General features: G+C 41.7%; 9 protein-coding genes and 2 pseudogenes across 10 annotated transcripts; 5 read left to right on the forward strand and 6 right to left on the reverse strand.

Annotated features, from left to right (window-relative positions):
* Positions 1 to 22,400: 22,400 nt before the first annotated feature.
* Positions 22,401 to 50,634, reverse strand: cckbrb (cholecystokinin B receptor b). Of its 2 annotated transcripts, XM_028992123.1 has the most exons (5): positions 50,297 to 50,634; positions 40,122 to 40,370; positions 36,573 to 36,834; positions 31,007 to 31,134; positions 22,401 to 27,664 (listed from the first exon to the last, which is right to left on the reverse strand). In XM_028992123.1, exons 1-5 carry the CDS (start codon positions 50,424 to 50,426, stop codon positions 27,093 to 27,095), a joined length of 1,341 nt encoding a protein of 446 aa, XP_028847956.1. In that variant the 5' UTR covers positions 50,427 to 50,634; the 3' UTR covers positions 22,401 to 27,092. The 2 variants fall into 2 exon arrangements, with proteins under 2 accessions (XP_028847956.1, XP_028847957.1); XM_028992124.1 differs by lacking the exon at positions 40,122 to 40,370.
* A 3,981-nt stretch (positions 50,635 to 54,615) lies between these two features.
* On the forward strand, positions 54,616 to 90,495 carry itgb5 (integrin, beta 5). Its single transcript, XM_028991804.1, has 15 exons — positions 54,616 to 55,087; positions 55,681 to 55,766; positions 55,857 to 56,064; positions 56,449 to 56,698; positions 57,633 to 57,801; positions 58,847 to 59,008; positions 60,638 to 60,733; positions 61,326 to 61,415; positions 64,531 to 64,665; positions 71,093 to 71,522; positions 85,072 to 85,294; positions 85,721 to 85,821; positions 87,113 to 87,232; positions 87,361 to 87,527; positions 88,976 to 90,495. The coding sequence occupies exons 1-15, from the start codon at positions 55,018 to 55,020 to the stop codon at positions 89,069 to 89,071; spliced, it is 2,403 nt and encodes an 800-aa protein (XP_028847637.1). The 5' UTR covers positions 54,616 to 55,017; the 3' UTR covers positions 89,072 to 90,495.
* A 7,091-nt stretch (positions 90,496 to 97,586) lies between these two features.
* On the forward strand, positions 97,587 to 98,020 carry LOC114796830 (histone H2B). The gene has a single exon (XM_028991320.1). It carries the CDS (start codon positions 97,590 to 97,592, stop codon positions 97,962 to 97,964), a length of 375 nt encoding a protein of 124 aa, XP_028847153.1. The 5' UTR covers positions 97,587 to 97,589; the 3' UTR covers positions 97,965 to 98,020.
* Positions 98,021 to 108,141: 10,121 nt separating this feature from the next.
* On the forward strand, positions 108,142 to 109,066 carry LOC114796818 (histone H1-like). The gene has a single exon (XM_028991308.1). The coding sequence runs from the start codon at positions 108,150 to 108,152 to the stop codon at positions 108,780 to 108,782; it is 633 nt and encodes a 210-aa protein (XP_028847141.1). The 5' UTR covers positions 108,142 to 108,149; the 3' UTR covers positions 108,783 to 109,066.
* Positions 109,067 to 109,415: 349 nt separating this feature from the next.
* On the forward strand, positions 109,416 to 109,924 carry LOC114796823 (histone H2A-like). Its single transcript, XM_028991313.1, has one exon. The coding sequence runs from the start codon at positions 109,547 to 109,549 to the stop codon at positions 109,922 to 109,924; it is 378 nt and encodes a 125-aa protein (XP_028847146.1). The 5' UTR covers positions 109,416 to 109,546.
* Positions 109,925 to 112,400: 2,476 nt separating this feature from the next.
* Positions 112,401 to 112,814, reverse strand: LOC114796825 (histone H2B). The gene has a single exon (XM_028991314.1). The coding sequence runs from the start codon at positions 112,799 to 112,801 to the stop codon at positions 112,427 to 112,429; it is 375 nt and encodes a 124-aa protein (XP_028847147.1). The 5' UTR covers positions 112,802 to 112,814; the 3' UTR covers positions 112,401 to 112,426.
* An 871-nt stretch (positions 112,815 to 113,685) lies between these two features.
* On the reverse strand, positions 113,686 to 114,110 carry LOC114796828 (histone H4). The gene has a single exon (XM_028991318.1). It carries the CDS (start codon positions 114,071 to 114,073, stop codon positions 113,762 to 113,764), a length of 312 nt encoding a protein of 103 aa, XP_028847151.1. The 5' UTR covers positions 114,074 to 114,110; the 3' UTR covers positions 113,686 to 113,761.
* A 10,517-nt stretch (positions 114,111 to 124,627) lies between these two features.
* On the reverse strand, positions 124,628 to 125,038 carry LOC114796821 (histone H3). The gene has a single exon (XM_028991311.1). It carries the CDS (start codon positions 125,036 to 125,038, stop codon positions 124,628 to 124,630), a length of 411 nt encoding a protein of 136 aa, XP_028847144.1.
* Positions 125,039 to 125,806: 768 nt separating this feature from the next.
* LOC114796822 (histone H2A-like) lies at positions 125,807 to 126,315 on the reverse strand. The gene has a single exon (XM_028991312.1). The coding sequence runs from the start codon at positions 126,182 to 126,184 to the stop codon at positions 125,807 to 125,809; it is 378 nt and encodes a 125-aa protein (XP_028847145.1). The 5' UTR covers positions 126,185 to 126,315.
* A 15,862-nt stretch (positions 126,316 to 142,177) lies between these two features.
* LOC114796894 (cell division cycle protein 20 homolog) lies at positions 142,178 to 143,725 on the forward strand (annotated as a pseudogene).
* A 425-nt stretch (positions 143,726 to 144,150) lies between these two features.
* Positions 144,151 to 144,179, reverse strand: part of LOC114796817 (elongation of very long chain fatty acids protein 1-like) — a 1,251-nt pseudogene continuing 1,222 nt past the window's right edge.

Consider the following 144,179-nt stretch of genomic DNA (forward strand, 5'->3'; position numbering starts at 1 on the left):
TTTAATCCAGTAAATGTATAATTTTAATGGAAAAATATGTTGATTCAAATCCCAAAAAAGTTGGGACAAGTAGCATTAAGTTAATTAAGTTAATTTGAGCATAACGAAGAGCTGGAAGACCAATTAAGACTAATTAGGTCAATTGACAACATGATTGGGTATAAAAAGAGCTTCTCAGAGTGGCAGTGTCTCTCAGAAGCCAAGATGGGTAGAGGATCACCAATTCATACAATGTTGCGCAGAAAGATAGTGGAGCAATATAAGAAAGGTGTTGCCCAGTGAAAAATTGCAAAGACTTTGCATCTATCATCATCAACTGTGCATAACATCATCCGAAGATTCCGAGAATCTGGAACAATCTCTGTACGTAAGGCCATAAAACCATACTGGATGCCTGTGATCTCCGGGCCCTTAAACGACACTGCACCACAACCACTGTAAAGGAAATCACAGAATGGGCTCAAGAATTCTTCCAGAAACCATTGTCAGTGAACACAATCCACCGTGCCATCCGCCGTTGCCAGCTGAAACTCTACAGTGCAAAGAAGAAGCCATTTCTAAGCAAGATCCACAAACTCAGGCGCTTTCACTCGGCCAGGGATCATTTAAAATGGAGTGTGGCAAAATGGAAGACTGTTCTGTGGTCACACGAGTCACAATTCGAAGTTCCTTTTGGAAATCTGGGACGCCATGTCATCCAGACCAAAGAGGACAAGGACAACCCAAGTAGTTATCAACTCTCAGTTCAGAAGCCTGCATCTCTGATGGTATGGAGTTGCATGAGTGCGTGTGGCATGGGCAGCTTGCATGTCTGGAAAGGCACCATCAATGCAGAAAAATATCTTCAGCTTCTAGAACAACATATGCTCCCATCCAGACGTCATCTCTTTCAGGGAAGACCCTGCATTTTTCAACAAGATAATGCCAGACCACATTCTGCATCAATCACAACATCATGGCGGCGTAGGAGAAGGTTCTGGGTACTGAAATGGCCAGTCTGCAGTCCAGATCTTTCACATATATAGAGAACATTTGGCGCATCATAAAGAGGAAGGTGCGACAAAGAAGGCCCAAGGCGATTGAACAGTTAGAGGCCTGTATTAGACAAGAATGGGAGAGCATTACTATTTCTAAACTTGAGAAACTGTTCTCCTCGGTTCCTAGACGTCTGTTGAGTGTTGTAAGAAGAAGGGGAGATGCCACACGGTGGTAAAAATGTCCTTGGGATTTGTTGAAACCATGAAATTCTGAATCAACATATTTTTCCCTTAAAATGATACATTTTCTCAGTTTAAACTTTTGTTCCGTGATTTATGTTCGATTCTAAATAAAATATTCGAATTTTGCACCTCCACATCATTGCATTCAGTTTTTATTCACAATTTGTATAGTGTCCCAACTTTTTTGGAATCCGTTGTCAGGTTTGACTGCAGCTGGGCTCATCATCAGTAGCCAATTCTGACGACGCATAAAAGCCAGAGAATTCCGCCCCTTCGGAAGGGACGGCATTTTCGTGAACTTCACTTGGCAACCATGTGTGTGTTTGTATTTTGAGTTCTGGCAATCGGCACACGCCTACAGGTTAGTTTATGTTCTTTCCTTTGTTTAAGTCATTTTCGGCCACCGCGCCATTGTTTATTTGTATTTATTGTTTATTTTATTAATAAAAACCCCAGCATGTCACACCCCCTGGGAAATGGGGATGTGGAAGAGATTCACATGGGGTCTCATTTATGATCATAAATAAATAATAAAATAATAAAGTGAAACGTGAGTACCTTAGAAAAACTGGTGAATGATCATTTTTACATTTGGTGAGTGTACAATACACAAAAAAGTCCACACAAGCTCTAAGATTGAGTTTGCACTTGCTGTCAGTGCGGACCTATGCTACATCAGAGGAAATCAAGCTGTGACAGAGAATAAATTACATTAAAGCCAGTTTTTAATTATGTTAACCAGCCAGGATTTCAGGTGATGTTTGTAATGGGTTATATATGATTAATGAATGTCACGACCGCAAGCTGACGGGGAGAGAAGCGCAGGGGCGGGACATTCTGGGAAAGGGATAATAAACACGGCACGGTGGCCGAAAACGGGGAATAACAGGGAGAACACAAACTGGCCCGCAGGCATGTGGTGATTGCAAGAATTCAAACTACATACACATACAACGTTGCCAGGTCAAGTCCACGAAAATGCCGCCACTGCAGAGGGGCGCAGCCACAGGCTTTTAATAGCCGTCCGGATTGGGCACAGGTGATGTGTCCAGGTGCCGTCAATCCTGACAGGAACAGTTAGACTGAAGACTAGTTTTCGATCTCCTGGAGGCAACAAGTGCTTGCTGCTAAATCATCTGGTTTAATAAAATTAAAATCAATCAAGTTTACATTGGTCATTTGTCTAGTATTATAGGATTTCAGTTAAACCTGCTAAACACCTTACTAAAGAAATTAAGACAAGATAAGATGATCCTTTATTAGTCCCACAAGTGGGACATTTACATGTAAACTGTATCATCAAAACTCAGCTGGGGTTCAGTGAGTTACTTTCACAGCTGCAGGGATCTGCTTCTATACACGTGACACTTTCATTCTCAAGCTTAAATTTCTCAAATTTGTGGCAGTAGGCAGACAAACTGATTCATAGCGACTTACAAGGTGCTCTCATGTTACCATCAACAAAATAATAAGTTCTTGTTCACTAGGAGGCCAACTATGAATCAAATCAAATACTCTCTAAAGAGGAAAGTCTTATGCTGCTGTTTGAAAATACTCAGTGACTGTCCTGTTCATTCCACCACCTAGGGGCCAAGACCGAGGAGAGTCTAGAGAAGAGAGAAGAGTCAAGATGAGGGTTTTCCTCATACCTTCAGCTGCGGAGGGACCAGGCGAGCAGTACTGGAGGGTCAGAGATTGTGAGTTGCAGTGTAAAGTGTAATAGGATGGTAAGAAGTAGGATGGAGCTATCCCATGTTTTGCTTTATAGGCCACCATCAGTAATTTGAATCTGATGCGGGCAGCTACTAGGAGCCTGTGGAGGGAGAATTTTGTATGTATGTATGTATGTATACAGTAATCCAGTCATGAGATTAATAGGGACTGAACAAGTTTCTTTGTGGCCTGTGTTGATAGATAAGGACAGATCTGTCTGATATTGTAGAGAAGGAAACTATATGAGCAGGAAATATTGGTGATGTGAGTCGAGAAGAAGAATTATCTATATTTACTCCAATCTCATTACTCATCTTGTAGCGGAGATCATTGTGATTTGTTTCAGAGCCCATGCTGTCATGTTTGAATAGTTGCACTATCTAGAGAACAAACTCATAAAAGTAAAAAATGCTTCACTTGACACTACTGGCAATAGTGGATCTACTTTAAAGTGAGTCTAAGGCCCACTTCTCAATTCACACTTTAATAAGTGGAAAGCACCTGAGATTATTAATTGTTTAGCTACCAGCAGCAACAGTAACATCCACATTCATATCAGTAGCACAAAATTAAACAGGTCAGCTAGGTTGCAGCTTGTCAGGATTGACTGCAGCTGGGCTCATCACCGGTGGCCAATCCTGACAATGCTTAAAACCCAGAGATTTCCGCCCCTTCGGAATCTCCGGCATTTTCATGAACTCAGTCATGAACTTGACTTCTGTTAGTGTATATGTTTTGAGTTCTGGCAATCGCCACACGCCTGCGGTTCGTTTATGTTCTTTACTTAAGTTAAACTGTTTTCGGCCACCGCGCCATTGTTTATTTGTTTATTGTTTATTTTAGTTCCCAGCACGTCACACCTCTGCGCTTCCTTTCCCCGTAAGTCCGTAGTCGTGACACAACTAAACCTATTCAAAAACAGTTCTACTTTACCAGCATTTGTGTAAATGTACAGTGGGGAAATAATTATTTGATCCCCTTCTTATTTTATAAGTTTGCATAAATTTTCATGAATTACAGTTGTATTTTATACAGATAAGGAGTTGACATTGGGAGCCTCTCAACTTGTTACCTGTATGAAGAACACCTCTCTAGTCCGCGCAAGGTTCCCCAACTCAAGAAATCATATCTACAGGTTTGCCACTGACCATCTAAATGATTCAGAGGAGGACTGGATGAAAGTGTTGTGGTCAAATGAGACCACAAAAACTCACCATGTTTGGAAAAGCAGGAATACTGCCTTTCACTCCAACCCCACCATAAGACATAGAGGTGGAAACATTATGTTTTGGGGGTGTTTTCGGTGAAGGAGCCAGGATAACTGTACCACATCAAAGTGAGGATGGATGGGGCCATGTATCATCCTTCCCTTATCCATGGGATTGAAAATGGCTCGAAGTGGATCTGAAAAAAGGAGTTTAACACTGAAATATGTGCAAACCTTGTGGGCAACTAAAAGAATGATATGATTGAGTATGCCACCAATTACTAAAGCAAGTCTAAAACAAGGACTTGCCAAATTCAAAGAAGAATTCCCGGTCTTTAGATACCTCCAATTAACCACGTTGTAAGTCGCTCTGGATAAGGGCGTCTGCCAAATGCTATAAATGTAAATGTAAATGTAACCCTCACATTCGTCCTGCATCAATGTTTCTGGGTTTGCAGAACTTGTCATCTTTCACTCCCAGTGGTTAAAAGATGTCAGCTGCACCTCTTTGGTAGGATGCAGGTCCTGTCATGCTTGAGATGAGGCACAAGTCACAATTTCATGACTTAGTGAGTTTATTAAAGGAACTAAAGATAAGTAAGATCTAAAAACAGGCACAGCAGCCAAAAACACAAATAAAGCAGACCTTCAACTAGTAGCCTAAACTTCAGAACAGATAGCACATACAGGACATTTCAGAGCTTATATAATCAGGGTATTTGGAAAGACATGGAGAAATTTAAGAGAGACTTATTTAATAAAATATTTACTGAATACTAGTCATGTCAGGATTGCCTGCAGCTGGGCTCCACACCTGACTCCAATCCTGACGCCCCATAAATGCCGGAAGATTCCGCCCCTTCTGGGTCTCCGGCATTTTCGTGAACTTCAGTTGATAACAGTGTTTGTAATTTGAGTTCTGGCAATCGCCACACGCCTACGGGTTAGTTTATGTTCGTAATTTAAGTTAAATTGTTTTCGGCCACCGCGCCATTGTTTATTTGTATTTCTTTATTGTTTGTTATAATAAAACCCCCTTCCCAGTATGTCAAACCTCTGCGCTTCCTTCCCTCGTAAGTCCGTAGTCGTGACAAGTCAATTGATTCATTGTGTTTCAGCCATTAGTTCAACTATGTAAAAAAGACCGTGTGGTGGGGTGAGAGAACTGAGTGTAGAAAAACGCCCAATCTTACAGCTATGTGTATATTCAGTTTTGACTGGCTGATAGGGCACCTGTGAGGGTTTCATAATGAGAGCAAAGTGGCAATGTGCATTATTCATAGAGGTGTCATGTTACCATGTGTGAAGACATCCTAACAGCATATGGCAATCACTTTCTTCTCACCAGAAATGAGGCGCTATATACACACACACACACACACACACACACACACACACACACACACACACACCTTTTGAGGTGGGGATTTGTTTATTGGCCAAATTAATCCTGAAGTACTAAATCATTTTTGCATCCTGCTGCCTTATCTGAAACCCAAAACTCTTACCTATTGTTAAAATTAGTCTAACTCACTGACACACACCAATAATAAGCACAGAAATTTGTAAATCCGTGAACGTGTGACCATCATAACATATACACTGCTCAAAAAAATTGAGAGAACACATGAAAATAATGTGATTGTCATTGTGATTCTGTGAAATCAAACTGTCCACTTAGAAAGCAACACAGATTGACAATCAATGTCACATTCTGTCCAGAGCACGGAGGCGCTACCAGGATACAGGTCAGCACATTAGGAGACGTGGAGGAGGCCGGCAACAACCCAGCAGTAGGAACGCTAACTCCAGCATTGTGCAAGAAGGAACAGGAGAAGCACTGCTAGAGCCCCAAAAGATTATCTCCAGCAGGTCTCAAATATGCACGAGGGTGGTTTGAGGACCCAACGTTCACAGGTGGGGTTGTGCTTACAGCCCAACACTGTCCAGCACATTTGGCATTTAGCAGAGAACACCAAGATTCGCCACTGGCAACCTGTGCTCTTCATAGATTAATGCAGGTTCACACTGAGCACAACTGACAGAAGTGACTGACAGAGTCTGGAGAACAAAGTATTAAATAAGAATATTTCATTAATTCAGATCTAGGATGTCTTATTTTTGTGTTACCTTCATTTTTTGAGCAGTGTATGTTCTGTGGGGAGACCCCTAGGACAGCACTCCACACAGGTATCAAACTGAATTATAAGACATCAGGTATGACCCAGAGGGATGCTCCACTCTGGACTGGATTCCTTCAGAGGAGGCTTCTAATTACTTCAGACAAATTAAATTACCTGTATGACGCATGGTCATACAGCTGCTTTCCTGAGTTTAACAAAGCTCGTGGAAAAGTATGATAACATATTCATTAAAGGATGATGAGGTGGAGACCAGTCCCCACACAGGGGAAACCTTACTGTTTATTAAAACATAATTTACTACAAGGTAATATGCTTCATTAGACGGGCACACTTAACCCCAAATATACTGTTGTATATTTCTGCTCTGAAGTAAAATATAAAATGTTTGACAGAACCAAGGCATTACTTTGGGAGAGTCAAACCATGTGTAAAGTCTTCTCCAGCTAAAGTTTCTGAGTGGGGTCATGCTGCTGGAACCTTTTGAACCATTTTGTGGCCTTGAGTCCCTTTTTTATTTATAAGGATTCATAAATCCTTTTTGGTTTTGGAAAGACTTGCACTTGGCTCTGCCATCCCCATTGCATGACATTCAGGTTAAAATTCTTTCAGATCACGGTCATTCAAGATTGCCCATATATTTGACTGGGACCATGGGATGATCCTTTTAACATGGTTGTTTAAGAAAATATTTAAAGTCTTTACTGCACCAGTACCAACAGAAACATATTAATCACTACAGTTATTAAAAAGTGGTGGATGAAACGGTGTGTCGGCAGCAGGGGAAGACGTGCAGGCTGTTCAGTAGCATCAGGACCGCATCAGCAAATGCAAGCACATTCATGATGTCGTGGTGACAGAGGGGCAGAGCAAGTAGAAGCGTCGAGACAGGCAAGGTCAGACAGTGAAGAGGTGTTATGAAGGAAGAAGAGTCATGCAAGCATAGGCTGAACCGTGAATCAAAGCCAGAGTTTGGGGAAGATCCAGAGAGTAGTAGTCTGGGGTAAGCAGGGTCATCAGCACAGTAAGACAGTCAGAGATGATGCGAGATGATCAGAGATGAAAGGTTGCAAAGGTTTGACATTTTTGGGAAAAAAGGTCTCATTAACTCTGAAAGTGTATCTGGTTGCTTTAAACAACAGACACATGTTATACAGACACAAACAAAACATATATATATTCTAAACCAATCAGAGATCATGAAGGGCGTGGACATTATTGTGCCTCTTTGATTGACTCTTCACCAAGCCCATGACCCAAACAGATTGGTCCCAGCTCCTGCGGCTCCTTTTGTATTACATATAAGTAGTAGCGTTTGGTATGTGTAATGGTCCCCCATCTCCAGTATAATCAGTTAACCCACATTTACCAGGGCATGGCGGAACTGAGATCCTGTAAGCTAAATAAACAGAGAGTGTAATGGAAACCACATCCGCGGTGTGAGATTCTCTTTCTTCCCGGCAGGCCTCCCTTCTCTTCATGCTTCCCTCCACTACACACCGACCCAAACCGCTACAACCTCAGTCTTTGCTTTCATCGCCAATGTAACCAAGACGTAATTGCCTCCGTTTCACAACCTCAGCATCCATTTTCGCTTATCGAAATGCATCACCTGACCGGTAATTTCTTGTGCAAGCTCAAGCCCGGATAAAATGATAGAAATTTTTGCACAATGCATCTATAATACTTATTGCATGCAGCAATAAATGTACTGGCACTGTGTCCCCTCGCCCGATGCCTTTCAGCAACATGCAGCAGCGAACAGATCATTAGACCAAAATAGTACAATTTAACGTTGCCTACAATATTGCAAAAGAACACATTCACATGTTTTTAGTTTAAAGCCCTTAAAACTCTTGCACTTCTATTTTAGATTTATTTCATTTATATTTGTTGTTTCAGTTTCAGCTCAGTGAAGCACTTTGAGCACTAACACATTTTCAGTTCAGTAAGTTACCAGCGATTAAAAAAAAAAACTGACCAGAACCTGGATTCCATCTAAAATTTTGTGCACCTAAGAAAAAAACCAGAGTCCAGATTCAAACTCACGTAAATCAGATATGTAAAGCCACAATGCTAACCGCCATGGTCCTGTGAGTGTCTGTGAAGGCCGGGTGTAGCCGGGCTCACAGCCTGCACCAATCAGCCTGACAACAGGGCTCTAATCATGGACCGGTGCCACTGTTAAAATGGAGCAGACTGCAGCACGGCAAGGCTGCGAAGTTAATGTAGACCTTTTACTTACCTTGTGTTTGTTTCTGTTCCTGACCTGTCTGACACAAGCCTTCGAGATTGTTTATCCTTTTTTATGTCGTTTGTGGCCATCGTGCTGGTTTCTTTGTGTTTACTCAAAAATTATTTTAGGCTTCCCATGACTCCAAAACGTGTCAGCTTCACACATCAATATGCCAATTTAGAGCCCTTTAAATCACAATTGTGTTTAATATACAACATAATATACAACAAATGGTGTGTCTGATGATTTTATTTTCCCTGAAATAGGGGTGGTATTTCAGTAATAAACAACCCACTGTCTACATACTCCTAGTAATCTTTTGACAATATTGCTGAACAATATTTTGTAATTACAGACACAAATAAAACAGAAAACCACCACCAATGTCACACCAACATCAAAACCACATTGCTGGGACAAGTATGAAATAAACTCCATTTCATGAATAAGATGTTGTATTATGGGTGTTTTTCTGACACCCAGAAAACAAACTTTAATTATGCTTGTAAAAACATTCCAACTTCCTCATTCTGTATTCCTCACAATTGATGCCTCCCCTGTTTACTTTGCTTGTAATACGGCTTGTTCAGACGCCTCCTTTATAGTTCTTCCACAACAAACATTATACACCAAAAATTATTAGTATAAATAAATATTGTAAGTATAATTAAGTATGATTAAATAAGTAAAGAGCAGATTACTAAACAAAGCTTTTTTATTAAATAATAACCTGTGAAAAATATATATTCAAATTCTTTTTTTTATGCAGCTGTTGTATTTTACACTGCATACTTGAGGTCAGTCCCATGGTAAATTCCGTGTCCTTTCAGTACCTTACAGGTGATTTAAAATGTCAGTCATGCTATATCTGGCATGTACCCCTCAACAAATTTCAGCCTCCTAAGACACACCTTTATGTTCAAAAGCATTTAGCTAAATTAGCTGCCAAGGATATTGTCTCCCTTTCTCCATCTTTACACTCTTCCCCCAGTGACCCTGAGTTCTGATTACACAGAACCGCTTTTCACAGATTGCCTAATTGCAGCAGAATTGAATGAAATCTTAATAGTTAGTTATGCCTTTATTGTCATTGCACTGAAGCAGGATGCTACTTCAAGGTGCTATCAGACAGATACAGACATCAGACGGTAGTCCATGCCGTACAGACAGCAATGCAGACAATATAAACAGTACACAGAATAGAAACCCACACAAAATTCTTCAATACTGACCTCTAAACTGTGCACCATTGTTATCCAAAACATTGAGTCTAGTGTCAAATTAATCATTCCTGTGAGCATTTTATTTACCATTTTTAGCCAACATGTGTGTCACATGATGAGATGATGACATGATAAGAATTGGATATTCAAATCAAAATTCGTTATTGTTGTGCGAGTTCACACTGAACTACTTCATTACATGAAGTTTGACTTCATTCTTTGTTTCAGACATACTGTATGTGTGAGTGGATGATATTGTAGAGACTGGTTATTTAAGGTAGTTTCATATATCTCTGATCATCTGGATGGACAAAGATTTAAAAACCTCACCCATTTTCCCCCTTCTTGTTATCTTAATATAGTCTAAATGTATGGGTCTCACAGGGTTAACATTTCTAATAGATAAATACACACTGATACATAATTAAGAACCCGGATCCGCGCTCAGAGCACTAAGATGGATATGTTTGACTTGTTCTGGTAAAACAGAGAGGAGATGACAGTGTCGGTGGGGGAGGCTTCACCCAGGTGAGGAAAAAAGAGGGAAGACAGGGAAAAGTGATAATTGGTGTAGAAAGTGCTGCCAACTGTTTGTTCATCAGTATGTGAATAAGTTATTTTTATCTTGATGTTTTATCTCACACCTTCTCCACTGAAGTTTATTGCACATTTTCATGCATTTTGCATTGTTTGTGAAGACAAACCCAAATGTAAAAATGTTCAGTTGAAATTCACTCTCCAGTGAATAACCCCGAGAGCTATTTCCTGCTGGTGCCATTTCTGAACCAAAATATTCTAAAGGAAACATATTATTCATGCGGTTTTGCAGAACACAACCTTTTGGGTCAGTTGTTATATAGACCAAAATGAAAAACCTAATGAAAAATGACAGGGCCCGGCGGAAGAGGGTAGATCGGTGGACAGATTGCTTTGCAGAAATGGTAATGCTGTCAGCAGCGACACGACAGATCAACAATCACTTCTCCTGCTGTCTTGAGATTCCTGTAGGAGTTTGAAGCTGTTGCTCTGCACCTAGGAACTCCCGGTCTGGCATGTTTAAAGATATTATTAGGAAATTAGTGTTATTTTGAAAATGGAGCCATTATTTCTGTCAAATAGGACAAAATACATCTGCTTATCTGAATCTGTTAGCAACAACAAAAGTCAACTCTGACTCCAAAGTGTTAAAACTATTAAACTGCACTTCGCACTGGCCCTGCATTCTTAAAACGTTGTGGACCCAGGTAGAGGGTAAACTAAATAATTATTTAGTGTCACTACGTTTAATATTAGTGTCACATTAAGCTCTTTAAATATCATTCCACATAAGTGTATTATTGTTCATTATTCCGCAACAAACTGAGGCTCAATAGAAAGGTCTATGTATATGAAACTACAATAATTCAATTAATTTCAATAATTTAAACAGCTTTATTGCTATTAAAGTTTAAAGTTTTCATCGTCAGATACCATTCTGAAAACTTGTGCCCTTTTTGAAATTTCAGTGATGTGCAATTAAAATCCAAATGTAGGGTACATGAACTCAAAATAATTAAATTCTCACAGTCTGTTTGACTTTTTAGGTTACATCGCATCCACCCTGCCCTGAACAATTCCTTGAAGCTAACCACCCTGCCATCACACACAATACTCTGAAACTCACAACTACTTTCCAGTGACATGACTTTTTTTCATGAGCCTTTGATACATAAGGACTACAATTTACCAAACAGCTATTAGAGCAAATCACAGTTTCTGCAAACAGACCCAAAGTACTCTTTTGTATAATTACAGATCTGGGACAGATCTGCCCATGTCAGGTACCTGGGCACGAAACACCTCAGGAATTGTCCCAGCTGTTGGTTGGCCCTCTTCTCCTGGGCGTTGGACTGCACGTGGAGCTGAGGAGATGGCAGAAAGCCTTCTAAACATCTGAGATGAAATTTGGGTTCCATTTGACAGTGTCCTGGGGAATCCATGAAGATGGACGACAGGTTGGCACCATTGGAGAGTCTTGAATCATGCTGGGCCATCATATTTATGAATGTGATGGTTCGTTGCTGACTCAAGAAGAAGCCATGGTGCCGTTGTGCAGCACTTCAGCTACAAACTTCTCAATAGCTTTCTGTTTTGATCATGAGACCGAGTAGAGGTGTCCTCGAGGTGGTGTGGTAGCAGGTCTATAGCCATATCTTAGTAGGGCTGAAGACAGCCTCCAGGTCATGGCAACATGGAGGGACTGATTCCAGGGATGGTGACAGAGCTGTAGATGGACAGTTGTGGCTGGAGACACTGGTGGTGACAGTGGGAGCCCCACTCCAGCACTAATCCAGCTGACCAGGAGAGATGGGGTTCGTGGATAAGGAATCATGGGTAGCCCAGGAGTATTTGGTGAAGTTACAATCGGGGTGATGAGAAAAGGGATGTTTTTGATATTCCTGTCCATCCGGAGTGTCAGGGGAGTGGGCCATCAACTGTCGTGATGTGGATTGGACTGGATTGGCACATAAGAGGGATGTGATGTTATCGAGCAAAGGTAGTGTCCATAAAATTCCCTTCTTTCCCTGAATCAATGAAGGCGGTGGTTTTCGTCCTCTGTGCACCCCCCAGCAGGAAGAACCAGGCGGGAAGGGGACAGCAGGATCCGAGGAGCCATGTCTTCATAGAAGAGGGTCCAGAGGGCATGGGCCAGGGTCTAGAATTTCACCGCAAACTGTTCTTCCACGTCGTCCAGAGGCCTTTAATTCTCCCACAAAGTCCTGGTAGGAGATGGCCACAGCCCCGGGTGATGAGAGGTATGCCAGGGACCACTCAGCTGCGTTCCCGGTCAGGACAGACATCAAGAGGGCAATCTGCCATCGGGAGGAGGGCCACTAGCTGAGCTGCAACTCAAAAATTTGAGAAAGAGTGGTGAATAAAGCAATGCTGGTCCCCTCCATGCCATTCCACCACTGCGGGAGTGCCAAATGTGGAGCAACGCAGCTTGCGCGAGTGAATCCCCGCCTGTTTGGTCTTTGAACGTCACCCACTAAGAAAACCACAACACCCAGAGATGCCGGCGTTCAAATGGAAAAGACAAAAAACTAAAAGGGCAGAGTGGAACCAAAGATGAGACAGAGAGATGTGGATTGATCTTACTTTGAAGTTGAGGTTAGCCATGTCAAAGTCGAGAGAGAAGCCAAACAATGACAGAGCACCTGTTCCAGATGTACGTCGGTTTAAATTTGACTAGATCACTCAGTTTTGTATCTCGTGAGCAATGTCACGTGAGATTTGATTGACACCACAGGACACCACTTCCGGTCTATCTATAAAATGTTCATTTGTTTTGAATTCGTCAGCCACCGTATTTTATTCCATTTTATTCAACTTTATTCTTTAACTATACACAGCCAAAACAGAGCATTTTAGGATGCATTTCACTGTGTGTTGTACTGCTATAAAATAAAAATATTTTGAATATTGACTACTGCAACTCCCTGTATGTGGGTCTACACGCATTTGCAGCCATGTTTCAAACTGGAACAAACTGGAAATTTTACCCTGTACTGCCAAAGAAGTTCAGTATTTATTTTAAATGTTGCATTCATTCTGCCGCTTGTTTTTAATGCCTGCCACGGGGTCGCCCCGCCATAATCTTATTCACCCCTCCAATGCACCAAGATCTTTTAGGTCCTTTAATAAACTTCTCCTTTCAGTCCCTAGAACAAGGTGACAGGGGCTTTTTGGTTGTCACAGTGAGATTGAGATAAGTGCAAAATGAACAATGTATGCAGGACATAAGGTTACGTGTGCTAAATGTCTGAACAAGCTGGGCATGGTTAAACTGCAGGTTTCCCTCCATCCTTCCAACCCACCAGATTTGAGATGTCTCACATGGCATTTTCACTCTTAATTAATTCTTTTAACGCTAGTTATTGGATCTTAGTTAGTTTTGACTTAGTTAGATTTTACCAATCCAAAAACCAAGGTTTTTGAGCTGCTTGTGTTTCTGGTTCATTCAGTATTCATGTTTTTTCCTGCCCCTCAATCTTTTACTATCTGATTCACTTTCTATGATGATTTCAACAGCTCCCTTTTCACCCATATTTTTTTCACTGCTTGTAAAGACCATGTTCCTGCACTGCTATTCTTTGTGTGAATTAAGTGACACCTTGTAATGATGCAGCAAAGATTTTTGATTAACTTCTGGCATAATGTCACTTTTAAAATAATCCTCATTCTTGATTCCCCATGCTTTTCTACCATTTTCCATTCCAAGATAAATAAGATATTATAAATCAAATCTGGCCTGCAGAGCTTTAATAAGCCTTAAAACACTGAAGTCAAAGCCCCCCAAAAAAGCTTGAATATTACAATGAAGTAAAAGGAACATAACCACCATTTACATTCAGTCACCTTAAAGAGCTACTGCAGGAAAGCACATGGCCCATTTACCCTGCTCGTGCAGCCCTGACATCATGATGGAAACAGCAAGTGACTAAGAGTCACTCAGGGAATATTTTCCTGTGCTAGTCCAACAGTAAGAACCCACTGCCTACAGCCATTTCCAAGCCAAGCTTATTATTTAAAAAAACAGCATAAATAAATAAATAAATGAATGTTTTAATGATATTTTCTTCCACAGATGGAATTTTTCATTCATATTTTTCCAGCATGATACCACGGATGGATGGGGGGGGAACAAAGTGGACCATGTGCTTTTGGCACTTGTCATTCTTTAGCTATATGTAATACACATAGAACTCTTGATACATACTGACCAAACATAAATCCTAAACTGGATCAATTGGAACACAGTAAAATAATAAATTATATGCATTTTAGCTAATAACTCCAACTTGGAAAATAACCCATACTGAAGGACAGCCCTCACCAGAGACAAATATGAAATGATAATGTTTCCTGGACCAGACCTCAAACAGCACTCATACTCAAATCATGTTAGGATGCCCAAGGCCACATGTCATGACTGAATATATTTTAATGGTGCCACATTACTCATCAACGACTATTTTTACTGCTGTCATTCTATGGTACAACCATCCTCTTGTTTACAGAACTCCCTACCAAAAAATTAAGAAGGACAACACCTGGTCCATTTCCATGTTCATCAAAGTGATTGTTGTACAGCCCCATGGTAGGATTACACATCTGATAGGGTTAAGTTTTCAGTTTTAATTGTGCCATCTACATGTACCATTCCTTTATTCAAGGAGGACAAGCTGATAAACATATCATATGTACTATGTTATGTAAGTCATGCATGAATTGAATATTTAGCTTTTTGCAAAACAATGTCCCACCAGAATTCTGGGAGGTTTTGTGGCTTAAAATGTCTTCAAATAAACCCAGTACAGCTGCTGCTTTTATAATTGAGCTTTTAGAATTAATCAAGGTTGCACGATCATACAAAGTTGCAAACTTACGTACAATTCATCGGGACATTTGAATTAGCATTAAAATTGTGTTTGCAACATCATTAAATCTTGGGGGAACTAATATGGAACAGTTAAATGTGGGCAAACAGAAATAATGTGCTCAACCCAATGTTATGTAAGATTCCATATAGATCAATATGGTATCGGTAATGAGATCCTAATAAAAAATGATGGATCTACCAATTAGGGGACTGCAAAAATCAATGATGCATGCTCTTGCGCACTGATGCAGGCTCACTAGATTACTGACAAATTACTATTTCATACCAAATATATCTAAAATTGGTATTTAGTACATAATACAATGTAGGTACTCAGAAGGAAATATTGTGGGGCAGTGGTGACCTAGTGGTTAAGGAAGCGCCCCTGTAATGAGAAGGTTGCCGGTTCAAATCCCGATCCGCCAGGGTGCCATTGAGGTGCCACTGAACAAAGTACCGTCCCCACACACCGGGTGCCTGTCTTGGCTCCCTGCTGCTCACCAAGGGTGATGGGTTAAAAGCAGAGGACACATTTCATTGTGTCATCGTGCTGCAATTTATTACAATGACAATCACTTCACTTTCACAACCGACCAAAGCATGTGAAGATCGAGTTTTTTTATTGTTTGAAACTATAAGACATCAACTTGATTTGACATCAGTGGGATATTAAACTATTGAGACCTAGTGCCCGAACAATAAAATATCAAATGGGAGAAGTAACTCATTGATATGGAAACAGATTTATGGAGGTATTGAAACAAAAATGTATTTTTAATCAAACTGAAAGACCACTTGTTTTTTTCTCTCGTGAATCATGCAGGTTAAAACCTTTTTTGGTTCCAATGCAGAATTTTAATCATAGATCTTAATCTCTCGTATACAGTCTGTGTCACAATTGGGTGCAGCTGGAGACACACCTGGCACCAATCTGCATGACAGCAGGGCGGTTATAAGGAGCTTCTGAGCAGCCATTCAAGGCTGTGACATTTTATGTGGACCGTACGACTTGTGTGTACAGTTGTTTTCAGTTCTGGCAATCGCCACACGCCTGGAGGCTTGTTTATATTCTACCGTTTTGTTTCCCCTGTTTTTGACCCTCACGCCAGTTTGTTTTTTTGTGTTAATAAATCTTGTTTCCCAGTATGTCCCTCTTCTGCGCTTCATTCCTCTGTCAGCTCGCGGATGTGACAGAATGTCGCAGCCCCCACCTGATGCGCAGAGCAAAAAGGCAGAGGAGAACTGCAAGGAAGAACTCAGCCAGTCGTGGTGAGTATGGGCACCAGCAGGGAGCGCCGACCGTGGGGTCGGGGAGTTCCACGGTGAGACGCACCAGGACTGGGATACAACCCCCAAGTACTGGTTGAGTGGTTTCTTCCCGGTGATACGGGGGTCAGATAAGATAACATAAGATAAACCTTTATTAGTCCCACAAGTGGGAAATTGCACGGTTGAGCCGTGGCGAGGGGTGGCGTGGTATGACGCTGGTCCCCGGGTAATCCACAAAACCTGGAAGCGGCAAGGTCTGCTGGTGAGTGGGCAGAGCGAGGATGAGGGCAACAACAGCAGCGATTAAGTGATGTGGGCAGCGAGTGCAGATGATCTTTGCCATGTTGGGCCAGGAACAGTAGGGTGGTAGTAGCCTAGTGGCTAAGACACTCGCCTATGAACCAGAAGACCCAGGTTTAAATCCCACTTACTACCATTTTGTCCCTGAGCAAGACACTTAACCCTAAGTTGCTCCAGGGGGACTGTCCCTGTAACTACTGGTTGTAAGTCGCTCTGGATAAGGGCGTCTGATAAATGCTCTAAATGTAAATGTAACTCTGCGCTCGGCTGGCAAGCCTCCCCGTGAACTGAGATAATATGGACGACGACAAGAGCGAGGATGACGAGAGTTGATGGGTGGTCGGTGCCGGGATAGCTCCGCCCATCGCCCCCATAACCGATTGTCGAGAGGACTGTAAGGACCCACGTGACTTCCGGTAGTGCGATGACAATGAGAGAGAGATGGAAAGCGAGGAGGAAGACAGCAACGTGGGGGTAAGCTGGTGGAAGAGGGCGATGGGCAGTCGCCAGCCAGCAACTGTGCTGCGGGGACTGCCTCGACGGGAATCCGCCTCTCCAGCTCCGGTCGCAGACACACCTGCCCTCCGCCCGGACATTCCCCAGCTGAATGGCAGTGCAGCACCAGCGTCCACCACCCTCCACACCACACACCCACCATCTCCAGCAAAGTATCCAGGGTGCCTGGACCCTTCTCCGGAGTCATGCCTCCCATGTTCCTGGCTGTGCCTCTTTTAATTCAATTCAATAAAAAAATGGGCCAATTTGGCAGGTTCAGTGGAGCAACACACACATAAAACATTTGTTATATACAACAGAAGACACACAATAACAAGCCATGAGCAGCGACCCGGAGATGGTTTAGCTGAAGGGTTTGTCATAATTCTAACTTAGGACAGTTATATTTATGATTTTAATGTGTGCTTATTATGATGATTAGATGCATCCATCAATATGACAATTAGATGCTGGGCCCAACTTAGAAAGGAGCTTTCTCTTGTCGCTGTTTTCATTGTCTTTTATGTCCTGTGTCAATGTTTAAACCTATAACATTGACATGTAACCATACATGTCAAAAACGGAAGTATGCTGTGATAACACCCCCAAGAGAGACGGGGACTGCTACTTACCGGTTTCGGCGCAGGGACAGTGGAGAGGCTCAGTCCTTGATCCTTGAACTGCCCCACACCATACCCACCGAGAGGGGGGGAGGGTTTAGCTGTCACCATTTAGCAACCTGTCTGTGGGACTATTTCGGCTGAGCCCATCTGTCAGGCAGAGGAGCACCTGTTGGGTCCAATGGAATACTCTAGTATTCTGTTTGACGCCAAAGAATGTCACACAATTAATAATATTAAAATGTTTAAAAGTAGCGAACAAGGTACATGATTAATAAATCATATTAAAAAAGAGAAAGTAATCTACTGACATCACAGTGATCTGTGGCTCACGTCACCCACTACAACACAAACTGTCAGTTATCAGGACAGTTATTACACCATCGGGATGAGAATATTTCCACTAGAACTAAACAGAAACAAAAGGAACAGAAACACATCAAGGAGGCTCTCCAAACCTGCAGTTACCCAAACTGGGCCTTTGTTAAATCAAAAAGAAATATGGAAAAGAGTCCGCAGCAACAAATATAACCCGCAAAAGAACACCATGACTGAGGGCAATGCCACACTTGCTGAAGAACTAGACCACTTCTTCACGCGCTTCAAGTTGGCATGTCCTAAGGCAGTCACAGCGCAAACGTCAGTCTGTCAGCTTCACAGTGCAGGAACATGAAGTGATGGGTGAACTGGGGGCAGTTAACTCTAGGAAGTCTGCTGGACTGGACGGGTTGACTGGGAGTGTCCTCAGAGTGTACGCTGACCAGCTGGTTGGAGCAGTCACCAGGATTTCCAATGTTTTACTGTCCCAGTGCTCTATTCCACCATGCCTAAACTCAGCCACAATCGACCCACTGCCCAAAAAGACCACAGTCACCAGCCTCAATGCCTACCAACCAGTCACACTGACACCGGTCAAAATGAAGTGTTTTGAAAGACACACATCCTACCTCTCACCCACACTTGACCCCACCAGTTTTCATACAGAGCAAACAGATCGACTGAAGATGCCACAATCACAGTGCTCCAGCAGGGACGCTATGCTAGGCTGCTCTTTGTTGACTTTAGCTCTGCTTTTAATACACATTTACCTAATTTTCATTGTACTAACTACAATAAAGTATTTCAAATGTACATGAATATGCTTATGAAAGTGAAGTGATTGTCACGTGTGATACACAGCAGCACAGTACACGGTGCACACAGTGAAATTTGTCCTCTGCATTTAACTCATCACCCTGAGTGAGCAGTGGGCAGCCATGACAGGCGCCCGGGGAGCAGTGTGTGCTTTGCTCAGTAGCACCTCAGTAGCACCTTGGCGGATCAGGATTCAAACCGGCAACCTTCTGATTACGGGGCCGCTTCCTTAACCGCTAGGCCACCAGCTAGCTTTCAGAAAATCTATGCTTTTCATAATTCTGTCATGGTGCGGGTCACATGGCATGGAAGGAGGAGGCAATTGCTTGACAGGGTTTACCAACAATACATGATAATCCCGACAGTTTCAGATTTCCATTTGATTTACATATAGCTTTTTCCAAAAACTTGTTGAAAACATTCAACAGGGAAAGATCTTACTGATGCAGTATAGTTACCCTGTGTCTTGACATGGCGTATGACCCAATGTCATGACACTGTTCTCAACCGCATCACTTTTTGCCATTCTCCTCTGAGTTTTAAACCAGTGATTCTGTTTCAGTAAATTACTGTGTTTCAACTTATTAGCACCAGTTTTGTATAACTGATTGAATATGAAAGTGAAGTGATTGTAAAACACTGCAGCACAGCACACGGTGCACACATTGAAATGTGTCCTCTGCTTTTAACCATCACCCTTAGTGAGCAGTGGGCAGCCATGACAGGCGCCTGGGGAGCAGCGTGTGGGGACGGTGCTTCGCTCAGTGGCACCTTGGCGGATTGGAATTTGAACCTGCAACCTTCTGATTGTGGGGCCTTACCCGCTAGACGACCACTGCCCCTGAATTTAAACCTGAATATAATATAATATAACCTGAACAGAATACCTACTTGTGAAAGTGGGCCTATTTTGGTTTGAAGGCAAAGAATAGTAACACCAAACAATGATCGGATTTTGATTTTCCTTTTGTTTTCTTCACATCTGCCTGAACTTTTGCCCGTCAGTTTATATAAAACGCTCCATGCACCGAACAGCACCGAACCATCTTGGGGAATTGTAAATCAGAAATCTATTGTATTGTATTGTATTGTAATCCATTGTAAATAAGATATTGTCTTAGAAATGAATACAGTATTGAAAATTGGAACATAACATGATCAGTATAGTCAATCAATCAGCTTAATTGTCACATTTGTCTTTATAAAGTGCTGAAGGTGTTTCCATAAACAGTCATTGGCCGTATATGTATGACAGCATATATTTTTGATATTCCTTGAAGAGTTGAAACAAGGCATTGATTTGGTTGAGGGTAGGAAATTCTGCAGCTCCACTGAGATGTAATTACATCACTTGGACCAGTCAGACCAGCATAATGACTCACATGTATTTCCTATAAAAGCCTGCTTTGACAGCAGAAAAAAGGCTAATTGGGGAACACTTCCTGTCATGTCAGGTAACCCTCCTGCCCTCACAAGCAAAGCAGTGTCCAATTAGAGGGAGATGAAAGGAAGAAGGACTCTTCACTAGAAGAAATGTCCATTTAACAATCAGATGCTCTACGCTTCAATGGCTTGTATGTGTGTGAGAAACGTGGGTGGGGAATGGGTGGGCAACATAAAGGGGGGTTGTGTCCATTGGGATCATTGTATCTCCTGCAGATTACTTTGACTACTGATAACTGCCAGAGGGAAAGGAAAAACTTCATATCTCACTTCACTTTTTTTCTGACCGAAGTTGCTTTGGTGTTGACTTCAGATTGGTTGTCAGGTCTGCAGGTCATATTGTAGTAAATAGTTTTCATGAAGCAGATCTTGTCTGATGGTAGGACATCTTACCTTTTTCTGTTCCAATGTCTAGGTTTTCTAACTGACCAGGTGAAGCGGTGAATTGGACTGTACATTTTGCTTATTTTGCAAGAAAGATGTACAATATCCCTTTTGAAAGTAAAGTGCTTGTCATTGTGAAACACAACAGCACAGCACACGGTGACATGGTGAAATGTGTCCTCTGCTTGGGGATTCGAACCAGCAACCTTCCAATTACGGGTCTGCTGCCACTGCCTATTTGTAACAGTGAAGGGGTGGATATGTTCATGGTTTGTACCAGCAATGCATGCTCTGTTGTGCTTCTTCTGTCTCTTTCAAGCAAAAGCCTGAGAACCTTAGCCAGTTTCTGTTCAGACATGCAGGAGTAGGTCGACTCTCAATTGCATTATTTACTTTGAGAAGTTTGATTTATTATGATGATTATGTGTTTTTAAAAATGCAGATTTATCAGAATAATTTACATTATATATAGTGTTTGGCAATGCTGTTGGTTAAGCTGTCCTGACAGCAAAGTAAACAAAGTGAGCCTCAACTCTGCCAAGCCACTCAAACGTTTTTTCTACAAGAAGTAAAGTGAGGTCTTAAGCCTTATGTGTTCAAAACTGCTGAGGCAGCTCATCAACTGGACTCAGAAGTCAATAAGAGACTCCAGATCAATTGCAGTTATTTTCATGCCATGATGGCCCCATCAATGGAAATAATCAGGAAACCTGGTTGCATTTGGGAAACCCCTTTCATTTTTTTATGTCTACAGTAACTACAGTAGCATTTTTACTGAAGGACCTGGACAGTTGCAAAATAGGGCCTTTCCTTCTCCCGTCTCTCTCTATTTTTCTCTCTTACTCTCACTCTCTCTCAATTTCCTCCCATTAAAGCCATAAAATAGCAACTATAGACCATTAAATCCCAATATTGCCTCCAGCAGCTCAGCTATATTGAATTAACACCGCCTCCTGGTGCTTATGTTCCAACCCCCAAGACATTGGTGATTGAAATTTACAGTGTAGGTGTAGGTGCAATATTTCAGGCAGAAAAAACAACATGCTGCAGGCAAATTTACACACACTGTATCAAACTAGTTATTTTGCTAAGGTCAGGGTGTGTTTGGGATTTGAGCAAAGCACTTCCACACCAGGCCACAGCTTCGAGAGCCCTGCCTACAATCATGACTGGGTCTTGGACATCTCCAATCACCCTGATCAGACATTTTTGTTGTTTGTCATGTCTTTCTGTAATGAAGTACTCATATACAGTTTTGGTATGAATCTTACATACACCCATCATGAATATGATTTAGCTTGGGGCCTTGGGAAAGAACAGTCCAAAAGTGTTTTATCCATTCCACAACCAGTTTTGATGTTGAAGCATTTGGAGGCCATCCTCCTTTTTTTATTCCATTCACTTTGTGCACTGTACCAGTATTGCTGGTACAATGCAAATAATTTTTTCATTACAATTCATTCTGATTGCATTGCATTTTTAGCATTTTGCAAGCAAACACTCTGACAACTAATGAGATTTTCACCTTCCTCATCATTATTATGAGCCTCATCGACATCAGTTTCTTTAGCAAATGACAACATGGGTGCAAAGTAAGGTTGAAGGGGTTTTATTACAGGATTAACATCTGACACCACAGGCAGCACAGTGCCATCCAGACACTATCAAGATTTGAAAATCACAGTTCACATCTTTTCAGAAATATTTTCAGATGTTTGCAAAATAAATCATGAGCAAAGGAATCAGAGGGACCAAGGGCAATCTGCCAGGGGGAAGAGTCCAAGTCCAGTTTAGATGTATGTTTACAGGTAATAAACACGCTGAAGCTGTTATATGCCAGATGTACTGATGTCACATCATTCCTGTATAGCAACGAATGTGTGGAATGACGCACAGTGCTGTATTTAAATAGGTGTCAAACTCATCTTAGTCTGATGTAAACACAAACATTAGTACACCGCAGTCACACACAGTAATAAATTGCGATTTGTTTTTCCTCCATCTGTACAGGAAGCCAAAAGAAGTCACACACAGACACACACACACATTTAGATACCACACAGAATACTGAGTTTTCAAACGTTGCATTCTAAGAAATGAACGCCAACCCGTTGGGTCTGGTGAATGATCTTCACACAGAATGAGAGTAAGGCATTTACAGGTACAGAACATTAACAAATACACAAGCACTAGAAATTGTGATGTTCTGTGATAATGCACGCTACATAAAAAGGCAATGCTTCAAAGACTGCATTTTTAAACACTTAAGAGCAGAAGAAAAGAACAGAACTCAACTCCAAAAACCTTAAGTGACCATGGAATCAAGACCACGAGTAAAAAGTCAACACGTGTTTTAAGATTAAGATTACCGTCCAGCCACAAACAGAAGGGAAATGTACTCTGCATGAACATCTGAATTTTTGGTGCTTTTCCAAGATCATAATTGACTTAACTGGCTTTCTTCAGCACCCTCCTCAAACTGTCAGCTAGTTTTGACATGAATGAGCAGTCAGGGTTGTCAGGATAGACCTGTCAGTCATTTCTCAAAATGAATAAATAATCAGTATGATTTATATTATTTATATAATGGGGCTAAAAATCACAATTATGGATTCTGCGGGGGGTATAATTGCTCTATTATCGTAAGTGTTCAAAGATTTCCATTCAAAATGACAGCAATTGAAGATGGTAAGATGAGTGTAGATTCACAATAGAGCTCCCAGAACGCCTTCTGCTTCGCTGAGTAAAGGCCATAATAATGGTTCCTTGAGGAAATGAACTACCCTTATATTTAATCGTGTGCTGAACCTTAATAACATGTGGTGCTGGATTACAACCTTAGATTTCTACCTAACTGCTTAAAGCAGAAAAAATGATGGTGTTGGATGAGATTCTGCACATCTTGTCTGCAACTTCTTGTCCCACTTTAGGTTGACGGTTTTTCAGCCTGGGGTGCTGCAAGGTCTCTTGTTGAGGGTGTGTGGGAGGAACAGCTGCTGCTAAGATAAGTGGGTCTGTATGTGTTTTGGTAAGGAATGATTGCAGGAAGCTCTGATGGGGGAATTTAATCACAGATGCGTGTGCTCTGATTAAGGAACTTATCCCTGTGAGTTCACACCAAGAGAGTAAATATTGGAAGTTAGATTTTCTCCCATTTTACAGAACATGTTCATCGTATGTTTAAATTATTAAACTATGGTACTGAAATACACTGCAAAAAGATTGAGGAAATTCTCAGTTTTGTGTTAGTATTGTTGTTAATGCATCACATCATTTCTGAGTTATCAATGGGTTGTTGTCTTACCTAACAGAGATTGGAGTTGGAATCTAGTAAATGTTGATTATCATCCTTACTCCTCTCCCTTCTCTGTATTTGGATGATGTTGTGTTCCATTGTGTATTTTATAATGCATTACTGTACTACTATTAATTTCCACAGTAGTATAGGGGATTACATCAATGATATTGATGTAATGATATTAGACTAACTAATCAAAGTAACTGTCCAAGTAAGCAAATCAAGGTAGTACTACCTTTTTTTTTTTTTTTTTTAATTTTTAAAAAATGCAGATTTTTCAATCAAGAAAAATCAATGTTGAATTTCTTAAAGCATCTGCCATGGCAACACAGCAGTAATGTATACTGGCACTGGAAACACGATCATTTATAGTAATTTGAATACCAGCTGCTGTGTTTGTGATCATGCAGTTGATTGTTTACTCCTTCTCTAAAAGGTTAATTGTTCCAATTAAACTGGCTGTTTTTTGAAACATGAAATATATAAGTATTTAACAAATTGCTTTTGCTACTAACACATAAGTAATATAATTATTTTTTAAAAAGGGTAATACAGTAAACAAATTACTCTTCCTGAGTACATTTTTATGATGTATCGACTAACGCCTATGTTTTTGATTATGGCCCATATATATATATATATATGGTGACATCTTACAATAAAGTCTCCAGTTTCCAAATTAAGGGTCACACTTTAATTTAAGTGTGTTTGTGTATAAAAAAGAGAAAACTAAGACAGGATTTGTCAAAAGGCTTCACAACACACACAACAGCTACAGCAGCTCTTAGTGGTAATAGTATGGCCAGCCAGACATGGATGCTTTTTCATTCTATATGTTTCAATTAATGCTATGGTCAAAGCAAGGGTGCATTTTTGAAAGGGTCCTGTGACGTTCACCTTATTTCCTCCCTGTAATCCTTGGGTGTGAACCTGTATACTCAGCCTCACTAAAAGCCACCGCATGGCGCTTTTAGCCAAGCTCTGGGCATGGAATGTTATGAAGATAAAAGGTTTGGATGACGATGTGCCAGGGAACGTAATGGCGGAAGATGTGCTATTTCATTTCAGCCCCCCCTCAGTGCTGATGAGTGGCCATCAAAACACATTTTTAGAGAGGAGCTGGGTAAGCTGCTCAGAGCCTCTCAGAGAACAGATGCTCACTGAAAAAAGCAGTTTATCCTAAGCACAGGCAACACAGAATTGAAGAGAGGACAGCAGAATAGGAACAAGAGAAAAGGAAGGAAAGGAATAAATTAAACAGCAGAGAGATAAGGAAGCCCAATAACCCAGTGTTGTGTTGCTCCACAAAAAAAGATATCAGATATCAGTTGATCTCAGTTTCAGGATAACGGCAGGATGGGTTAGATTAACTTAATCTTTTATCGTGGGTCATGCAATTACACTAAGAACAGTTTGAAAAGTTTGTGTGTGTGTGTGTGTGTGTTTTGTTACTCAGTAGAAATAGCCTTTTTTAAATTGTAATTAGGTTGCCCGGACATAGCTTTAGCTCTGCTGCCACACACAAAAGCAGCCATAAATCATAAATTGAAAAGCATGTATTCTTCCACCCGATAGCTTCAGATGAGGTCATAGAGCCAAACTGTGGAATTAAATTAACTAAAGGATCAAATGAAGACCCACATTAAAGGCACATCGGTACCATAAAGATCAGTATAGAATCTTTCTCATTAACCTGGTTTAGCCCACCTCCACTGAGTATTTTCAATATTTTAGCATATTATGTCTGGCTGGTATGAGAAAGGCTGATATAGTCAATAAGCACAACTTGTGTGTAAAGCAGTCACTGTGCTTTAACCATAGGTAATGTGTTGAGAATGTGATGGCCCCCTTGTGTTTCACCCAATAATAAAAAAAAAAAACTATATCTCAATTGTATTCCATTCTATAGAAATGAAGCAATAATTCATCCACCACAATAGGCAAATTTGGAGTTGCAGTAGATGTTGCAGTTGCAGTGGAGTCAGGTATACCTTTTGGTAGACCCTCACAAATCAGATATTTTTGTTGAAACACATAATTCTCCGGCCTTTCCATGTCACCACTCAGACTTTCTGTAAATATACCCCCTATTCATTCTTCCTGGAGTTGAACTGCATATGGCTGCACCCCAAGACTTTTACCACAACATGTTTTAACAACATTAAAGACATAGAAATGAACTAAATACATCTACATAACACATCTATGCACGTATTGACTGGCTTTTCCAGGCTTGCAAGTGTTATCAACTCATAATATGTTTATATTTAAAACATGATATACATACAGACATTGCATTGAGAAATACATTAGGCATGTCCTTTTTTCAGCACTTTGTGTATATATTTAAAAGTAAGTACTTCTTTACATTGACATGAAGGTTAGTGTGGTACTTTGATTTTTTTCTCTGCTAATTTGTACTTCAGTGTCATGCTTAAGTATTTCCTTCACCACCAAAGCTAACAGGCAGGGGCACTAGACCTGTGCTTTCTTCACATTTTGGAGATGTTGTTGCATTATTATACTCGAAACAATTCACAAATATAGATATTTAAATCTTTCTCCCAACTGTTTGTACAAATCACAGTGCACCAGAAACATTTCGTTTTTGCTTCTTCAATTTTCAACTTAACCAGTGAAGAGCTGCCCATTCAACCAGTGTCCCCAGCCCTTCTGCTACATATGTACTTAAGATTCAATACAGACCACCTTTTTACATGGCAAACAGTTCCTGGCAACCTGACACATTCAGAACATCCCAGCATTTTACTTCTGGCTCTGTTTGGATTTAAATTGGCTGCACCTGTTGGCTGCACAAAGACTGCTTAATCCACAGCCTTATTTTCACCAGCATCTGTACACCTGAATCCCAGTCTGACCCCATTCTTCCCATTGTAGAATGCATCAGCAGACCCCTTCATCCATCTCCCCAATCCACCCATCCAACTGTACCCAACAGAGCAGGGTTCTGTGGGCATTCTTGCCTTTCAGCAGGGCCCTGTGGTGCTGACAGTGGTGTAGGTGAATCGTGACATGGATGCCCCCATGGCAGTGACATCGTCTTCACCATCGCGCAGTCCACGTCCCCGGCGCCCCCTCCTGCGGCACGGCCGGCAGCAACAGGAGAAGGTGGACAGTAGGGCCTTGCGGAAGCGCTTATTCATGAAGCAGTAAATGATGGGGTTGACGCATGCTGAGGTGTAGGACAAGAGGTGGATAAAGGAGATGGGGGCACCGGAGAGGGCGCGATGGGCTGATCGCAGGTCGAACGCTTTCCATGTGTTTACTGAGTACAGGGGCATCCAACAGACGAAGAACATGGCCACGATAACAATCAACATGCGCACCACACGCTTCTTGGCCATCAGCTTGGCCTCTGAGGTGTTGCTGCGTGCACGCTCCAGCTTGCCTGGCCTGGCTGCAGCTGATACAACAGACGATGGGGAACGACTCAGTGCAGACATCTCCATGGAGTTGGGCCTTTTAGACACCTGCAGGTAGCAGCCATCACCATCATCACCTGTGGAGTTGCTTGAGGTGTTCAGACCATTTTGGACATCTGTACAATGAGAGGAAAGCAGGCGTGTCAAGTTTTGATTGGTCCATTTTTAGTTAGGGAGATCTTGTTGGAAAACTTACAGTGGGTACGGAAAGTATTCAGAACCCCCTTAAATGTTTCACTTTTTGTTATATTGCAACAATTTGTTAAAAACATTTGAGTTATTTTTTCCCAATTAATGTACATACAGTACCCCATATTGACAGTTTTGCAGCTTTATTATCAAAGAAAATTTGAAATTTCACATGATCCTAAGTATTTAGTAGAAGCCTCGTTTTGATCGAATACAGCCATGAGTCTTTTGGGGAAAGAAGCAACAAATCACACCTGGATTTGGGGATCCTCTGCCATTCCTCCTTCCAGATCCTTTCAAGTTCTGGCAGGTTTGATGGTAAACATGGTGGACAGCCATTTTTAGGTCTGTCCAGAGATGCTCAGTTGGGTTTAAGTCAGGCTGGCCCATTCAAGAACAGTAACAGAGTTGTTGTGAAGCCACTCCTTTGTTATTTTAGCTGTGTCCTTAGGGTCATTGTCTTGTTGGAAGTTAAACTTTCGGCCCAGTCTGAGGTTTTGAGCACTCTAGAGAAGGTTATCGTTCAGGATATCCCTTTACTTGGCCGCATTCATCTTTCCCTCGATTTAAGGATTATTGAGGCCACTGTGCTCTTAAGGACCTTAAGTGCAGCAGTTTTTTTGTAACCTTAGTCAGTTCTGTGCCTTGCCACAATTCGGGCAGTTCATTTGATCTCATGATTCTCATTTGCTCATTTCATCAAACACATCTGAACTCAAATGAAGGTGTAGAACCATCTCAAGAATGATCAGAAGAAATGGATAGCACATGAGTTAAATAAACGAGTGTCATAGTAAAGGGTCTGAATACGTAGGTCCATGTAATATTTCAGTAAATCCCCAAAAATGTCAACAATTCAGCATTTTTTTTCGCCATATGTGGTGCTGTTTGTACATTAATGAGGAAACTGATTTTAGCCAATGGCTGCAATATAACAACGAGTGAAGGGGGTCTGAATACTTTCCATACCCACTGTATCATATTGAAAAGCCACAATTCCAGTTCGAAAATCATAAATGTCCTGAGTTCTATCAGAAAACATGGAAGATTAAAGTTGTGTCCAGTGTTAAGTCTGCTTCACTGGTTCCCAATGAGCCTCCTAGAGATTTTGTCACACAATTGCAAAAATCCCAGGCAATTTCTTAAGGTCCCATATTAGGAAAGAAAAACTGTGTCTGTTTTTGGACATTGAGTTGCATCTGTTCATCCTCTACCCACAAAATAAGTTTTAAAAAATATGAATAAAAAAAAAAACACATTTACTAATGTTGTAGAAAATGTTGTGTTCTCTAAAGTCACTTGTTTTAAATAACATGGCCCTCCAGTGTGAGAATCTGCAAAGACCAACATTTGCATCAGCTCCTAGCCACAGAGAACAAAAGAGCCATGTCGTTACATTTCATTTTTGATGAACAAATCTCAGCTATAGTTGGCAAACAAACAAACAAATAAATAAAGGGTGTGTGCCGACCATTTCAAAGATGACTGCTTCAGTAACCTTGGCCAGTACAAAATAGGATTAGCCATCAAACGTTGTCTTGATGAGGGGGAACTTCCAACTATGTATTCTTTCTATGTATTTAATGAATTCTCTGGTGTTTTTACCATTTAACATGATCTAATGCTAACAGCTAATATTAGTTAGCCTATTTTCCACCATGATCAAACCCAGCCAACTGACTGAAACAGAGGTGTAGAAAGGTAGGGAAAAATGCCTAATCTTTACTTTACTTTACTTTAAAAAAGAATATGCTCGGAAATTGTTAAGTGCTAGATGAAAAAAAAACAATTCTATTTATTTTGTGCAGTGTGTGTACATGTGCGTGTGTAAGTGTTAGATTCGTCTGAAATACTTTTTGAATAAGTGGGTGTTCAACTGCTTCTTAAAGGTGGTAGTAGTCTCGGCTAGTCGAATGGAGCATAGCAAGTTGTTCTACCAGCCAGGGACAAAAAAGGAGAATAGAGTTGATTGGGATCGGAGACCCAGTGAAGAGGGTATTTTCAGACTCCTTTCATTTGCAGATCTGAGAGGGCATGCAGTGTAGCTAGCTAGTAGTGTATTGATATGAGGGTTCACTTCCATTTACAGCCCTGTTGGCAAGCATCAAGGACCACCAGCGTTGTGGACACACCGAAAAAGGTGTCTGAATTAAAAATAAATTGAAGTAATCTGTCATACCTAATATTTTACCATTGACGTAATGCAAATAAACCAGTGTTCACTTTTTACAGTGCATATTGATCACATATCTTACTCAGTTCAACATCAAAGTTAGGCTGCATTGCCAATTACTGGCTCTGTGGCCAAAGCACTTAACATGAAGTAGTGCAATCATGATGCAACAAAAAAAATTATACAAGCTATGTCTGCACCCACACTGAAAACAAAAAACACTGGCTCAACTTGAAGTATTCTGTCACACCTAATATTTTATCATTTGCATAATGTGAATAAACCAAACTGACAGCAGGTTTGTTTGGTTTATTCACATTACAGCAATGTTGATAAATTAGGTGTGACAGATTACTTACTTTTTTTTTTATGTTGTGTTTTCTTTTTTCACTGCAGTGGTAAAATCCAAGCAAAACAAATGAAATATTCAACTCATCAAAATGTAGAAGGTCAGGGATACTTTAATAGAATATTCAAAAGTTCTGGACAATCAAAAGAATGTTCTCCCTTCATCTCATTTTACAGCATTTGGAGCAATACATTAAATAAAATGTCAAAGGAAATAGGTTTTGTAGAATGTTAATCATGTAATGCGACTGATGAAGCTCAATAGACTTGGATGGTGTAACCGGATATTTTTAAAAAATCCATCTGCTTCGTGTATTTATAACCTTAATGTGTCTTACCGATTGGGAAAATCGCGAGGCAAGTGGAAGCTATAAATGCAAATCAGTGGATGCTAATCTCTGTCATGTGCCCACAGAGGGAAAATAAGAAATAGAAGTCAATTAATGTATTATTAATTCATTTTAGGAAAAAGGAAAATGCTCATGGAAATAAAATCTCTGTGGATAAAATCAGTGAAAAACACAACATCCTCCACTGCCTCTAAGCCCCCTTTTATCTCTGGTTTTTAGCATGATATTGTACAACAGATGGCTGCACCTATAAATATAAATATGGACTAATTCCTCCATTTGGGAGAACATGATGAAATGCATTGCTGGTGGATGAGCTAATACAGAGCCGTAGGGCTTGGATCTCTTTGACCTGAGGTCATTAAAACCTGGAGGAGATTTGGCGGTCGGGTGCTCACCACTCTGTCCCTTTTTCTGCTCCAGTTCAAACTGTATTCCTCGGTAGAGTTCTCTGGAGATCAGGCCATACGCAATAGTCATCACCACTCCAGGAATGAAGAACAGAACACAAAGCAGCAGGATGTACCTGAAGGGGAATGAAGAGAAAATAATTTACAGCAATACAGAGGAGAAACCAATAGCTGTGTGCACATGTCAACCACCTGCCAAGCTTTTTGTCCCAGATTTCTTTATAAAGACAAAAAGACCTATATTATGAAACAGAGCTTTTAAAATATAGGACAATGGACAGTGATGTACAGACATGGCCAAAAGTTGACTGGTTTTCACAAAGTTTGCTGCTTCCGTTTTTATTTTAGAAATTTGCATACACTCCACAGTGTATGCAAGAGTGTATGAAGAGTGATCAGATGAATTACAAAGTCCCTCTTTGCTTGAAAATGAATTTAATCCCAAAAAAAACATATCCACTGCATTTAAACTCTGCCACAAAAGGACCTGCTGAGATTATTTCAGTCATCCTCTCATTAACACAAGTGAGAGTGTTGAGGAGCACAAGGCTGAGTTAGAATAGCAGACTGGATGCTTTTAAAGGAGTGTGATGATTGAATTGTTTTTCCTCTGTTAACCATGGTTACATGCAAGGAAACATGTGCAGTCATCCTTGCGTTGCATAAAAAGGGTTTTATAGGTAAGGATGTTGATGCTACTAAGATTGCACCTAAATAAACCATTTATCAGATCATCAAAAACTTCAAGGAGAGACGTTCAAGTGTTGTGAAGAAGGCTTCAGGGTGTCCAAGAAAGTCAAGCAAGCACCAGAATCTTCTACTAAAGATGACTCAGCTGCGGGATCGGGGTACCATCAGTGCAGAGCTTGCTCTGGAATGGCAGCAGGCAGGTGTGAATGCATCTGCATGCACAGTGAAGCAAAGACATTTGAAGAATGGCCTGGTGTCAGAAAGGGCAGCAAAGAAGCCACTTCTCTCCACAAAAAAACATCAAGGACAGACTGATATTCTGCTCAACTGTACAGGGATTAGACTGCTGAGGACTGAGGTAAAGTCATTTTCTTTGATGAATCTGGGAGAAGAACCCCAGACCCCCAATGGAGGAGGAAACAAAGAGAGTGCAGCTTTCAAGAGAAACTCTATTATACTCTGCATTTGACTCCCAAAAAGGTTGCCACAGACCAATCAGATTGCCCTTTGATGTCCTTTGCCTTGTCCAAGAAGCAGAACATATCATGGTCTTTCCTGTCGTGGCACCTCAGGCCATTTGTTGGCCTTTTAGCACCCTGTTGACACCTCCTGCTTGCTTGGGGGAGGCCACAGCTTGACAAAAATACAACAGCCTAGACCTGGAATTTACAAATATCAGTCCTGTCTCGTGCATCCTGAGACCATTCACGTGTGGGGCTGCTTCTCATCCAAGGGAGTGGACTCACTCACAAGTTTGCCTAAGAACACAGCCATGAATAAAGAATGGAACCAAAATATCCTCCGACAGCAAGAGAAGTCTCAACCATCCAAGAACAGTTGGTAAAGAACAATGCCTTTTCCAGCATGATGGCGCACCGTGCCATAAGGCCAAAGTGATAACCATGTGGCTTGGGGATCAAAGCATTGAAATTTTGGGTTTATGGTCAAGAAACTCCCCTGGAACTTAATCCAATAAAGAACTTGTGGTCAAATGGCTTTGCAATGTACAAAATACTTGTAATTATACTTCAATACACCACAGAAATAACTGACAGAAAATAATAGCAACAAAAGTTGTGAAAACCAGTATTTAATTCTCAAAAATATTGGCCACGACTCTAGTTTAACCCCTAAAGAGTAATACATGAGCACCATAGGGAAAGGTGGTGTCTGGGTGCTGCATCTCTGGTTTTATGGGGTCCTGACCAATAAAGCTTCAGTGGTGTAAACTGGGATGAATCAGGACTCCATAATCAGGTGTATGGGCATCTGCTGTGACAGCCATGGGGCCAAAAAGTCGAGATTTGTTTTTTGTCATAATTTTTAGTTTGTCGTTTCTATGAGAGACCAGCAAAATGCTTGTACTTCAACTCAATTTATTCGAACAGCACACAAACACTACACAGTGGTGTGAAAAACTATTTGCCCCCTTCCTGATTTCTTATTCTTATGTTTTTATTTGTCACACAAAATGTTTCTGATCATCAAACACATTTAACTATTAGTCAAAGATAACACAAGTAAACACAAAATGCAGGTTTTTATTATTTAGGGAGCAAAAAAATCCAAACCTATATGGCCCTGTGTGAAAAAGTAATTGCCCCCTGAACCTAATAACTGGTTGGGCCACCCTTAGCAGCAATAACTGCAATCAAGCGTTTGCGATAACTTGCAACGAGTCTTTTACAGCGCTCTGGAGGAATTTTTGCCCACTCATCTTTGCAGAATTGTTGTAATTCAGCTTTATTTGAGGGTTTTCTAGCATGAACCGCCTTTTTAAGGTCATGCCACAACATCTCAATAGGATTCAGGTCAGGACTTTGACTAGGCCACTCCAAGTCTTAATTTTGTTTTTCTTCAGCCATTCAGAGGTGGATTTGCTGGTGTGTTTTGGGTCATTGTCCTGCTGCAGCACCCAAGATCACTTCAGCTTGAGTTGACGAGCAGATGGCCGGACATTCTCCTTCAGGATTTTTTGGTAGACAGTAGAATTCATGGTTCCATCTATCACAGCAAGCCTTCCAGGTCCTGAAGCAGAAAAACAACCCCAGACCATCACACTACCACCACCATATTTTACTGTTGGTATGATGTTCTTTTTCTAAAATGCTGTGCTACTTTTACGCCAGATGTAACGGGACACGCACCTTCCAAAAAGTTCAACTTTTGTCTCGTCGGTCCACAAGGTATTTTCCCAAAAGTCTTGGCAATCATTGAGATGTTTTTAGCATAATTGAGATGAGCCTTAATGTTCTTTTTGCTTAAAAGTGGTTTGCGCCTTGTAAATCTGCCATGCAGGCCATTTTTGCCCAGTCTCTTATGGTCGTGAACACTAACCTTAATTGAGGCAAGTGAGGCCTGCAGTTCTTTAGATGTTGTCCTGGGGTTTTTTGTGGCCTCTCAGATGAGTTGTCTCTGCGCTCTTGGGGTAATTTTGGTCGGCCGGCCACTCCTGGGAAGGTTCACCACTGTTCAATGTTTTTGCCATTTGTGGATAATGGCTCTCACTGTGGTTCGCTGGAGTCCCAAAGCTTTAGAAATGGCTTTATAACCTTTACCAGACTGATAGATCTCAATTACATTTGTTCTCATTTGTTCCTGAATCTCTTTGGATCTTGGCATGATGTCTAGCTTTTGAGGTGCTTGAGGTCTACTTCTCTGTGTCAGGTAGCTCCTATTTAAGTGATTTCTTGATTGAAACAGGTATGGCAGTAATCAGGCCTGGGGGTGACTACAGAAATTCAACTCAGGTGTGATATTTAAGTTGTTTTTTCACAAGGGGGGCAATCACTTTTTCTCCCTTAATAACGTAAACCTTCATTTAAAAAAACTGCATTTAGAGTTCAATTATTTTATCTTTGACTAATAGTTAACAGTTTTTGATGAGCAGAAACATTTAAGTGTGACAAACATGCAAAAGAATAAGAAATCAGGAAGGGGGCAAATAGTTTTTCACACCACTGTATGTCTTAATTTTCCGTCATTTACCAACTCTATGACATAAGATGAACAGCACTTCACAGACATAATTAAGGTGCTGATAAATAAATAAAGTTAACCACAAGACTCTCTTGTCAATCCAGAAGAGGCTTGGAATTCAGGGCTCAGCATGGCAGTGGTTTGCTTCCTACCTTGATGAGCAATCTTACCAAGTGACTTCGAAAGGATCCACCTCTGCCTCACGTAGACTCTCCACTGGTGTCCCTCAAGGCTCAGTGCTAGGTCCTCTCCTTTTCTCCCTCTACACGAGATCACTTGGTGAGATCATTTCCTCACATGGACTATCCTACCACTGCTATGCCGATGACACACAACTCATCTTCTCTTTTCGTCCCTCTTATCTACATGCTGCTTCCAAAATCTCTGCATGTCTAACCGACATCTCATCTTGAATGGCAGTCCATCACCTCAAACTCAATCCAACCAAAACTGAACTAATATTCATTTCAGCAGATTCTTCACCACATCAGGATCTTGCTATTTACCAATTCACAGCTCTCTCTTTCTACAACTGCCCGCAACCTTAGAGTAACAATAGACAACCAACTCTCCTTCTCGACTCACATCAGCAATCTTTCTTGCTCATGTAGATTCCTTCTTTACAATATCAGACACATCCGCCCTTATTTGTCAACACAGGCCACCCAGCTACTGGTTCAGTCCTTAGTAATCTCACGACTGGACTACTGTAACTCCTGTCTAGCTGGTCTACCACTATGTACCATCTGACCTCTACAACTCATACAAAATGCAGCAACATGACTGATCTTCAACCTTCCAAGTTCTCCCACACCACCCCTCTGCTACGTTCCCTCCACTGGCTCCCAGTAGCTGCACGCATCAGAATATTGATGCTGGCCTACAAAGCCAGACATGGAGTAGCACCATCCTACCTCACATCCCTTATTACACCTCACACTGCACCTCGTATACCCCGAGCCTCCAGTACTGCTCGCCTGGTCCCTCCATCTCTGTCTTCTCCGTCTTGGCCCCTCGGTGGTGGAATGAACTTCCCCTCCAGCTCAGTCACTGAGTATATTCAAACGGCAGCCTAAGACCTTCCTCTTTAGATTGTATTCATGGTTTCATGGTCCTAATGAACCAGAACTGATCACTTCATCGATGGTAACTTGAAAGCACGTTGTAAGTCTCTCTGGATAAGGGCGTCTGCCAAATGCCATAAATGTAAATGTAAATGCAAATGCTGTCTGCACAAGTCTTCATGGACTCCTTGACAGCTTCTAAAGAGGCTTATAGACACCAAAGCCTCGTGTTTCAGCTTCAATTTTTGCCTGCACTGTACTACTTGTTGTATACAGTAACAAATTGAGGCAGTGGTTGTGCAATACATACATACCCCACAACATGATTAACTCCAAATCTGATTTGCCATCACTATAGCAATGGAACACTTGTATGCCTCTGGCATTCCACTGTGCATACAGGGTGTTCTGTGTAAATCTAAATTTATTTCCTTCTAATATAGTTTTATGGTTTTTGTCATGTTTTATGCTCTCATCAAGGAGTTTGTGGCTTTGCTAAGCCCCTTCATAAGATGAAATGACTGTCTACACCCGGAAGCGTCAATAGAAAAATAATAAACAGCATCTCCTGCTCAGGGACATCTCTCAAAAGACCCAAACTCCTTTAACCTTCAACCTGTTAAAAACTCAAACTTCAAAGCTTGAAGGTAAAATCCAGATCTCCAGACAAAGCTTTAAATTATATTACAACACAGTTGTGACTCGTGGCCCTGAAGAAGGGCTCTTTCACACCTTCCAACATCCAGATGTCAGTGTTGTGGTTGTAGTCTTGATTAAAAAAGAAGGTATGAAATATGGTTTTAATGTGTTGTATTACTCACCAGGTTTGCTCCACCTGGCTCATAGGCCAGTCGTGGCGGCACATGTGAGCGGTGGTGTTGTTGGGCTTGCTGAAGGTCACCAGTGTGCTGAAGATTGGGTAGGGTGTCATGATGATAAACGACAGCACCCACGTGGCAGCAATGACTTTGTAGGCATGGGAACGAGTCTGCCATGCCCGTGACTTGAGTGGATTGCAGATGGCACTGTATCTTTCTATAGCTATGGCAACGAGGCTGAAGGTAGAAATGCTAACTGAGATTCCTGTAAAAAAGAAAAAAGAGCAACATATTATTTATAACCAGCTTTGTTCAGAATTCTTCCACAACTAAGTGACCCGAAAAGATACCAAATGTTCCAGAGAAATCCTACAGGACGGAATTACATTTCTGGCTGTAATCGTACATTAAATATTAATAATTACAGAAAATGTGAGAGTAATTCTTATTCTTTTGTCTTTCTCCTGTCTGCTTTTAGACTAATAGGGAAAGACTACAACATTTCTGTTACAAATGTACAATGATACTTGCTATAAAAACACTACACAGGCTAAGGAACATAAGAGAGGCCTTTCAAATTTAGGCCTTTCAAAATAAACTTGTTAACTATTTGATAATTTATGACTATTTAACTAAAGTAAATACTTCAAACCACGGCTGCATTTTGTTTAGTTCCTGTGTAGGTCTGAGATCTGACACAGGTGTGAAATTCCGACAGTTGAAGACAGATAGTTAATGTCATATAGGGGCAATTCAGATGATGCATGTTCTGTGTGTGCATTTACATTCTTTTCAAATAGAGACATAGACCAGATGTCAGGATTGACGGCACCTGGTCTCATCACCTGTGCACAATCCGGACAGCCTATAAAAGACCACACACGAATGACGCAGCCCGGCGAGCGGAAAGAAATGGGATGGCTCCGCCCATCGCGTGCGTCCGAGATCGTTGCGACGTCCGTGATGACCCACGTGACGTCCGGGGGTATGAGGAAGATGAGGGAGACACGGCCAACGACAAGCGTGACGAAGACGTGAAATGGGCTCCGCCCAGCGTGCCCGTCCCAGATCATCACAAGGTCCGTGGAGACCCACGTCCCTCCCAGCAGTGTGAGGACAACTGGTGGAAGAGGGTGACGGGAGGTCTCCAGCCAGCAACTGCACTGCCTCGCGGGGAGTACGCCTTCCCAGCTCCGGTCGCCAACACGCCTTCCCTCTGCCCGGACGTTCCCCAGCTGAATGGCAACGCAGCACCAGCATCCCCACCTGCTGGAGAAGACGTCCACCACCCTCCACGCCACACACCCACCACCATCTCCAGCTGCGCGCCCAGCCCCATGTGGGACCTACCAATGTTATGTCCCTTCAGTGGGGCAGGAACCCCATGCCTGGAACGGTCGCCGGAGGCTCGGAATTACCTCCCTGTGCGGAGCAGGGAGGGAAGCCAGCCCGAGGGACCGGGGCCGCCACGCCTTACCACGCCAGGGAACCAGCCAGAGGGACCGGGGCCGCCACGCCTCACCACACCGGGGAGCCAGCCCGAGGGACCAGGTCCTCCAAGGGCAATCACAGGGGCAGTGGTGGCCTAGTGGTTAAGGAAGCGGCCCCGTAATCAGAAGGTTGCCGGTTCGAATCCCGAGCCGCCAAGGTACCACTGAGGTGTCACTGAGCAAAGCACCGTCCCCACACACTGCTCCCCGGGCGCCTGTCATGGCTGCCCACTGCTCACTCAGGGTGATGGGTTAAATGCAGAGGACAAATTTCACTGTGTGCACCGTGTGCTGTGCTGCTGTGTATCACATGTGACAATCACAGGAGCCCTGTGGTTGCTGCCATCTGCCCCACCGCCTCCACTGATGGTAATGCTGGGGCTCCGAGGACGTAGCCCTTGGAGGGGGGCTCTGTCAGGATTGACGGCACCTGGTCTTATCACCTGTGCCCAATCCGGACAGCCTATAAAAGACTGGAACTCCGCCCCTTCTGGAGCTCCGACATTTTTGTGAACTTGACTTTGCAACGGTGTATGTGTTAGTCTTTTGAGTTCTGGCAATCGCCACATGCCTGTAGGTTTGTTTGAGTTGATTCCAGTTTATGGCCACCACGCCATTGTTTATTTGTATTTATTGTTTATTTATAATAAAACCCCTTTCTCTCTGCGCTTCCTTCCCCCGTCAGCTCACGGTCGTGACACCAGATTGTCGTCCTGTCTGAGCATTGTCCTGTCTGAAATTATAGCAATCTTTAGTCTTACAATAAATTGTTATTAGTCACGATTAACTTATTGCAAAATCTGCAATTATTTAAATAGGTTTTAATGACTAATGACATTTATTTGTAGTATTATTTATTCATCATAGTGATTTGTGAAGTATAATAAATGGTTTGTCTGCCTAGAAAATTAGAATAAAGAAATTACATATTTTTTATCAATCTCAAAGATAATTGTTTCAGTGTTCCATTTACTGAATTCGTAATGCAATACCGTTTATTAACTCAACAGGCAAATGCAACTCTGCCCTATGGCACCCAATATCCAAGATCACTCTGACTGTAATGTCCGTGGGCTGATGGGGGAGGGAAGCACAGAGACAGGACATACGTGCAACTGGGATTTATTAAATACAACAAAAGGAAAAAACGCCATGAGGGCCAAAGCTGGGGAAACCACAAAGGAACAAACCAAAACAAACCTGCAGGCATGTGGCGATTGCCAGGAACTGAAAACATACACGCAGTGAGTAACAGAGACCACTTTAATGTCGCAGCTCGGACTGCCGGCTGCATTCCAGTTTTATGGAAGTTTTCGATCCATTAAGCCCAATTGGTCACTGTCACTGCTGTGACAGCCCCATGACCCTGGGGTATCACATTGACACTTTCATTATCTGAAAGATAATTACTCTTGCTGATATTTTTAGCAAATAGCACATAATATAGCTCATTAATATACATAATTTTTAAAGGAACAGCTGGAAATTGTGCAAAATGTAGTGTTTTTAATGTAAACCCAAGTTTGATCATTCCAGATAGCATTCCAGATAGCTGGGATGTCGGAAAGTACTAGGTCCAACCACAAAGGGTTTTTAAATGGATTGGTTACAACCTCAAATGCAGACAAAAGAGCGCCTGACAGAACTCACCATTTGTTGTAATACCTGAAATTTTCATTCATCTTATGAAATACTATTTTTCCAGTCTATAGCTGATGTGTGCAAAAGTCTCTCTTTTAGTGTACTTAGGCATTTCTAGACACTAGGATCCTACTGTCAGACATGATGAAGGTATTTAATCAGTGAATAGAGAGTAAACACAACATTGACTCTCCCTCGTCGTCATGCTTTAAGTGTGTGTTTAATGAAAGTTTATCATCATAATAAAATTGAATAAAACAATTATTTTTATTTTACAGCACAATTCAGTGCTCTGTATGTGTGTCACATAATTTCTAATCTCTGGTCAAATTTCGTTCCTAGGACCCATGGCTCGGACGTGATGTGAGTTGTTTCAGTGAACAAGAAAGACACACATTCTTGTGTTCTTTAACCATCTCACCCATGAGGTAGGCCACAATCTTGCACATGGCTGGCCCAAAGATGAAGTCCTCCAGCAGATTGGGGATAAGTGTGAAAGGCATGCAGAAGATGGCCATCATCAGGTCACTGACAGCCAGCGAGAGCAGGAATGAGTTGGTAACCGTCCGCATGCGTTTGTTCACCAGCAGCACCACAAGGATGAGCAGGTTCCCGAACACACTGAGCAGGAAGATCAGAGTGTACAGCAGGATACGCAGGGAGTCCATCTCTGTGTGAAGTGGTTGGTGAAAGGGATTAGAAAGACAGAGAAATGTATTTACAAACTGTGAATTATTATTATTATGCCTTTTTAATAATAAAAAATATAAAACATTTCAAGATGCACTAAAGGCAGAAAGAATATAGAATTGAGGTCTCTTGACAAACAATTGGAATTCTCCATGCACTCTATTGTTATTATTGTTGTTGTCATTATTGTGATTATTATTGTTAGGGTTAGTAGTATTAGTGGTAGTCTATTCGACAGTTTTGATTCAGACATTCATTATTCACTGAATATACTTAAATGCTCATGTTATAAATGTTGTCAGCTTAGGTCATTATAGTGTTGATCTGCTTTGTCATATATAAAACCATTCAAGGTGATCATTAAAAAAATTATCTATGAACCATCTTTAATGGATTACTTATTTTATCCATTTATTTATTTACTTGTTTCACACTCGATTGTGAAGATAATATCAGGTGTCACAATTTATCACATGTATGTATCATTAAAGTGCTTTTTGCACTACTTATAATGCATAATATAATGTATATACATCCCCTTTCCTAAATACAGTAATTATTGGATAAGGATAATGTTAGGACTCATGATGTATGGTAGGTACAAACTACGTGATTAAATTCTCTGCCATTTTTGTACATTACTTTCAAATATCAACAATGTTGAGTAAGTGAGGGGAGGTCAATTTCAAATTAAATAAATAAATAATTGTCCTAGTTTTCCCAAACCTCCAGGTCAATTACAGCTTTTATACTGTTACTGGCAATGTGGATCCATTACTCTTATTTGTGTTGTGCTGTAGGTCCAGCCATATGGCCCTCAAGGTATGTTGGTACTTAATTTTTTTGTGCGTGACATCGACAGCCGCGTTATATTCACAAGAAGGGGTGGTGGTCCCAGCAGACCCCAACCCCCACACACTCATTCACTTATCACAAGAGAGCACAGCCACATCAGCCCTGCTGAACACAAAATTGATTGATCTGCTTCATCCTCCCAGCAAAGAAAGAGAGCACATTTGGGGTTTGCTTTTAATCCTGGAGAACTTTCATATTTTCAGTTTTCAGAATTCAAAAAAGGATTTCAGGGGCATTCGACCAGAAACGCACATTACCTGCTCTGGGCTTGGTGAGGTGAATTAAACTTGTATAATTCCAAAGACTCTGTGAGTTGTTATGTTAAGGAATGTGTCATTGTTTAGGTCCTCGCCTATTTTTACTTTCTTAAAAAGTGCACTAAATTTGAATTTCATAGAAAATATGATTTAAAACATATATGCAATTAATAACACAATTATTAGTAAAACACATCAATAACTTTATAGTTATTTATGTCAATAATAATAAATGACATCACTAACTTTATATGTCAATATATCATTACTGACAACAATAACTTTATTGAAATCAATTAAAATTAAGAATTTATACCTCTGTTCTTGCACATTAACAAGTTTAATTCTAGCATGCTAACAGACTGAGCAATTGCAGTCAAAGCATAATCCCTGTCATTTTAGGGGTGAAATGCATTTTAAAGAGTCTAAAATCAAATATTTTGGGGTAATTTTGTTTTTATGGCTCAAAACGCCATCTACTGTTTAAAACCATTCAAGGCTAAAACTGGCACAAGCCATTCTTATGGGAAATTTACTATAGTAATGTTCATACCATCAGATTAGACATGATCAGCCCAATGCTAAACCTCACACCCTCTCTTCAGCACCTGTCCCACCCCACAACTGTTCTGAAATGTCTAGTGTCAAAATACAGACCCACTCAGCTTCCATGTCGAGGCTTAGGAAAAGGAATAAAAATAGACAGAGGCGATAGGAAGCACAATTATCCCTCCACCTCTGCCTAATGAAATACATCGCACTGCCTAATGAAATACGCTGCAGAGCAAGTCTCGCCTAATCGAGGCCAATTAGTTCCTTAATTCTTCAATTTCCTCCGGAGTGCTGAGGCATTTCCCAGGACGTGATGTGTGATGCTGTCCTGCCATCTGGAACGGGCCATTTGCATGTCGAAGGCAGAGCCCAGAGTCGCTGTCACTCATAATCACATCAGCTGAACGGCCTCAATACAGCCACTTCTGCACAGCCAAGAGTAAAGGTGCAGCACTGAGAGCTAATTCACCTCAACAGACCTGTCCCTGATCATCCGGTGTGAGGATCCTTGGGGGTAAACTCTGCCGTGTTAAGACATGTTTTGGAATCAACAACACTGAAGCTGTGAAATCAATCTTTTGCACATCAGCGTACATAACCCAGTCTGGTGCACACTGTGTCTATTCTCACACATCCTCTCAAACAGACACACACACACACACACACACACACACACACACACAAAGAGGCCACCCACAGTCTCTCACACATTCAGACATTTATAGGTAATCATACCAGCTCTTCCACTATATTGTGGATGTAGGCTAATACTCAATTAATGTATTGAACAATCATAATAAGACCATTTTTTTCTGATTAACACTGGTTCTCTAGTAAGAAGTGCAATTACACACACAGACACACACACACACACATACAGGCAAGAATAATTTTTATAATATTCCAATAATATTCATTTATACCCAGTGTGTGCCATTCTTTGGGGTGACCTTTAGCTCATTCACTGATTAAAGTCTTCAGTTCCCTTGGAGAGACACTTCAGCCAATCAGATTGCTTCATTAGTAAACTAATTAGAGAGCTCTGCAGAGAGGCTGCATTCACACCAAATAAGACTGGTCTCTCTGGACTAGAGCAACAGCACATTGAGAAAGGCCCTGCAAGATCTGCATGCTGTCGTAACTCCTATATAGCTTCACTAGAATCTGCAGATCTTCTCTGGCTTCTCTGATTCCTTCCCACATGCATCACATCCAGCTCTTTAACATAACAATCAATTTTCAACATCCAACATGATTTCAGTTCATATGTTTACACCAGTGCAATGTGTTTAAATGTGTCATAAGTGAGATGTGATGAGATGGAGTAGTAGAATATAATTATTTTCAGAGAACTCTGAGCTCTTCTGGGACCCTGACTTAGTGATGTATAAATGTAAAAATGTACAAGAACCATCAAGAACCATCTGTGGATGGAACTGGAAAAAAAGCTCCTGATATCCATTCCAAATCCAGCTGTGACAAGACTTCCCAAAAAGACCAGAAACTGTCACTAATGAAAACTTGCTTCGGTAAGTTATTTCAGTGTTTTTCATTTCCTGGAAATACATGCACAGGCCACGTAAATGCCAGTTTATGTAGTTTTTCATTGTTGATGTTATAAAATAAATGGACCATATGAAAAAATAAGGCAGATTGGAAGCACATTGAAAAATAAAATTACAGAAAAGCATAGAACTTAAATGTATGTCTAGCCATTAAATGAACCACTGTAATTTTCCATTCTAACAAATAAATCTTTACTTATATTTAGTCAGACAACTGGCCCTATCAAGACTGGACAAAGCGATTTCCCATCCATTCATATTCACCTGTGCTTTCCTGGGTGTCCATAGGCATGCTGCTTTGAAAATGAGTCAGACATATTGTGGGAGTGGTACTATCTGGCCAACTGGCCTATAAAAACTTGATCTGATGTCAGTAGCATAGTATTTTATTTGTATTAAATGTGATAAAAATGTGACAAAAAAAGGTTTTAACTTTTCATTAATGATTCATACACAGTGCTTTATAGAAACATTTACTGTAGCCAACCAGCTAGCACTGAGCCATTTTGTAACAAAATACCACTGTGTAGCTCAAAAGATATTCAAGTATAAAATACCACCAAGTATGCAAGAGGAATTAATGCAATCTCAGGGGCTTATTTTAAGATCCCGTGGCCAAAATGTCACCTCATTTACTAAATAATCAACTCCAGGGTCAATATTGTTATTGCATTCATTTGGCTCAAAATTGTATAAAGCACTGTCTGGAAGTATTTTGGACATCAACCAGATGAATGGGGAAAATTAAAAGTTGTCACTATCAAAGCAAGCAGCATGACAAAGTTAGCATTTGAAAGACCATCAGTCTGAATTATATGCCATGTGCTATCGCAATGTAGAGAAGACTGTTACTGGAGAATGGTCAGTAGAAAGCTGAATGTTTCTACAAGCTAATAGAGCTTTGAGAAATTGTATACATTTTACAATGTTAATGACCTTTTTCTATTTATTAGTTTTTTTCATTGTAATGTTTTGCTTTTTATTTTTTTTATATAAACCGTGTGGCATTTGCCAAGGCCCACAGCCTGCTAAAAAGATGGACGCTGGAATTTTTTTTTTTTTTTCAGATGAATCTTCTGTTGAATTACACCACAGTCGCTGCAAATATTGCAGATCTACTGGAGCCCGCATGGATCCGAGACTCACCCAGAAAACAGTGAAGTTTGCTGGTGGGAAAATCATGGTCTGGTGTTACATTCAGTATGGGGTGTGCGAGAAATCTTAGGTACCTTTTATATTCACAACCATTACAAAGGCTCCATCACATACTTCCATCTCCACATCAAAATTCCTCAAGGCGAAGAAGATCAAGATGCTCCAGGATTGGCCAGCCAAGTCACATGGATGGATCATTGAGCACGTGTGGGGTAGGATGAAAGAGGAAGCATGGAAGACGAAACCAAATAATTCTGATTAACTCTGGGAGGCATGCAAGACTGCTTTCTTTGCAATTCCTGATGACTTCATCAATAAATTGTATGACTCCTGCCAAACCACATGGATGCAGTCCTTCAAGCTCATGGAAGTCATACAAGATATTAATTTTGGATCTCACAGCACCACAACTTAATTTGCTGACATATTTTTGTATTTGCAGTAAATTTGTTCAATTTCTGTAAAGGCGACAAAACTTTTGTCTTGCCAAAATTTGACCTTTCTGTTTTGATTAAATGACAAATCCTTTTTCAAAGAAACTAATTCATTTCAATGCATTAAACATAATTTGGTAGGGTTTTAGTTTTTCATATGAGCTATTTCTAACACCAATTTATTAATTAAAAGTCAGGTTAATAGCAGGTGTTTCTAAAAAATAGATAAGTGACAAGAATTTTGTCAGGGACTATACACTTCCAGCCTGATAACATACTGACCATTTTACGCATCAAAACAGACTGTATTGAGTGCACTGACTGGAAAATGTTTATAGAGGCTGCAACCAACACCATCAACTGGGAGTACAAAACCTTAGTAAACAGCTACCACAGCAAAGGCATGAGTTTAAGTTTTTCAGTTTTTTTGGTGATGGTGGTGCATTGAGAGCTCTGACTGCTTGTGGGAAGAAGCTCTTGCAGTGTCTGGCAGTTACAGTTCTGGCATCAGGTGACACCAGGGCCTGGACCCTGCTTTCCACAGCAGTCAGAGCACATGGAGGTCTTCTGATAAGTCTTATTGTGTGTCAGCATGATGAAGCTGGAAGAGTTATTTCCGAATGTAGACATGGACATAATTTTCCCAGATGTCCATGTGTCTTTTTTGGAGCACTGCAAAACAGAAGAGTACAAAAAAGCAGCACTGTGGAAACGAAGAGGCTGCTGCAACCTACTGTCATGCCACCATCTTACTAGAAGACCTGCTGCCATCTTACCAGAAGACCCGCCATCTTACAGAGGAGATCTGTAGAGAAGGTGTCCATGTTTCCCCTGACGATTTTGGAGGTGGGGAGTACAGGCGAATTTGTGCGGCCGGACCTCGATGGCCTACGAGACCTACTGTGGGGTCAAGGAGACCCGTCACACATTTCAGTGCTCCCGGCGAGAACCAAAACGTGGAGACCTGAGCAGTGAGCAACTGTTTAAGTTTAAAGTGAAGTGATTGTCACATGTGATACACAGTAGCACAGCACACGGTGCACACAGTGAAATTTGTCCTCTGCATTTAACCCATCACCCTGAGTGAACAGTGGGCAGCCATGACAGGCACCTGGGGAGCAGTGTTTTGCTCAGTGGCACCTTGGTGGATCGGGATTTGAACCGGCAACCTTCTGATTACAGGGCCGCTTCCTGAACTGCTAGGCCACCACTGCTCCCGATGGTCACTGTGGATGGCAGACAGGATGCCGGTCCCCCGCGAATGGGCCGTGCTTTGGGCTGTTTTCATGGGCTGTTTTGGGTGGCACGCCGGGAGTCATGCTTAGGAGGGAGGGTACTGTCATGATCCGAGTCCGGAGTTGTTATTGTGTTTCCTGATCATGTTCGCCTGTGTCTGATTGTATAAAGCTGCCCTGTTCATGTCTGTTCGAGGTCGGGTCATAGTTTGGTGATGTTTTCCCTCTTCTGTGGCCATGTATTAGACCCCTGTCTTGTGACGTCGCATGCATACATCCTTCCTTGCCATCGTTCCAGATCTACTGCCTCGCCATGTCCAACCAGCGTCCATACACCCCAAAATAAATAAAAAAATGTAAATAAAATGCAAAGCAATGGGACATGTCTGGTTCTGACATGTTCTAGAGAAATCCAACTAAAGTAATTGTGTGTGCTTCTCAGGAATCCCATTGCAGTGCTCTGGCTGGACCAGCCACTGAAAGCATTGAGTTGGTTGCAAGCTGCAGCTTCACTGATTGCAAAGGCAATGATCAGCTGGTGTCTATTATGCATGTCATATTATCAATAATCAATATAATGATTACTTACTGCCATGGATTTTTTTTATCAATGTGTATTTGAAACATTGATGAGATTTTGAGGTGTTCCTATGTACCCACATTTAAATCACATGTGTAAAATGTGCACATTCATTTTCACATACTTTAGAACAATAAGTTTAAGAGACTACAAGTGGTAAATTGCATTGTATAGTAAGTTATTTAGTTTGATCACCTGACAACTTGTTTGCATGTTCACAATTGGGCAGCTCTATCCAGTGTTACCTTATTATGAAACTGAAGGCCAATAACAATTTGACATGCCTGATATCCTTATATATAATAAACCAATGTAATAAATATAAATATGCTTATATATGATCAATAATCATTTGAGAATGTTTGTTTTTTTATACATCAATCGCAAGACTAGTGTCGAGACTGGTTTACCAGAGTGATTTGGATGGAGAATGGCCAACCAACTCACACCACTAACACTTGAACCCTTTCCTGGGATATTTATGTATTTGAAAAGACCATTTACTGCTGCTCAAAACTGCAAGTAATTTGGCCTTCACAAAAAGTGTTTGTTAATTAAAAAGACACAGCTGCTCTGGATTCAGATAAGAAAAGTATGGAAAGGAACTGAAGAGAATGAACATTGACAGTAAGAGTTTTGGTTGTGGTCACTGCAGTCCTGGTGCGTCCGGAGAGGCTGAGCAGGGCTGTTTATGAGCCGAGAGCTGCTGTCACTCACAGCATGAACACGCTGACCACAGAGCAGGATGGAGCAGGGGGAAACGGGTACAGTCTTGGGACTTGATTAGGCACTTGACTGCCCGTCCACACAAACACACACAGGGAAGAAAACACGTTCACTATATTTAGTGTGGAGCCCCAGGACACTGCTGCTCTGTTCAGTTCACTGACTGCACTGGAATCAGAGAGCTAACTGATTAGGACTTTGAAATGAGTGCAACCCCCAAAAAGCCAGAATGCATCTCTCTTGTCTGAGAAGGTCAACATAATTCAAAATTAAACAAACTCTCCTCCATTCCCTGCATTTATTCTATGCAGATACTCGAATACTAAAATAATGTTACACTGTACTACATAATCGCTCTGGATAAGGGCGTCTGATAAATGCTGTAAATGTAAATATATGTGTGTAGTGATGTAAAAGCCAAGTTGACAAAATAACATAATCTGCACTTCCTCAAAAAATTTCCTTGAAGGTCCTCTGACATGAACATTTGTTTTTGCTTTTATGTTGGTCTTGTTGGTCCCCTAATACTGTATCTGAAGTCTCTTTTTCCGAACATCAGCCGTGGTGCAGAATTACAGCCGCTTTGATCCAGTCCCACAATGAGATTTCCCAGGATGTGCCATTTCAGTGTCTGTAACTTTAAATGGTAATGAGGAGGAGAGAGGTGGGATGAGGAGAAGAGCGGCCTATAGAAGTTGAGGGGGCAATTGCCATTCACCACCATTTACCAACCACAAGGTATGAGAAATGTGAGGTAACCTTTCCCCTTATCATGACATAAGGGGACAAATTACAGATCTGACTGTCTGAGCTGTCGCTCTCTGAAAGGCAACGCAGAATGGCCAAAGCACTCTTTACACCTATTGCCATATCTAACCACTACAGGACCATAGACCCGATGGGCAGTGGGGGCCTAGTGGTTTAGGAAGCGAGCCCATAATCAGAAGGTTGCAGGTTTGAATCGCGATCCGCCAAAACACCGTCCCCACACACTGCTCCCCGGGCGCCTGTCATGGCTGCCCACTGCTCACTAAGGGTGATGGTTAAATGCAGAGGACACATTTCATTGTGTGCACTATGTGCTGTGCTGCTGTGTATCAATCACTGTGACAATCACTTCACTTTCTTTCATAATGCAAGATGTTGCTGGCAAACCTGCAGATTACTTCCGGCAGATGAAGTAATTACTAGTCCATGCACATAGGAAGCTTCCTGGAATCAGCAAGCACTTAGATGGCTAAAAGGTCGGCCCACATGTTCCAAGTCTGTAGTCAGCAACTCAGCTGTCTTCTGTGTTCTATGTACACCGCAGCCAAACAAAGGCTGTAGCAAAAAATGATCTTACTCGTCAAAAATGTTTCTATAGGCTCTACATTCGTTTTACTGACATTCTTCGTATGCTTAATCTAATAAATGCTCACGCGTCATGATAATTTGTTCTGGCCAGGACGTAAGCCAGTAATTTCTCTTCCTCAGCAACCATCAATGGCCTTTTAAGCTAATAGGATTCAGCATTTTGCATAATCACTGTATGTTATTAACATCATTGACACCAAATGCACGGCTTGCAACATTGACACCACACCAAGGTGGAACTTAAGTTGGTAGAATCTATGCTGATGCCAAACATGCCTTACTGCACCCACTTTGGACACAGTTTGGAATTATGGAACGGAAGCAGACACGTTCAGACTGTATACACACAAGTGATTTCAGAAATCAACCACTGGATTTGGATTTGTAATCATCTGGGCAGCAGTCAAAACTGCTATGTAAATGACATACAAAAAATGTTGACGGTGAATAACTTGATCAAAACAAGAGAATTTTTTTTTTTTCATGTGGTACACACAGACAAATGACCTAATATACAGCACAAGACCACTTCTGCAGCAGTGGGGTTTTATGAAATGTAAAGTGAGGCTATTTCAAGGCCACTTCAAAAGCATGTCATCTATGGAAAGGTTACAAGGCACATCACACAGTACACTGATGTTCCCGATGCATGTTGTGTATTCCTGTGGTCTGATGTCTGCTTTTCACACAGGTTTTATGTCAATAGTCTCTGATGGTCATTATAACATATTGATTTGTGCTCCTGAAACCATTATTGGTGTCAGTGTCTGCTTGGGGGCTTTGTCTTAATGAAAGAATTATCTATAAGGAAGCATCGGAATCCTAGCAAACCCCAAGATTGAACACAACTGAACGTTTCTGGGACGTTCATTTGAAAATTCATATAATTCACCGTGGTCCTTGCACTATGTAGTTAATGCATCTTTACAGGAAATATAAAACTGTTCCTGATTTTCTGTTACAGTGGTATACGGCTACAATACTATCAGTCTGTTTTACATTATTTTACCTAGTCAACAACCATCAGGGGCTTTTCAGCTGAAAGCACATCAGACTTGCGTACTGTATATGCATTACAAATATTCAAAACGGCTTCATTTATGTCGTATTTAATTATGTTTTTCCATCCATTAAAATCTGTTCTGAGAGGGGCTCCGCTGAACGGATCTTTAATCCTGGATATCTCCTCACCTTTCTCTCGCGTCGGCTGGGACTCGGCCGTGGAGAGGTGGTCTCCACAGGTGCTCCTGTTGAGGACGTCCAGGCTGAAGTTGGTGGTTCCGTTCCCGGCCGCGCATTCCGAGAGGTTCTGGAAGTCCATGGTGTCCGATGCAGCGGATTAAGCTCAAAAGCTTAAACGGTTGATTGATTTGTGAGTTTGTTCGATTATTGTGCGCTCAGAAATATCGCTGAGTTCTTCATCGGTCAACTTGTGAGCATTTCTGCGGGCGAACAACGTGATGAGCACGGGGTGGTGAATCCGAGACGCCGTCGCGGTCCCGGAGCTCCCGGTGCGTCAGCGGGGAGGATGGGGGACGGTCTGGAGAGATGCGCGGGGCCACGGCGTCGCTGGGACGCGGAGAGCCGCTCCTCCGCTGCGTTGTGAACGGCGAGTTGTGCTGGGGCGCCATCTAGCGGTCGCAACGAGCGGCGGGGGTGTCATTTCACATCCACAAAGGGTCAGATTAATATAGCAAGTTATGACGATAGCATTTTCTTCATTTACTTAATGAATCTTGTGGTGATGACATATACATAGCATGTCACTACATCACCACCTTCTAATCTATATAGCATTATTAAAATAAGTACACTTCACCTTAACTGATGAAGGGAATTCTCTTGTGAATCAAAAGTGAAAGCGAAGTGATTGACACATGTGATACACAGCAGCACAGCACATGGTGCACACCCTGAGTTAGCAGTGGGCAGCTGTGACAGGCGCCCGGGGAGCAGTGTGTGGGGACGGTGCTTTGCTCAGTGGCACCTCAGTGGTACCTTAGCGGATCGGGATTCGAACTTCCTTAACCGCTAGGCCACCACTGACCCATAAGTTTGAATCATCATCTGAATAGGAAAATAACAATCACATATTTTGTGAGTGTTGGTAGAAAATGTACAGCTGTGTGTCGCACAAAGTCTGGAATGAGCAAAGAGGTCGTATGGTCTGATTTTCCAGATATTTACAGCATTTACTAGACGCTCTTATCCAGAGCGACTTACAATCAGAAGTTACAGGGACAGTCCCCCCCTGGAGCAACTTAGGGTTAAGTGTCTTGCTCAGGGACACAATGGTAGTAAGTGGGGTTTGAACCTGGGTCTTCTGGTTCATAGGCAAGCATGTTACCCACTAGGCTACTACAACCCGTTTTGCCACCCGTTTACCAGATTTACCAGGGCAGTGTATGCATAATTTTTTTTTTAACTTTACAGTTAGCAGCGTTACAGAGACAGCCCCCCTGGAGCAAGTGGGGTTTAAACCTGGCTCTTCTGGTTTGTAGGTGAGTGTGTTACTACCACCCTCCTGAACTTTTTGTGCACCTACACATGGATGCGGTGACAATAAACATCTGACTCTTGAAGTGAAATCGGTGTTTATGTCACAGGTCCATTACTGAAGTAATGAAGTAATGTCACCGTGTCTTTTTTTTTTCAGGAAGGTGGGTCATGTGACTATTCCAAAAATCAAGTAGTAGGTTGTACCTTTCATGTCTTCACAAGCTGAAAAGTTTAAAGATTCAACTGGTGCAAAACAGTTTCTGACAATGTTTCTTTTAATTGGCCATGACCAGTGGACTATCACATGGTACTCTGTGGGGGGAAACTAGAGGAAACTAAAACACATTTAGTGCTTATTTTCCATATGGCTGTAAACTAGAAAAATTAATGCATTGGGCCCATGAAACTGACAGCCAGAGTAGGGTTGACTTAGAGTGGTAATTAAGGACCTAATATGAAATCAATATGGAACCAAAAAAAATGCAATTATTGCTTTTTCTATAAACATATTGATAACCTGTTGAACGTGATTTCTTATCTTTTGAATAAAAGCGTGCCTTATTGAATTAGAGAGGAAAACATAATTAAAGAGTCACAAGAGTCATGACTAAATATTAGGGCTGTCAAAATGAATGCGTTAAACACTGCAAATAATCTATAAATAAATGCAGCTGCATTTTGTTTACTTACTGTGCATACAGTTGTGGCCAAAAGTTTTGAGAATGACACAAATACTGGTTTTCACAAAGTTTGCTGCTTCAGATATTTTAGATTGTCAGTTGTTTCTGTGGTGTAATGAAGTATAATTACAAGAATTTCTTTTGACAATTACATCAAGTTTAGTCAACGAGTCAATATTTGCAGTGGTGGCCCTTTTTTTAAAGACCCTGCAGTTCAGCCTGGCATGCTGTCAATTAACCTCTGGGCCTAATCCTGACTGATGGAACCCATTCCTTCATAATCAGAGTTTGTCAGAATTTGTGGGTTTTTTGTTTGCCCAACTGTCTCTTTAGGACCAACCTCATGTTCTCAATTGGATTAAGGGCGTTTCCTTGCCATGGATCCAATGTTTTGTTCCCTGAGCCACTTAATTATCACTTTGGCCTTATGGTGAAAAATGTCTTGTTCTTCACCAAATTGTTCTTGGATGGTTGGGAGAAGTTGTTGCTGGAGAATGTTTTGGTACCATTCTTTATTCATTTATTATTCTGAGGAAAAACTCCCTTGGATAAGAAGCAGCTTCACACACGAATGGTCTCAGGATGCTTTATTGTTGGCATGAGACAGGACTGATGGTAATGCTCACTTTTACCTCTCCAAACAATCATTTTTCCAGATGCCCCAAAACAATCGCAAAGGGGCTTCTTCAGAGAAAATGACTTCACCTCAGTCCTCAGCAGTCCAATCCCTGTACTTTTTGCAGAATATCAGTCTGTCCTTGATGTTTTTCTTGGAGAGAAGTGGCTTCTTTGATTTTAATTAATTACATCATCATGGCAAATTCATCTGACACTCTTAATAATAATCAAGAGGTTAAGTAGTCAAGAGCAAGTTCTGTCTTCAACAGATGGACTATACAGTCGATACTGACTATACACACACACACACACACACACACACACACATTTTATATATATATAAAATAGTAGCATTAGTAGCATTTGTGAGTTTTTCCACAAATGTGTATTAGTTTTTTATTCCTATTTATTAGTATGAATATGAGGGGACTCTGTACTCCCGGCATATGCTCTGCAGGTTGAGAAGCCTCGGTGGGGAGGATGGAGGAGAGCACAAGGGAATAAGGGTCTACAGATGCTCTGGGTGCAGAAGCACCTACGGAAATGTCATTAAACTAACAAAATCCCAATGAGGTATGTGCAGGAGGATACAACTAAACACACATATAACCATAACAGTTTGAAAATAAATTTGATTTAATATCATTAGTGGTATAATGAGGGCTTACTTAATTTTTTAAGTTTATGGAACTATTTCAGCCTTGCTTTAATAATTTTACACTTCGTTTTATGATTGTATGACATGTTTATGGCCACTAGGTGGAAGTAAATTTTTTCTCTGCAGGGTCCCTTTACTTGCATTAAGTATAAGGAAAGTGAAGCATGCTTCTTCGCCTTCACTGATCACTGCAGGCATGTTTCCTAAGATTGAATCTCGAGGTAAAGCCATGTCTCTCAAATTACACAAATGCATGCATGTTTTGTTGTTATAGAGACCAGTCTGGTAGAATGTGAATAGGTAAGCCACATTTTCCTTCAACGTACGTAAACTAAAAGGAATATAATATTTTCATTTGAGCTGGAAGACATCACGCTTTCAACATGCAAAGCATATGATATAGATGGTGTTGCATCTAAAAGCTAATTTGCAGTTGAATTTTGTGTCCACAGTGTTGCCTACAGAAATGTACACTGAGATCACACTGATATTCTTGTCAAGGGGACGACAGAAATACGGTGCCACCAAGCAACAGAGTCTGCTGTCTGTGGAGTAGCAACATGTAGTTCAATTTCATTTGACGTAAACAGGTTTGCCATATATTCATAGTACTGATGGTTTCTGTACAGAAACATGTATTAGACTACTTCAGGAGGACTACCTGCAAGGAGCACAACAAGTAATTATGGGGACGCCAATTTAGACTAAATAGATGGTTAAAAAAATTACACACAATTCCCCTTAGAATCTGTGTGACAAGAAAGTGACATTATTTATTTATAATCTGGCACAATTAAATAATGTTAATATAAATCAAATATTGTGGGGTGTCATATGGTACTTGCCCTCATTCTTGACCTTTGACCCTTAGACTTTGCCACAGGCTAAGTCAACGTTCACGTTCAATTTTATTTATTTATAATCCGAAGCTATACGAACACTTTGAAATGCGTTGTTGCTGTAAATAGTGAGGACCTAAGTGAGGAGTGACTTGTCGACTCCAGGCATCGTTCAGGAAAAAGATCCGATCATTGAACCGAATCATTCCCGAACGAGGCACGGCTACTTGTATGTTTTCGGCCGGGTCCGCGTTAGTGTTTCTCCGGAGCCGCGTTGCGTTAAAGACCGAGGCTTCATACTGCGTTTGAAAGGCGAGCGAAAGGGTTAAGGCTGAGAGAGCGTCGCCTCTCCCCCCGAACGGCGGTGGGCGGAGAGTTCGGACGCGAGCGGGGCACAGAACTTGTGGAGCCCAAACCGGAACCCCGCGGCCGCGCGGTCGGTGCTTGTGGCGATGCGGCGACGAGCGGCGTGAGCTGGCAGGCGAGCGGCCGGACGTCGGTGCTAGCGGCGCCTCGGGAGCGCGTTTTTTTTTCGATGCTTTGCTCCGGCTCGACGCGAGCCGGACGCGGGCTGCGGCCGCAGTGATTTGGACGGGCACGTTTCACCGAGACGCGAACATGAAGAAGGTCGGGCGCCGCGCCGCGCTCTGCTACGTGCTGCTCGGGATCTTTATTCACCGAGTTAAAGGTGAGACGCGTCTACCGGCGACGATTATTCCCGCAGAGACTTCGCTCTGCCGTCACTCGGTAAAAATGAACAACAGCAGTGGCTTTAGAACACGAGCATGCGAGATGCCCGCACTGGACGTGTTCCGCTATTGAGTCGCGGTGGAACATTAGTTGCTTTTCTGTTGTTACTTGTCGAAATGCACATTAAGTATAAAGAGCGGGATTTTTTTTTTGTATATGGTCACAAATGCAAATTCTATAACTGCCATCTCTTACTTGTAAACACTAGTAAGTCACTATTCTTGAATAATGAATAGGTGGAGTTGTACATGGTCAAAAGAAGGATGTGTGTGTATATAGTTTGTATTTGGTTCATTATCCTAATATAATGACCTTTTTTTACAACTTACCCAGTGCTTTTACTGTTTACACTTACGTCCCGAGTGTGAAGATTGCAGGAATAATTGTCTTCCTTTGCATTGACTATCTAAATTGCTGTTCGCTGCTGGACCGCTTGTTCACAGCATCTTGAGATCTCATGTCAGCACTTTCACCTTTCTGGGGTGCTTGTATGTGGACGGGCTGCTGATCTCGAGTCTCTTCCTTGGCCAGGCCTGAACGTGTGTGTGAGTGGCAGCGCCACTTCCTGTGCGGAATGCCTCCTCATCCACCCGAGCTGTGCCTGGTGCGCGCAGGAGGTAAGGCCATGTGCCGCTTTCACACCGTGTCCGATGCCGTATTTGTGGAGTTTCGTCTCACTTCTCTCTTTCGTGGGAACACGCACTTAGGAATTTGGCGCGGCTCGTACCCTGACGTCACGTTGCGATTTGAAGCAAAACCTGCAGAAGCGCGGCTGTGAGGCGCAGTTTGTCGAGAGCCCACGGAGCACCACGTCGGTCCAGAAGAGCAAGCCCCTGAGCTCCAAGGGTTCTGAACAGACCCAGTACGACGTGGTCCAGATCCACCCACAGATGGTGTCCCTCAGCCTCCGACCAGGTAAACTTCCTGACGTGGAGAGCACACACTTCGATGTGCACTAATTTTACTAGCATTGTTATTATCTGGGCCAGTAGTTTGTCCATAAAGTTAAAAAGAAATCAATAAAAGGACATCATATTATGCATAATATCAGGGTGGTAGTGGCCTAGTGGGTTAGACACTCGCCTATGAACCAGAAGACCCGGGTTCGAATCCCACTTACTACCATTGTGTCCCTGAGCAAGACACTTAAACCTAAATTGCTCCAGGGAGACTGTCCCTGTAAATACTGATTGTAAGTCGCTCTGGATAAGGGCGTCTGATAAATGCTGTAAATGTAATATGATGTGATAACTTCTCCACGACTTTGGGGAAAATAACTTCTCTTCGACCATCTGGCAGGTGACCAGGCTTCTTTTGAGGTGCAGGTTCGACCGGTGGAGGACTATCCCGTGGATCTCTACTACCTGATGGACCTTTCATTGTCAATGAACGACGACTTGGACAACATCCGCAACCTAGGCACCAAGCTGGCAGACAAGATGAGGCAGCTGACCAGCAACTTTCGCCTGGGTTTTGGCTCATTCGTGGACAAGAACGTATCCCCCTTCTCGTACACAGCACCCAAATACCAGGACAACCCCTGTAATGGGTGAGTTTTACATTTCCACTAATAAAGAATTACAAGTGGAACCGGTGCACTAGCCACTATCATTCAGGTCCAGTGATCGCAGTGTTGCCAGATTTTATATAGAAAACCAGCATCTGGTCTTTTCCAAGCAAACGGACAAAATTCCACATGACAACACAGAGCTGCTTTCCTGCAGCGGCGATTCACCAAAGTGGACCGTGTCTTTTCTGGTAACTGAAAGCAAAACCCAAGTGATCTGTTTCAAGGTGTAAAATACGTGCATGAAAAGAAAAGTATAAAGGTAAAAATAAGTGGAATGTGTACATGCATAATAGAGTAATTACGTGTCGTTCCCCCCCCACCCCCCCATTCAAGCCGAGTTGTGTGATTAGTAATTTGCTTATTGTTATTGTGCCATTTTTACGTTGCCTGTTATTTCTTCAATAAATAATGTATTGTCTTGTTGTAGTGTTATTATCATTAGTACTAGGAGAAATGGTTCTATAAGAATTCATCTGTCCTCGTGGAGTGATTCTTATGCAATGCCGGTCTGTTTTCAGAACAGAACAGCACTCCTTCTTGCTTTTGTTCATGAAGGAACATTTTCCCTCCTTATTAAAGAGCGGTTTTTGGGTTAATATTGAATCTGACGTGTTCAGAAGCTCGTGCGTCAGTTTTAACATGGCCTTCTAAAATGGAAAAGCCTATGCTGTGTGGCATTTATTCCCGTGAGACGATGCTGACTGACTGCTCTTACGCTTCAGCTCCCAAGTAGGTTATGCCCTGGCCTGCGTGCCAGACACTGACCTACAACCGCAAGCCGTTAATGCATGGCTGTTAGCTAGAGAGCGTTTCGTAGCTCACACCAATGCTGCATGGTGTAAAATAATCACATTCCACTGATCATGCCGATTAATGTTCAGGATCATATTTTTTTTTGTTTTATTAACCACAGGTACAAGCTTTTTCCCAAATGTGTGCCAACCTTCGGCTTCCGCCACCTCCTCTCTCTAACAGACAAGGTGGACCGCTTCAACGAGGAGGTGCTGAAGCAGATGGTATCGCGCAACAGAGATGCCCCAGAGGGGGGGTTCGATGCCATACTACAGGCGGCAGTTTGCAAGGTGAGCTCTTCTTTTCTCAGTTGTGTCTGGTTTGACTATTAGCCCGAGAGCAGAGATTGATCAGCAGCCGGCATGAGTGTCCATTTGCAAGACTAGAGGTCATATTTGTTCAGTCTAAACAAACAGCGGAACAACATCTGTCTATTTCCTGTAAAAAATAGGTTTTATGACAATTGATGTCTTACCGAAAGTGCTTTTATTTCACTGCATTCACTGCTAATATAGTGCATTTCAATGAAAGTGTGTTTGAAGCAGAGGTTGGGCTTGGCAATATGACATGAATATATATATTTTTTTTTTTTTACATATCTGTGTTAGTGGTCCCCTCATACTGTAGCTGATGTCTCTTTCCAAAATTCAGCCTTTGATCCAGTCCCACAATCAGATTTCGCCCGGAGGCGCTGTTTCGGTGTCTGTAGCTTTAAATGTTAATGAGGACTGAGGCAGGACCACAATGTTTGGCGCAAACAGGAAGTGGCGTCAGCATTTTTCCACAAAAAAATAACTCAACCCATTATTTCTTCAGAGGCTTGCGTGTTTGAAGTAATAAAAATTAATTTGTGCTCATTTTGACATCCAACCACCAAGAAACTGATACTTCAAACGTTTGGATGCCATGACGGTCGGTGGAGATAATGTTTAAATTGTCCTGGATAGCAAAGCGTGAGAAACAGGAGGTAACCTTTCCCATTATGATGTCATAAGGGGACAAATTCCAGATCTGACAATCTGAGCTGCCGCTCTCTGAACGGTGAAGCAGAATGAGAAAAGGACTTCACACCAATCACCAATCGTTTCTAGCCACTGCATGACTTTAGACAGACATTTTCATGTCATGGGACCTTTTAAAGCTCTCTTAAAGGTGCAGTGTTCAATATTTCTGCATTCACCAGTAAGCTGCTTCACAAGAAAAATCAGACTACAGCTTCCTGGTTTGACTTGCTTCTTGCTATGACTATTTTATTTGGATGAGCCACTTCAGTGTGATTTGGGTCTTTTGAGGAGATTCACGGTTCATGAATGATGTTTTGTATCCTTACGGCAGGAGCGAATTGGCTGGAGGAAAGAGGCCTACCACCTTCTCGTTTTTGCCACTGATGACGTCCCCCACCTGGCCCTTGATGGCAAGCTGGGTGGCCTGGTTCAGCCTCATGATGGTCAGTGTCACTTGAATGGCAAGAATGAGTACAGCGCCTCTGACCAGATGGTAAGATATGTCGTCTTCACCCATAACTATTAGCTGGACAGCATGATGACCTGCAAATCAAGCGCAGACAGGAACACATTTTCCAACCTTCAGTCTGCACTGACGTGTCATGTGACACATTTTATAGTGTAGGCAGTTAAAGCTTTAGAAAAGCTTTACTAGAAAAATTGTCACTTGACACGTCAGTGCAGACTGAAGGTTGGAAGAAGTAAAAAGTATCGCAGGTCATCATGCGTAGCAGATGTGGCATTTTTGCCAGCTGTTTGTTTGCTTTACACTCACTCTGTCCCTGTTAGCCTGCCTACCCAGCTGCACTCCAAATGACTTTGGAGGAAACGTCATTATTGGCTAATTGGTGCTTTTGCACTGCATAAATTCTGGGGCTTTAATTTTCTCAGCAGGTTCACAGGCAGGTTACGTTTAACAGGGGACCACATCAAATTAAAGACACACAGGAACCACACAAATAAATAGCATTCTGTCATGTGCCCTATAAATAGCGATGACATTTAATGAGAATTTATTTCAGAAGCATGAAAAACACACTTCTTCCACTTCCATTTTTATAAATGCAAGTACCTGAGCTCAGCGGAGTGCATCTGTAAAGAGGTCTGCTTCCTCCACAACAATATACATTTGTGCAGTAGAATCCACAGAGAGGTTCAGGTTTAAACATTTGTTTTCTACAATAATTCATTTCTAATATTCAAGAAAAAAAGGTATCACAGGTATCGATAATATCAGTTTTACATCTGTCGGTTCACAGAAATCTCTGACGACGACATTTTTAAACGGGCACTGCAGCAGGCAACCGGGCCCAATGTTTACACTTTAAATTCTGCAGCACCAAGCTTGCTAGAAAATGCAAAAAGCAAGAGCACCGAAAGTGAAGTGTGGAATGCGCCCGTTTGCAAGAAGTTGTCAGCGAGCAGCACAACAAATTTAGCAAAACATTTGAAACAACACAACTCTGAATTAGAGTTTCCGAGTGGGGAGTAAAGTTGTTTAAATGTAAGTAAGTTAAGTATATGAATGGCTGCGTCTTCTCTCCATGTTTTAAAATGATCTAATTGCACTTTTGCGGCATGAGAAGCAAGAAGTGCTTTTTTGTTTGGCTTAAAAGCATTGATTTAAAACATCATTCATTTCTTTAAAAATGTCATATTTTTTTCTCCCCCTGTAGAATGGACTATATCCTTGGTATCAGTATCGAGTTTGAAATTTCAGTATCACGACAAGCCTAATGACTAATATCCTCCAAAACCATATCAATCACACTAGAGGAAACATGCTGCTCTGACCTGCTCTCCTTGGCGGAGGAACAATGTTTAACAAATTAAAACAGTGACAAGAACGCATGAAGGGCATGATCACTACATACCTCACCCTGAGTAAAATGTGTAGATTTTGGCCATTATCCACCATTTTAGACCAAGAAAGGGAGTCTTTAGAGCCTTCTGCACCGTTTGGAAAGGAAACGGTAAATAGGTATATTGCGAAGACCATAGGGGTTATTGGAAAGAGCAACACCTTGCAGCAGTTTCCTGTCTGGAAATGTCACACCAGAGGACGATGCATTGCATATTCTTATCACATTTTCTTTGTGTGTGTGTGTGTGTCTTGCCACAGGACTACCCATCTCTTGCGCTTCTTGGAGAGAAACTGGCTGAGAACAACATCTTCTTGATCTTTGCAGTCACCAAACGGCACTATGTTTTGTACAAGGTGATTTGGTCTGTATTTTTGTCTTTACTGTATTACAGTGGGGCAAAAAAGTATTTAGTCAGCCACCAATCGTGCAAGTTCTACCACTTAAAAAGATGAGAGGCCTGTCATTTTCATCATAGGTATACCTCAACTATGAGAGACAAAATGAGAAATTTGGAGTGTGACTGAGGTTGTGGACAGGTGCCATTTATACTGATAATGAGTTGAAACAGATGCCATTAATACATGTAATGAGTGCAGGACAGAGGAGCCTTTTACAGAAGAAGTTATTGGTCTGTGAGAGTCAGAAATTTTGCTTGTTTGTTAGTGACCAAATACTAATTTTCCACCATAATTTGCAAATAAATTCTTTAAAAATCAGAGGATGTGATTTTCTGGATTATTGTTTCTCATTTTGTCTCTCATAGTTGAGATATACCTATGATGAAAATTACAGGCCTCTCTCATCTTTTTAAGTGGTAGAACTTGGTGGCTGACTAAATACTTTTTTGCCCCATGTATGCCATGCTATTGTCTGAGTACATGGCTGTGTTTGGTTCTGTAAATGGTTCCCTCACCATCATTTCTTTGCTTTATCTGATTCTTGAAGAATCTCACACTGCTTATACCTGGAACCACGGTGGAAATATTGGACCAGGACTCCAAGAATGTGTTCCAGCTCATAATCAATGCCTACAGTGTGAGTATTCGGTTTGTTGGTCACTATCTTGAACCTGTGCTGGTGGGCAGATCCTTTGCAGCATCCATTGAAGCTGGTTGTTGAATCCACTTTATACGTTGTGAAACCCTTCTGTTGTGGGATAAAATAAACTGAGCTGGCGGCTTGTGGAGCACCGCAGCATGGTTGGGTGGTAGCCCATCAGTCAACTCTGAGTGTTTTCCAGCCCCTCCGCGCTCCACCATTCTAAATGCTGTCCAGTTAGACCATCTGATCCACAATCCCTCATGATTACTTTCTAAACCATGTTCAGCACACTTTTTATGACACATTTTAATAACCCCCTTTTTTTTTTTTTTAACCAACCAATCACCAACCAACCAGTAGAACATAAAATGATTTTCTAATATGGATAGAAAAGTCACTGAATGCATTATCAGAATTGATATCTTCACCAATATTTGATATCTTTATTAGTCACTTAATATCTTCTTAGTGTCTGTGTTACCCATCACTTAATATGCTATGCTTTATATATAATTTTTATAATGATTTACAATGATATATCTGTCTATCCAAGGAGGCCTGCCACAGAGTAAACAAAGTTCAGACAGTAAAACAAAGTTCTGTCCTCTTCGCGGTACGCTGATCGTAGCATGCGGCATGCTTGCTCAGCGCAAAAATAGGCATGGGTTTTCTAAAGTCCCGGTTAGACGATAATGTGGCCTTGTAGATGTCTGGACACTCACAGACTGATAAGATCAGCTTTTCCTCCATTCCCACTCTGTGTGTTTCGAAGGGGAAGTGCGAACGCTGCCCTTTGTGATGCTTTTATTCTATTGGTCACCCGAAAACAAATTTCAACTTCAACCAAGGCAGGGCAGGGTTACTTACTTACTTACTGCCATTGTGTCCCTGAGCAAGTCACTTAACCCTGAGTTGCTCCAGGGAGACTGTCCCTGTAACTGATTGTAAGTCGCTCTGGATAAGGGCGTCTGATAAATGCTGTAAATGTTAAAGAAGTGTGTGAAACTCCTGCATGTGGATCTTTATCTGCTCAGCGCTTTTGTCTGAAGATTAATCATGCCCCATTTTCTGATGACTTGGCTCTCTGAAGAACTTATATAACAGGAAACCATTAAGGGTCTGGGTTGATCTGTGGGATGATCTGAATATGTCCGTTTTGCTAAGAATGTTCTTTTACTTCTGCTCCTCTTCTGCACAGAGAACAATTGCCGCGTTTTTAGATGTCTACATTTTAGCGTAATAACTCCAGAAATAACCCAGTCTTTTTGTCTGTTTACTTTAAGTAATCAGAAGTATTTAAACAATTTGTAGGTTAGCTAGTGTTTCCAACTAAGATAAATACCTTCCCACAGAACTCTGTGTCTCTGTTAGCCCTGGCATTCCCACAGTCCAAATTGTGTCCTTTGAATCCGTCCCTATGGTGTTTGTGTGTTTTCCTAATATTCTGTTGTTGGAGAATAAAGATTGGAGTTGCTCCGCTGTCAAATGAGCAGATTGATTGTTCTTTTCTATGATATTCTGTGTATGAGTCTGAACTCGTGCAAGACTCACTGTTTAGACTGGGAGCTGCAGACAAAAACCAACCACGTGTCAGGAAAGAATTTATCTTTTTTTACTTTTGTTTTTTTTTTTTATTCAGGGGACAGACAGTGCTGCACACTAAATGTGACTATTTCAAAGGATTAGAGTTGCAACTGTGAGGGCTGGCCAGATAGAAAATGTGTTGGCTGAAAACTCACTATAACTCTGATTAATCACACTGTGTTCAATTCCTAATATTACAATCAAAAGCAAAGCAATTCCTAAACCAGACTTCAGAGATGTTTGCATTCTTGCCCATGGCTGCCAGTATAACCACAGGGTTTTAATGTTGGGAAACATAATAGGATGATGTATGTCATATTATTTTCCGACAGAAAACCAGGCCAAGTGTCTCAACGTTTGACCTCCTGTGCTCTGCACAAGGAGCTGCAGTAAAAGAACTCAGTTTAATCTCACTTTGTTGTGTCATACGAATCACACATTTGCACATCCTGTTCCTGCTAGCATTTGAGGATCATATTAAATATGGTTTTTCTTTTCATCGTTTCATCATTTGTAAACTCTTTGAATAACATCACATTTCTCTTAACTTCCTGGTCTTGAGTTTCTGTGCCTTTCAGGTGATTGATCATGATCTTTTTGTTTTTAGAATTTAACCGAATTAGAAATAAGGAAGGTCTGCTCTTACACTGTCGATATTGTGTGTGTGTGTGTGTGTGTGTAAGAGGACTTTTAGTTGCTCATTTTGCTTTTCAGAACCCAGCTGTGTGTTCTGTCTAGTGGACAGTCCTCTATTAAAAGATTTGTGCTGCTAATACCTGTTAATCCACTGGCTAACGCAGACAATGGGTAACGCAGCTCACCGGAGCTGCCGTATTACGAATTTCCATCTTACCGAGAGAGTTTGTTCAAGGGAGATTCATCTTTCTGTCCACCAGGTTTCAGGCCATCATCACAAACAACCTCCTTCACCCTTTTTTATATATATATATATATATGTGTTTGTGTGTACAGTACAGGCCAAAGTTTGGACACACCTTCTCATTCAATGTGTTTTCTTTATTTTCATGACCATTTACATTGGTGGATTCTCACTGAAGGCATCAAAACTACGAATGAACACATGTGGAGTTATGTACTTAACAAAAAAAGGTGAAATAAACGTTTTATATTCTAGTTTCTTGGCATTCTCTCGATGAGCTTCAAGAGGTCGTCACCTGAAATGGTTTCCAACAGTCTTGAAGGAGTTCCCAGAGGTGTTTAGCACTTGTTGGCCCCTTTGCCTTCACTCTGCGGTCCAGCTCACCCCAAACCATCTCGACTGGGTTCAGGTCCGGTGACTGTGGAGTACATAAGTACATAACTCCATATTCAGTGAGAATCTACCAATGAAAATAAAGAAAACATATTGAATGAGGAGGTTTGTCCAAACCTTTGGCCTGTACTGTATGTATGTATATATAAATACATATATATTGTTTACATATGTTCTGTGAGAGGTTTGTGTATGGCTTGTTTATGTCTTGTGTATAGCAACTTTATCTAAAAATTATTGTTGTTGCTGCAGAACATCAGGTCAAAAGTGGAGCTGAGTGTGTGGAACCACCCTGAGGACCTCAGCCTGGCTTTTACTGCCACCTGCACAGATGGCCGGCCCCAACCCGGCCTGCGAAAGTGCGCCGACCTCAAGATTGGAGACACGGTGAGTTCATTCATACACAACTCCTCTCTGAGTCCCCATATTCCAGCTACTATTCATAAACCCCAGAACTGTAGATCCAGCTGCTTCTTGTTCTCTTTAGCTCCTCTTCATTAGGAAAGGATTTACAGGTTTGTTCCCTGCAGAACAATATTGATTTGTCTAGACTTGTTCTATCCTGGATTTCTGGTCCTTTTGTGTTTGATGTAGCTTTCTGGGTGGAGAGATTTAGGACCCACCTTACTTGCATAAAAGATTTTTTTAGCTTTGTTGTGGATGGTGTCAGTTACCAGATGAAAGTGTCCGTGTGTTTCTGTGTGTGTAGAGATGGAGAAAGAGAGATTTAAGGAGATGATTAGAGTGTTTGTTTATCTCTGGACACTGTCGTGTTGTTTAATCTAAGGTCAGGAAGAGTTCTCCAGGCTGAAATCTTTTCATCGTCCTCCCCTTTTTTTTTCCCTGGATGTGATTAGTTCACCCAAATGTTTAGGCCTCTGACTGACAATTAATTTTTGTATTATTTTTGTTTTGCATGGCTTACCCAAGGTCCTGATTTATTATTCTCTAGAAACATCTGAAAGCAGAACTGATCCTCAGCAGCTACCAGTCAAAAGCAGAAGCCAGAATGAAACAAAATGCAATGAAAGCTCTTTATTGCTGAGATGTCCATCCTGTGGTTTTGACTTATCAGCAGTACTGCTGGCTGTATCTGACACATTAGCCTGGTCAGAGGTTTTTATGTTGCCACAACACTGGACTCTGAAAAGTAATAGTTAACAGCGGTATTTTGATTGGCTGAAAGGAATGTGTGGCCATATTTCATAGCATAGAGTTTGGAATTTTGATTGTTCTGTAAAAATCTAAATACATTGATATGGTTTAAGTGTAAAGATTTTGTTGTCATTGTACAATGATTCTTAGTACAATAGCACAACGAATTTGAGGTCCTGCCCACTATCCACTATCACACACACACACCATCTGTACAGGAGTGTGCAAAACAAGTGTGCAACAACAACATAGTGCAAATGGAAATTTAAAATAACACACAACACAACATGACAAAGTACATTGTGCACCAACCCATAAACCAGACAGACAAGTATCAGTAATATTTGAGTGTATGTATTTATTAAGTATGTGCAGTATATAATATTATTAGAGTAGTATAATAGTGGGGTGTACTTGCAAGGACCTCAAGATATGATAAGCATCATGATAAATGGGTCATGATACAATTATATCAGAATATATTTTGCTTCCTCCCATAATGTGATATTATACAGTTCACTGTAAATGTAAAAACAGAGCTGATATACATTGATTTTTTGCGGAATCTGCCTTTGTGCAGTGAGTCCAGTAGTGAGGGGAGAGGAACCCCAATGTGTTGAAGTTACCGTACCAGAGTGATGCAGTGATGCAGCTGGCCAGTGCTTCTGTAGAATGTGGTGAGGATGGGTGTGGGGGAAGGTCACCCTTTTTAGCCTTCGCAGGAAATGCTGTCTCTGTTCTGCTGTCTTGGTCAGTGTGGTGGTGTTGATTAGTGTTCACTAAATTCTGCGGTTGATTGTGGACTTGTTCGGAGAGTGGGAGTTTTTTTTATATTTTACTGAATCAAAAATATCCTAGTGAGGAGGGAAAATGTTGTGGTGGCAGCATCCCAAGTAGGGAATCCCAGACAGCCCACTCCCCAGCTACCTCCACCAGATTATCCAGCAGGACCCCAAGGGGTTCCCAGACCAGATTGGAGATATAATTTCTCCAGCGTGTTCTGGGTTGACCCGGTGGCATCCTGCCGGCAGGACATGCCTGAAACACCTCCCCAGGGAGGCGTCCATGAGGCATCTGGACCAGATGCCTGAACCACCTCAACTGGCTCCTTTCGATGTGGAGGCACAGCAGTTCTACTTTGAGTCCCTCCCGATTGTCCGAGCTCCTCATCCTATCTCTAAGGCTGCGCCTGGCCATCCTATGGAGGAAACTCATTTTGGCTGCTTGTATCCGTGATGTCGTTCTTTCGGTCATTACCCAAAGCTCATGACCATGGGTGAGGATAGATCGACTGGTAAATCGAGAGCCTTGCTTACTGGCTCAGCTCCCTCTTCACCATGACAGATCGGTTCAGCGTTCGCATCACTACAGATGCTCCCCAAATCCGGCTGTCGATCTCCTGCTCCCTTCTTCCCTCACTCTTGAACTTAAACTCCTCCACTTGAGGCAGGACCTCTCTCCTGACCCGGAGGTGGCAAGCCACCCTTTTCCGGTCAAGAACCATGGTCTCAGAGTTGGAGGTGCTGATCCTCGTCCCAGCCCCTTCACACTCAGCTGTGAGATGAGATTTTCTTACCACCAAACTCGACACCCTCCATACCACGGCTGCGCCTAGAAATTCTGTCCATAAAGGTTATGAACAGAACAAGTGACAAAAGGCAGCCCTGGAGGAGTCCAACCCTCACCGGGAACAAGTCTGACTTACTGCCAGCTATGCGGACCAAGCTCATGCTCCTCTGGTACAGGGACTGAATGGCCCTTAACAAAAGACCATCCACCCCATATATAGGGTGTCCCTGGGGACACAGTCATAAGCCTTTTCCATATCCACAAAAAACATGTGGATTCATTACCCTAGCAAGGGTAAAGAGCTGGTCCACAGTTCCACGGCCAGGACGAAAACCATGTTGCTTCTCCTCAATCTGAGATTCAACTATTGACCAGACCCTCCACTCCAGTACCTTGGAGTAGACCTTTCCCCCTATAGTTGGAACACACCTTCTGGTCCCCCTTCTTAAAAACTGGGGCCACCACCCCAGTCTGCCATTCCACCGAAACTGCCCCAGATGTCCATACAATGTTGCAGAGACGTGTCACGACAGCCCTACAACATCCATAGCCATGAGATACCCAGGATGAATCTGAGATTGGACAGTCCATACCCAGATATCCCAGCCCTGGTTCCTTCTCGGAATGCGTGTTGGTCGAATTGAGGAGCTCCTCAATGTATTCCTTCCACCGCCCTTCCCCGCCAGAGAGGTGACATTCCATCTCCCAATAACCAGTTTATTTTTTTCCGGTGATCGCCAAAGCTCTCGCCTCGGTCTGCCACCCGATCCACATTGCACCTGACCCTTCATGTTTCTCCTGTGGGTGGTGGGTCCACAGTTGGATGAGCCCATGTTTCCGGTTCGGGCTGGGCCCAGCCGGGCCCCATGGGCGAAATCCCGACCACCAGGCGCTTGCTCATGGGTCCCAAGCCTGGCTCCAGGGTGGACTGACACGACAATATATTATGTCATTCTTTTTAAGTTTACCAACTTACTAAAGTGAGACTGGCTGCTCAGTCTCACTTCAGTCTGTTAACCGTTCCTGCCGTGTTCCGGACTCAAGTCGGGGAACGCAGGGCAGAGCTGGAAATGAATTCCTAGCATTTCAGTTGGGTTGAGGTTGTGCAGTAAATGATCAGTTAGTAAACACGAACTTCTGGCCTATATTACCTTTCCTTTCCATATGATTCGCTGCTTATAAATTTGTTTTGGTTTTTGGTTAAAGGTTTTTGCATGTCGAAAATTTATTAAATGTTAATTTGATATGGAAATCTTGGCCACCATGAGGTTATGCTGACCGCATATATAGAACTCTGGGACTAACTCCTGCTGTTCTTTTGTGACAGGTGGTGAGTAAAATAAATAAAGTATTTATTATTGCAGGCGGTTTATTACTTTTCACAGGATTTTATCCGAACACCACACCCCAGTTCCTACTCTGTTTTTGTTCGCCGTTCAAAGCCACACTCCCCCTGTACAACAGCGCAGCTCTCTTAAAGCACGCTTAGTAGAAAAGGTGGTAATGGATATAAAATGGATATGGGTCAGGTGACAGTGAGCTTTGTATCAGCACCTAAACCATCCAGACAAATTTGTATCAGCACCTAAAACATCCCGTTTATATACAGCAGTTCCTGTGTACTACAATATGTAGTACAGATTTCTTAAAATGTTCCTGTTTTTGAGGAAATTCTTAATGCTTTATTTTTATTAAGCTGCAGTATTGGGAAATAAACATATGCTCCTTACATTTCCTATATTACAATGACTCATGCACTGAGAAATAACCCACTGAGAAACCTAGAAAATTGGGTGTTCATTCATAGCCTTTTCTATATGTTGAAGTTTGTGATGCACATGCATTGATTGAGCAAAAAATGATTAATTGGAAACTCAATGTCTGAGATCTTTTTTAGCAGACAAATTAAACTATAATTTAATGCAATTTTATAGCGTTTACCAGGTCATTGCCAGTGTGTTTTATTCTGTTCCCTGGAACATTAGTAAAAATATGGTGAATAAGTCAGCTGCATAATTTTTCTTATTTTGATTCTTTTGATGAAGCGACATTTTCAGTGAAATCTAGTGTCTCATTCCACTGCTCCCACTGTCCACCAAGGACAAGCTGTGTAATTCTCCTGTCTGTGTGTCATGACTGCTGTCGAATGGCAGTTATATGGTATACTTTGTGTCAGTGCAACACACAATGTCCCCTTTGTACCAGAGAAGAGCGATTTGCAGCATATTAAATAGCTTTCCTGTTTTCTACTTTTGTCTGTTTTGCTTGCTTGCTCACTCAAAATGCACCACAGCTTCAATCTGCTCCTTTGTGTGTGTGTGTGTGTGTGTGTGTGTGTGTGTGTGTGTGTGTGTGTGTGTGTGTGTGTGTGTGTGTGTGTGTGTGTGTGTGTGAGAGAGAGAGACTTGCCTAAGTCCTGTTTTGGGCCTAGTGGGTTCTCTGGGTAGGGGGATGCATCCGAGACCAAAACCATTTTCTGTTACATAATAGTGAGGCTCCACACAAAGTTGGAAATGTAGCAGACTAGAGAGCAGAGACCTGTTCTAAAGGGTCCATGTCCCTTTCAGTCCCATGTTCAAATGTCCCATGCCCGGCTTGGCCTTTAATCGTGTATGCAACTGGCATCCTTGAGGTCTGACAGGACATGCATTATTAGCTACCATCATAATGATTGCTTTATAGCAGGCAATTGCAAAAGGCATTTCACTTTGGACCATCAGTAAGTGCTTGTCTGCTGTTTGTATGTTTATCTGCCTGTTTATGTAAAATAATGGAATAATTGTGCTACATTGTGCTACCAAATTTAGGGGCATCTTTTGTAAGAAATTGAATATTTATATATATTTTTATTTGTGTATTTGTAAGCTATTTCTATCTTCATAGGAATTTATTGGAAAGAAAAAAGAAACACACAAAAAAAAAAAAAACATGGGCGATATTTTCAACTTGTCACTAAGTGTGGGGCTTGTTCACTAGCGCAAGGTAAGGCATACTCAGGACTTCTAGAGCCTTCAGGAACCCCAACGAAGCGGTTCCACTCGTGACTATCATGTTTTCCATTCTGTCCTTCATTACCTTGTTAGGCGAGCATGGCGTCTGTAGTGGGCGGCCACTGGGGCTGTTGCCAGGGAGTGGGTTTACTTACACTGGCACTCCTTTCTCCTGTCTTGTGACACAGTAGTGCAATTTTCTGCTCAGTGACAGTGATTCTTAAACAGAGTAAAACGGTCCCTCTGAAACTGGACATCCGGAATGATCACGCAGGCAATGGAGGAAGTTGCCGCTGACTGTAAATGAAGATGGCTGCCATCTGCCAACTACTCACTGATACGAAATCCCGATACGGAGTAGAGACATAATTATTATACTGATGGTAGTAGTTTACTCTCTCTCTCACTCACACACACACACACACACACACACACACACACACACATACACAAAATCCCCAACCCCCCATAACTATTTATCCAGATCAGGTTTCTGGGGTCCCTTCAAATCAAAGTTCAGATGTTACTGTCAAATATTCCCATTTTTAGCCCTTTTTTTATTCATGGTTTGATCATTAAAAACGTGGAAAAGTCATAGAATTTAACAAGAGAATTTTCCAGGTTTTAAAAAGTTTTTGAATATGAAATAAACATATGAAGTTATGGAAAAGTCATTGAAATCTGACACATGAATGAACATCAGTTCCCGTAAGACTGCGCGAGAAACGTTTCTTCTATGTTTACAACTGCAACGTTTAAAACTTGCGCAGGTCTGTAGAATCTTTGCTGGCTTTACGTAGTGGAGCACGTCACGTGGCACTGCGCGCGTTGCTTCCATATTCCAGCACCTCCATAGGAAAATGGTTTTTTTTTTTATAAAGATATGTAAATTACAGCTGATTAACCTGATTGGGTCCATTTTACTCTGGCTTGGGCTCGCACAAACTTGGAGGAAGAAACCCTGTCATTTAAGTTCTTTTGTTTTGGTAAATTTGACTTTTTGTGCTTTTTTCATATGTATTTGAATTTTTAAGGAACTGTACAGTGTTCTTTTCTTTCACTACCTTTTCAGCAATTATTCATTTGTCCACTCTGTCTAGGTGACGTTTAACGTGAGCGTGGAGGCTCGCACTTGTCCCGCTCCAGGAACACGCCACAGCTTCACCATCAAACCAGTGGGCTTCAAGGACCGACTGGAGGTGGCGGTGGACTACCAGTGCGACTGCAGCTGCACACGCTTCACACAGGCCAACAGCAGTCGCTGCAGCACCGTCGGCACCTACAGCTGCGGAACCTGCCGCTGCGAGCCCGGCTACCTGGGTGCTGTGTGCGAGTGCCAGGAGGGCGAGGCGGGCGGAGGCCAGCAGAACGAGTGCCGTGAAGCCGAGGGCAAGCAGGCCTGCAGCGGGCGTGGAGAGTGCATCTGCAGCCAGTGCCTCTGCTACGAGTCCGAGTTCGGCAAGATCTACGGACGCTTCTGCGAGTGTGATGACTTCTCCTGCGCGCGACATAAAGGAATTCTCTGCTCAGGTCTGTGAGGTCCTTTTTTTGTTTATTGACTAGTGAGATGTGTTAGTCTGTACAGATCACTTCTCTGGGTCAACCAAAGTACGCTTTCCCCTGTGTGAAAGATGCGCAAGAGGTGTACCATGAGGCTGAGCTGTGCAATATGGCAATGTTTTTCTGATATTGATATTGACAGTCTGAGGCTCCATTCACACGAGAAGTCTTTTCTCTAAAAGCTGTATTCGGTTTCGAAAAAAACTTGCATCCACACAGAAGCGTTATCTGAAATGTTGTCGTCCACATGTAGATGCAGAGAACGTCCCAAATCCTGTTTTAAAGGTGTTAGATCAACATCAGATCGAGGTTTTAGGTTTCTTCATGGTGTCGTGAACTATCCCAAACATATGGTACATTTGGAATCAGATACGACCCATAATGTCATCAAACTGAAATTAACATTTCAGTTATAAATAATGAAAGGCGGTAGTAGCCTAGTGGGTAACACACTTGCCTATGAACCAGAAGACCCGGGTTCAAATCCCGCTTACCATCGTGTCCCTGAGCAAGACACTTAACCCTAAGTCCCTGTAACTACTGATTGTAAGTCGCTCTGGATAAGGGCGTCTGATAAATGCTGTAAATGTAAAATGTAAAGGTATAGAAATCAATTGAAAATGCAGACACAAACCCATGCATGCTATCATCAACATTTCAGCTCCTGGGTGGAATACAAAAGTGTGAACACACACACACACACGCACAGATATATCAAGGTGACTGAGCTTGAATCCCCCCCCTGAGTGTGGTTTTCATAAAAATAAATATCACATATTTGTGGTTTGATACCGAGGAAACAGCCCTGTGAAATATTGCCTGGCTGCCGGAGTACTCTTTAATGGCCGTGTTGGTTCATGCGCTGCTTTTTCATGCTCTGTCAACACCGGGGAGTTCACCTGACTGCTGCCTTTAACTGGATCTATTCTGGCACCACCAGGCTGGCTGAATAGTGTCATTCTACATCTTTTTGGCTGTTAATGTTTTAAATCCATCTACCTCGACGTGCTGTGTGAAAATAAAGTTGCTCACTCTTCTGCACTGTGCCCTAATTTCCTTTATGCAGCGCTGGGTGTTGGGATCTTCCAGAAGGGGTCTGCAACATACTAAACAGGCTGACCGACTGGATATTCCAGAATGCCAGCACCCAGCACAGCAATGCATTCTGGGTGGGAAGCTGCTAGAGAGCCACTGCTGGCACCAGCCCTCTCGTCTACGAACCCAACCCAACTGCTTCCCTTTAGCACAGTGAAAGCTTTGTACCAGCTTTGTACCTTTTTTGTGTGCTTTGTACAATGCTCTGGTCTTGGCCCAAGAAAATGCTTTGTGTTCTGTTTAGTCAGCAGCCAGGCTGCTCTGGTACGGATCTGCCATTCGCAGGAGGGAGTAGGAGCGTGTATTAAACTTTAGCCGCCCAGTCCGCCCATTTGCTGAGCTCTGCAGCCGCTTGGTTAAACACTGCGTGCTTGTGTTCTTGCATTAGCGGCTTTTAATAAAGATCTCTCGTAAGGGGAGGAATTACTGTACTTGCTGATGCCTTCGGCGACTTAGCTCAGGATTTATCACCTTTTCAGCAGGACTGGAGCTAAATGCTCCCATTTATCTCTGTGGCCTGGAGGTCGTCTTGGTTGTTGACACTACCCTTCATCAGCTGAATTACTGAATTCCAGCTAAAGAGCTGGCTAAAATATGTTCTATATGTGTCATTTTATTACATTTAGCAACTTCTTTTTTTTTTCTGCTTAAGGGTGATTCATCTAAAGGTGAATTTCTTTTCTGGTATGAATTATAAAAGAAGATTATGTAAAGGTTCTCTCTCTCTTTCTCTCTCTCTGTGTACATACCTCTAAAATGATGTCATTGATTGAAATGCTGCATAATGTTTTCAGAGTTGAATTTATTATCTGTATTCCTCTTAGTGGTTAGTGAGGACCTTGCAGATCCTTCTGGTTCCTTCAGTTTATTGGGTCACTGGGGCAAAAATCAAGCCCAGAGTCCAGCAAGCTGATTGGCTGATGAAATCTCATCTGTTGAGGAGGAGGAGTAACAGGAGGACTACCGCTCCTGACTGAAACCCGAAACACCTTTAACAATCTAAAGCAGCTGTCAGATTCCAGCCTCCCATAAACCATGCACCTCCTGTGCTGTCCGCGTTCCACCTCCAGTCGTCTGCCCTCCTATGAAGTCTGCTGACTCAGCCATTTGTGTCTTGTCCTTCAGATCCATTATCTCACAGGGCTTTGTGTTCATGAGTGTTTGTGTTGAGTGTGTGGCATGCACTGCATTTTGGGACATTTTTATTATTCAGCCTGGTGTGTGTTGTGTGTGTGAAGCGCTGACAGGCTGGTGATTCATGGCCTTGTTCCCACATCTGCATTTGGTTTTCTGCCGCAGCCGGACTGCAGAGACGTCGCCGCTTTGTTTTCCAGATGGGGTTCATGTGGTTAAATGGGAACGTGTGTGACTGTGTGTGTTGTGTTCATACAGGAACCTGTCCCAACCAGAGACTCGCGCACACACAGTTTTTTATTATTTTTTTTGTGTGTGGGAGGTTCTGTCAGCTTCATAGCACATTTACGGTTGTAATTAAAATACTGATACTGAACAGTGATCATGTACAGCATCATGGTTCTACAACACGCCCACTGAAAGGAATTGCACTACTTTCCAAATGCATGCAAATGTGAGGAAACAGGAACGTCTGGAAGGAGGAAGACCTCAAACATCTGCATTTTTGGCCCACGAGTCACATAACACAGACTTTACACTCTGCCAAATCTTTTCTTGGCGTGAAACGTTTTGAGGTAGTGCTTGATCCACAACGCCTGCACAGCAGTATGCGTTCGTCACAAATGTAGCGTAGCACTTAAAAAAAAAAAAAAAAAAATGTGTGAAAAGTTTGTGCCCATGTACCAAGTTGCCGATGGAACTTTATCAGAGTAACATGCCAGCTGTCGAGGCGTCGGCCAGCCTCCCTTCCGGTTCATCGGTGCATCACTGCCCTCAATCACTCAACAGTCCAGCTAACTAGGTCGTCCTGACCTTTATGCTCCATCTTCTCATCCTTCTGAAAACCTCTTCATTGTCTTGGAGTGATGTTTAGGTCTGGAATGAAGTCTGCAATGTTTTTGTTCAGTAGAGCATCAGTTCGGATTTAGCTGAGACCATTTGTGACCATTATTAGCAGAATTATGTTATTAGGCTTTTTAAAAAGATAGATGGTGTAGCATCTAAACCTTCATGATGGACCTCGGGACATCCAGGGATCATTCAACGAAAACAGGAAATAGTCCAACCAAACCGCTGTTTAGTTTGGCAGTTTGTATTGCGGGAGAATTTAATTGAATCATGACCAGATACAGACATGATCAAGATATTCCACAAAGGTTTTAGTGTCCAGTTACTGACACATGAGGGTAAAGAACTAAAACTTGTCTGCATTCTTTGATCTTTTGATCCTTATTCATGTAATCCCCATTTTAGCTGGGAATTATAATAATAACAATCAAAGTTTAATAATACACATTCACTCTATAAAGACCTAGTATTTGCATTGAAGTTTTTTTTTTTTTTTTTTTTACAAAATTGAGTTCTATTTCTGTTTGCCTTAATGTTTTTCAGAGAGGTGGGATATCTGCATAACCTCAACACACTGCTTTCTTTCACAAATTCCACAAACCACTACTTTCCCATTTGATCTCAAATCATCCATAGCAGTGATTTTAGCTCCATAATTCTGCATAGTGTCAGTCGCTGTACGGTTGAAAACTGAAATCCTGATACATTACAGAATAGAAATCTTTCTCATGGTTGTAGAAAAATTGGTTGCGGGTAAAATAACCACATAAATGAAATTACATTTTTATTACAAGTCCAGTGTTATATGTACACTTGCTAATCATTCATAAATGTCGTTATCATCATGAATGGCCTTTTTTGTCTGGATGAAACAAATTTGCATAATGCAATTTCGGAGGCGAACGAATGCCTTAGGGTCAGTAATCCTTTTTTTGCAACAGATGTGTAAATCATATCCTAATAATATACATTTTGCCATTATTCATCCTTGCGCCCTTCTGACCCCTGCTGCTGTGCATTTGTGTGTGTTTCAGACATGTGATGTCCTCATGTGACACATGAGCACATGAGGACATTTTTGATTCTCTCAGCTAATTGAAGTCAGGTTTCCCAGCAGGTCTTTAGAAAATTGGCCAGTTTTGAGTTTTTCTAAAGGAACTGGCATTTCCACCGACTACACGTGAGACCAAGCTTGGGTTTTGACAAAGGGACTTGTTTCTCCCCTTGGTGGTTTTGGGAGGAGCCTGGCTGTGCGTTCCCTCTTCCATGGGGTGGAGTTGCGCAGAATTATGTTTACTGTGTTTGCGCAGCATGTCATTATCTGGGTCCACAGTAGCGTTTTGCCAGGTGTCATGATCACACGGTGCACTGACTGTGTGTGTGTGTGTGTGTGTGTGTGTGTGTGTGTGTGTGAGCATGTCTGTGATCTGGTAAATGGATAGTTTTTTCTGCAGAGATGAATTTTAGAGCTGGACTAATGATAGAAATTTCAGCTGCATGAATTCTCTTCATCGCTACATCGAAGTAAAGTTTTATTAAACTGTGAGTGAGTATTTTTACGTGTGTGTGTGTGTGTGTGTGTGTGTGTGTGTGTGTGTGTGTGTGTGTGTGTGTATATATATATATATATATATATATATATATATATATATATATATATATATGGAATCTGAAATTCCATTTGACTGGACTTTCTCACTGTCCCCATGTAATTGCATCTCTCACATGATGTGGTCCTCTGTCATGTTCTGAAATCTGGAAGTGCTACTGTGAATAGAAGCTTTTCTGCTTTCGCCACATTTTAATTAGAAGGATGTTGATGTGCTTTGACTGTTTATCCCTATGAAGTGTTGCTTAATGGAAATGGGGAAAGGAAAATTTACTCACACTGCATACACCCACTTCACCTACACAGACACTCTGAAGTCACACTTAGTGTCTCAGACAGGAATGTTTCTCAGTCTGTGTGCGGGATTTCTACTTTAGGACTCGAGAAGCTCTGACTTCTGGACCAGCTCCTCTACTCTGAATAACAGCGTCGTAACTCAGACATACAGTTTATGTATCCACATCTGAGTCTATTTCAAGTCACCACTGAAGGAGTCAGGAAAAAGATACAAAAACACACATGACCAGAATGAGGTCAGAATGCAAAGCATGCTGGGATGGTCATCTTTGTTCTGTTTGTCAGGAGCTCAGAGCATCAGTGGAGACGCCAGCCCAATTTTGCAGCGAGCCACCCCACAACACTCACATTATCCTGACCGAGAACCGTGCAATTAGGTCACAAGGCTGTGGGTTATTGTTTGAGTGTAGCTGGATCTTTCATTAAGAGATGGAGCTGACAGACTTCACATAAAATAACCCTAGTCATTCTGTAGCTGCTGTATCCAAGAATAGTTCCTTCTGCGGTTGAATGAAGGAAAAAAAAGTCCAACCCCTCGCTTTGCTTCTCTATAGATGACCTCAAACGTCTCCAGAAGTTTGCATCGCTTCATATAGACTTAGGGGTTAAAAGGGGCTTTGGGCGTCTACAGAAGGGTGTTTCCTGTTGGAGAAACTTTCTGCACGTGGATGCGTTTGTGCTCATTCATGGCTATTGGGTCTTCTCCTCAGGGACCATTATTTTCCATGTTTCCAGGGTGATGTCATGATTCACTCTGACAGTTTTTGGTGTGGAACTTGGTCAGCCTGGCTTAAAAACACACTTTTTTTTCAGGCCATCTAAAGAGGCATTTCCTGCCTGGAACACTGGTCTTTACTGGCTGACGCAGCAGGATACAGGGTCCATCTATTCTTCCTGTCGGACCATACAGGCCAGTCTGTTGACACAGGAAGGACAGATTTTTTGGTCAACGTGTCTGATCTGGAGTAGTTTGCCAGGAACCAGACGTTTCTCTTGCAGCTTGACCTAAATGCTATAATATGCCTGGCACTTTGGGCACCGGCGCCAAGTTCAGCTCTAATGGCAGCAAGGTTAGACATTCTCAGAATTTGCATACAACCTTTGAACCTCTTGGTGATTGTGTGTATTTTGAACTGTCTGTCTCTTTTTTAATATTTTCGTTACCTGAGACACAATTCGTAATGATGTTATAAACAGGCACGCTACTTCCTCATTCCGTATTCCCATGTCACATGTACAAACACCATTGCTTCTTTCTTGTTTATCTATTTACAACTCAAATTCCAGATATGTAGGGATCTTCCATTTATTTTTAATTAATAAATAAATAAATAAATACTCATCGCCATGATTGTCTCTGGCATTACTAAATGTCCCCATTAACACTTCCAGAAACCACTGACAGTAAACGCAATCCACCGCGCCATCTGCAGATACCATGTAAATCTCTATCAAAAACGGAAGCCATATTTAAACTAGGTCCAGGCGTGCAGTCATGTCCTGTGAGCCAGAATTCATTTGAAATGGACTGTGTTCTATGGCCAGAAAAGTCAAAATTTGACATTCATGGATGCTGTGACATCCAGGCTAAGGGAGACCTTCCAGCCTGTTTCCAGAATTTAGTTCAAATGCAGCATCTCTGATTGTATGGGTGGGCAAAATTGTATATGATATATGCAGCATGCATGTTTCAGAAGGAACTATTTATGCTGAAAGGTATATAAAGTTTGAGCAAAACATCTCTTCCCCTCCGGCCAATGTCTATTCAGGGAAGACCTCATGTATTTCAGCAGGACAATGCAAAACCATGTACTGTTTATATTACAACACTTTGTAGTGGGGCAGAAGGTTGGCGGTTTGTGGACGGTTCTTCGCTCAGTGGCAGGCGCCTGTCAAGGCTGCCCACTTCTCAGTATCGGTGATTGGTCAAAAGCCCTTTCACTTTAACTTCATTGGAGGACAGTCCGGGTGCTGAATTGGCCTATAGAGAAATGAAATGAAAAGTACGTCAAAGACGACCACCAACACTTCAGCAGCTGGACACCTAAAGCAAGAATGGGGCCAAACACCAAAACTCCACAAACTTATAACTTGGATACCCAGACGTCTTCAAACTATTTAGAAAAGAAGAGATGCATCATGGTAAACATGCTTGTCCTAACTTTTTACGGACCTGTAGCAAGCATGATGAAATGAGCAAGTTTGGTGGCCTTTTAGTGTTCATTCAAATTTAAAGAACATTTTCTGAAATTCTGGTTGTGTTTAGGTATGTTTTAACGATCCTCCCAGCATCCACCATTAGCTGGGTGTGATTGGCAGTCACACCCTGCACAGGTGTATGCGGTGTGAGAGTAACTTTTCCTTTCACCATTTTCATTTAGTAGAGCCCTATATGTTTGTTCGTCTGAAAAAAAGGCTTTGTTCAAAGCACCTGCTCTTGGGTCCTCCTCTTCTTTGGTGACATGACACGCCCTGCAGACATCTTTAACTTCACACTGTGCATAGCGCTGCACTTAGCAACACTTTGAAATCAGTGTCTCTTTTGTGTTAACTATTTTGTTGATCTGAACTGGTGTGATGGTGCTTTAAGCACCTAATTAATCCCACACACAGATAGAATCTCGTTAAAATTGGCTGAATGGCTTTTATTGGCTGTGTTTTATTTCAGCAAACATTGACTTGAATTACAGTGATACACCACAAGACACCAAATGGTAATTTTGTATGACTTGTCTTATGCCACAAGGCCCTAATGTAGCACAAAAGATTTGGTGGTGATTGAAAAGTGTCAAACACAAGTAAGGTTTAGCTTGCTGGGTACAGGGTTGTGCCCTGACACCTCCTGCAACGATCAGACATGTGGACGGAAACGGTTTGATAAATTCAGTTTTCTGTTAGATTATGGCAAGGGTGGTTCTTGACCTGAGTTTCTTTGGCATGGGATGTCTGGTTTATGGAGATGCCATCCCACAACTCTGTACATTTCACTGGAAATCGCATCTTCAGACACCTTGTGCATTCAAGCAGCTTAACCAAAATAAAGAAGCCATATTTCCATTCGTTCCTAATTGGTGGCATACATGCACTCTCACACTCATTTCTACTAACCATAAACAGGAAATATCTGGAAACAAACCAACCCAGTTCAGACTGAAATGACTTCATCAAAGAGCTACTGGGTTATATTTGGGAAAGGCAGCTCTTGAAGATTGCATGCTGAGAGATATTAACTTCTCACTCTCCCTTCATATTTTTAAACTTTGCATTCAGGCTGCCCAGTAATGTCTGTAGCCCTTCATTTTACAGCTGAAAACACCATTCACGACCTGTTATTCACATGCTGTGAGCTTAGCCCCAACCTGCCATTTTGGGCGTCTTTAATTGCCATGGATCAGTGAGTCAGTGTCACTTAGCGTTTATATTGGGACGTTTGACTCTTGACCCAACTGGCTTGTGCTCATGTCATGTCATTTTGTCTAAATGTGCTCAGTTGTGCATGTTGCCTTTGTCAAAACTTAGTACCTGGTTTGTCCTGTTTCTACGCTTTCTGCAAGTGTGCTTGTTAATAAAACATGTGACTTCTGTAACTGGGTGTGAAGAAGAATATTTCGGTGGTGACCATGAGGGTGGAGAAGATGAAGTAATGTGTATGGCTCTCTTTTTTTTTTTTTTTTGACCATGTATCGTCCAGTTTTAATATATGTACTACCCCTGTTTTTATTTAACGTGATTTTACAAATTAACTGATGTAAAAAAAATCCTGGCTGATTGTCTTAATGATTCAGATGAGCTTTGTATTTTTAATTTTGAAGTGCGTAAAAAGTTTCTACTGTTCAGTGACCAAATCATGCATTCACACACCATCACATATAAGGTTATTCCATTTTTCAGGTCTTACAAGTGCTCCGGATTTATCTTTGACCCCCAGACCACTATATATATTTTGGGTTGCAGTCAGTAGGGGCTTAGCTCCACCTTTTGCACCGGGAAGAGGCTGTTGTAACTGTCAGGTTGTATCATTGCAGGGATGTTGTGGATTCAAAGAATCCAACGTGCTTGTTTGAATTAGGGCTGCAGCTAACGATTATTTTAATAATCGATTAACATGTCGATTATTTTTTTGATTAATCGTTGAATCGGATAAAAAAAAAAAAAAAAAAAAAAAGAAAAGCCTTCTATTCCAACCCTTTATTCAAAAACAGAACCAAAATCTTTAGAAAGTGCACAATAATGTTGCTCCTTGAGCTGTTATAATAATAATAATAATAAAATAAAAATGGACTAACACAAAAAACATACACATGTATGCTTTACATCTGCCAAATATAGATTTTTTTTTTTTTTTAAATAAAGTGCCACCTGAGCTGCCAGAACGATAAATAATTGATAAAAAAAATAAAGAACAATACAAATCAGAAAATTTAACAGGATTTGTTTGAATGTCAGAACTTGTTCTCTACACTGCAGATGCACACACTCGCAGATGCACACACTCACAAACTCACACTGACACACACACACACACACACACTGCAAAAAATGCTTTTCTAATTTAGTAGTTTTGTCCTGATTTCAGTCCAAATCTCTAAAAATCAAGATACATTTACTAGACACATAGCATAAGAAATTGTCTTGTTTTCTGATAAAACATCTCAGAATTAAGTGATTGTTTAAAACAAGCAAAATTATCTGCCAATGGGGTAAGAAAACTAATCTTAATGAGATATAATCTCAAACAGAAGTTTTAAGCATCACTTAATATTCTCATTCCATTTTTCTTGTCTAGTAATCTTGATTTAAGATTTTTTAGATATTTGGACTGGAAACGAGACAAAATTACTAGGTACTTTTTTTTTTTTTTTGCAGTGTAGCTATACATGACAACAGATTGAAAAATGAATGGTCCAAAAAAGGCTAGTGAATAAAAACATGTCTTTAGTCTTTTAATGCAAAGTAACTATAGCACCCCTGCTTTACTACTGTTATTAACAAGCTAACGCTAACTTGTCATGCCTGTCAAGCTGGATGACGGGTAAACATTTACATTTACAGCATTTATCAGAAGCTCTTATCCAGAGCGACTTACAATCAGTAGTTACAGGGACAGTCCCCCTGGAGCAACTTAGGGTTAAGTGTCTTGCTCAGGGACACAATAGGCGAGTCGTCCACGCGGAGACACAGAGAACAGTCCGAACGCTGTTTCATCCCCCCTCCACACCTGTAGGTGGCGCTGTAAGTGCCCGCTCCTCCGCGGCGAGTTAAACACCAGCACCAGGGACATTACGTTCCTCACTTCAAAACGGAACAAAAGTAGGATTCTGTAGCGACTTACCCTGCTGCTGAACTCCCTTCCTCCTCATCAAACACGCATTTCAGGGGCTGGATCATTGCCGTGGTGCTCCCGTGCCGTGCCATGTCGCTTTTGCATATTTTCGTGGGGCAGTGGTGGCCTAGCGGTTAAGGAAGCGGCCCCGTAGCCAGAAGGTTGCTGGTTCGAATCCCGATCTGCCAAGGTGCCTCTGAGGTGCCACTGAGAAAAGCACCGTCCCCACACACTGCTCCCCGGGTGCTTGTCATGGCTGCCCACTGCTCACTCAGGGTGATGGGTTAAATGCAGAGGACAAATTTCACTGTGTGCACTGTGTGCTGTGCTGCTGTGTATCACGTGTGACAATCACTTCACTTTAAATTTTATGCCTCCGCCATGTATCTGTCCTCTACCTCCGCGCGGTTTATTTTTATTTTTGCTCCGCGCTGTCTATGAGGCGCCAAACTCTGCTAGCATCTGTGCGCGAGAGAGACCGAGTGTGTTCAAACTTCTCCGCGTCTCACGACATAACGAATCGATTAGGAAATTCGTTGCCAACTCTTTTAGAAATTGATTGATTTTTATCGTTGTTGTATCGTTTGTATTAATAAGTTCCATTCTATGTATCGATGGGGAATCTGCCCATAGGAGACAAGCACAGTCGAGTTTGTAGTAGTGACTAAAGGTCTACACGTCCTTAACGGGCCAGATTTTATTTGGCTATTTGGTTGGTAAATGGTAGAAAATATGTATTTTGTACCAAATGTACATTACTGTGGGTGGTTACCGGGTCCTGGAATGAACCTGTTTCATGACACAAATAGAGAGAGAGTAGTACCCTGAACAGAAAGTGACCTGCTAATGTAATTACATTTTCTGATTACCTGCTCCCTCACTTGGCTACCTAAGTGGAACCAGACATAGGGCATGAACTGTAAATATTTTCAGGATTCTTGTCTTTTGAAATGTCAGTGAGCAATCTTTTCCTTCAAAGCTTCCACTGCACAGAAATCATTTTATCAAATTGGTGAGGTATTTCCCTTTCTTTTTTTAGTATATTTGTTTTGTTTTTAGTTCAGCTTTTAGTCCTTCAAAAAATATTCCAAAGCTTGAAACTATTAGTGTGGAATGAAAAGTCAGTGAGCATCCTGTTTGTCTCTGTTGGACCTACATTCTTTTTCACTCTGTATCAGTCACTGCACCACAAGTCGGGTGTTTTCTCCAAGACATCCCAGAGAGGCTGCCAGCCCTGGAAGGGCTCTTGAATGCCTCTTCTGCTCCCCAATGTAAATGCAGGTCTGTGTAGTCCAGTCACCAGCAGGGCAGGATCTGTTTGATGTGATATCCCTCATCATGTCTGCTCTGCCATCACTCCGCAGCTGCATCAGCTTCAGAATAAGAAATCCTGAATTCCTGCCCACACTTACATTTCTTGACGTGTGGATACATAAGACTGGGATTTTCTGTATTTATCATTTGGAGAAATGTGTGAAGCAATTTATAATCTGGACGTGAGTTCTGTACAGGTTCATATACAGGTTGTGTGTGTCACAGCACTGTAGAATTTATAATCCATTATCAGTGTTCATGATTATCATTGGAAATGATGTGATTGTGAATCTGTTGAGCGATTCTATAGAAAATGAAACAAACAAAAAATATTTGCAATTTTACTTCTAGTTCTAGTATTTAAGAATGCCAAGAGTGTGCAAAGCAGTAATCAGAGCAAAGGGCGGCTATTTTGAAGAAACTAGAATGTAAAACATGTTTTCAGCTATTTCACCTTTTTTTTGTTAAGTACATAACTCCACACGTGTTCATTCATAGTTTTGATGTCTTCAGTGAGAATCTACCAACGTAAATGGTCATGAAAATAAAGAAAACACATTAAATGAGAAGGTGTGTCCAAACTTTTGGCCTGGTTTGTGTATGTTTGTTATATTGAATAATTCATCAGGCTTTATTAAAATATTCATGCAATGCACCACATTTTAACACTTAGTCCTAGCTGTCAACTTACTTGTGTAGCTTTTAGACCAGTGACGTTGTCATCCAGTGTATCATACCATCTTGGTCATTTTTGCTGCATATATTGATTTTGCATAAGCATTATTTTAGTGTTGTGTTGCATGGTTTTGACACCCATTATACAATTGAAATATTTGATTCCATAGTTTTGACGTCATGCTAAAAGAGTTCATAGAATTTTATTGTCGAAGTTGGTTGTAACAAGTGAGACTTGTTTTTTGTGTCCCATGCATCACAAGTTTTCAAACTGCTTGTATAGCTTTTGTCAACTTTATATTGAACTAACCCCCCAATAGTTAAGGGGATGAAGTAACTGTTATCAAAATGTCCCTTGTATCACATGGACAATTGTCCTGTTCTGTTGTGACTGCATTGCATTCATTATCAGGCCAAAAAAGGGTACAGGTTTACTTACTTATTTTTTGGATAATCACAATTTGTAAAGCCAGCATAAGGTTTCACTGAACTTGGCAGTCAAAGGTCCCACAGTGTCATTCGGGTTACATCTGTGCACATCAGTAACCACAGAGTAGGTCTGACTCACGGCCTAGAATGTGTTTTTGAAAGCATTTGGACATGGAAAAGACTGTTGTTCCCAGAGAAATCTTCACACCAGTGATCTGTGTGTTTCTCTGCCCCATTGCGGCTGTTGGTAGAGAGGGATTTTCTATGCCTAAAAAAACAACAACTCTGGAATACATTTAAGGCAACTGGCAACATATAGTTGTGGCATAGGCGTGAAGTTGAGAGAACATGCTTGCTACCGGTTTTCCCGAATTGTTTCCTACAGAGAATTACTACGATTGTGTGACATTTTGTTTCCTTTTTAGACATGATGGGCCAATGCCATCAACCACATTTCATGGGTTTAAGGTTTTTACTGGGTTATCATTTTTCTTGTGCTTATGAATGAATTGTGGCCACACATTTTTTTTTTAAGTTTGAAAATATATATGTGTGTGTGTGTGTGCGCAGTAAAGCTGTACTGTTTTGTCCTCGCTGTGCCTGTGCAAACACAGTTAGCAGCACATGGAATCTCTGCTCAGCTGTTGCAGCAACACACAACAGGGACAAAAGTTGAGAAGATATTTACCTTATGTAATTTTTTTAAATATTACACTGTATGCCCAGTTTAAGGGACTTTTTGAGAGACTCTCACATTTTACATTTCCTCTCTCTCATTGTCTGTTTCTCCCCAGGCCATGGAGAATGTCACTGTGGTGAGTGTAAATGCCACGCTGGGTATGTCGGTGACAACTGCAATTGCTCCACGGAAACGGCATCCTGCATCTCCGATGATGGGCAGATGTGCAGCGGGCGAGGCAACTGTGTGTGTGGTCAATGCCAGTGCACCGAACCAGGGGCCTTTGGGGACACCTGTGAGAAATGTCCCACATGCCCTGATGCCTGCAGCACTAAAAGGTAAGAGGAGTGAGCTTTGGCTATATTAAAATGGGGCTTTATTATCAGGGCTTAAATACCAAGCCCACGTTGTGCTTTTATTTCCTTAGCTTTACTCATTCCTGCACATCATAATGCTGTCATTTAACAATGTGATGTTGTTATTGTATTATTTGGCAACCTACAGTTTGGCACATGTTAAAATATACTAATGTGACACAGTGTAACTTTGATTTTTAACTAGATACTCCAGCAGTGTTTACCATAGTACAACAAGTGTTGGTGCTTATTTCTCAACTTGCAGGATTCTAGAAGATGAACTGCATGAACATTAGCAAAGATGTCCCCTGACTTTAGTCTCGTTTTTGAACTGTTAAAAGTACAGGTCTGCATCTCTTCTGCTGAGGTATGTGTACTAACATGTCCTGCTGGGATTTTTAACCACAGAGAGTGTATTGAGTGCAGACTCTTTAACTCGGGGAGACTCGCCGACAACCAGACATGCCAGCGCCTGTGCAAAGATGAGATCATCACCGTGGACACGCTAAGTGAGTATCCGCACCAGCTCAAAGCTAACCACACGGTGTGCAATCATTTCTGTAAATGAAAAATGTCAAACAGATTCATGAATATTTCTGGGCATTAATGGCCAGCGAATACATTGGAAGAAAATGAGGCAGTCGTCAGCAGTCCCTTCCTGAGCTCGAGGCTGTTTTCTATTTAAATATCATGATTTAACGGTTTACTCTATGCCAACCATCTGCCAGGAATTTTCAGATGTTCTGATCCCTAGAACTTTTGTGTTTGTGATGGCGTCGCCCCTGATCCAATGACTGTCATCTTGTTTTAACAAGCTCTGTTATTTATCATTTGCTTTTGAAACCACATGGACTCACTGGGTGGAATTCTTCCAGGCCCTCGGGTCACTTAAAGGGATAAAGGAGATGAAAGGAAGGGTCACATTAGATGCCTCTCTACATGCTTTAGTTCTGTGTGGCGGTTCCTAATGCTATCATGGCTTCTGCACAATTCATGGGGATGGTGGCAAGGTGATCAAAAAGCATCAAGTTCATTCTGTGTTGATATTGGACTTTTCAAGCAAAGGACTGTCCTATAACAAACCTCACCTTTAGCACAAGTTTCCTATCTGCACACATTGTGCTGTACTATGCTCTTGGGCCCCTATTTGTAATTTTTGTGAGTGTCAGTCTAGGCCTCTGAGTAGGTCACCCTGTCATCCCACAGCCTGCAAATAACACTGATTATTTTGACCAACTGCCACATTCTCCACATTCTGCCCATTTTGCATGTTGTATTTACCCCAGACAGACATAATGAGGAATAGTTTCTCTGCAATACTCCTAGCATTCTGTTTATGTATGTGTAGTTGTATACTACATAAACAGTTTTTTGAAAAACAATAATTCACGATTATAAACAGATTGGCCCTGTGACTGACCAAGCAAGGTATTGTTAGACTGACAGAGTGTAACAACATTCTTCTGCTATTTCAGACTTCCTTAATGAACTCCACATGCACATTCCGGAAACGTCTTGCACAAAGTCAAGTGGACTCGTATATTGACCCATATATTAAAGGCATTGTAAGGAGGGGGTTTACTGCTTTATACTGCAGGCCATTCATAAACCATTGAAAGAAATTAAGATGAAATTGCAACAAGCCGGGAGTCCTTATCAAGGAATAAAGAATCCAGAATTATGTCACCTGACATGCTTTCAGTACGAGTGCTGATAAGAAATAACCCCCCCCCCTTCCTCCTTGACCTCTCTTGTTCTGTTTTCATTTAAACCAGAAGCTGAACTCTTCTTTCCTTGTAGAGACGGATGACCACAACGCTGTGCTCTGTCTGTATAAGACAGAAAACGACTGTGTGATGAAGTTTACATACTCTGAGCACGCCAGCGGCCAGTCGGTGCTCACTGCTCTGAAGGAACCAGGTCAGTCTGTTATCACATGAATTATTTTATGTATGTAGATGCATAGGCTCATAGACTATGTTTGCGTTGCCTTTATACATTTAATTGTTGTATTCATTGTAAGCGGTGTGTGTTTTCCTCCATTCCAGACTGTGGCTCAGCTCCTGATGCACTGACAGTGTTGCTCGCTGTAGTGGGCAGCATCCTGCTGGTGGGTATCGTGCTGCTTGCCATCTGGAAACTGGTCATCACCATCCACGATCGACGCGAGTTTGCCCGTTTCCAGAGTGCACGCTCACGGGCACGATATGAAATGGTGAGGATTAGAGTTCAGGAAAACAACATTCTCTATATTGTTCATATAACTAATTACCAATACTGGCTCATTGGACCTTTGATGCTGCTGTGTGCCAGGATGCACCATAGCTCACTGCAATCATATCATTTTGTCTTTTTGTAGACTTCCAGACAGAATGTGAGATGATAGAGGTCTCAGAGTGAGGTATAGAGGTATAGAACTGTAATCAGGAATAAAAAAATTAATGCACACTTTTCTTTTACGTTGCGTAAAATTTAATTTGTATATGTTATGAATAAAACGTATATATTAGTCCATAAGTATGATAAGTAGCTAAATATTAATAATACATTGATAGAGCACCTTTAATGGTACGCAACATAGTATTGAACAGTGCAAGAAATAAAACACACAATAACAATTCAATTAATGTAATTAATGTAATTCATAGATTAAAACATACATATTAGGAAAAGGTCTAAATCTTAATATTTTACTTTAAGCACACTACATAAGTATAAACAGATAACTGAACCTGTGAGTGACAACACAGCGCTTAAAGGTTATATGCAGGTTTGAAGAGATTAGTTTTGAGAAGAGACTTGAAAGTCGCCAAGTCTGTACATTGTCTGATGGGTTGTGGGAGGGAATTCCAGATGGAGGGGCAGCTACAGAGAAGGCTCGGTCACCCCTGACAGATGGATGATTTTCATTGGTCGAACAAAGTTTATGGGAAGGCGTGTGGCCGTGGAGAAGTTCAGAATGATAGGACGGGGCCCGGTTATGGAGTGCTTTGAAGTTGAGGAGGATACTTATGAACTGTATACAATACAGGCTGATTTCAATTGTTGAGTAGTTAAGTGATGAATACATGGATTAAGGTTTTGACTGAGGAGAAAGAAGTGATTCAAAGCATTTGTAGGGAAGAGCACAGCTGTGCTTGCAAGCCGATCACTAACCCCCAATCCCTGATTTCACCTTTGTATCACATTTATCCTCTGACACTTCACCTTGTGGCAAAAATGGCAGGCTGTAATGTTAATCATAATAAGCCTACATTTATTTGTCATACCAATAACCCAAAATAATCTTTAGAGAATTTATTCTACCTAGAAATGCCAGAAATTGATCTCATTGTTAACCTGTTAAAATTGAATGAAAAATGTCAGACTTCGGTTCTCTGTTCAGACACAGAAAATATATACAACAGGCAACTTCGTGCATAATTGCATCTATGTAATAATTTACCCTTTAGTCTTCTGAAATATTTTTCTGTATTAGAAGGGTCTCAGTTTAGGGATTTGAGCTGTTAAACCTGCTTAAAGGTCTCATTCAGATACAGGCAAATGCTTGAGGATAACTCGTTTCTGAGACTAGTTTCATTTCCTAAATGCACAATGATTTTAAAAAAAAATGATGATTTACTCAAATTCACACATACTGTCATCCTTTATCTCTCCATACAGGCATCCAACCCACTGTACAAGCAGCCCATTTCTCACCACACAATGGAGACAGTTTTCAACATGCATGGAAAGTCTTATAACGGAGTTCTCCACTGACACATCATTGGGCGGGGCACCAGGGTGTGGCCAGACCAGACCGCTGGGACAATAAAGGTTGTTGGAACTGAAGAACAGTATTTGCACAGGCACACTTCAACCATCTCATCAAGAACTGACAAGAAGCCTTGTTTATAATTTTGGCATTTTTCTATAGTGATGTAATATTTTTTTAGTGGACTGTAAGACTTCACAGAGGTCTGAGTACAGAATGCTCCTTGACATGGACACTTTGTAAAGCTTGAAATTTTGTAGAAACACCAGATGTGAGTTGTGTGTTTTTTTTTTTTTTTTTTTTTTTTTAAACTGGTTGAAGGATGTAATGACAGACTTTCAAATAACTTACCATAAAATTACTATTTTAAGTATGACCCTGTACACTGTATTACACACTGAGGCATTGTTTTTAAGTCTTATGTATATATATATATTTTTAACAGAGTGCCTTTCACGTGCTTAATCCAAGATGGACCCTAAACAAAAAGAAGTTTATTTTACATTTTTTCAGCTGTATGAAACACTAGCTTTGTTTAGTCTTTGATGAAGTAGCGTACAAAGAGCAATAGATTTTTTCACCCTGCATTTGCACAAGGTACTTTTGGGGGGGGGGGAATACAACTTACCAGTGATGTTGCGTCTACTACATGATCTTCTGTCTCTGCTATCTTATGTGTCTGTAGTGTGCACCATTCTCCCACAGGGACTCCATTCATGTGGCGTAAAAGAGGAAGAGCTGCTACTCAAGGTGAAAGTGAAGTGTTTGTCATTGTGGTACATTGGAGCACAGCACACTGGGACATAACAAGAAGTGTCCTCTGCTTTTGGGGCAGTGGTGGCCAAGCGGTTAAGGAAGCGGCCCTGTAATCAGAAGGTTGCTGGTTCGAATCCTGAACCGCCAAGGTACCAATGAGCAAAGCACATTGTTTCCTTGGCACATTGGCCCCTGTCATGGCAAGGGTGAGCAGTGTTAAAAGCAGAGGTTAAGAGCAAAGAACACATTTCATTGTGTCACCCTGTGCTACAGTGTTTCACAATGACACTTCACTTCACTTTAACCCATCGCCCTTAGTGAGCACCTATGAGTAGTGTGTGGGGGACGGTACCTTGATCAAGGGGATTTGAACAGGCAACTTTTCTTACCCGCTAGGCCATTGCTGCCCCAATATGGATATGAGTGTAAGTGTTGTTTTATGTGGGGAAACGTGGAGGGTAAAATATAAACAATGCTGAGAAAACCTCAGAGAGAATAATACAAGATAATGTAAGAAGGAACAGGGTCCGTTTTAATGTCATCGCACCAAATGTATATTAACCATTAACAATACATAGTTGCTAAGTCCAAGACCTAATGTATAAACTGCTTAAAAAGGAGTGGTCTTATAATAATAGCCTAATAACAATGAAGAAAATGAATGATGAACAAAGAATGAAAAAATATTCCTTCTTTCCTCAATCCACTTAAATTCTCACACACACGCATTACATAGTAAAGACTAATGTTAGGCATATCTACCTTGAACGATTCATTTCCGCCTCGTAGTGTTCTTGGAGTGTAGTGGTTTCTGTTTAGCACCTGGGGTTTGTGTGGTTTGCAAGGATTTAGGCTCTTTAATTTAGCATTTTAAAGGCAGCCTTCAAAAGAGGTGGGTTAGAATAGAGAGGAATTTTGCACATGTGCCTAAAGTGTTTGAGCCTGGGTTAGATGGGAGCTGTAATTAAAAGTAGGCATTTTGGCACCAGGTGCCTATAGGCCTGGTCATCCAGTGATTCATTAACACTTCATTAACACCACAGTATGCCAGTCATTTCAGACACTCGTGTTAAAACTGTACTTTCACTTTGCAATGTCAGTACTGCAATGAGAGCATTTCTAATGCCTTCAGCTATCAGCACCAACTATAGTATAGTTAGCTTGGCTAATTGCTGTCCGGTGTCTTGCTGCTGTAGGAAGTACACTGAAAAAATAAAACACTGGCTCAAAAAAAAAAAAAAAAACTGCTGTCAGTAGCATGATAATAAATAAGTACTCATGGCATACGTATAGTAAGTTAGACCATTTATTTAATGAGAAAAATGAAAATTAAATAAACAGCTAGGTTTTTTTTTTCCCAGTGTACTTCTCATTCCAACCTTTGAAGACTTCATTGAGTCCATATGCCTGAACAGGTGTGTGTGAAGAGATGAATGAGAGAGTAAAACATCTGTTTTACTCTTGGCCCACAGCGTTCCGCTTCATAATTCCGATTTCCCCATCAACACATACAGAGGACACGACGGGGGAAAAACTGAATAAATGAGTAGAGCAACATAACGAGTGCAGATTTTTCCCAAAATCTGGTAATTCACATCACCCTTAAGATTATACCAACTGCCATCTCGCCAAGGCATGAAGGTGTCCTGTGGCATTTAGCAGTGGATCATTTAGGTTCTGCAATGTTTCTAATACAACCAAGCCATTAACAGAGATAATCACTTTATTCACGTCTCTGTGGGTTTCGTCATGGCTGATTGGAGGGTAACAATTCTGGATCTGCTCTTGGACCAGATAATTTTTCTGTCCTGTTACATGCAATCCTAGGACTGAAAGAGGGTGTACTTCCTTTTTTTCCTCTACTGTGGAGTATGCATTGTTCTTCTTATGAATCAGAGGTACGGCAGTCTTCTCTGAAGCATCCTTGCTTAGTTTTCAGAGGCTGAGATAGTTGTAGCACACCCTCTGGTCCCTTCTTCAATAACAGAATCACCAACCCAGTCTGCAAATGAAAAGGCACTTTACCAACCTTCCCTGCTACACTGAAGTCACATTAACCACACAATCCTACATTGTCCCATGCCTTCAAAATCTCTTAATGAATCACATCCACCCTTCCAGCTTTACCACTGTGAAAGCCACTGTGAACCACCACGGCAAGTTCAGCAACACTGAAGGGGTCTGTTTCACTAGAGGTTTCTGCCACAGCCTCCTGGTCAGAGGGCATGTCCACCAGGTTGAAGAGTTCCTCACAATATTCCTTCCACTGCTCAACAATGATTTCAGGGTTTGTCAATAAATCCCTATTCTTGCTCATGAAGGCCATCCTAAAGCCATTTTTCATGTTTACTCTACACCTCTCCAAGGGTGTAGCTTTTGCTTTGCCTGCAGACTTTTTGACCTGTCTGCACTGTTCAGTTCAATGCTTCAGAAAGCATTACCCTGAAGAATTCTTTCAACGTCCCTCACTGCTGAAGTCCATCACCGTGTCTTTGCATTGTTGCCATAACCTAATGGGGAACAACTGGAGTATTTTTTGGAGTATTCTCAGACCAGTTTGACATGGGAGAACCTGTCAGGAGCCTAAAGAAACCCCACCACCACCACCATAAGGTGATAGCTATTCTGTGTTATGCCTATAAATAAATAACTGTCTACTAATCAGAAGTCATTGTATTTATCCATAATAAGCAACATCAGGCTGACCATTTTATGACAGTTATGCTTTTTATAGTAATTATGTACGGCCTTAAAAAAAACCTGTTAAATCTGGTACTGTAAAAAACACCCTGATGGGTAAGGATCCATGTGAGTCGGAATAGCTATCACATTCAAATTTGAGGTCTTTGTCTCTGGGAATTTCAATTTCACTGTAGTCAAATGACTATAGCGCCATCTGGTCAATGTGCTTAACAATTTCTCTTCTTGTACCTTTATACCAGGAGCATGATAGGAAACCAACTCCAGAGGATCTCATCACAGTCTGGTCCCCATCCAATCCTCTGTCATTGCAAGTATTCTAGTGTATGGTTACCATTAGTGTTGGTCTCCAGAGTGGTGAAAGCGTGAAATGTCTTGACATTGACAGGTTTTCATGAAGTCATAATTTAGCAATGGAGGTCAGACCATGACCCAAACTGAAAGAACACTTTAACCAGCAGCGCTGACTTATGAAATAAACCAGTTACAATTATTATGATAAAGATTATGCTATTTTTAATAGAATTATGCATGAATACATATTAAATCATTTTATAGCTTTTAAACTATATTTAAATATCTCACCAAAAAATAAATGTCTTTGTAGCTGCTGAAGAGCAGATGATCTGCACACCTACTTTTATTAGCAGCTATTTGTTGGAATTGTTATTTGTGTTTATTGGACCATTTTAACAGTTCTTCATACTCGCTTGTTTGAGCTTTTGTATGTTGTTGGAACTGTTGGAACTGTTAAAAAGAGCCCCCTACAGGGTGTAGACATCTTAAATATCTAGAAAGCATCTAGGAAACCTCCTCAACTCTCTTTTCACAACACTGTTCAAACCTCCCTTCATTCCTCCTTCCTGCAATAAATATATTTATATATTTTACTTTTGGTTATTCAAAAATCCCTTTTCCTGTTTCTTTTTTTAAGGACATCAAGATGCCCCTAATTTCATTACAACTGTTGTATTCTGTTGAACTGGGAAGAAATGTGATCATTTATTATTACGGTGCACTGGAATGTAAAATATGTTAGGAACAGTAAACAAAGACTTCTGGTTCAGTAAAGTAACATTTACCACGGTCTAGTTTTTCATGCAGTATATAAAGGTTTTTGAAGAATCTGTCAGTCACTCAGTGCCTCTTTCTTTCATCCATCCTAAAACCTTTGCTAAGTAAGGCAGTGGATTTGCTCAGTTGCCTTTTTATGCAGATTTACTAATGTCCAAAATATGGACATGAAGGTATTAGAAGGACTTCCTTTGTTGTTTTTTAGTAAATCACGATCACTTAAATGGAAGGACCACAGACTTTCACTACAGTCTACATCAGAAACGGTAGTTTGTTCAGTAGATTCAGTACAAGCTTCACTCATTAGTCCTTCATCAGACACAAGTTACTAATCTCCTTTATTTTGAGTCACACTGTGGTTTGCATGAGTAAAACGTCCCCGTGAACACTGATTTCAGGCGTGGAATCAGTGTTGCATGATCAGCAGTGTGCTGCCTTTGACCGCCACCTGCAGCTCAAATTGTAGAACTGCAGAACTGACACTTGCCTGATGAGTTCATCAGTCATTTTCTATTTAAAAAAGCTTTCACAGAAATATATCCTTACCAATTTTACAGGCATTTGTAAGGTACAAAATACACATAAACACAACACAGTAAGGGAGAAAATTAAGCTTTTATCATTTTTTTTTTTAATCAACAAGAACATTTATTTGTCATGGCCCATATATTGTACAATTGGTAGTGAAATATGTGGTTATAGTGGTATATTTGTGTAATAGTGGTCTCTAGTACCCTAGTAAGTACCTTTTTATGCTTTTTAGTTTTTTGTGACAGGAACTGAACCATCTTACAAATCCATTCATGTCAAATGCTTTTGCTCAAATGCTTTATATTTTACAATTCCTTCCGATTTCAACAGGTCCACAAACGTGGACATCTTGAGTGTTCAGTGGAGATCGCCCCTATAAAATTGCATCTCCGTGTATGAATTTTTTTATACGTGCACAAAAACTGAAGCAAACAAATAAGGACTGTGGCTGTACTTACCTGGGTTACTGTACATAGTTAACAGCAAGTATATTCCTGCCTTTACTCTTTGGTTAGGATATTATTTACTTCCTTCCTGTCTGTGTGGTTTGTTTGATACATGTTAGAAGATGCAGCCATTGTTTGCTTGCTCCGCCCCCATCCTCAACTATTTGATTGACACCAACTTTACAAAATATTTTGTTCAATATCAGAAAGCAGCAAGACAACCACAATTTTGATTGAAAGAAAAATGTAACCATTTGGGATGGATCATATTTGTACTGTATAATTGAACCCTTGGCGAGTCACTGAAAACCTGACCATGTTGGAGACGGCTGGTTTATTGGATGAAAACATTCCTGTAGAGTTCAAATCTTTTACTTCTACTCTAAGCTTTATTGATACTTGATTTTCCAATTTGGTGTCTTAGCATCACTAAAGTGACTGGACAGTTGCACTACAGGGGGCCAGTCAGATTTCAGCTGGGGCCAATGCCCCTGTGGCCCGTCCCTAGAACCACCACTGAAATTATGTCCTGTCTAACATGGCTCTCTCAGCATTAGCTCATCATGCTGTAGAACATCAAATGGAACCTGGTTGGCTACATTGGCTACAGGCTACATTGACATCACACACTTTTGGTTTATACTTCCTCCAGCTGGTCTGAGGCAGAGCTCAACCGTGGGCCGTGTTCGACTGCACGCAACGTTGCATCTCCTCTCCTGCCTGATGGACACGTAGAGGTCCTATAAAAGCGCCAGATCTACCGTGACTGAATATGATGACTATAATTGCTCTTGAAAAAGTTGGTCTCATTAAAGGTCCCCTATTATGCTTTTTATTTTGCTTTTATATCGTTCTTAGTGGTCCCCTAATACTGTATCTGAAGTCCATTTCCAAAATTCAGCCTTAGTGCAGAATTTCAGCCACTATGATCCAGTCCCACAATGAGGTTTCCCCAGGATGCGCCGTTTCGGTGTCTGTAGCTTCAAACATTCATGGCAGTGTCTTGGTGTCAGTGGAGTCACCTGCAACGGTTGTCTGGCATTTAAGCCAAAGTGGTGGAGTAGGTTGCAAATGGTTTGTTTGGAAAACCTAATAAACGGGCCTGCAGCTTGCATAACAATGTCTACTGATGACACATTGAGACACACCAAGTTCACAAGAAACATCTGACTACCTGCCACTGACCCGAAGGTGTGCCTTAGCCAGGTGACGCTGCTTGTCCGTTATGTGATGTTGTGTGTTCATGGCTGTTTGAATGATGAACTTGGAATGACTTCTGACAATACCAGCTTTTTATACCCACAGAATGTTAAAATTGATGGCTCATTGAGAAAGTTGTCTCCAATATAAGGCCCCAATATAAAGCACACCTGTACACAATGAGACCATTAGATAGACACACCTCATTTTGTCTTTTCTATCACCCCAATATAATTGCCTCTCTATCCAAAAAATGCCTGAAGTAAAACAAGCACCGTATGTATGACATCCACTAAGTCACTCACATTATACATAACTTGTGAGTAGTGTATATAGTGAATGAGATCACAGAAAATCCACTATATTTTGTTTAAAATAATGAAGCCTTCTGAGAACAATTTTCTACCCCTCAGTTCAATTAATAAAAACCAACTAATATAAAAAAAAATCTGTTTAAAGTAAAGTTTATTAAAACTTCTGGTAAATACAGTAACTTTGGTGAGGAAGGATCCTATCAGAAGTGAAGATGTCCTGAAACACACTTTCCTGTTAAAAATGTTACAAACTAACCAGTAAGAGCGACTGTAGTCTTGGCGGAACGAAACACGCTACATTGTATCGAACTGAAGAAAACGCTCCGGACTGGAGGCGGGGCTGTGACGTTGTCACGTGTTTTCATGTGCAGCCTATTACAAAACGGGTAGACAAAAACACACCCCACGGACCTGGCTTCACTCAGGTCCTCTCTTTGTACATTAAACCCCAGCGAGTCTCTTCCTCCCGCAAGTTGCAGTTTTTGTAACAATCTGACAAGATGTCTGGACGAGGAAAGGGAGGAAAGGGACTCGGGAAAGGAGGCGCCAAGCGTCACCGCAAAGTTCTCCGCGACAACATCCAGGGAATCACCAAACCCGCCATCCGTCGCCTCGCTCGCCGCGGTGGCGTGAAGCGCATTTCTGGTCTGATCTACGAGGAGACTCGTGGCGTGTTGAAGGTTTTCCTGGAGAACGTGATCCGCGATGCTGTGACCTACACCGAGCACGCCAAGAGGAAGACCGTCACCGCCATGGACGTCGTGTACGCGCTGAAACGTCAAGGTCGCACTCTGTACGGGTTCGGCGGCTAAACGAGCAGAGAACCGAATAAAAAGCCCAAAGGCTCTTTTAAGAGCCACACACACGTACAAGTAAAAGCGCTTTCTGGTCTTGTGCAGATGTGGAAAATTTTACAAAATTCCCGATTATTAATGATAAACAGCAATCGGTGATCTGTATGTAGGAATCTTTATTAACAAAAGATCACTCTTTGTTTACTGCCATTATGTCCCTTTAATAAGAGTCTCCAGAGGGCCTGGATGGTCTTTAACTGCTGGTATGAAGAATTTTAAACTACATTAGAACCAATATATGGAAAAAGCAGGTATGATATTTTGCAAGCACTCGTTATTTTATAAAGTTATGTGGAATTAAATTGACGAATGACATACATTGAATATGTAGATATGCTTCTATTATTTACTGTAAAATAGAGGACAAGACGTCTTGCTTGTAAAGCTCAGGCCACATTAAATAAATGAAGAAGCAATAAATTAATGCTTGATTTTAATAGATTTTAGATCAAATTTAAAGTAAAAAAACTCCGCCTTTGTCTAAAATGAGCGGGAAATGGACGGAGATAAATGGGCGTGACATTTCCCTCCATAATATGAACGCACCAATCAGGGCTGTCGGCTTGTTTCCATAGCAGCGAGTATAAAAGGATTGGCGGTGGCAGGGAGCGTTTCAGTTGTCTCGAGGTCGGAACTGACACGACTAACATGCCTGAACCCGCCAAGTCCGCGCCCAAGAAGGGCTCCAAGAAAGCCGTGACCAAGACGGCCGCCAAGGGAGGAAAGAAGCGCAGAAAGTCCAGGAAGGAGAGCTACGCCATCTACGTGTACAAGGTGCTGAAGCAGGTCCACCCCGACACCGGCATCTCCTCCAAGGCGATGGGCATCATGAACTCCTTCGTCAACGACATCTTCGAGCGCATCGCTGGCGAGGCTTCTCGTCTGGCGCATTACAACAAGCGCTCCACCATCTCGTCCAGGGAGATCCAGACCGCCGTCCGCCTGCTGCTCCCCGGAGAGCTGGCTAAACACGCGGTGTCTGAGGGAACCAAGGCGGTGACCAAATACACCAGCTCCAAGTAAACCGTGGCTGCAACGCTGCACAACACAAAGGCTCTTTTAAGAGCCGCACATTTTTTTCAGATAAAACGCGCTTCCGTTTTACATTTGTAGGGGCTCATATATGATCTAATAAAGCGTTATTAATACCCTTTTTAATTTCCACGGTGAACTCCGTTACACTAACATGTAGCGGTTTTAAACCTTAATACATCACCTAAACAAGGGTTTTCTGGTTCATGGGCAACTGTGTTACCCCCACTAGTCTACTGGCACCCAATGAACGCATTGAGATTTTTTTGCTCCTAACAAGAGCAAAACGTGAATAAGGATGGATCAAAACTAATCCATGTACAGAGGAAACGTTTAAACTGGTAGGAATAAGTCATTAAATATTACTTAAATGTACTTTTCTTCCAAGATTGAGAAGATCCTTTTTCTGTCTTCCTTTTACCTTCAGAGATAGAGGGTCCAGGTGAGCAGTACTGGAGGCTTGGAGTATACGAGGTGCAGTGTGAGGTGTAATAACATTTGAACTATAAACTAGTGATGCCCTCAGGTCTTTTGGGGTAAAAGACTCAGTGGCACCTGAAGTAGAAACAGGCTGCCATCTGGACCCAGTGGAGGTGGTGAGTGACAGTAGAATTGCAGACAACATCTCCCACCCCATGCAGGAGACCCTGACAACACTGAGCAGCTCCTTCAGTAGCTGGATGTGGCACCTATGATGTGGGATGTAGATTCAGAAGGTCCTTCCTGCCAACCGCTGTCAGGGTCTACAACAATATGCAATACAGCAATATGTAAAATCTTAAAAATATATTTTTTATGTATATACTGACATAGTTATATAACTCACATTCAGACTATTTGCTTATTTGTACAGTGAACTTTTATACTGTTTGTTGCTGCTCTTATAACTGTCCACATATTACCCAGGGAAATATTAGAGTTACCCAGGTAGCAGCTGTGTGGGGACGTTGCTTTACTCAGTGATACCTCAGGATTCATGCTACGTGCTACTTTCTGATTACGGGGCCACTTCCTTAACCACTGCCACAGAATTTTTTTTTTTAATTATTCCACCAGAACACTTGTATTTGGTATAATTTACTATAATTTTCTCATCACTGGCACAAATATAAAAACACACCACAAAAATATACATTATAATGGCATAACTACTGGACACCAGCATCAATAATTAAATAAACAGCGCCTGAACTTGAATGTGCAGAAATATTCGCTTTTACAGAAATATGAAAGCGGCTCTTAAAAGAGCCTTTTTGTTGGTTGTCGCATGTCGCGCCGGTGACGTTAAGCGCGCTCTCCGCGGATGCGGCGGGCCAGCTGGATGTCCTTGGGCATGATGGTCACCCTCTTGGCGTGGATGGCGCACAGGTTGGTGTCCTCGAACAGGTGAAGTGATTGTCACATGTGATACACAGCAGCACAGCACATGGTGCACACAGTGAAATTTGTCCTCTGAATTTAACCCATCACCCTGAGTGAGCAGTGGGCAGCCATGACAGGCGCCCGGGGAGCAGTGTGTGGGGACGGTGCTTCTGTTTACGGGGCCGCTTCCTTAACCGCTAGGTCACCGCTGCCCCATCACCCCTATATACACAAAACAAATACAGTAATACAGTAAAAACTGTAGTGGGTGGTAGTAGCCTAGTGGGTAACACACCTGCCTATGAACCAGAAGACCTGGGTTCGAATCCCACTTACTACCATTGTGTCCCTGAGCAAGACACTTAACCCTAAATTGCTCCAGGGAGACTGTCCCTGTAACTACTGATTGTGAGTCGCTCTGGATAAGGGCGTCTGATAAATGCTGTAAATGTAAAACAAAGCAGCAAGTCCAGAGAGAAAGGTTGGTTGCACACCCTCACAGATTATTTTGCCCTCCAAGGTGTCCATCCATTGTTTCATCCACTGGCCTTGAGTATCACTTGGACCTTAAAGGAGTGTACATTATGTTCTAAATTATCATCCTTGGAAAGCAAGCATAGAAAAGGCAGTGAGAAAATTATGCAAGCCCTGACAAAAGCATATAATATTGTCTTCCAAGACAACAAACCTTGCCGTTTCAATATTTTAGTCAACAAGACACAAGGTTATCATATTTCATATTCTTACCAAGCAGGATCAATTGAGGAGTCACAGGTAGGTTACCAGTCTTCTCAAGGTCAGCAGAAGTGGCAGACATCTATTGGTAAAGATATATTTTATGGAGATGTTAATTTCTAATTCTTATGTTTTTATAAGCATAGCTTATTTAAATGTATACTTCTAAAAACTTTTTTTTAACTTTTTTTAAATATTGTCACAAAATACATATTTTCAACATTTACAGTTTTTACAATCACTTTTGCACTAATAACAGAACCTTCATGTTATTTTTCAAAACTTTAGACACATAAATCACAACCAATGATCAAAATGCAAATTTTTAAAAACACTTAACTCTTTTTTTCAAATGCTTGGATACAATACATTTAAGCCAAAGATCATTTGTTCATTGTACTAAAATCACTGCTTCAAAATGACACAACTTAACATCAAAGTATTACTATTTCAAAATGCAAATCACACATCACATCTGAGTTTGGTGTGTATTCATTTCATTATAAGATCCAACTATCAATTGATACAACTGCTTAAAATGATAAGTAACTGTTGCATTACTCTTGAATCATAGCTTTTATTAAATTTTATTAATAGTAGTGTATGTTTAGATTATGACAGTTTCAGGAAGGATCATTTGATACCAATTAGCACAGAATATGACCCCATGTGGACTTTCTTTCTTTACCAGATAGTGTCTATGGTCCAATGTACCACTTTTACAGAACACATTTTCAAATTCAACATTACTGTATGCAAGATGTCACTTTTTTACATGATTGCTTTTGTGGTTTTAATGAGTTAAAGGCCACTCATTACTGCTGATTGATTTCACATGTTTGCATGTATATATAAGTAAGATGACTGGTATCCCACTGTAGTAGCCTACTCAACATAGTGAGGACATGGAGCCAGAAGTGGAAGGTGAAAGGCTAGGAATACATAGTGGTCAATGTAACTACTCCGGTCTGCTCAAAAGGACTTCACGCTTCGTACTGATATCCACTGACATTTATTTCTCTAATACAGGTTATGAAACGCCTATGGAACACCGTGAAAACTAAAATAAAATAAACAGGTTCAACATTTCAAATTAACATTCATCACAAAATATAAACACAAATTGCACATTCCAGATGTAACAAGGCAATAATAGCTTCATAAAATAATATTTACCGTGTGCGCCTGTTTGACCAGTAGTAGAATGAACGTTCGTTTCTTTATCGTTCCTCTCTCGTATTTCTCTGACTTCTCGACTTCTCTCATAACTTTTCACTCCCGCTACTCCCACATACACTTACGGGTCGCGCTATCACGTAACTCGTACAGGTATAACATTCTCTAAAGCACAGGTAATTTTACAAACAAACACTTTTAATTATGATGCGATGTTACTCATTGCATTAAATGATTGTGCAATAATTAATACAAATTAACAATCTCTAAATTACTGACTTCCTTCTATGATCCATTATAGCGCCAGCTACAGTCAAAGGGATAGAAGGGGACAAGCACCCCTTTTGAGAGGTAGCCGTGGGCCTCGTCATAGAGGAGGGCTTAGGCCTCACCAGAGAGTTGGCCATGGGTCTCGTTTGAGAGGTGTGGGTGAACAAGACCATAGACCTAGACACCGGCAGCAGCAGCAAAGGGTGTTGAATGAAATCAGGGCTATGCTTGTAGACTATGTCATAAACCATGGCATGACGATGACAGCAGCAGCTACAATGTTTCAACCAAACCTCAGAAGATCTTCTGTGGCCTCCATTATCAGAACTTCCCGCAATGAAAACCAGTAACTCTTCAGAATCTACTCAAATTTAAGATACTTCAAACTGTTGCAGTGAATTAGTGTATACAGCATGGCAGTGTGATACCAAAGGGTGTGATGTGTTTTGTTTTTTTTAGAGATAAGGCCAAATAGGGGAGGCAGAAGCAAAATTCTGACTGACCAACAAGAGCAGGCTGTGGTCAATATGGTTTGGGTCAGAAATGATATTCGCTTTAGAGAAATCCAGCAGCACATCTTGGACAATGATGACTTATTCAGCAATGTGAAGGCCATAAGTTTGCCCACTATTGCACGGGTGCTGAAAAGACATCAGGGGGCTTTTAAACAACTATATCATGTGCCTTTTCAAAGAAATACAGATCGAGTGAAGCAACTGAGGTCTGAGAATGTTCAGGTATGATCAATTTGCCTGTTTTAGGGGGAGAAAAAATCTCCAAACATTCTGTCATTGTAATCAGTAATTGTTTTTGTATTTTAGAGGGTGATGGAGCTTAACGCTGATGAAAACCATCACAAAGTCTTGTTTTTTGATGAGGCATGGTTTCAGGCCCATTCACAGTTTCTCGCCCTGCATTTACCTCCATACTCCCCTGTCTTTAACCCAATTGAGGAGTTTTTCTCCACGTAGAGGTGGAAGGTCTATGATAGGCACCCTCATGAACAAGTCACTCTTCTCCAGGCCATGGATGATGCTTGCAAAGACATCACAGCAGATCAGTGTCAGGCCTGGATTCACCATGCCAGAAGATTCTTAGATGTTTGGCAAAAGAATGTAGATGTAGATGTAGATGAGAACCTGTGGCCAAACCCATAATGCAGTGAAGTGAACACTTCCATTTACAGTATACAGTATTGTTTTCTGTTTTTTTTTTTTTTAAGTAATCTTAAAATCTGATGTTGTGATTTGATTTGATCAGGAAATTCCACATTGCAATAATGCCACTTTGTCTGTACTATTCTCACTAGTCTTCAATAAAATAATGAAACCTGAATCGCATATTTTGTACACCTATATTTAATGATTGTACTAACAAATACACAATGAAGCTATGGGTATCTTGTGTATGGGTGATCCAAAGTAATGTTCCTATGATATTTCAGTTTTGAACACTGGACAGCCTGTGTTAAGAATTATGACTGTCTAGAATTTAGAAAAATGACATGAAGGTTCTATTATTAGTGCAAAAGTGATTGTAAAAAACTCTAATACCTGTTTGACTATACAGTGCACAGAATATGGGTCAAAATGGAAGATGCACCATAAAAAAAAAGCCAGATTAACTTAATGGTGCCTTTTGGTGCCTTTACAGTTTCAAGGCAATCATTTTCTTGCACTGTGTAGACAGACATTTTTTTTTAAATATTCTAATTTTTACTCAATCAAATATGATAAAACATATTTGAGTGAATGATTCCTAAACATTTGTTCATAGTAACAATGTGTATAAAAAAATAAACAATGAGGTGGGCTGAATCAATGGCTTCCTCCTTGGAAAGAACTGCTTTAACTTCTGAGTTCATTGGCCTGGTTTTAAAAAACTCTACAATGCTCCTCCCACACTCTTCGACAAAGTTCAAATGCACGTAGGACATTGATTTCAGTCAGATGCTCAAAATGTGTAAATAGGCCTTTCTGAAGAAAAAGTTATGGCCACTTTTTCATGACCTCTGCAACAGAAGGTGCTTGACTTCACTGCAGGCAGAAAGTTGTCTCCATCAAATGAATTACATCAGCTTTCTTGCCACCCTTTGTTCGTCCTGAATTCGTACACAACCATATGTGTCGGTTGGTCCTCATCTAACACCATGGACTGATGACCGGTGTTGTTGGAAGCTTCTGGTCCAAATTAGGTTCTCAATTCTTGTCTTGACCTGGGCCAAAAGTGAGCTGTATTCTTCCCCTATAATTCGTCCATCATGAAGATGGTCTACAAAGCTCTGGGGATATTGAGTGACAATTGTCTTACAAATTATAAGACACTATCCACGTGTTGGGGTTGTCTCAAATTTTTCAATCTACAAGCACCCTAACTATTTGTCGTCTTGCTGCTGGTGAAGGCCTTTTTCCAGATGAAATAGCAGACTGAATTTCTGCAGGCATGAGCTGCCATGATACTTTGAAGGTGTCAGGCCATGATTTCCTAATATAGGATGTAGGTGGCCTACTGCATTCAAGACTGCTGGATTCTCCATCAGTAGAGATAGACAAATTAGAAGAGCATGGCAATGGTGATGAGCTCCCATCTGACAAAAAAGGAGTCTTCTCCACGATGGTGAGATCCAAAGTGGCTGGTCCCTCTCTTTAAACCACCACAATATTGAACAGGCAGTTAAAATTTACCCCACTTGATCTGTATAGACACAAATTAAGCATATTAAAATATATACATAATCACATATTGTTTAAAATGGTCAGTTTGTTTTGTGTTTTTACAAATGTAGGCATCATTTAAAACTATTTACATTTTTCATCTTACTACTGTAGTAAGCAAGCAAATGAAATTGTTGAACAGGAAATTAAAACCCCATCTGAATTTTAACACTCTTAGTATAACATGCACTTCATGAGCTAAAATGTCCAGTCACACTTTTTAATATTAAAGAAATAGTTCACCCTGAAATAAAATTTAACCCATAATTTACTAACACATCATATTTAGTGTATATGAATTACTTTCTTCAGATGAAATAGTGAAATAGTGTTAAACAATTATATTCGTTATACTAAATAATAGTGTGGCTCTACAAAATGCATCCATCCAGCATACAAGTAATTCATATGACTTTGGTTACTAAAGAAGAATAGCTAATTAAATGAATGCCATGTTAAGTGAATGCCACCTAAATGTACATAAAATGCACTTACACTTGAAGCTTTAACTTGAACCCCATTAAATGGCATTACAAAGGACCCAAGATATATTACCAATTGTATTTACCTTCAGTGACATGAGTATATAAATTACGTACTTTATAATTTCTGGCTAACTACTTATTGAATAAAAATGTCTGAGAATGAATGTAAATGAGAAATTAAAATATAAGTACCCATTTTGAAAGCACTGAGAAGTTTTCTGACTTTAATAGCTGGTAGAATGCTACTGAGGTCATGTCCTTGAACAAATTGGAGCTCATCTTTGGATTCCAATCCCGACTCTAAAAGTCTCTCAATCAAAAGATCTGTGGTATTCTCAACATTGGTTGGCAAAGCCCTGAGGATGATCGCCCTCAATTCCTCCACCAGGCAAGACATTGCTCTAAATTAAGAGAAGGGAATGATGAAGAACTATTACAGACATATCAAAGACTGTGTACTTGGACAATGGATAATAATCCAGAAGGTCCTTCTGATTAACACAAGAGTAGGAACCATTTTTGCTGTCAAGCAGTAAACCCCCATGTCATGGTTAGTGGAAGTTTGGAAAAGTTCAGTGATGAAATACACTGAAGCTTTCTGTATGACTGTCATACCAATCCTTCTCCCAACAATGTCTTCATCAGTTTCCTGAATAACAGCATTCATAATTTTTTTTCTATGTTGTTCCCTTAACAGTTGCCTCATGAGCAAGTATTTTCAGGCCGAAAATCATATCCGGCCACATCTCCCATAATGACGTCATTACACTCACTACAAAGTCTGTTGCCTTGTCTGCTACAGCAGTGGGCGGGAAGAACTCACGCTGAAACTTAAACCTACTTATCCTGTGATTTAATTCCGGGTAAGTAAACTGTCTGTCAACTTTTACAAGATGCTGTATACATAAAACGCCTTCAAAAAACACCTTCAAACAAATCATGTCCAAGGCATGGGAGCAACCCTGGCTGACAAACATGATAGAAAGAGAGCTCATTGAATGATGAGTTGAACTTGATGCCTCCACCAGGAGGCAAATCCTCAGCACAGTTTTGAACATGATCTTTGTACGACTGCACTGTACGAAATGCGGCCCTGGAAAGTGGATCTTGCTGAAATGTTTTTTTTTATCTATTTGACAGTAGCGGCAGAAGTATGTGCTTCCAGTGAAAATCTCCACAAACCCATGTGAGCCTAGATTGTCACCAGCTATCGCCCACAAAATTGCTTTAATGTTCAGTCCATCAGGAAAACATACATTTACATTTACATTTACAGCATTTATCAGACGCCCTTATCCAGAGCGACTTACAATCAGTAGTTACAGGGACAGTCTCCCTGGAGCAACTTAGGGTTAAGTGTCTTGCTCAGGGACACAATGGTAGTAAGTGGGATTCGAACCCGGGTCTTCTGGTTCATAGGCGAGTGTGTTACCCACTGGGCTACTACCACCATACAGCTCTTACACCTGTAGTCTCAAGGTCTTTTAGGACATTGACTAAGCACCTCATGACCAATTTTTCACCAAAGTATTTGAAGTCTTGTTCTCTACAGAGAAAGGCGGTGACCAAATACACCATCTCCAAGTACAAATACACCAATACAAAGGCTCTTTTAAGAGCTGCACACTGCGCTCACAAAAAAAACAGATTCTATTAATTTCCATACCACCCAATTTTTTTTTTTTTTTTTAAGTGAACGTTTACGTTTTTTTCATTATTATAATTTTTTTTTTACCTTAATCTTTTCTGACTTTTCCATTAGTTCTGCCCATGGGGCAGTAGTGGTCTAGGTGTTAAGGAAGCGGCCCCATAATCAGGAGGTTGCTGTACCCGATCCGCCATGGTGCCACTTAGTACCGTACCCACACACTGCTCCCCGGGTGCTTGTCATGGCTGCCCAATACTCCCCAACGGTGATGGTTAAAAATGATTGAATAATTTTCTTCAAACCATTTTCTCTTATTGAAGTGTTTGCATTTAACTGAATGAAGAGGATAATTGTTCTGAAGAGCAAAACAACATTACAAAGATGAGACATAAGAAATTGACCTCCTCATTAAAATAGGTCTCTGCAAAGTTTTCCTCTCTGGTCCATTTATTAGTCTCGGAGCAGACATTGGAACCTTGAGTTCCTTACTACTACTTACCAAGTTAACCAAAGTATAAAGTGTAAGGAAAAATGCAGATAATAGAAATAATTTTAATTTGACTTCAATTGTCATGCCAGAACTCCCTCCCTCTAAAGTTCCCAATTTTTGCTCCCCACAGGAAGTCCCAAAAACCAATTTATCTGAGAGCATCTGGCTGCATCCACTGTGAGGTATGGAGCTCCAGAGTAGGTGGACTTTATTCATGGTTAAATTTAGGGAAAAGGGTTAGATTAGATGTTCGGTTAGTGGCATATTGCAGCACAGCTGCAAATCAAATAATATTATCTGTCTGTCAGATTAACTATTAATGCAACGTTCCATTTTGCACAGCAATATTTGAACCTTTTGCTTTGCACATTTATTACACATAAAAGCTTAACGCTATTTTTTCAGTATGTAACTTTGACTAATTGTTCAAATGTTACATGTAGCACCAGGTTCCATAGAAACATTCTTTTGTTTCACTATGTACTGTATAACACATATAGAGTTAAAATGACAATAAGGTCAACTTCACTTTTTTAAACATACTTTAATTTAAAATAGTTGTCTTATTTGTGCCTTTTAAAGTTCAGCGGTCAAGCCCTCATGTTTGATTGGTTTTGACAGGTTTATGAAAACTTTTATGAAGATGATTTTTTTTCATGTAAATATTTATTTGATGGGAAAGAATAGGCTGCATCCTAAATGTTTCAATCAATCAAACTGTATTGCATAAAAGGCTCAGCAGGGGAAACCATCCTCCTCTGGACAGCACTGGAATACCCTGGATTTTCATGTCAGGCCACAGACATGTCAGGATGTGACACCTTCTTCTGTGCTTCACAGTATCACCGCAGCTCCTCTTCCTCGGTCCCCGCGCTCTCCTTCAACTCAGCTGACCAGCGGTCGGTGGCCGAGGACCAGTGACAACAGCCCGTCCACAGTCCGCGGCCGACATCTTCATTCCAACACATTTAAAGGGCAAAATGAAGGAGCGCCGCCCGTCCTTCCGTCTCTCCGGGCGGAACTACGTGTTCTGCGGCTTTCCTGCGGGATAAAATCCGCTCTCCGCCGCGCACCGCGCCATCCAGCTGAAGGATGAAGATCCCGGCTTCCTGCCCACAACGTTCCGTGACTCGGCGCTCGGGCGGCGACGCGCTTTTTGCCCGATATGCGGAGAGGAGGAAACACAGCGGAGGCTCCACTGGCGGAAGCTGCTTCTACACGGTTCTCACGGCGCGTTGAAGAGCGCAGCTCCCCGCGCGCTGCGTCATTGTTCCCCGCGTCTCCGAACCTCTCCACATGGCAGAAGAAGCTCCAGCTCCAGCGGCCGCGGCGCCGCCAAAGTCGCCCAAGAAGAAGGCCGCGGCCAAGAAGCCCAAGAAGGCGGGACCCGGCGCCGTCGAGCTGATCGTCAAAGCCGTGTCCGCTTCCAAGGAGCGGAGCGGAGTGTCTCTGGCCGCCCTGAAGAAGGCGCTGGCTGCCGGCGGCTACGACGTGGAGAAGAACAACTCCCGGGTCAAGGTGGCCATCAAGAACCTGGTCACCAAGGGGACTCTGGTGCAGACCAAGGGCACCGGCGCCTCGGGCTCCTTCAAGCTGAACAAGAACCAGGCGGAGCCCAAGAAGAAGGCCGCCGCCAAGAAGGCGGCTCCTAAGGCGAAGAAGGCGGCCGCGAAGAAGCCCGCCGCGGCCAAGAAGTCGCCCAAGAAGGTCGCGGCGAAGAAGCCCGCCGCCAAGAAGTCGCCCAAGAAAGTCAAGAAGCCCGCGGCAGCAGCCAAGAAGGCGGCGACCAAGAGTCCCAAGAAAGCAGCCAAGAAGCCCGCCGCAGCCAAGAAAGCGGCCAAGAGTCCCAAAAAGGCGAAGGTCGCCAAACCCAAAGCGGCCAAACCCAGAAGCAGCAAACCGAAGAAGGCGGCGGCCAAGAAGAAGTAAATTCCTGCTGCTTTTTTACTCAAAAAGGCTCTTTTAAGAGCCACACACTGATTTCCAGAAAAGGCGCGTCTGTTCGACCCCCCCACACATAATCATCAAAATAGTGAAGCCTCATTATTCTATAAGTCATCTATAAATCTAGATATCAAACGTCATTTTCACAGCTGCCCGCGCAACCATGTCCCCATGTGGTGACAGTTTGTGAAGGAGGGGACAGTCATGCAGCTGTAACGCAACACGTTACTGACGTTTTACTTTCCACTGAAGTAAAACTGAATACCAACTAATACTAAAACACGTCTCATGTCTTATTTTTGAAATATGGAAGTTTTCTTGATTGTTTCTGGATGGTTCATTGGGACCGAGGTGAATAAACTTGATCATTTCTTCTCACTATTAGATAATGAAGATAAAGCTTCATACTTTAAATGTTTAAAAATACCATGTGTAATTTGGGTGTAATGCCAACTCATGGGAGATCAACTTAATAATATAAGTGAAATAGTAAATATAGTAAATAAAAATATTCCTCGATTCAAACTGTATTTGAATTATTTTAATGATTACATTTTTTCAAATTGTCGCTGTAGCGTCATTTTGGAACGAAAAGCGCGGTCAAATGTGTGAATGAAAGGAGGCGGGACTACATAACAGGATTGGCCGAAATTTTGAGCCAATCAGGACACTGAGCCGTTTCCTATAAGAAGAGCTCCGCGTGGTTCAGCGTTACTTTGTTTCCTGAACGAACATCGTAGAACGACAAGATGAGCGGACGAGGCAAGACCGGCGGTAAAGCGCGCGCTAAGGCGAAGACCCGCTCTTCCAGAGCCGGCCTGCAGTTTCCTGTGGGCCGTGTGCACAGGCTGCTGCGGAAAGGGAACTACGCGGAGCGCGTTGGTGCCGGCGCTCCTGTTTACTTGGCCGCGGTGCTCGAGTACCTGACCGCTGAGATCCTGGAGTTGGCTGGGAACGCGGCCCGCGACAACAAGAAGACCCGCATCATCCCGCGTCACCTGCAGCTCGCTGTTCGCAACGACGAGGAGCTCAACAAGCTGCTGGGCGGCGTGACCATCGCTCAGGGCGGCGTCCTGCCCAACATCCAGGCCGTGCTGCTGCCCAAGAAGACCGAGAAGGCCAAATAAAGCGCCGGAACTTCCAACGCGCATCAAAGGCTCTTTTAAGAGCCACACACTTCCTCCCAAAAGCGCAACTTCTACCTTTTTTAGTTTCTAGCTTTTTATTTACTATAAAACCATCCTGGCTTCAAAAAGTCAGAATGCAGCCGCACAAGTTATCCCACAAGCACTTGCGACATTCAGCTGATTTGCATACAAAGTCCTGGTCAGAAGATACGGACACCCCGTAGTAAAAGCGGAGTGCCCGTTATTATAATAAACTATTTCACTTGCAGATATTTGTTGAAATAATTACAGAGCCGTAAAATACCTTCCTTTAGGAATAAGGTTTTCAGTGGTTTCTCACTAGCAATTAATCTGGAATTTACCGTGCTAGTAGCCCAGTGGGTAACACAATCGCGTCTGAACCAGAAGATCCAGGTTTAAATCCCACTTACTACCATTGTGTCCCTGAGTCTTACTACTGTCTTACTACTTAGTCCCTGTAACTACTGGATAAGGGCTTCGGATAAATACAGTAAATGTAATGTACATGAATTGAGCATAAATAAGTTTTACCTTCACCACATTAATAATTATGTAGGTGTTATGAAGAGTGAACTAATAATTCATGTTAATTAGCCTGTAAGTCCCAGCAGTAAGAATGGAGGTTGGGCGGTGGTGGCTCCGCCCATTTCTCGGGCTCCGGGCGGATCGGGTATAAAGCGGCATGTCGCGCTGAACGAACTCATTCTTTCCTGGTTGAGTGAGGGAACAGTGCTGACGTCATGGCCAGAACCAAGCAGACCGCTCGCAAGTCCACCGGAGGAAAAGCTCCCAGGAAGCAGCTCGCCACAAAGGCCGCGCGTAAAAGCGCTCCGGCCACCGGCGGCGTGAAGAAGCCCCACCGCTACAGGCCTGGAACTGTCGCCCTGAGGGAGATCCGCCGCTACCAGAAATCGACTGAGCTGCTGATCCGCAAGCTGCCCTTTCAGCGCCTGGTGAGAGAAATCGCTCAGGACTTCAAGACCGACCTGCGCTTCCAGAGCTCCGCGGTCATGGCTCTCCAGGAGGCCAGCGAGGCGTATCTGGTCGGCCTGTTTGAGGACACCAATCTGTGCGCTATCCACGCCAAGAGGGTGACCATCATGCCCAAGGACATCCAGCTGGCCCGCCGCATCCGCGGAGAGCGCGCTTAACGTCACCAGCGCGACAACCAACAAAAAGGCTCTTTTAAGAGCCAATTTCATATTTCGGTAAAAGCGAATATTTCTGCACATTCAAGTTCAGGCGCTCGTTTTTATTATTTATACTTGTTCAGCAGTTATGCCTTTTATAATGTATATTTTTATAGTAGTGCCAGTGGTGAGAAGATGATAGTAAATTAGTTATGACGTCATTGATACCAAACATTACTGTTAATGCTGATCTCCAGGGGGACTAACTTGATTTAATCGCTCTGGATGAGGACGTCTGGTAAATTATTTCGTTGTGTGCTGTGTATCACAATGACAATCACTTTCACTTTATGTAAGTCGTATGTTCTCTCTGTAATAATTGCAATGCATTCAGGTATTACCGAAAGCCCGAATCCTGAGGTGTCACTGAGTAAAGCAATGTCCCCACACAGCTGCCATAGTCTGCCATTCTACTGTCACTCACCACCTCCACTGGGTCCAGATGGCATCCTAGAGTGGGATCATCCGGATCAGCCTGTTTCTGCTTCAGGTGCCATCTCTGAAGGTAAAAGGTAGACGCTCATCTAGACTCTTCTCCGTCTTGGCCCTGCGGTGGTGGAATGAACTTCCCCTCGACGTCAGAACAGCTCTGTTACTGAGTATTTTTAAACAGCAGCTCAAGACCTTCCTCTTTAGAGAATATTTAGATTAACTTGTAACTTTCTTATTATCTAACTTATGTACAGAATCCACAACAAGAGTGAATAAAAAGATTGTATTTATAGTTGGGGTCCTAATGAATCAGAACCGATCACTTCATCGACCACTCGCCTGTCACTCACCACCTCCACTGGATCCAGAGGGCATCCTAGAATGGAGCCGGCCCTCCAGATCAGCCTCTCTTCCTGTCCCCTGTAGAGCACTTATCCCGTGCTGTGCTGTTTATCCTCACTTTCACGAAAGATGTTTAAAGCCACCACAGAATCAAGGGCCCTGAGTAGTGAGTCCAGTTCATTGTTTAGATGTTATTAATTGTAGTTCCGGCGTCCATTCAAGTGACTTAATAACTTCACTCCTGAGCAAGACACTTATCCCGGTGTGTCTCCAGGGGGAGTGTCCCTGTAAATACTTCACAACACCGCTGCTAGCCTAGTGGGGTAACAGTCACCCATAAACCACATTGAGAACCCTATTTTGCAGATGTATTCACATTGAAAATTAAATGGGAATTAATAACGCTTTATTAGATCATACTACTACATGTATTAATGTAAAACGGAAGCGCGTTTTATCTGAAAACGTGTGTGGCTCTTAAAAGAGCCTTTGTGTTGTGCGGCGTTGCAGCCACGGGTTACTTGGAGCTGGTGTATTTGGTCACCGCCTTGGTTCCCTCAGACACCGCGTGTTTAGCCAGCTCTCCGGGGAGCAGCAGGCGGACGGCGGTCTGGATCTCCCTGGACGAGATGGTGGAGCGCTTGTTGTAATGAGCCAGACGAGAAGCCTCGCCAGCGATGCGCTCGAAGATGTCGTTGACGAACGAGTTCATGATGCCCATCGCCTTGGAGGAGATGCCGGTGTCGGGGTGGACCTGCTTCAGCACCTTGTACACGTAGATGGCGTAGCTCTCCTTCCTGGACTTTCTGCGCTTCTTTCCTCCCTTGGCGGCCGTCTTGGTCACGGCTTTCTTGGAGCCCTTCTTGGGCGCGGACTTGGCGGGTTCAGGCATGTTGATCGTCTCGATTCCGACCTCGAAACAACTGAAACGCTCCCCGCCACCGCCGATCCTTTTATACTCGCTGCTATGGAAACAAGCCGACGGCTCTGATTGGTGCTTTCATATTATGGAGGGAAAAGTCACGCCCATTTATCTCCTTCCATTTCCCGCTCATTTAAGACAAAGGCGGGGTTTTTATTTAATTTAAACTTGATCTAAATAATATGAAAATCACGCATTAATTTATTGGTTCTTCGTTTATTTAATGTTGCCTGAACTTTACAAGCTAGTCGTCTTGTCCTCTATTTTCCAGTTAATAATAGAAGCATATCTACATATTCACTGTATGTCATTCTAACGTTAATTTAATTCCACATAACTTAATAAAATAATGAGTCTTTGCACTCATACCTGCTGTATCCAAATATTGGTTCTAATGTAGTTTAAAAATTCTTCATACCAGCAGTTACAAAGAGCCATCCAGAGCCTCTGGAGACACTCAGGGTTTTATATATTATTATATAAGTGGCAGTTTATATTTTATTATATAAATATGCAATGGCAGTAAACGGGGTGTGAACCTGTGGTTTATAACCTTTTTGTTATTAACAACGATCCTTTCATACATTTCATAAAGTCTTAATTATTGTAGCGGACGAGCTTTGCGATGGGGAATGAAGAGACAAGGACACAAGCTCTAAGAAGTCTTTTACCAGCCAAAAACATGCACTTCAACAGGTCAGCAGTTGAGACATTAATCCAAGATTATAATATGCCGCCTCCATAATTCCAACGTTCAGGCAACAACCCATTAAATCACCGAATCCTCACCCCACAGGCAAGAGCTCTATATTATTAAAAAAAAATTATGAATTTTCCCCACATCTGCACAAGACCAGAAAGCGCTTTTACTTGTACGTGTGTGTGGCTCTTAAAAGAGCCTTTGGGCTTTTTATTCGGTTCTCTGCTCGTTTAGCCGCCGAACCCGTACAGAGTGCGACCTTGACGTTTCAGCGCGTACACGACGTCCATGGCGGTGACGGTCTTCCTCTTGGCGTGCTCGGTGTAGGTCACAGCATCGCGGATCACGTTCTCCAGGAAAACCTTCAACACGCCACGAGTCTCCTCGTAGATCAGACCAGAAATGCGCTTCACGCCACCGCGGCGAGCGAGGCGACGGATGGCGGGTTTGGTGATTCCCTGGATGTTGTCGCGGAGAACTTTGCGGTGACGCTTGGCGCCTCCTTTCCCGAGTCCCTTTCCTCCCTTTCCTCGTCCAGACATCTTGTCAGATTGTTACAAAAACTGCAACTTGCGGGAGGAAGAGACTCGCTGGGGTTTAATGTACAAAGAGAGGACCTGAGTGAAGCCAGGTCCGTGGGGTGTGTTTTTGTCTACCCGTTTTGTAATAGGCTGCACATGAAAACACGTGACAACGTCACAGCCCCGCCTCCAGTCCGGAGCGTTTTCTTCAGTTCGATACAATGTAGCGTGTTTCGTTCCGCCAAGACTACAGTCGCTCTTACTGGTTAGTTTGTAACATTTTTAACAGGAAAGTGTGTTTCAGGACATCTTCACTTCTGATAGGATCCTTCCTCACCAAAGTTACTGTATTTACCAGAAGTTTTAATAAACTTTACTTTAAACAGATTTATTTGTATTGTTTTGTTTTTCTAATTGAACGTTGAAGGTTACATTTTGTATTAAAAAAAGGTTATTTTAAATTAAACTAACTGTGGTCTCATTCTGCATTATATAAACCAGTTTTTTAATGTTTTAATTCCTAGACACCCATCACTATGAATGTGATTCTGAACCATGTTTTAGACTAACATACGCTGTACTGAACCTTACCAATATTTACACCAAGTCTGCAGTGGGTGACGGCCTGTACCTTCAGAGAACTGAGTAACAGTGGGACTGCTGCTCATGCCCCTCTTACAGACACAGAAATCATTCAAACTCTTTCAATTTTGCTTTACATAAATGGGTTAACATGTTAAAGGAAAATATTTAAAGTAAATTTTGTGACATTGTAACAAGAAAATATATTTAAGAAATACAAACCGGATTCCAAAAAATTTGGGACACTATACAAATCGAATGCAATGATGTGGAGGTGCCAACTTCTAATATTTTATTCAGAATAGAACATAAACAACAGTTTAAACTGAGAAAATGTATCATTTTAAGGGAAAAATATGTTGATTCAAAATTTCATGGTGTCAACAAATCCCCAAAAAGTTGGGACAAGGCCATTTTCACCACTGTGTGGCATCTCCCCTTCTTCTTACAACACTCTACAGACGTCTGGGGACCAAGGAGACCAGTTTCTCAAGTTTAGAAATAGGAATGCTCTCCCATTCTTGTCTAATACAGGCCTCTACCTGTTCAATCGTCTTGGGCCTTCTTTGTCGCACCTTCCTCCTTATGATGCGCCAAATGAAGATCTGGACTGCAGATCGGACACTTCATTACTAACACTTACACACGCATATGCGTACACATTGCACAAACAATACAAACATGTATAAATACATTATAATTTTTCTTCGTCTAGCACCTAACAATCTCTGAGCATGCTCTTCACTGACAAGTTTGAGCCTTATCAGGGCTCTTAGTTTGTAAACTCAATATTCTATAGAAATCGAACAAGAATTGCTGGTGTCTTCCTCTTGTAAGTCGCTTTGGATAAAAGCGTCTGCTAAATAAAGTAAAGTAAAGTAAAGTACCCGGAACCTTCTCCTACGCAGCTATTATGTTGTGATTGATGTAGAATGTGGTCTGGCATTATCTTGTTGAAAAATGCAGGGTCTTCCCTGAAAGAGATGACGTCTGGATGGGAGCATATGTTGTTCTAGAACCTGAATATATTTCTCTGCATTGATGGTGCCTTTCCAGACATTCAAGCTGCCTATGCCACACGCACTCATGCAACCCCATACCATCAGAGATGCAGCCTTCTGAACTGAGCATTGATAACAACTTGGGTTGTCCTTGTCCTCTTTGGTCTGGATGACATGACGTCCCAGATTTCCAAAAGGAACTTCAAATCGTGACTCGTCTGACCACAGAACAGTCTTCCATTTTGCCACACTCCATTTTAAATGATCCCTGGCCCAGTGAAAACGCCTGAGCTTGTGGATCTTGCTTAGAAATGGCTTCTTCTTTCCACTGTAGAGATTCAGCTGGCAATGGTGGATAGCACGGTGGATTGTGTTCACTGACAATGGTTTCTGGAAGTATTCCTGAGCCCATTCTGTGATGTCTTTTACAGTAGCATTCCTGGTTATGGTGTAGTGTCGTTTAAGGGCCCGGAGATCATGTATGGTTTTACGGCCTTGACCCTTACGCACAGAGATTGCTCCAGATTCGCTTTGGATAAAAGCGTCTGCCAAATAAAGTAAAGTAAAGTAAAGTAAAGTAAAGATTCTCTGAATCTTCGGATGATGTTATGCACAGTTGATGATGATAGATGCAAAGTCTTTGCAATTTTTTGCTGGGTAGCACCTTTTTGATATTGCTCCACTATCTTTCTGCGCAATGTTGTGGGAATTGGTGATCCTCTACCCATCTTGGCTTCTGAGAGACACTGCCACTCTGAGAAGCTCTTTTTATACCCAATCATGTTGCCAATTGACCTAATTAGTGTTAATTGGTCTTCCAGATCTTCGTTATGCTCAAATTTACATTTTCCAGCCTCTTATTGCTACTTGTTCCAACTTTTTGGGGGATTTGTTGACACCGTGAATCAACTTATTTTTCCTTTAAAATTACACATTTACTCAGATTAAACATTTGATCTGTCATCTACTATTAAAAATAAAATATTGACATTTGCCATCTCAACATCATTGCATTCAGTTTTTATTCACAATTTGTTTTTTGGAATCCGGTTTGTACTTAAAAGTAAAAAAAATGTTTAACACTTAATAATTTAAATAATTTGTTTTGATGTTATTTGCATATCGCCCATCTCACTCGTCCTGCACACTTGCATTTACATTTACAGCATTTATCAGATGCCCTTATCCAGTAGTTACAGGGACAGTCCCCCTGGAGCAACTTAGGTCTAAGTCTCCTGTTCAGGGACACAATGGTAGTAAGTGAGATTTGAACCTGGGTCTTCTGGTTCATAGGTGAGTGCGTTACCCACAACTACCACCCCACTTATTTTGATATTCATTTGTTGAGGCAGCATACAATGTCAATGATCACAGAGAACATGTGTATTAGTCATTGTCATTGTGATACACTGCAGCACAGCATATGATGCACACAATTAATGTGTCCTCTGCTTTTAACCATCACCCTTGGTGAGCAGTGGGCAGGCGCCCGGGGAGCAGTATGTGGAGACGGTGCTTTGCTCATGTCACCTTGGCAGATTGGGATTTGAACTGGAAACCTTCTGATTACAGGGCCGCTTCTTTAAGCACTAGGTCACCACTGCCCATAAAAAAATTTAAATAGTAACGTGACTGGACATTAAAGTACGAAGAAAAAATAAATAAAAGAACTACAACATCAAGTGTGAATTTGTTTTAAAGATTTTAGAAAGATTTTAAAAAGAGCCTGTGGGTCTTTGCATTGTCACCATAACATGCACCAACACCGACACCAAGCCACCAAGGGTGGGTCCTGATAGCCTCATACAGTCATGGCCTCTAGTTTTGAGAATGATACAAATACTGGTTTTCACGTTTGCTGCTTTAGTGTTTTTAGATCATTTGTCAGTCGTTTCTGTGGTGTATTGAAGTATAATTTCAAGCATTTTATAAGTTGCAAAGGCATTTATTGACAATTACATCAGGTTTATGCAAAGTGTTACTATTGCAGTGTTGGCCCTTTTTGTTTAAGACCTCTGCATTCCTTCATAATCAGTGCTTGGAGTTTGTCAGAATTTGTGTTTTTTTTCTCAATTGAATTAAATTCCGGAGAGTGGACCCAAAATGGACCCAAATTTCAATATTTTGTTCCCCAAGCCACTTAGTTCTCACTTTGGACTTATGGCACGGTGCTCTGTCATGCTGGAAAAGGCATTGATCTTCACCAAACTATTCTTGGATGGTTGGGAGAAGTTGCTGTCGGAGGATGTTTTGGTACCATTCTTTTATCATGGCTGTGTTCTTAGTCAAAACGGTGAGTGACTCCACTCCCATGAATGAGAAACAGCCCCACACATGAATGATCTCAGGATGCTTAGCTGTTGGCATGAGACTGGACTGATGGTGGCTCTCACCTTTTTTCCTCCGGACAATCATTTATCCAGACGCCCCAAACAAGCTTTTCATTAAAAAAAAGACCAATCCTTGTACTTTCTGCAGAATATCAGTCTGTCATTGATGTTATTCTTGGGGAGAAGTTTTCTCTCCAAAAGTTTTTGCCTCACTGTGGGTGCAGATGCACTCACACCTGTCAGCTGCCATTCCTGAACAAGCTGGTGGCACCCAAATCCCACAGGTGAATCATCTTTTGGAGATGGTCCTGGGCTTAGTGGACTTTTTTGGGCACCCTGGAGTGAACTTCTCTCCTTAAAGATTTTGATGATCTAATAAATAGTTAATTTACTTTACAGAGCCCAGATAAGGCCTAACTTGTCAGCAATTAGCAAAATAGTTGATTTAAGTTCAATCTTAGTAGCAGCAAAAATCCTTGCCTGTGAAGGCCTTTTTATGCAACACAATGATGACAGCATCAAGGATTTGAACTCCGAGCGGCTACCGGGAGCCAGTGGAGAGAGGTGAGAAGAGGCGTGACATGGCTGTGTTTTGGCTGATTGAAGATGAGACGGGCTGCCACATTTTGGACCATCTGGAGTGGTTTTATGGTGACTGCAGAAGCTCCAGCCAGGAGAGAGTTACAATAGTCGAGTTTAGAGATGACCATTGCTTGGACAAGGAGCTGCGTAGCCTGTTGTGAAAGAAAAGGTCTAATCTAGCAAATGTTGTAGAGAGTGAACCTGCAGGATCTGGAGATCGCAGCAACGTGTTGGTTCAGACTCAGTTTGTCGTCAATAGGGATGTCACGATTAAGCGGTTTCACGATTAACCGCGATTTAAAACGGCACGGTTAATTAATCGTAAAGGCTCCTCAACACCGTGTTACTGTTGGCGCTCTTAAAAACGTAGATTCTGACAATGCTATCAACAGCTTGGTGGCACTCGCCCAGAACAAAAACGTTTTACCACCAGGAGTGCACTTCCGCTAGAAATCAGACAGTACAAGCATGACGGCTCACTTGACTGCGTTAAACAATGGCAGAGACAAAAGCTGAAAATGCTTTATTTCCACAAAAAAAGCGATTGAAGTCTGCCATATGGGAGTTTTTTGGATACCCCAAGAATACAGAGGGTCACATTCAAGACGATGGGTCACGCACATGCAAAACATGCCACAAGAAAGTTTCGGCAAAAGGAGGTAATAACTCGAACTCGAACACCTGAGGGATCATCATCCAGCTTTATACGCCCAAGTAAAGGTAATACAAAATAACTGATTTAAACTGTTAGTAGTGAGTTATTTAATGAATTGGAGGTAATTAAATATAAATGTGTCACATTTCACTAGGGGTGGGGTAAAAAAAACAATTCTTAGATGCATCGTAACTCGGGTGTGCACACACACACACACACACATACACACACACCTAGGAACTTCGTCTTGGACCAAGCTGGTGTTAAATGTAATATAAATTGATAGAACTGAAGCAAGCACTCCAGACAAAAGAGCACTCCAATCCTGTAGCCTTTGAATATGTTTATTTAAATAATATGTAAGCTTAAATTTAATTCTAATGAAAGACTGTTTATTTTTGTTTTAACTATAATGCATCACGGTTTACATTATTATTTATGTTCCAAAAGGCAGTACCCATTTGATTATGTTCCATTTATGCACAGTATTGTTTGTTTATGGTTTTTGTCTTTTTTTTTAAACACAGCAGTAAATAAAACCTCTAAATAATGTGATTGTCTACATTGTGAAATAATCGTGATAATCGTGAAACCGTGATTATTTCCCAGACGATAACCGTACCATCAAAATCTATAATTGTGACATCCCTAGTCGTCAATCCCAAATCCAAGGCTTTTTGCAGACACCGTGGGTGTTAACAGTAGCGAGCCAATTTGAATTGAGAGGTTTTGCTGAGGGGAGTTGTTACCCGAAAAGATCAGAATCTCAGTTTTGGATAGGTTGAGTTGGAGGTGACATCGATTCCGATATGTCTGAGACACAGGCCGAGATTTTTGTTGCAATAGTGGTATCTGGTGGGAAAGACAAATAGTGCTGGGTGTCATCAGCGTAGGAGTGAAAAGAGAAGCCATGTGATTGGATGATGTGACCAAGTGAGCGAGTGTATATTGAGAAGGGGACCAAATAGAAGGGGACCAAAGACAGAGCCTTGTGGAACCCCTATGGTTACCCTAGAGAGGGCAGATGTCTCACCTCCCCATGATACCTTGAAAGACCGGTCTTGAAGAGGTGAACCCATTTAGTACAGTTTCTGTAATTCCTAAATCTGAGAGTGTGGTGAGAAGAATTTCATGATTAACTGTGTCAAAGGCAGCAGATAGATCAAGTAGGATGAGGATGATTTGCGGGCAGCTCTTGCAGCACAAAGGTCATCCATCATTGCCAGGAGGGAGGTTTCAGTCGAATGTCATTTGTCATCTGGTCAATGTACTTAAGCAAAGCTCAACAATTTCTCTTCTTGTACCTTTATACCAGGAGCATGATAGGAAACCAACTCCAACTAAAAGAAGACTTTAACCAGCAGCGCTGACTTATGAAATAAACCAGTTACAATTATTATGATAAAGACTATGCAATTTTAAACAATTATGCATTTTTAAAGCTTTAAACTATATTTAATTATTTCACCAAAAAATAAATGTCTTTGTAGCTGCTGAAGAGCAGATGATCTGAAGCTGTGTTTTATTTGGTAGCTTTGTAGACATGCCTACTTTTATGATCATGCAGCTAATTGTTAGAAATGTTATTTGTGTTTATTGGACCATTTTAACCGTCCTTCATACTCGCTTGTTTGAGCTACTGTATGTTGTTAGAAGTTTAAACATTGTTCCTTAATGTAGGTATAGAGGAGCACAAAATTATTTGACTCCTCCCCCTTTCTTTTCTGTGATAGGGGGTCTGTAATAGGGCAGAGGGCTCAAAATGGCGTCTATTTGGGACAAGAGAGAAGTGTGGTGTGAAGCGAGAAGGAAGTGGTGTGAAGTGAAGGAATGTGACCAGAAGACAAGAAAAGAACATAGACTTGAATCACAACTCAACTGACCAGAACAGCTTAATGTGTGTTTGTCTGTTTATATACATTTTTTTGTAATAAATGGTTAACCATAAGTGCAATTGCGTCGTTTGGAGTTTCTGCTCCCTTTTCTCATTCGTTATGTCCCTGACCCTAGAACAGGGATAACACAATGTTATAAAGCCTCCTATATATTTTAAATAATTATTATATATTCAATTAAATCATGACTAGGAAAAGCCTGAAACCTGGTTGGCATTATCATTCTTAATTAAGTTGGCCTAATTTAATTTTTAACCTACAACGATACATCAATTAAACAATGATTTCATTTATCCTGTAAATTATATTTGACTTTGAGGAACGCGTGAGTGAAATATAACAATTTAAATTTTGAAAAAATAACGATAGCCATAATCATGTAACTATATCTGTAATAATGTAACTATATATATTTAAAATTAATACAGTCTGTAATTTTACAATTAGATAAGTCAATAACGAAAGCTAATTAATCATATATGACCCATAAGTAACATCACCTGAAATCCTGGCTGATTAAAATAATTTAAAACTATATATAATGTAATTAATTCTATTAAACATCTTGATTTTTTTGATGCAACGTGGGTCCGCACTGATAGGAAAGTGCAATGCATTCAGAGAGCCGGTTGAAGTTGTCATACAGACTCCACCCTCAATCGTAATTCCCTGTTGGATATCCTTGTTTCCATGTCAGCGCACTGGGAGTAAATGATGTATACCCACCTCCTTATATCTAAGGGCACAACACATTTTCACTCAGCAACTGTAAATTCACATTAAACATCAAACATCAGTGTTTAACAGACACGGTGTTTGGCAGCACCAACTTCATAGCTGAAGAAGACAACCACATCCAGTGCTTGTCACGACTGCCGAGTGCATCAGCTCATGTTCCCCCTCCCTGGCTGCTTCCTTTTACACAAAAAGTGTTTGCGTTCATTCTTCCCCAGTCCTCTGGCTCCTCCTCAGCTCCTACTGATTCCGCATGTGCACCCATGGACCAGGGCCCTGATAGTGCTTCATCGGCCTTGGTCCCAGCCACACCGCTCAGGAGTGCACCATCTACCCACAGGGCTCTTGGCATCATTTAACAAGGCCTTTACAGCTGCAGGGCAATGGATAATGTCGTTGTGGGAGAGCAGAAAATCTGGCTTGGCCTGTCGGGGCTGAGGAGACAAGATACGTAACCACTCTGAATCTGCACAAAGCCCATGTTGCTCTGCATCAGCAAATAAAAGCTCACAGAGATGCATGTGAGACAACATGTTGCACATCAGCACCAGTGTGCTCTCCACACTCCGGATCATGATCATCAGTGCTAGCAGACTGTTTCTATCGGAACTATCTGTGACTGGTACGCCATACAGGAAATTCTTCTCACCACACTCTCAAATTTAGGAATTACAGGAACTGTACTATCACCTCCCCAGTTATGCTTCCTTGCAAACAGTGGATCCATTTCTTAGTAGGAGGCAGTGGTGGCCTAGCGGTTAAGGAAACATCCCTGTAATCATAAGGTTGCCGGTTCAAATCCCACTGCTCACCCAGGGTGATGGGTTAAATGCAGAGGACTGTGTGCACTGTGTGCTGTGCTGCTGCATATCACGTGACAATCACTTCACTTTACTTTAGTGTTAAGCAGGTTTAACTAAAATCCTAGCACAGGATTTTTAGTGAGCCATTCAGCTATTGCCCGCTTTGTTGCAACTTGGTGTGACTGACAGGATCTGCTATTTCCTGTTTTTTCCACTGATTACCCACATCCACCATAAGTCTTAACTTATATTATTAGGCCCAGCTGCCACCATGCTGGTCTTCCTTGGTATGTTTAATATGGAAGAGCCTGTAGAAGCTAAATGGCTGGGAACGAAACTCAGCCCAGATGGACTTGCATTCAAGTTGCTGAGTACGTATCAGTATGCTGGCACAGAAATAAAGTGAAAGTGAAGTGATTGTCATTGTGAGACACATAACAAAATATGGTCTCTGCATTTAACTCGGCATCACCCTTGTTGAACAGTGGGCAGCCATGAAAGGCGCCCAGGGAGCAGTGTGTGGGGACGGTGCTTTGCTCAGTGGCTGTCATGTCCGCAAGCTGAACGAAGCGCAGAAATGGGATATACTGGGAACAATAATTTATTAACAATAACACAAATGAAAATGGCATGAGAGCAAAAAAAAAAAAAGAAACAGGCAGGCTTGTGGCGATTGACAGGATCTGAAAAACATACAAGATGTAGGTTATAGATTCCTCTTCAATGTCGAAGCCCTGGACTGTCTGCTGCATTCCAGTTTTATGGCGTCGCGATCCACTAAGCCCAAATGGTGCAAGGTGAAAGGGATCGGAACTCCCAAATCAGTGCATGGGCAGCTGTTGTGACAGCCTCATGGCCCAGGGGCATCACAGTGGCACCTAATAGATCTGAAGTAACATTGACGGTAGCTTAGCATTTTAGTGGATTTTACACTAATGTTAAAAGTTGGTAAATGACAAAATGTTTGAAAGGTTTTAAAATATTGTACACTTTTTGCAATGCTAAACTTGCCAATGAAAACTTGTTTCATAACATTTTTCATTTATCTTGATTGTTTCCATTTGTTTTTTTTTTTGCCTTTTGCCACTGAAGGATTTCATTGTTCATGGATGTGTATTATGTACACTTACTGTCAACTTCATAGAGTGGTATCAGGTTTGGCCCAGTTTTACCTTCGGGGCACAAATTCAGCATGGTGTTGGGAACCTTCCTCAGATACTTTGGACAATGCAGTAGCTGAACATCCATCCATCTGTCATCCATTCATGATACATTTACAGCATTTATCAGACGCCCTTATCCAGACCGACTTACAACCAGTAGTTACAGGGACAGTCTCCCTGTCTTGCTCAGGGACACAATGGTAGTAAGGGGGATTCGAACCCGGGTCTTCTGGTTCACAGGCGAGTGTGTTACCCACTAGGCTACTACCACCCTGCCGGGATTTGGGATGATACACATCCCAAATGTGTTCAATTGCATGAGGATCTCAAGTAGGTGATGCACAATTGTTACTAATTGGCCTATAGCGTGGCAAAGACACACTGGATCCAAGTATTCATGTGGGTTGCACCAAATTCTGACCCAGCTCAAACCAAGACACCATGTGAAGTTTTTTTAATCTTCTATTGACCAATTCTATTGCATGTTCAAACTGTAGCCTCAATTTCCTGTTCAAGTAAATTGGTGATCAAATGCACTTTATAATTTTCATTGTCAACACTGTTACATGCGGCTTTCGGTAATACCGGAATAGTTAGTCCCCCTGGAGAAGATCAGCATTAACAGTAATGTGGCGTCATAACTAATTTACTATCATCTTCTCACCTCTGGCATTACTATAAAAATATACATTATAAAGGCATAACAAGTATAAATAATAAAAACGAGCGCCTGAACTTGAATGTGCAGAAATATTCGCTTTTACAAAAAAGCTGAAATTGGCTCTTAAAAGAGCCTTTTTGTTAGTTGTCGCATGTCGCGCTGGTGACGTTAAGCGCGCTCTCCGCGGATGCGGCGGGCCAGCTGGATGTCCTTGGGCATGATGGTCACCCTCTTGGCGTGGATGGCGCACAGGTTTGTGTCCTCGAACAGGCCGACCAGATACGCCTCGCTGGCCTCCTGGAGAGCCATGACCGCCGAGCTCTGGAAGCGCAGGTCGGTCTTGAAGTCCTGAGCGATTTCTCTCACCAGGCGCTGGAAGGGCAGCTTGCGGATCAGCAGCTCAGTCGATTTCTGGTAGCGGCGGATCTCCCTCAGGGCGACAGTTCCAGGCCTGTAGCGGTGGGGCTTCTTCACGCCGCCGGTGGCCGGAGCGCTTTTACGCGCGGCCTTTGTGGCGAGCTGCTTCCTGGGAGCTTTTCCTCCGGTGGACTTGCGAGCGGTCTGCTTGGTTCTGGCCATGACGTCAGCACTGTTCCCTCACTCAACCAGGAAAGAATGAGTTCGTTCAGCGCGACATGCCGCTTTATACCCGATCCGCCCGGAACCCGACAAATGGGCGGAGCCACCACCGCCCCACCTCCATTCTTACTGCTGGGACTTACAGGCTAATTAACATGAATAATTATTAGTTTACTCTTCATAACACCTACATAATTATTAATGTGGTGAAGGTAAAAATTATTTATGCTCAATTTATATACATTACATTTACAGTATTTATCCGACGCCCTTATCCAGTAGTTACAGGGACTAAGTAGTTAGTGTCTAACTCAGGGACACAATGGTAGTAAGTGGGATTTGAACCTGGGCCTTCTGGTTCAGACGCGATTGTGTTACTCACTGGGCTACTAGCACGGTAAATTCCAGATTAATTGCTAGTGAGAAACCGCGGAAAACTTTATTCCTAAAGGTGTTTTACAGCTCTGTAATTATTTCAACAAATATCTGCAAGTGAAATAGTTTATTATAATAACGGGCACTCCGCTTTTACTACGGGGTGTCCGTATCTTCTGACCAGGACTTTGTATGCATATCAGCCGAATGTCGCAAGTGCTTGTGGGACAACTTGTGCGGCTGCATTCTAGACTTATTTCAAGCCTTTGTCGGCGTTCCTGGTTCTAGCAAATAAAAAAAACTAGAAACTAAAAAAAGGCAGAAGTTGCGCTTTTGGGATAAGTTGCGTGGCTCTTAAAAGAGCCTTTGATGCGCGTTGGAAGTGTCGGCGCTTTATTTGGCCTTCTCGGTCTTCTTGGGCAGCAGCACGGCCTGGATGTTGGGCAGGACGCCGCCCTGAGCGATGGTCACGCCGCCCAGCAGCTTGTTGAGCTCCTCGTCGTTGCGCACAGCGAGCTGCAGGTGACGCGGGATGATGCGGGTCTTCTTGTTGTCGCGGGCCGCGTTCCCAGCCAACTCCAGGATCTCAGCGGTCAGGTACTCGAGCACCGCGGCCAAGTAAACAGGAGCGCCGGCACCAACGCGCTCCGCGTAGTTCCCTTTCCGCAGCAGCCTGTGCACACGGCCCACAGGAAACTGCAGGCCGGCTCTGGAAGAGCGGGTCTTCGCCTTAGCGCGCGCTTTACCGCCGGTCTTGCCTCGTCCGCTCATCTTGTCGTTCTACGATGTTCGTTCAGGAAACAAAGTAACGCTGAACCACGCGGAGCTCTTCTTATAGGAAACGGCTCAGTGTCCTGATTGGCTCAAAATTTCGGCCAATCCTGTTATGTAGTCCCGCCTCCTTTCATTCACACATTTGAAATCGCTTTTCGTTCCAAAGCCAAAATGGCACTTCAGTGAGACAATTTGAAATATTGGTTTTTGAAATCATTGAAATAATTCATATACAGTCTGAGTGGACTGTATTCTTATTCAGAGGAACAGGAACAGTTCTAGTTCCGAACTTCATTAAGGCAAGGCACCATGAATAACCAATTTCCTTACCCGCTAGGCCCCCAGTGTGTGAAGAAAAAAACGAATTCTAAAAACCTCACGCATTAATATTAACAGCTAATACAATATACATACATACAGTATAAATTTCCACCTCATTATGAAATTTAAAATGACCCAAAGCCCTAAAGATACTGACAGAATAATATCATTGGAAACTATTTTTCTTCATCTGTAGTACAAGACTATTTTGTGACACTACTAATTTTTGCCACTGACACTGACAGGACTGATTGCTTTTGTAAGGTTTTCCAGAACAAGCTGCTGCAGCATGTCAGTTTGCCTATCTTCTCTCTCCACACAGCTCTCGGTCAGTTGGACAACCACCCCCATGTGACCAGCAGCCAAAATGGCCTCTAGGCCTTCTAGCAGCTCATCAAAAACTTTGGGGAACTATGGGAAAGGAAATGATTAGGATTCTAAAATCCTAAAAGCTTTAGATGCATACCATCTTGAGCTTGGTTCAGGCTTTTAGTTTCTGTATGGGAAAGTTTGCAATGGGATGGAGTGCAAGTTCACCAGCTGGTCCTTGAGGTGGTTCTTACAGAGGTCACGAAGCAATGCCTTATGAGATATCTGAATTACAGTTTCAAGTAGGTGACGTGAGGCTTGATCTTTAAAAGATACAAAGAGTGGACTGAAAGAAACCAAACAGGGAACAAAATCTTTACAAACGCATTCACAAAAATGAACATATATGAAAACAAGGACAGAAGTGGGTCCAAACCTGACTCCAGGGGCTGACCTGACAGAAGACAGATAATGCCTTAATGCCTTTAGTAAGCTGCTTCGTCTTTTTCTGAGACGAATTGTCAACAGAATCTGAAGGACGTGGCTGGCATTTGTGTCGGTAACACACACATGAGAAAGGAGAAAGGTTAAGGACAGACTACAGACTGCACAGATATTCTGGAAAACTTTATTTCACATGCCCTGATGAATGCCTGTGTATTGCTAATTAGTGTTGGAATTGTATGGTCCATCATAATCACATATATAATAAAAGAAAAAAAACTTTTGAGTTTCTACAAAGAAACTTTCTACACAGACTGACAAACATTGTAAATTATCTTGTTAATAATGCACCATTGACATTCTCCATCAAAGAGCTGGAGAGGGTTTTCAACTCCATCCAGAATAATACAGGCGCCTCAAAGTCTATCAGTAGAGGCTTGACATTCTTCTCCTTCCCACCTGAATGTGAAGTCACAAAGGAACAAAGCAACCATTAAGAATACTGTATGTTTTTTTTTTTACATATATAAACTCATACAGGTGTTTTGACAAAAAGTAAATTCGATCTTAGACCAGTGCTTTATTACAGAAAGTAAATGAAGTGCATATTTAGCTTCTGGTTCTGATAGGTTTTATTCTAAGCTACACACACTGCTCAAGTATGTAAAGAGACTAAATTAAACATGGATTTTTGGTATCTCTGATCTACTGTGTGCTGTGCTGCTGTGTATCACATGTTAGATAAACTCCAATATGTGATCTCGAACCACACCTTTCAGAACCAACACTAGTGCCTCCAGTAGCTCACAATCCTCTGTCTCGCTCTGCTCAACAGCTTCAGTGGTTTCTGTCTGGTTTTCCTCATGGGAACTTGGTTCTGGGAAAAAAAACACATTATAATACTGTTTACTGCTATCAGGCTAATGATATAAAACATTTACGTGTCCAATCTGCAATAATTACGAGTCATTTATTTACTGGCTCGTTAACATGTGTGAACGTACGTGTCCACCTAGCTACCTGCCTCAGTGCACTCTCCATCACATGCCCACCACAACGGTCACATGACACCTCTCTGAACGCTGACCCATCCTCTCCACCCAGCTCAGAGAGCACCTCACCAACCTGAGCAGGGCTGGCCCATGTCAGCATCTTCTGAAACGCCACGCTGCCCGAGATAAGAGAGAGAGAGAGCAGCGTCATAGAGGCGCGAAAGACACAGAATGTTACAGCAGATGCCACTGTGGAGGTCCAGCGCTGCCTTTCAGAGCCAAACATAAGCAGGCTGGAGAACCATCTGGCATACTGAGAGAGGCAAAAAGGACTGTACCTCAATTTGTACAATCTTGCTCTTGCCTTTTTCTTCTGTGCTGTGAAAGGTTGTTTTTAAAGGCCAGAGAGGTTGTCAAAAAAAAAGGAATCACTTAAAACCAAAAACAGTTGAGAAGTTGTTATTTCTGAATAAAAATTAATAAAAAATCCTGTTCTGTACATCATTGTCCAAGTTACACAAGCATACACGACTATCACATAATAATTCCATTTTGTGAAAATATTCACACAGAATACACTCAAACAGTATTTTATTAAACACATATGTGATCATTTATGTAGAACAATTATCCTAAGAGCATCTGGCTGCAGCCACTGTGGAGCTCCACAGTAGGTGGAAATACGTCTCCTCCACAGTAGCGGATGTGACTTGTGTTGTATCCCGTATTGCATTATATTGGAATAAAAGGTTTGAAAAATATAGGATGTACTTAAAATAGATACATTAATAACAGCAAAAACTACATTTTTGTTCTTGTTGATGTTACTGAGAAATAAACGTGGTTCTAATTAACAATGTTTTTTAATGTGTAAAATTTTTTAAAAATATGATTGATTGCAAGGTAATTAACATTACGGTTAATAGCAACTGTAAACTCTTTATTTTAAAGTTGCAATTTTAAACAATGCTGTTACATTTACACTGTAATCTTTAATTTTAACTTCTAGTAGTATAAGTATGAACATGGAAACAAGTGAACAAAATTTTGAAACAAGTTTAATTGAAATGTTGTATTTACATAAAAAAAAACAACACATTAAGAAACAAAGAGCCAGTGCTGTTCTCCGTCCATTATATCTCAAACATAGCATTGACCCTTAGTCCCTGCTCATCAACACATGCCTTTAGAAAAAGCTCCATGTCCTCTGCACACTGAAAAACAAAGAGGAAGAAGCACCAACTTTAAGTACAGGCCTTAGGAACTATGATGTCCATCCACCGAGCATCATTCTGAAACAGAATTGTAGTTTTAAGTATTCAGTACATGAACTCTCTGATCACTTATTTTTAAAGGATAGTACACTTACAGGAAAGGACTGCAATGGATCACAGCCATCGGGTGCAAACCAAGTTCGGGTGACAGATTTTCAATGTAAATGCTTATCCTCTAAAAAATGTGAAATAGGACATTTAAAACAACCCCTTAGTGTACAAATTAATTGAAGAATGCTGACATGACAATAAATGCCTTGCCATATCCCCACGCCGTATGAGTGTCCTGTTACAGAAAGGGCAGTGAAAGTGTCCTTTCACCCTACATGGCAGCCTGCAACGGCTGTTTGTATCATTTCTGTAAGAGAGAAATGAACACATGTAATATAAATGTAGTTATATACAATGCAATCAATTTATCTAACAATCAAAGTGTACATGTTAAAAAAAAACAAATAAAACAATAACCATTCAATCCTATAATATAATGAAAGCAAATGCATATGGATCACAAGTGCAATCAAGCAATGTGGTGAACAGGAAAGAAAAATATATTTAATAAAAACACAAACTTTTTCTTACTGATGAATGCACTGAACTGTACAATGTGATTAACAGCATTTAATTCAACAAAGAGAGTGCAGAAGTGCTGAAAAGAAGTGCATATAAATATATCTAGAAATATAAATTATATTTAATACTAACATACTTTAAAAAAATTAAAGTTAAAGTGAAGTGATTGTCACATGTGATACACAGAAGCACAGCACACGATGCACACAGTGAAATTTGTCCTCTGCATTTAACCCATCACCCTGAGTGAGCAGTGGGCAGCCATGACAAGCGCCCGGGGAGCAGTGTGTGGAGACGGTGCTTTGCTCAGTGGCACCTCAGTGGCACCTTGGCGGATCGGGAATCGAACCTGCAACCTTCTGATTACAGGACCGCTTCCTTAACCGCTATGAAAGGCATTTTTAATATGTTCCTCAATCTTTGCCCTGACAGTAGGGCTGAAAGTGGTGCACAGAGGGCAGTGAGAGTCCTCTGCAACATGTTGTGCATTACTGCAATGCTGTCTTTGAGGCAGAATTACAGATTGATATGTGCATCTAAAACAAAGAGAAAAGCAGATAAACACCATATACACATTTGAACTATTTTGATGCTACTTTATGCTATGTTTTTCAAAGTGAGCCAAGAAAATATACTGGACAACAGATTAAGTTATGAGATCAAATACATTTTGGATATAAAAAAAAAAAAAAGAAGCCAGTTCAGGTTTTAGTAAAAATAACACATAACATGTAATAATGATTTTTCAATGTTACACTGGCAACAATTACTGTTTAAAGCCATTGTGCTTCATGATAATGATTTAGCAGAATAACATGAAAGACGATTTGGAGAGAAAAAAAAATACAAAACTGGGCACTAAAAAGCAGTAGAGAATAGAACAGAGAAAATAAGTATTTATAAATATACACATCTCTTTGTGAAGTTCGTTTTAAATATTTCCATGTTGTAACGCATACAACGTGCCAACATGATCAGTTTACTAAATTATTAACAGTACATTTGTATATGAACGACTCTGTACCAACGTCCACTCGCGTAGTTTCCACTGTAGCTAAGCAGGTCACGTGTTTCCGCCTACTGTGGAGCGCCACAGTGGCTGCAGCCAGACCCTTCATACATGGTTTTTAATTATACACCTTGCCAGTAGGTGGTGTCATGTGCACATGAAGCTTCGAGAAATTAACCCTTTCTCGAACCATTTGGCTCAAGTGGTGCGATGCCTCATGAGGCTTCATCTCACCATCACTACTATTAACACAACTTAAATCAAAGCAAATATTATACTTTCCCAAACCAAAGAGAAAAATTGTCACAACGAAAATAATGACGCAAGTAAAAGCATGAAACGGAACTGAAAAAACCTACCTCACAAGTCTCAACAGAACGACGCGCACAGTGATGACGTCACTATGCAACATCGCATAAAAAACGTATATATCAAACGTATATCAATGTATATACTGATGTTTCCCGTTACACTTGTGCAAATAGTAATTTGCTGCTATTAATGACCCTTTATGTAATCTTGCCTAAAATTCATTAGCTTGCCATTCATAGCGTGGTGAACGTGCGTTCGATTGGCAAAATATTAATGTAGTCATAATTGTTATATTGTGAACTATTAATAAAGTAAACGTAGCGTACATATTTATGTAGGTCATACAAAGATAAAAAAAAAACCTCGCAACGATTAACACACCAGGTTGCAATCAGTACAATTACAATCAATAGTTTACAATTACAAATACACTTACAATCAGTAGTTACAGGGACAGTCCCCCTGGAGACACTTAGGGTTAAGTGTCTTGCTCAGGGACAGAATGGTAGTAAGCGGGATTTGAACCTGGGTCTTCTGGTACATAGGCGAGTGCGTTACCCACTAAGCTACTACCACCGAAAGTGCAATCAGAGCGTCACACTGACCGGAAAACCCGCGCGTCCGAGTCATTTAGCGTGTCTTCCCCTTCCCCGATATTTGACGTCGTTTTCTTCTGCTGTTCCCCGAGGCCACGCAGCAAGATGGCTTTGTTCGGATTCGAGAAAGACGTTCACAACATTCTGAAGCTGGACATACCAGTCACCAACGCTCCCGTGGCACGCTGGCAAAGGAAGACGAGCTCGTCTCACTTTCTCCTGGGAAATCTGGCAACCGGTCCCGGAGCACATCAAAACCTCAAAAAAAAAAAAAAAACAACAACCAGGTAGCAAGTCCCTTTATTTCTGATTTAATGAATTTACCCTCGCATTTCGGTTCTGACTTTTACTAGGCTTTTTTTTAGTTTTTGTTATGTTTCCTTAGGCAAAACGTCAAAGACTCGGGGCCCGTTTAAGAAAGCAGGTTTAACAAACTCTAAGTCAAAACCTCAACTCGAAGTTGGCCAACTCTCAGTTGTCAAACTCAGAGTTTTTATGCTAATTAAAAATTTGCATATTTTAAGAAGGAAAAAGCAATACTGCAGCAGCAGCAAAAGAGAGAGAGCTTGTGTGGCAGAAAATTGCAGATCAAGTCAATGCGTGAGTATTAATTAGAGGGGGAAAAAAAGTTTGGTCTTGAATGTTCCACTCATTCAACATTCACATGTTTGAGCGCACAGGTGCAACCCAACAGGCGCAAAAAGGACATTGCAGCAATTATGAAATATAAAAATATAGCTCAAACAGGTGATGTAGCAGTCAGTCAATATTGAGAAGGCCAGAACTGATGGTCAAATGATGATTTATTGAAGCCGTCCGTGTCATCAACCAACGTAAGAGCTAAGCAAGAGCAGATAACAATAATTACAATCACATGCACCGTCATGCACAGCACCTTACGTTAGCATATTTCTTTCCCTTAACATAACAAATCACGTCTTTTCTCACAAACATTACAAGTTGCTCAAATATACTTTAGTCATCGTTACAAACCTTGTTCCCTTATCAACTGATGCTAGATTTATTGCTTTCAACTTTTTCGGTTGTCCTTTTCTCTGCGTTCCCACTGAGCCTCTCCTGCTTTACCTCGCGTCTTCTGTCTTACCTCAAGCTCAGTTCCGTTACCGTACTTCCGCTCACAAAGGGGTTATCAAAATAAGAGCGGGTAACATTACATTCATGTAAATCTTACGTTTTTGGTCTTTACACTCCCATCAAATTATTTTCTGTTGAACATATGAAACATAAATAATTTATAAAAAAAAACTTAACACTTAACATAGTAAACATCTTAACACTGTAACTTGAGAAATGTCCATACACTCAATCATCAGGAATTTACATTCCACTATCTTCCAGCAGCAGAACTAACTTATGAACTGGACGTTCTACCACTGACATTTTATTCACACGCTGACCTCCTTTGGTAAGATTTCTGTCAGCAAAGGCTATTTTAACCTTTCTGACAAGTCCATCTGTATCTTCTACAGTGTCCAAGATTCGGCCAAGCTTCCATTGGGATCGAGGTCGCATGTCATCTTTGTCCATTACTATGTCACCTATTTGCATGTTCCTTTTAGGTGTGTTCCATTTTTGTCTGGTCATAATGTTTTGAAGGTACTCCTGTCTCCATCTGCTCCAGAACTGCTCGAGTAAGTACTGTATTTGACGCCATCGTTTGCGTGCATACAAGTCCGCTTTAACGAACTGTCCGGGGGGAGGCGGAGCCGTTGAGGTTTTCATTGTGACAAGGTGGTTTGGAGTAAGTGGCTCCAAACTTTGTGGATCATTGAGATTGTCTGTTGTTAGGGGGCGGCTGTTTACTATTGCAGCTGCTTCATAGAAGAAGGTTCTGAGGGAAGAATCAGTGAGTCGACCGGGTGTGAGAGCCAATGTTGCATTAAGTACATTTCTTACAGTTCGTATTTGTCGTTCCCACACTCCACCTGCGTGACTAGCATGAGGTGTGTTTAGGATGAATTCACATTGTTTTTCTGCAAGGAAGGTTGTCAGTCTGTCAGCGTCCATTCCACTTTGTGCTGTGTTCAGCTCATTTTTGGCACCTATAAAGTTGGTACCCTGATCACATTTTATTTGTCTGACTTTTTATTTGAGCCTCTTATGGCAATGAAACATCTGAGTCCATTTATAAAAGTATCTGTTGACAGATCCTCTAACATTTCAACATGGACTGCACGTGAATAGAAGCATGTGAAAAGGAGGCCGTACCTTTTGTGCTCTTTCCGTGCTTGTTTGGTCAGGAACGGCCCAAAAACGTCCATACCACAGTATGTGAAGGGTGGAGTGTGTTCAATTCTCTCTGTGGGTAGATCTTTCATTTTTTGTCCTTCCACAGGTCTCCTTTGTCTACGACAAAACACACACTGGCGAATATAGGATGCAACCTTTTGGCTTAACCTTGGAATCCAATACCCACTGGATCATATCTCATTCATCGTGAAGCCTTTTCCTTGATGACTGACCCTTTCGTGGCATTGGGCAATTATCAGTTTTGCGATGTGATGTTCTCTGGGAATGATGGTTGGATGTTTGAATGAATTTGGGAGAGATGAATGCCGTAGTCTTCCTCCCACCTTAAGCACATTATCTTTGTCCAAGAAAACATCCAAGTTGTGCATTTTGTTGTTCTTTGATAGTTGTTTGCCTTTGTTTAGTGTATCTATTTCATTTTGATATGCTTGTCTCTGTAAGTCCTTGATAATGACAGTTTCTGCATTTTGTCTTTCTGTCACAGTGGTGATCGTCTGAGACGTGCTACTGCACTGACTGCGCGGGACCAGGATGAGAACTTTCTGAGGCGGTCACTAAGGCTTGCATGTTCAGCAGTTTGTGTACTTAGTGTCTGCACCTTTTTCACTTCTGGGTCTCCTACTAGGAGTTCAATATTTTCCTTTGGTGGGTGTTGTATTTCTCTTTCCCATAGGAATTTAGGGCCAGTAAGCCAATTGGATGAGAGTAGTTCGTTTACTGACATGCCCCTGGAAGCCATGTCTGCTGGGTTTTCGGCAGTAGGCACATGAAACCATTGTTGTGGTGTGGTATTGTTGCGGATTTTCTGCACTCTATTCGCGACAAAGGTGTGAAAACGCCTTGCCTCATTATTTAGGTATCCTAGAGTCACTTTAGAGTCAGTCCAAAAGAACTCTTCGACATTGTCATAAAGTAGTTCCTCTCTCAGCATGTTGCTCACGGTGACTGACACTGTGGCTGCGGTAAGTTCCAGCCTTGGGATTGTGGTGATTTTTGTGGGTGAGACACGTGCTTTGCCCATAATGAAGGCACAATGAACTTCCTTGTCTTTGTTTAAGAGTCTGAGATAAGAACATTCTCCATATCCTGTGGTGCTTGCGTCAGAAAAGTGATGTAATTCTCTTTTCACCACATCTCCAAAATCTGCAGGAACATAACATCTGCTTATTTGTAATTTTCTCAAATTGTGAAGATCTCCCTTCCAGCGCTCCCACCGTGGCCTGAGATGCTCTGGTATCGGGTCGTCCCAATTGGTTCCTTGGCGGCACATTTCTTGGAGGATTCCTTTGCCATTGAGCACGTAAGGAGCTATGAATCCAAGGGGGTCATATATTGCCGCAACTGTGGATAGGATGCCACGCCGGGTTGGTGGTTGGTCTTTTAGTGCGATGTTGAACGTGAAGCAATCTTCCTCCACGTTCCAGTAAATGCCAAGTGCTCTTTCAGTCTGTGCTTCATTAAATGTCAAGTCCTTTGTTTTTGTATCTGTGGCATGCTCTGAGGTCGGAATACTATTCAGAACGTTGATGTTGTTGGACACAAACTTGTGTAACCTTAATCCACCCTTTGCACACAATTCACGTGCTTCTTTTGCCAGTTGTATAGCATCCTTGACTGTCTCTACGCTGGTGACGCCGTCATCTACGTAGAAGTCTCTTGTTATGAACCGTGAGCCCGCTGGATATGCAAGGCTGTTCTCTTTGGCTAAATGTTTCAGTCCATAGTTCGCACAACCAGGTGACGAAACAGCGCCAAAGAGATGAACTGTCATTCTGTATGCTTGCGGTTGGCTGTTTGTCACCATCTTTCCACCATAAGAAGCGCAAGTAATTGCGATCGCTTTCTTTGACCTGAAACTGGTGGAACATTTTCTCGATGTCACACATCAGCGCTATTTGGTGCTGCCTGAAGCGCACAAGAAAACCCATAAGACTGTTGATCAAGTCGGGGCCAATCAGTAAATGTTCATTAAGACAGGTACCTTTGTGTTTGGCGGAACAGTCGAAGACCACACGTAACCTGTCAGGTTTCTTTGGATGATAGATGCCATGGTGTGGTATGTACCATGTCTTGCCAGGGAGTCCGATATCATCAGTCTCTTCTGCATCACCTCTTTCAATGATGTCACTCATGTATTTCCTGTAATCCTCCTTGTATTTTTCGTCTTTCATGAGTTTGCGTTTGAGCTGGTTTAGTCTGGTTTCAGCAAGTTGTCTGTTATCTGGCATTTGTGGCTTTTCTCTAAATGGCAATGGCATCTCCAAATGTCCTGTTTCCGTCTGTGTTATGCCTTGCTTAAGCTTCTGGAGGAATATTAAATCCTCTTGTGATACAGTCTTTTCGTTTCTGTCCGTCTCTTTGAAATCTCTTTCCAGAGCAAGTATTGCATCTGCTGGAGTGGAGTGAGGGATTTCTTTAACTGTGACTCTGTGGCAGAGGCTGCTGTCTATATCCGTTTCATTGCAAAGCGCTGCGTTGCCTACTATGCTCCATCCTAAGTCCGTGCGAATAGCATAGGGCTCACCATCTTTTCCTAAGATTATTCGTTTAGGTGCAAGAGCCCTGGGACAGGTGTAACCTATAAGGAGACCCACTTCACAACTGAGGAGTGGAGGGATCTCATCTACAATAGGCAGTAGATGACTCCACTGTTTGGCTGTTTCACATGTGGGTATGTGTTCCCTGTTAGCAGGTAAGCAATCCTTGGAGTATGCCGTGGGGAGCTTTATGACTGTGGCTGAGTTGTAACCTCTCACCAAGAGATCAGACACCCTTCCACTACTTACGACAGCATTTTTACCCATCATGGTAGTCAATTTCAGTTTTACTGGACAAACATCTGCCTGCAGCTCCTGCGTTACACCCTGATCCACAAAGACAGCATCGCTCTGAGTGTCTAATAATGCATAGACCAATTTTTCCTTGAGTGGATTGGTGGTGGTTGACAGCCATACTGGGACTATCATTGAGGTGCTGACGGTCTGTTCTGATCTGGCAACATTAAGTGACATGGCTGTAGCAGTTTCAGGTGAGTTACCTTGATTTGCATTCTCCGTACTCCCATGTGTTTGTCTTTGCAAACCGTTACTGTAGTTTTCATCATGAAGACACACAGGATGTCTCTTTGTGCAGGTTTCGCAAGTGAGGCGGCGTCTGCAGTCCTTAGCACTGTGTCCTTGTTTCAGACAGCCATAACAAAGTTTATTGTCTCTCACATATTTCTTTCTATTTTCTAGAGACATCTTTAAGAAGTCTGGGCATTTGTGAAGCTGATGTACATCCTGGCACAACATGCATGGAGAACTGTTAGGTGTCTTTGTTATTGTCCGTTTGTCACTTTGTACAGTTGCATTTGTGTTAAATACACCTGCTTTACTGCCACTGATTACCCTTGTACTCCTTTTATCAATATTTGTTTCAGTGCGGCGAAGTGCGTGAATGGAGGTGACTGGGTTGCAAGCAACTTCCGCTTCTAATGAGAGGAAGGAAGCAAAATCACAAAAACTTGGAAACTCACCACCCTCCATCAAAGTTTTTGTTACCTGTCTATTCCATCTTGCATTTATCCAGTCCGGTAGTTTGTGCAACAATCTTTGGTTTTCTTCGCAGTCGTTGAGTATTTGTAGTCCCTTTACGTGAGGCATAGCAAGCTTGCATGCATTTATGAAATCTGCAAGGTTCCTTAATCCATCAGCGTCTCTGGACTGCACCTTTGGCCAATTCGCTAGCTTCTCTCTAAATGCCTTTTGTATCATGAAAGGTTGACCGTATCTTTGGTTTAGTTTATCCCAAGCATCTTTGTATGCCTCTTCATCGTTTCTGAAGAAAGTTCCTTCAAGACATTTGCGAGCCGACCCAGTTACATATCTTTTTAAGTAGTACATTTTATCTGCCGCTGAGAGGCCCTTTCGTTCAATCAGGGACATGAATGTGGATTTCCACTCTATGAAATTTATTGGATCACCACTAAACACTGTTGGTTCTGGCGTGGGAAGTTTGTTCATTTTTATGCTGTCTTGCACTGCTTGTGCTAGCTCAGAGACATCCGAGTGAGCTGTTTGCACAGGAATGAAGGGGAGCGCTGGTATGGGCTGTTTGGGTGTGAAGTTTGGGCTAACTGGTTCGCCTTTTATTGACTGTTCATCCTCCACCAGTGATAACTCTCTATCATATGCTTCCAACCTGGCTCGAGCCGCTTTTACTTCCTTCTGCGCTCTTAAGCGTTCCAGCTCTGAATTTTGCGCTGCCATTTTTTCCTTGTGCTCCTCCTCTAGAGCCTTTATCCTTTCTCTTTGTCTTTGTTCCTCTAATACAACCTCATATTCTGCCTCTTTTGCTGCTAATTCCGCTGCTGCTTCGGCTCGCTTTGCGGTAAGCTGTGAAGCTGAGGATCGTTGGCTGTGGTTTGATGCCGCGGTCGAGCCATATATGGACAAGGCATAGTCACGCTGTAAAAGTCCACGTAAACGAGTTCTTTCACGCTCTGCATCAAAATCTCCATCAACACCACTTATTCTCTCCAGAATTATCCTTACGACTTCATGAGTTACTGCTTCACATGCATCAATCTTTCTCCTTATGTCAGATGCTGGTGCCGTTTGGCTTCTCATTTCTGAATAGAACGTCAATATATTGTCTCTCCTTTGTTCTATTATGTCTGCAAGTTCTGACATCTCTTCGTCTGTGATATCTGTCTTTAGCTTTTCTCTTGTTTCTCGAACTTGCATTTTCCATTGTTCATAAAGAGTTGTTAGTCTCCTTTCCTTTTGGCTCAATTCTTCCTTTCGGTATGTTAGCATCTTTTCAGTTTGTACTTTAACTCTTTCAGAACGTCTTGGTAAGTCTGACATGCTTTGAGCTTTATCTTGAAGCTCACTTAACATTTGTTCTTTGCATGTGATTGGATCTTTAATGTCTTGTTGTGAACTTGCAATCTGTTCATTTGTGACCGTTTGACTTAGTGATGCAGCTTGCACATCTTCCATTTGAGACTCTTTCGATCCGTTTCGTCTTCTGACCAACTTCTGCCACCTGCTGGACGTCGCGGGTATTACCTTAAACCACGTAGTTCAGCGGGAGGCGGCGGTCAAGCTCTTACTGTAGCAGTCAGTCAATATTGAGAAGGCCAGAACTGATGGTCAAATGATGATTTATTGAAGCCGTCCGTGTCATCAACCAACGTAAGAGCTAAGCAAGAGCAGATAACAATAATTACAATCACATGCACCGTCATGCACAGCACCTTACGTTAGCATATTTCTTTCCCTTAACATAACAAATCACGTCTTTTCTCACAAACATTACAAGTTGCTCAAATATACTTTAGTCATCGTTACAAACCTTGTTCCCTTATCAACTGATGCTAGATTTATTGCTTTCAACTTTTTCGGTTGTCCTTTTCTCTGCGTTCCCACTGAGCCTCTCCTGCTTTACCTCGCGTCTTCTGTCTTACCTCAAGCTCAGTTCCGTTACCGTACTTCCGCTCACAAAGGGGTTATCAAAATAAGAGCGGGTAACATTACATTCATGTAAATCTTACGTTTTTGGTCTTTACAGGTGAGATATCACTTACATTACATTTGATTTACAATCAATTGTGATGTTGTTTAACTTGCTCTCATTAAACTGCATTCAGTGGTTATATTCTACATGTGATAGCTAAATCCCCTAAACAATGAAAAAGCCAAATCTTCAGCCATTCCATCACTGCCAGTATTTAATATTGTCTATATGAAAGCCACACGTAACTGCCTGTTAGATATGCATCTCTCAAAATGTGAGTTTTCTGGATATGTTCAAATCTGACCCCCCATTATAGCCAACAGAAAGAAGGCTGAGGCCCGTAAAACAGGTGGTGGACCACCACCACCCCCGCTCACAGAGGCTGAAGAGATGGCCCTCAGTCAAAACAGTGGGCATCCCTGGAGGGAGCTCATCAGATCCAGCCACGCCTCAGGACACAAGGGTCTACATAATAGGGAAATCATCAGCTGACTAATCTTCTTCTACCAGTTAGTGATTATGTAATCTGTCTTGTGGAACCCTCTACTATAACAGACCACCATGCTTAATATTCCAATGTGTTAATAATGGGTGGAATATAAGGGAGAAATTCTGTTTCACTACAGGGGGGGGGGGGGGGGGTGATGAAGACACCTTATCAGCCGCCACAGAAAGGGAAGATGCAGAGAGGCCTGTTGAGGTCTACACTTTTGTAAAATAACTTTGGTTTCAGTTTATAGTGTTGTTCTGCAATTTACATTTACATTTACATTTACAGCATTTATCAGACGCCCTTATCCAGAGCGACTTACAAGCAGTAATTACAGGGACAGTCACCCTGGAGCAATTTAGGGTTAAGTGTCTTGCTCAGGGACACAATGGTAGTAAGGGGGATTCGAACCCGGGTCTTCTGGTTCATAGGCGAGTGTGTTACCCACTAGGCTACTACCACCCTAATTTACAATCCAATTTACAGCTTCTTTCTCTGCAACAGAGCAATGCTGGAAATGACACGGGGTCCATTAATGAGGAAGAGGGTCCATCAGCCTCCACAGCACAGCTTACCTCAGTAGGAATATTGTTCAGCATCCACTTACTATGACACTATGTAGACATGGCACTAAAATTCAACTTAATTTGTGTTCCTATAGCTCTCTGTGAAACAACTATATAAGGTGTACCTACAAAACCAAATTGAGAAGTCTAATTTGGAAATGGAACACATCAAGCTCCAAATAAAAAAACCACAAAGAGAAATACAACTGCTGGATCATCAGTTAAAGGTGGGTGCTGTTTAATTGTATAAAAAACAAAGGATTAACTATACAACATTTGTACTTGCAGGGAATAAAGAAGACATCATAAAATAAGAGGCATTTTTTCTTTCTCTGACTCTGGGGAGGTGATGTTTCAGTCAGAAAAGATTGTGGCAGACCATGTCTCTAACTGCTCTCCCGTCTTGTACATCAGCAGGGTGGTTGGGATTAATGTCTGCATCATCAGGGAAAGGGGTAGGACATTGTTCCCCTCTGATTGTGGCTGTTGTGTAGAACTACACATGCCACGATGATGTCAAAAGCCCTTTCTGGGGTGAGCATGCGAAGGCACTGGAATCGGGCCTTGAGCACCCCGATGGTCATCTCCACCTGGACTCGTGTCTTGCAGTGAGCTACATTGTAGTGTTGCAGTGGGCCGGGCTCAGGGTCAGGGTAAGGGAGCAGATGACGCTGGCAGGGGTACCCTCTGTCTCCCAGTAGGTAACCATCAAACTCTCCTATGATTTATACAAGATACAATTTACAGATGCAGAATATTGATCAGGATAAAGCTGTACTGTATATAAACTTACCACGGGCAACCCTTTCACTCATGTACAGACCCAGGCCACTTTGCTTCCCCATTGCTAATCATGTATTCAGCATCACTTATGATCATCAAGGGGGAGAAAAGTATTGTAAAGTATATTTCATTTGGAAAGTTAAAAGGTATTATTTACGCTTACCTGTACATTAATGCTGTGGACCGATCTCCTATTCACATAGCTCCTTCAATAAATGAAGGAGATTATGATGGGAATGTGAGTTCCATCAATGCAGCCAATCACACCTGGAAACCCTAAAATGTCACATTGATGAGTGCTTCCAGTCTCCAAGCTTTAGAACCCACATTAATTATTGCTAACTCTGATACCCTCAAATTCTCTGGAACGCTTCCTTGAGATGTCTTTTCAGTGCAAGGTCACATTTATGACAGCCTGGCAGACGGTTGCCTGGACACATGCTCCGCATCACGATATTGTACAAAAACTGCCATTTGCAAAAAAATTAAGTGCTACACACAGAATTTGCTCGGTGCAGAGAGCATTTCCACGATGGGTCATATTCGAGATGTGTTTTTCACTAAACCTGCTTTCTGAAACGGGCCCTCGGTGTACGCCCAACACGGTGGGAACGGCACAAATAGTCTAGTTATGTCTGTGTTGCCTAAAGTTTGTAATCATCCCAGTGGTCTTATTAAGTCTTTTCAGTGTATCAGAACTGGAAAGTGCTCTATAATCATGTCCTTATTCCTGCTAAGAAAAGTTGCTACATCTCCTCCTCCCGAATAGATGGTCTCAAACATTGACCAGCTTTGCTCATTTCATAGACCTTGACCTGATGGATTGGGGAAAACAGAATCTCTTGGCTGTTGCCCTCGACCACACTGTACATTTCGGATGCCTCCAAAGGTGATGAAGATGGAGCAGGAGGAGGACTACATTAGTTCTGTCTCTTGGAGCAAAGATGGCAAATTTCTGGAAATAGGGACCAGTGACTGCACAGTGCAGGTAATGCGTGTTTCAGCTGTGCGTTGTCTTAAAGCGTTAATTAATTATTTTATTATATATTTTAATTTTAAATGCCATCTTTTCAGCTGTGGGATGTAGAACACCAAAACACCAGCCATACTGCTAGAGTAGGCAGCCTCAGTTGGAACGACCATGTCTTGTCTAGGTAAAAGTTCACAAGCAAGTGCTTATGTCTTGTCTGAGTAGTGAATGCTCTTAATTGAGAGTGTGCGTTAATAGGCTCCACCTTGCAATCTTTTTCCAGTGGTGCTAGGTCAGGCCACATCAATCATCATGATGTCTGTGTAGCAGAGCATCACAAATCCACCCTGAGGGGTCACATGCAGGAGGTCTGTGGGCTGAAGTGGTCCCCAGATGGGAAGTACTTGGCCAGTGGAGGCAACAACAACATGGTATACGTCTGGTCTGGTATACAGGACGTATACATGCGTCTGGTGCGCATGGCAATGAAACATTCTTTCATCAGGATAGGGTACGAGTGATCATCACATCCGCATCTGGAATGTCAACAGTGGGTCCTGTTCAGTCTCGTTGGACACCCAGTCTCAGGTAGACTTCCATAACTCAAATTTTTATATTAGTTAGTGTAATCATGGAACTGGACATGACTTCAAATGGCTATTTGTGTATTAGCCCTAAACACAGTTCATGGTTAAACAGTCTATAATTGAATGTTCTCTCATTTTTCCTCTTCAGACCTCCTCTCTGATGTTTGTACCTAATTATAAGGAGCTGGTTTCCTCTCTTGGCTTTACTGACAACCTAACAATCTGGAAATATCCTTTACTCACACAGGTGGCAGATCTCTTTGGTAAGTTGAGTGAAATAACTTAACCTTACTAGTTGTCCAACAGACTTGTTCTGTAAACTGCTTTTCTTCTCCTTCCCCCTCAATCTTGCAGGTCATGAAGGAAGAGTGCTCAACATGGCCCTCAGTCCAGATGGTGCCACTATAGCCTCTGTGGCGGCTGATGAGACTATCAGGCTGTGGAACTGTTTTAAGAAAGACCCAGTCAAGAAACCACAATTAACCCTACAATTTAGCTTTCTCAATCAGCTAATCAGAAAATTTCAAATTCATGTATAAATTGTAAATAAATTGTTCAATTTAGATCATTGGAGCACATGTGTAATCAGGTCAATTGCACTGAATGTAGTGGACAAAGTTATTTAAATTCAGCAGTTCTCACATGTTTACTACCACAAAATTAGTTATTAAATCATTTATTTGCAAATGTGAGGTTTTTTTCTTATAGAAACTGTACAAAATGTAGCAATTAATATTTAACAGTGTGCTTACATGCACACTGTATGACCTTGGGCTAGAGGGGCAACTGTGACACTTCTGGTGAATGCATCAGGCTCCTTCAAACTTTGTTCCGCCTTTCATTAAGTACAGACTCAAGCAAAACGATAAACTGTCTGCTTCACTCTGCCATTGCAAAGCATATAAAATTGACACAAAACCAAGCATCTTCTCTTTGAATGTTAAAGCCTGGCATTTCTAGTCACTTAGACCTCCTTCACCTTTCCTTGATGAG

Source organism: Denticeps clupeoides, chromosome 9 (assembly GCF_900700375.1).
Source record: "Denticeps clupeoides chromosome 9, fDenClu1.1, whole genome shotgun sequence".
In the NCBI taxonomy this organism is placed as follows: Eukaryota; Metazoa; Chordata; class Actinopteri; order Clupeiformes; family Denticipitidae; genus Denticeps; species Denticeps clupeoides.

What these genes read in the sequence shown, in the direction of transcription:
- LOC114796828 (XM_028991318.1), bottom strand. Translation starts at nt 114,073, where the DNA reads ATGTCTGGACGAGGAAAGGGAGGAAAGGGACTCGGGAAAGGAGGCGCC.
- LOC114796821 (XM_028991311.1), bottom strand. Translation starts at nt 125,038, where the DNA reads ATGGCCAGAACCAAGCAGACCGCTCGCAAGTCCACCGGAGGAAAAGCT.
- LOC114796830 (XM_028991320.1), top strand. Translation starts at nt 97,590, where the DNA reads ATGCCTGAACCCGCCAAGTCCGCGCCCAAGAAGGGCTCCAAGAAAGCC.
- LOC114796823 (XM_028991313.1), top strand. Translation starts at nt 109,547, where the DNA reads ATGAGCGGACGAGGCAAGACCGGCGGTAAAGCGCGCGCTAAGGCGAAG.
- cckbrb (XM_028992123.1), bottom strand. Translation starts at nt 50,426, where the DNA reads ATGGACTTCCAGAACCTCTCGGAATGCGCGGCCGGGAACGGAACCACC. An exon ending in GATTGTGGCCTACCTCATGG is followed by an intron (nt 36,835 to 40,121) that starts GTGAGATGGTTA and finishes TCTTTTTTACAG; the next exon opens with GAATCTCAGTTAGCATTTCT. An exon ending in AGCCAGGTGGAGCAAACCTG is followed by an intron (nt 31,135 to 36,572) that starts GTGAGTAATACA and finishes ATTCCCCTTCAG; the next exon opens with GTACATCCTGCTGCTTTGTG.
- itgb5 (XM_028991804.1), top strand. Translation starts at nt 55,018, where the DNA reads ATGAAGAAGGTCGGGCGCCGCGCCGCGCTCTGCTACGTGCTGCTCGGG. An exon ending in ACCTCAAGATTGGAGACACG is followed by an intron (nt 64,666 to 71,092) that starts GTGAGTTCATTC and finishes CACTCTGTCTAG; the next exon opens with GTGACGTTTAACGTGAGCGT. An exon ending in CACGGGCACGATATGAAATG is followed by an intron (nt 87,528 to 88,975) that starts GTGAGGATTAGA and finishes CTCTCCATACAG; the next exon opens with GCATCCAACCCACTGTACAA.
- LOC114796818 (XM_028991308.1), top strand. Translation starts at nt 108,150, where the DNA reads ATGGCAGAAGAAGCTCCAGCTCCAGCGGCCGCGGCGCCGCCAAAGTCG.
- LOC114796825 (XM_028991314.1), bottom strand. Translation starts at nt 112,801, where the DNA reads ATGCCTGAACCCGCCAAGTCCGCGCCCAAGAAGGGCTCCAAGAAAGCC.
- LOC114796822 (XM_028991312.1), bottom strand. Translation starts at nt 126,184, where the DNA reads ATGAGCGGACGAGGCAAGACCGGCGGTAAAGCGCGCGCTAAGGCGAAG.